Here is a 144,179-nt window from a genome sequence, read left to right as displayed (position 1 = left end):
CAAAGAAAAATATGTGCCATGAAAGAAGAAATATTTCACAAAAGCTCTGGAAGAGAAGAACAATCACAGAGAAGACAATTTTTTGAAAAAAAAAATGAGAAGTCAGAGATAGAGCACAATAGAGTGCACGTCACATACGCTTTGCAAATGGGAAACTGGTTTTATTTGGAACTGCACAGTTTCCCTAGCACCAGCCCTTAAAATAAAAAAAATACATTATTGATTAGTCAGAATCTCCTGCCCCCGCGCCAGGCTGTCTTCACCAGGGCCCCTCAGAGGGCGGTGGGTTGAGTTTCCCTCCCCACCCCAAGCAGAGCCCTGGCAGCCAAAAACCTCCAGAACCCAGCTGCAGCCATGCTCAAGGTCATTCTCCACACGTCACGCTCAGATGAGCCTCACGCATGAAGGAATCAGCAGAGGAACCCAGGTATGTGGGACCTGGGGGCTGAGATCTCCAAGTCTGCTTGGATTGGGACTGGGTTTCCTCCACCCAGATCCCCCATTTTCCAGTAGCTTGACAGTCACACCCACAAACTGCCCCCAGTGCCATGTAATCTCATCAGTGGCCAAGATCCAGAGACTATAAAACAAAGCTCCTGGAAGAGAATGATGCTGTATTTCCTGTATTTCGCCCCAAAAGCCTCTGTCCCTCTCAGAGAGCCCGGCAAGCTACTGAGTATCCCCCTCGCATGGCAGAGCCTGGCAAGCTCCCCATGGTGTATTCAATATGCCAAAAACAGTAACAATAATGGACTTCATTTCCTTGACCCTGAAAGAGCCCCCAGTTGGGGGTTATGCTATTGGGGCTATGCTAGCACTAGACAGGGACAAATGGAGACTGGCACCCACTCAAGCAAATCAATGAACAACGGGATGGCAAGTGACAAGTGATTGTTGATTAGAATTGGTGGCTTGGACACCCTAGGAAAAGGACACTTTTACCTGTCATTTCTGTTTCTTTGGTTATCATCCACGGGTGCTTAAGTGATTAAGATATTGCTGGGATGTGACCAAGGGCCCACCCTCTGTAGTCACAGGTTTAGAAGAAACCAGAAATTTCAAAACTGCACTGTCTGGGTCAGGAATGTAGCATGATGTTGGAGCACTCACCTTGCATGGATGAGGTCTTGCGTGTGTTCAATCCCTATTACCATACACACACACACACACACACACACACACACACACACACACACACACACCTTACCTTCTCCTGTTTACAAACCCAGACTTTAGTTTATAGTTGTCTGACAGTGGTGCCAAGAGAAATTTTCGGCAAAATGGTATATACCAGGTTAGAGTCCAATATGTGTCTTGCCCACAACTTCTGCCTCAGTGGAAGCTTCTACCCTCGTGGAGCTACTGGAGACAGTCCAGTCCAGTGGGTAGCGACTCTGGGACTGTGTTGCTGGGAACCAAGGTCAGAACTGCAGGATATGAGGGCTTTGGCCCCAGACCCATATGCAGACTGTTGCTTCTAGGTACTTCACCTGGAGAAGGTGATATGGGACAGCTCAAGCTGTGGGGCTTCTGGAAGCACACTTGACATGGCCTGTTCTGGTTGATCTCTATCCTGTAATCTGCTGCTCTGACAGCCTCGTTGGATGGCTGCTTCATGCAAAGATCCTGGCAAGACACTCAAAAGACCTTTCTTGCTGGACAGCTGGACAGATTGCTCGAGTGAAAGTTTCAGCTGGAAAACAATAGTGGAAGTGGCCCCACATGACCATATTCATCCTTTCCTGTAAACAGTTGCCCAACCTTTCCCCTGTCCTGATTAGCCCTGGTGAATAAACCCCCTCAAAATGGAAGTTTGATTAAGGAGCAACTGACAAAGGCTTTCTGAGACATGAATTTGCACCCACAGGCCAGAGGTAAATCATGACCAAATACCCTTAATCTCTGTCCTCCTGCCCCCAATCTCTTTCATTTAGCCCATGGTTTCTTTTTTGGAGGGGAGGGATCACACCTGGCAATGCACAGGGGTTACTCCTGGCTCATGCACTCAGGAACTACTGCTGGTGGTGCTCGGAGGACCATATGGGTTGCTGGGAATCGATTCTGGGTGGGCCATGTGCAAGGCAAATGCCCTATCCACTGTGCTATCACTCCAGTCCCTCAGCCCATGGTTTCTGAGCACCAGAGGTAAGACTGGTCCCCAAGGAGACTGAGGCAATAGTGCAGCAGGGAGAGTGTTTGCCTTGCACACACAACTGACATGAGTTCCGTCTCTGACATCCTATATAGTCCCCCAAAACTACCAGGAGTAATTCCTGAACCAGGATTAACCCTTGAGCATTGCCAAGTGTAGCCCAAGAACAATAACAAAAAAAATTGTGCCTGATGTGTTCAAAACTTTATCTAAAGTATATAAAAAATATTTTGTACTATTTTTCCTTATTTCTATTCATTTCTGTCATTGATTTGTTCCCTTATGATCAAATACTATACATAATTTCAATACTTTTTAAAAATTGAACTAAAATTGCCTGTTCTCTAGAATGTTTCTGATTTCTCAGATGAAAACATAAACATGTTAGCGTTTTTTAATCATTTACACAACCACTGAAATGACCTGTGAAAATGTAAAGTATGCTATGGATTCTCACTAGGTCTAATCATATTATAGTATTAAAATTTATTATTTGTGATACCTATCTCCTATTCATAAATAAAAGTAAGTTATCAAAATCTCCATGTTTTTAGAGAATTATCCTTGAATGTTTTTTAGCACTCAAGAGCTCTTTTTGGTACATGTAGAACTGCTATTGTATCTTCTGAATGAACTGACCTATTCATAGCATGCCTTTTGAAATAGTTTTGTTTTGTAATGGAAAAAGAAAAGGGAAAAGGAAAAAACTCCATTCTCATTCAGGATACAGGACTTGCTTAGACCTCACAAAACATGGAGAAAATGGGGAAACTGATCTTGAAAATGTTTTAATGACTGACTATATAAGTATTGATGAGTTATTAAGAACAATTTTGAACGATTATGAAAATTTTCAAAAAAATACTGTACAATAGGCATTTTTAAAAATTTTATCTTGTTATTGTTTTTGAGAACATGCCCATCTGTGCTTAGGGTTTATTCCTCGCTCTGTGCTCATGGCTTACACCTGGTTCTGAATTTAGGGATCACTCTGGTGAGGCCCAGGGTACTGTATGTGCCAGGAATCAACCCCAGATGAGTTGTGTGCAAGGCAAGCATCTTAGTGTTCAATTATCTCTTCTGTTCCTATGGACATATTCTTAAATGTGACAGCTGGGGTTGAGAGATATCTCCACATGTTGCGTGTGTACTTTGCATGTAGAAACATTGGGTTCAGTCCTGGCCACCACATAACCTCCTGAGCCCCACTTTCAGAGGAGTGACCCCCCCAGCACCCACTTGTAATTACTTCTTGATCATCACCATCCATGCCCCACCCCCAACAAGAATAATGTATTTATTCTATAATTTTCTTCTTTGCAGCACCACGATTAAACCAGGGCCTCTATACATGCTAAGCAAGTCCTCCACTGTTGAGTTACATCTTTTCTCGTCATATCCTTTAAAAACCTTTTCTCAGACTGGGTGTATAGCTCAATGATAAATTGTGTACTTTGTATATAGGAGTTGGGTTTGATCCCAGTACAACACTGGTCTTGCAATCCTGCCTCTATTGTCCTCCTAATATTCAAAAATATTTTTTAAGACCAGTGAACTTGCTTCTCATGGGAGACCCTGGGTTAATCACTGGCACTGTATGGTCCATCAATCACAGCTGGGAGCAAGCCATAAGCATGGAGCTGGAGTAGCCTCTGAGTACTGTCTGGTGTGACTACAAAAATTTTCCACATTCAAATAATAAAGTTAAGGGTCCAGAGTATAGTTCAGTGGGTAGGGTATTTACCTTGCACACAGCCAATCTGAGCTTGATCCCTCCTACCCTATTTAATCCCAAGTTCACCAGAAGTGAATCCTGAGAGCAGAGCCAAAAGTAAGCCCTGAGCACAGCCGGATGTGACTCAAAAACAATACAATAAATAAAAATAAAATTATAAGTTGAAGGTGAGAACTTACTAAGGGTAAGAGAACAACTGATTATGGGAGAAATACTGAAGTGATCATGGGGGGGGGGGGGCAGCAACTGACCCGCTGCTGGAGTGTGTAGTGTTAGAAAGTTCTATGTATGAATCCTACCATTATCTCTATTGTACATCACAGTATCTCAAATAAAATTAAAAAATAAAATAGTAAACCTGGGGCTGGATATATTGTACAGCAGGTAGGGTGCTGCCTTGCATGCAGCTAACCTGGATTTGATCCCCTGCATCCCATATGATCCCCCGAGCACTGCCAGGAGTGATCCCTGAATGCAGAGCCAGGAGTAGCCTGAATATTGTTGGCTGTGGCCCCAGAACAAAATAAATAAAATAATAAAACATCTTTTCTTAGAAAATGCAGCTTTTGGTAAAATATTGTGATCTCTACAATTTGCTTATGATTTGGTGAAAATGTAGCGTCAAAAGAAATAAAAAGAATCCAGAATTATGTCTAGAAAGGGGCGATTGTATAGTGGATTGGGCGCTTCCCTACCACTCTTTCAATGGGGATTCGATGCCCAGCATCCCATATGGTCCTCTGAGAAATTTAGGAGTGATTCCTGAGCACAGCCAGGTGTGGAACCCAAACAAAACAAACAAAAAGCATATGTGGCTGGTGAGACAGTAGAGCAGGTAAACCCAGGTTTGATCCCCAGTACCCCATATGGTCCCACAAGCCTACCAGGAATGATCCCTGAGCACAGATCTAGGAGTGTACCTTGAGCACCACCGGGTGTGGCCCCAAACAAAACAAAACAAATATAAAAACAGAAAGAATATATCTAAAAAGTAAATTCATCATTAATACTTATATCCTGAAAGAAATTTTTCAGAAACGAACTGGAGAGATAGTGTAATGGGTAGAGCATTTGCCATGCACACAGCTGACCTATGTACAATTCTTGGAACCACGTAGGGTCCCCCGAGCCAAAGCAGGACTGATCTCTGAGCTCAGAGCCAGAAGTAAGCCTTAATCACTGTTGGGTAAGACCCCAAGCAAATAAAAACAAGAGAAAAAAAGTCTTCATAAATAAAAGTCAGAAATAGCTTTTGATATTAATTGGCCTGACAGTGGTTTATTCCAAATAAATAAATTAGTATGAGTCATAGATGAAATGAATGACAGTGATGTTTAATGGAGTCAGAGGGTATTGGGACTATTGTATTCCACAGTATTTGCAGGACTCTGGCACTAGTGTTGCTTGAGTTCCTTTATTATTTGTAACTATTAAACTGCAAGAGCAAGCACAATAAAAGTACTAAAAGTATAAAATTTGTAATAATATGCAATGTTTAATTAAATACATCAGATCTAGAGTTACATGTTGAGTGAAATCAAGCAGAGGAACGAAAATAGACTCAGAATACTCTCTCATATGTGAGACAGAAAACCTCATAGGGGAATATCAGATGCCCAGTGGCAATAGAAATGAAGACCAAGAGAATTGGTCTTCAGTAGGAAGCTTGGCAGTAGGGCCAGAATGGAGGGACAGGTTTGGGAAGGGAACTGAACACTAAGACAACGGGGGAGGGGAAAAGTGTCTGCCACAGAGGCAGGCTAGCGGTGGAAGGGAAACTGGGAACATTGATGGAGAGTGGGTACTGGTGAAGGGATTGGTGTTGGAACAATATACGCCTGAAACACAATCATAAATATCTTTGCAATTTTGTAACTCGTGATGATTCAATTAATAAAGGAAAAAAATCAAAAGAAGGGAATTAAAAATATTAAAACAGGCGCAATGAAAGCAGTAAATATTATCAGTAATCACTTTAAACTTCAAAGGTATCAATCAAGAAAAAAGAAGACAAAGCCCAGACTGGGAAAAAATATTTGCAAAGGCAATAGAAGACTGTTGTTATCCAAAATACAAAAATATATTTCTGATAGTAATAAACTAATGGCAAATTAATAAAACTTGATTTGAAAAAGAACACAAAGAGCTCTTAAACTTGGCTCAGAATGGGGCTGGAGAGATAGTACAGCAGGTGGAGCCTGGACTTGCACAAGATCGACCAGGATTTGATCCCACTTATCTCATAAATTCCCCCAAGCACTGCAGGCATTAACTCCTGAGTGCAGAGCCAGGAGTAACCCCTGAGCATCACCAGTTGTGGTCTAAAAACAAAAACAAAAAAACTTGTTCAGAAGGGATAGACAGCTCAATCCCATTATCAAATTGTACCCTGGGGCACTGCTAAATTGACACCCAAACACTAAGCTAGAACAAGCACCTGGGTGTGGTTCAAAAACAAACAGTAACTAAGAAAACAAATGGCCATACTCAGTCAACCTGAGAGCTGATCTACAGAACTGAATTTAGCAGGGTGGGTGACTGGAGTGGGCTGGTAGGGAAACAATTTGGTGAAATGTAGTTCTGGAAGATTATATGCATGAAATTCTAATAGTAACAGTATTGTAAGGGCCGGAGCAATAGTATATTGGGTATGGTGCTTGCCTTGTATGCAGCCAAACTGGGTTCCATTCTTGACATCTGATATTGTCCCCCAAGCCTCACAAAGTGTGATTCCTGACAACAGTGCCAGGAGTAAGTCCTGAGCACCACTTGGTATCACCCAAAAACCAAAACCAACCAAACAAAATAGCATTGTAAATCACAGTGTCTAAAGGTTTTCTTTAAAAAAATTAAGCAAAGAATACAGTTTGGAAATTTATTACAAAATAAAATGTACTCTGTAAGATCCAAAAATTATTCTCTTTGAAATATATCCGAATAAATTCATAATGTATAATCATGTAAAACCCACACAAAAATGTTTTAAGTATGTTTATTCATATTAACTAAGTCTTGTAAACAACCATGATCATCTTTCGTAAGCAGAAGTGTGTACATTTAGGCAATGGAATACTATTCAGTGCTAAGAAATTATCCAGCCGTAATACTGAGGGGAAGTGAAATGAGTACTGTGAGAGAAAAAAAAAAAACGCTCTGTAAAGGTTACATGCTAGATAATTCCAACTACATGACAACTGGAAAACCAGAGCTATGGAATCAGTAAGATTAGTGCTTATCAGAAGTTAAGGTGGAGGTTTGAAAAAAATGGAGGGTAGGAAATGTGAGTGGATAAAATCCTTTATATGATACTGTAGTGCTTGATACAAGTCATGAGACATTGTCAAAACCCATGCAATGTACGACAGAAAGTGACTCCAAATATGAAACAATGGAATTTGGGTGATAATGAGTCCAGGTAGGTTCAACAAATGTACTACTACAGTACAAGAAGCTGACAGTGGGGGAGTGGATGAGAATTCTACTTTGTTTAGTTTTTCTGAAAACCTAAACCTGTTTCAAAAATAAACTCTGTTTTGTTTGGGGGCCACACCCAGTGGTGCTCAGTTTACTCCTGGCTCTGCACTTAGGGATCACTCCTGGTAGGACTTGGGGGACCATACAGTATGTCAGATTTTGAAACAGGGTTAGCTGCATGCAAGGCAAGCACCTAACCTACTGTACTATCTTTCTGCCCCCCCCCAATAAACTTTATTAGCTAAAACAAAATTATACTCTATCACATCTCTAAATATTTGAAGCAGCAGTAGAACTCACTTTTGACAGTCTCAGTTATAGACACCTGACATTCATATCTGTAACAAGGACAACTTAGAATACAGTATTATAATCTTTAAAATGCACATCAAATTCGATGTGGTTTATCCACCAGTTATTCATTGCCCAAAAGGAATGACGTTGCTGCCTTCAAAGAACATTTCTTCTTTCCGGGTGCCATTAATTTTCTCATCAGCTTCTTATTCCTATAGAGTTAGGAAAGAATTTTGAAAAATGACTTGAGTCAGACCTTTTTTAGCCAACAAAGGGATAAGATTGCCCTTATGCTCTGTATGTCTTTATACTGTCCCTTAACTGTCAACACCCGCTTAATCATCTTCATCTATTTATGGCTAGGTCTATCATGTTCTTTCACTTCCATGTGCTTTTTCGTGGTATGTCCCACAAAAATGTCTAAATTACTTTGCAGCAGGTTAGTTCTTTCTTCACTTTTGTTTATTTATTTTGGGGAGCCACGTCCAGCGGTGTTCAGGGCTAACTCCTGGCTCTGCCTTCAGGGGTCACTCCTGGAAAGGCTCAGGAGACCATAAGGGATGCCAGGTTTGCCAGGCTGCATGCCAGGCAAGCACCCTAGCTGCTATACTATGGCTTCTGGACCAGGTTAGTTCATTCTTAGTACTGAAGTTTCCCTAAACTGTTTAGTTGTTCCCATGTTTCCCTCCCTCCCTCCCTCCCTCCCATCCTGTTTGCAGGCATGGAAACAACCAAACTGCTCTTTGACAGCTTAATAAATGGAAGTAGGTTTGGTATATGTAAATGATGTAACACTACTCTGGCAGACTTTTTTTTTTTCTTTTTGGATCACATCCAGCAATGCAGGGGTTACTCCTGGCTCTGCATTCAGGAATTACTCCTGGCAGTGCTTGGGGGATGCTGGGGATTGAAACTGGGTCAGCTGCGTGCAAGGCAAATGCCCTACCCACTGTACTATGGCTCTGGTCAGGCAGATATTTTTTAGAAGATGAAATCTTGTGGCTCAGTGGAAAAGTGCACGTTGCATGCATGAGATATGACATCAGATATATGAACAAATATGAATTCTTATCATTTAACCTAAGGCAGATGAATCCACAGAGTGCCGTGCTTAGTGAAATATATCAGATATGGACACTGTAAATTATAGTACAACTTCTCCTCTGTTTCAGAAATAAAACAAGTGCTTTGATTAGAGCAAAGTAGTTGCCAGAGATGAAAGGGAAAGTGAAGTGCACAGTTCTCTAAAAGAGTCAAATGTACAGTGATAGAAGGAAACTAGATTTTGTGATCGTGATGATTTGTGATCATGATAAATTAGCTGCCTTATATCTGAAAACTACATATTTTTGTTGGTTTGTTTTTGTTTGTTTGTTTGGGGGCCATACTTGGAAATGCTCTGGCTCTGCACTCAGGGATCACTCCTGGTGGGCTGGGGGCCACCATATGGGCTGCTAGGAAAGTGACCCAGATTGGCCACATGCAAGGCAAGCACCCTAACACTGTACTATTGCTCTAGCATCCATATCTGAAAATTATAATTTAAACCAATGCCATTTCAATTTAAAACTTTTGAGGAGGAGCCAGAGAGACAGTACAGCAGATTGGGTGCTTGCCTTACACAAAGCTGACCCTGGTTCTATCACCAGCACTCCATATGGTCCTCCAAGCACACTAGAAAATATCCCTGAGCACTGAGTCAGGAATCAGCTCTGAGCACTGCCAGTGTCCCCCCTCCCCCCCCCCCAAAAAAAACAAAAAGGAATGGAAATGACTGGGAAGATAACTCAAAGGGCTAGTATACATGTTTCACACACTAGAGGATTAGAGTTGATTGCCACCACATGGTCCCCTGAGCACTGCTGGGAGAACCCCTGAGTATGGAGTAGCCCAGAACATCACCTGGTGTGGTCAAAAAACAAAAATTAAAACAAAAGAATTCCAATATGTTTGTCATCTGCTTTCACTTAGCAAATGATTCAGAAACCGATCCTATTGGGTTAAGAAACTCGAGATACCTATTTTTCTGTGAGTGATGTCTAAAACAAATACTTAAAAGATTACCTTGCAGCACATTCTGGGCATAACATGTTATCTTCTAGGTCTGGGGACGAGAAAGTACAGGCTGGTAACAGGAAGAGAGAAATCATCCTTCTGGAAGTGGCAGGTACCCAGGTCTGACCTCCATGGAACTGGAGGCGCACCCAACCCTCTGTCTCTGCTGAGAGAGGTCTGCCATGGACCACACACCACCTGAGTCCTGGGGAGGGAAAAAGAGGCATCAAGAGTAAGCTAGATGAGATCAGCACCAGGAGGATTACTCCATAACTTAGAGGCCAGCCGGGTATCCTAGAGGAAAGGGCTATTCAGATAGAGAAGGGAGCACCAAATAAAGGATGTTTGGAGGATCCTCCCAGGAGGGGAGATGCATGTCGAAAGTAGACTATGGACTGAACATGTTTGCCACTCAATGCCTCTTTTGCAGACCACAACACCCAAAAGGAGAGAGAGAACACAGGGGATTGCCCTGCCACAGAGACGGGGGGATGGGGGGATGGGGGTGGGAGGGATATTATCCATGGTGGTGGAAAATGGGCACTGGTGGAGGGATGGGTATCTGATCATTGTATAATTGAAACCAAAGCACAAAAAATTGTAAATCTACAACTTTAAAAAAAAATAAAATAAAATAAAGGGGAAAAAAAAAAAAAAAAAAAAAAAAAGAGTAAGCTAGAGTGAGCGGTCCAGTTTAGTCTCAGTTAACCCTGAATTCCAGTAGGCGGGGGTCACACCCACCAACTGGCCCCCTGGCACCGTGTAATCCCGTCAACGGCCAAGACTCAGAGACTATAAAACCCAGCTCCCGGAAGAGAACAGTGCAGTCTCCTGTCCCCGTGCCTGGCTGTCCTCGCCGAGGCCCCTTGGAGGGGAGCGGGTTGAGTTTTCCTCCCCTCCCCGACCAGGGCTACGGCAGCCGAAGACCTCCAGGACCAGCCACCACCATGCTGAGACCACTCTCCGCACACCTGAAGGTACTGGCAGAGGAACAAAGGCAAGCGGGTCCCGGGGCTGAGATCTCCAAGCCTACTCGGATCGGGGCTGAGCATCCTTCACCCAGATCCTCCGAATTCCAGTAGGCGAGGGTCACACCCACAAACTGGCCCCCTGGCGCCGTGTAATCCCATCAATAGCCAAGACTCAGAGACTATAAAAACCAGCTCCCGGAACCGCGTGGCCGCAAATGCGGTAGATCAAAAAAAATGTCACAAATGCGGCCTTGCAACATCTTATTATGACATCTTATCATCTCATTCCTACTTTGGACAAACTGGCAGGCTACCGAATGTAGCCTGCCCACACGGCAGAGTCTGGCAAACTCCCCGTGGCGTACCAAATATGCCAAATACCAGTAACAATGATGGGTCTCATTCTCCTAAAGAGACTTGAATATAGCACTTTCTTAAATATCTCAGGGCTAGGATGAAGGAGACGTTACTGGGGCCTGCTCGAGGCAATCGACGAATAACAGGATGGTCGTGATTCGTGATTTGTGAACCCTGCACTCTGGATTTTGTTTTCTCTTACATACTGTTGATGAAGTAACAGAAGCCAACACACAAAAATGTAGATCAAAAAAAATTATACTCCACGAGAGACTGAAAATGTTAGTTCTTGGGGCTGGAGCGATAGCACAGCAGGTAGGGTGTTTGCCTTGCATGCGGCTGACCCAGGTTCGAATCCCAGCATCCCATCTGGTCCCCCGAACACTGCCAGGAGTATTTCCTGAGTGCAGAGCCAGGAATAACTCCCTGAGCATCACTGGGTATGACTCAAAAAGAGAAAAAAAAAAAAAGGAAAAAAGAAAAAAAAAGTTAGTTCTTGGAATGTTTCTGTATAAGATTTTATATAGTGTTTTATGTATATTCTTTGGATTTTTTGTTTGTTTTTATTTTGGGGGCCACATCTGGCAGTGCTCAGAGGAGCATATGGAATGTTAGAAATTGAATCTGAGGACCATATGGGATGTTGAAGGTAGAATTTAGATCAATCATGTGCAAAGTAAGTTCCCTACCTGCTGTAATATCTTTCTGCCACCCTTCTACATATATTCTTTTTTTTTTTTTTTGCTTTTTGGGTCACACCCAGCGATGCTCAGGGGTTACTCCTGGCTCATGCACTCAGGAATTGCTCCTGGCGGTGCTCAGGGGACCATATGGGATGCTGGGAATCGAACCTGTGTCGGCCATGTTGGCTGCGTGCAAGGCAAACGCCCTATCCGCTGTGCTATTGCTCCAGCCCCCTACATATATTCTTAAGAACATGATTGATATTTACTTTTACTTACTTTATTTACAAATGAGATCATTGAATCTTAAGGTGATAACCCTAATTTTCTTAGAACTAAGACATGGATAAAAGGCATTCTAATTCACAGCCCATTCACCCAATTACTACATTGTATTGTCTCAACTGTAGGAAAGTGGTAAAGCATCTTTAAATAGTGTGCAGTGCAATCTAATTATTGAAGTAGAAATTTTCAAAAAAATCAAAATTAAAAGTTTGAGGGGGGCTGAAGCAATAGTGCAGCGGGCAGGGTATCCGCCTTGCATGCAGCCAAACCAGGTTCAATCTCCGGCATCCCATATGGTCCCCTGCGCACCGCCAGGAGTAATTCCTGAGTGCAAAGCCAGGGGTAATCCCTGTGCATTGCCGGGTGTGACCCAAAAAACAAACAAACAAAGTTTGAGGGACCAGAGAGATGGTACAAGATATGTAAAGCTCTTGTGTGTGAGAGCTCATGTGGTTGTGATGCTGATTTAAACCCCCACACCATATAAGCACTACTGGAAATCAGTCCTTAGCACAGAACCAGCCCTGAGTGCCAAGAGTGGAAACCAAAAACCAAGAAAATAGAAATGTAAGAAAGACCAGAGAGAAGAGAGATAGCTCAAAGGGCTGGAGCACAACTTTTGCATGTGGGAGCCCTAGATTCAGTCATTGCTACTGTGGGGTTCTTCAGGACTATGCCGAGAGTAGACTCTGAGCACAACAGGGTATGGTCCTCCAAAATAAAACAATAAAAATAGTGTGCAGAGCAATCTAATTATTGAAGTAGAAATTTTCTCTTTTTTTTTTTTTTTGGGTCACATCAGGCGATGCACAGGGGTTACTCCTGGCTCTGCACTCAGGAGTTACTCCTGGCAGTGCTCAGGGGACCATATAGGATGCTGGGAATCAAACCCTGGTCGGCCTTGTGCAAAGCAGACGCCCTACCCACTGTGCTATCATTCCAGCCCCTGAAGTAGAAATTTTCAAAAAAATCGAAGTAAGTTCTACATATATTACACTGTCTGTAGCACTGTCCTCCTACTGTTCATTGATTTGCTAGGGCGGGCACCAGTAACTTCTCCATTGTGAAACTTGTTACTGTTTTTGGCATATCAAATACACCATGGGGAGCTTGCCAGGCTCTATCTGCAGTGTGGGCGGGATACTCTCAGTAGCTTGCTGGGCTCTCGGAGAAGGATGGAAGAATAGAACCCAGGTTGGCCACGTGCAAGGCAAATGCCCTACAGTTTTAAAATTGAAAAAAGGGAATAATTGAACCACAGATCTGACCCAACTATTACAGTTCTGAAATCTTATCCAAAGAATATACAAATACTAATTCAGAGGCTAGAAAGAGCACAGTGGAGAGGGTGCTTGCCTTGCACACGGCCAGCTTGGTTTGATCCCTGGCATCCTATATGGTTCCCCAATCATCACCAGGAATGACTTCTGAGTGCATAACCCAGAGTAATTCCTGAGCATCTCTGGATGAAGCCAACCAACAAACAAAATACTAAATCAAAAGGATATGTATACCTTATGTCAATGCAGTATGAAGCCTTATATACAACACCCTAATTATCTACAGAGGGATGAATGTTAGAACAAGTATGCACACAGTGGAATACTACTGAACCGTCCATTCCGGATAGCTATGGAGTTTGAGTAAATCTTGCAATTTGGGACAACATGGATGGGCTTTGCAGGTATGAGAGTGTTATGTGAGGTAAAATAAGTCAGATAGGGAAAGTTAATATGATTACACTCATATATGGAATATGAAAAACAACCAAACTTAGCTGGAGAAATAATATAGCAGGTAGGGTGCTATTCATGCACACAGCTGACCCGGGTTTGATCTTCGGCATCCCATAAGGATCCCAACAACTCTAGGGGTAATTAATGCATGTAGAGCCAGGAGTAACACTGTGGGGTATGATCCCACATGCCTCCCCCACAAAAAAACAAAACAAAACCCAACAAACTAAAAAATGAAGCAGACTTTCAGATTTATCAAACTGAGTAGTGGTTACCAGAGAAAAAAGGGATTAGGAGATGGGTGGAATAGGCAAGAAATGAATTATCTAGAGATGGGTGGAAATTAAATTTTTAAAGATGATCACGATATACGCAGTGCATATGCATGGTAAATCACGATACCAAAGAGCATATATTATAAATATTATGAACCAACAGAATATCTACATGTGAATCTACAAGTAAAGGAATTAAGGGGTCTGCCTTGCACATGGCCAACCCCTTAAATCCCTTCACCACTTATGATCCTCCCCACCTCCAAATACCACCAGGAGTGATACCTAAGCACAGAGCCAGGAGTAAGCCTTGAACAGAGCTTGCTGTGGCCCCCAAACAAAACAAAACAAAACAAACACTGGAAGACAGAAAAAATAAAGAGAGAGAGCATAGGACTAGCACAGGGCCCTAGAGCTGATCCCTCGCATACACAGACACAAGCTCAGTCATGCGTATCGATAAGCACCAGCCTGGTCCTGGCAGCCCAACTCTGAGATCCCTGGTGGCACAAGTTATTGCCAGTCCACCATACCCTGGTGTGTGTAGTAACACACACAAAAAAAGATACGCAAGTACCATGGCCAGAAGTGCAACCTCTGCTAAAGGACTCAGTGAACCAAACACTCCTCTCCTGCCATGGAAGCACAACTGGCGTGGCTCAAGCCTCTGTGTGAGCTCCAGGGAGCAGATGCCTCTGCTGCAACTAAAGGAATGCAGGCCTCAGTGAGCACTGGGACCAGTGTGGAAGCACCACAACTTGATGGAGGACCTGGCAAGGATCACAGCTAAAAATGTGCAGGTACCAGTTAGGCAGGTGTGCAACCCTATTCATTATAACAATATCAACCACAAGGGGAAGGGAGTGGGGGATAAAAGGAACTAATTTTTCATAAGAAGGGAGCTGTCACCAGGGCTTATCTGTAATAACCGAGAGATAAAGTTATCACTATATAGCAAGTGTAGAGATTATGTATGCTTTGTGCAATATACTCACAAGATAGCTAGGCACACTTGTGGATTATGGTGGGTGCTTTATAATTACAGAACAGAGTCCTGGGGATTAGCACAGGAACTCAGAGCACCTGCCTTGCAAGCATACAGTCTTAAGTTCAACTCCCCAGCATCCCACATGCATGGGACAAGATCCTGGCAGCAATTCTGCCTGTTATTGCTAGTACCATGAGCAAGGCCTAGCCCCAGTTCAGGCAAGAATGCATAACCATCATAAAAGGGATACAAGATACAACTCCTGGTAAGTAAACTAAAAAAAAAAAAAAAGAGTACATCAAGCCAGAGAGATATAGCACAGCAGGTAAGGCACCTGTCTTGCACCAACTAGCCCAGGTTCAATCTCCAGCACCATATATGGTCCCCTGAGCACCATCAGGAGTGATCCTGAGCACAGCACCAGGAGTAAGCCCTAATACCATCAGGTGTAGCCAAAAATAAAAATAAAACAAAGAAAAGAGGTACATCACCCAAAAAGGGGAATTAAGCCACTTGCCTTATACGTGGCCGAGCCATTCTGATTCCCCACATCACATTTCGTCCTCCAATCACTGCCAAAAGTAAACCCTGAGCACAAAAACAGGAGAAGCATTCAGCACTGCTGGGTATAGCTCAGAAAAACAAATAATCAAAAATCTGATATATGAGGGGCGGGTATTATAAAGGTGATATGTTTGCCTTGCATGTGCGGACACTAGCCAAGGACCTGGTTTAATCCCGAGCACTGCCAGGCATGGACCCTAAGCACAGAGCCAGAAATGACCTCCCCTCTCCCAAAACATAAACAAATAAAATAAAAAAATAAAACCAAAATAAGTCATGTTTTGTTTTAAAGAAGAGAGAGATTGAGAGGGATACAGGTACTATATAGCCAGGGTATGGGACCTCTGCAAGCATAGATGTGAATAATGCAGTAAGTACTATGACCACGTGTGTGCCTCCACCAAGAGCACTAACGCCAAGGTTCGGAGTGAGTCCATCAGATAAGGTGTTTGTCTTGTATGAGGTCGACCTGGGTTCGATCCCCAGCATCCCATATGATCTCCCAAGCACCGCCAGGTGTGATTCCTGAGTACAGAGCCAGGGGTAACCCCTGAGCATCACCAGCTGTGACCCAAGAAAACAAAACAAAACAAAAAAACAAAATAAAGAGTGCTCATGCCAGCCAGCATGTGTGCAAACGTTACCACGAAAGGACTGCAAACCTCAGTGAGCCACTTTCTTCTAAGGAAATCCATTTTTTGATAATTTTTTTTCTTTTTTCTTTTCTTTTCTTTTCTGCGATTGGGACCAGTGTGAGAGCAGGCAGGAATGAGCAGGGCAAAGGACTGTCTCCAGGGTCCCTTCTCACAGCCTGTACAAGGCACAGGCTGCGTACACTACCCACGAGCTGCTTGCTGTAGGCAGCCATTGCATACCGGGCCCGACAGAGCAGAGATGATCATTTTTTTGAGAATTATTCATAAGTAATAGAAAATAAATTATTTAGGGCCTGCTATTGGGGCAGGCTTGGGTGGTGTTTGGGAAAATTTGAATAACGGTGGTGGGATTGGCGGTGGAATATTGAATGTAATAAATGATTGTGAACAGCCTTATAAAGGTAAAATTAAGTAAAACATAATAAATAAAAAATAAATAAAACAAAACTTCAGCGAGCACCGAGTCACAGGGAAAGCAACACAACCTAATGACCCCTCTAGGAGCACCACAGCTGGATGTGGAGGCAACCAGGGTGATGGCTACAGTATCAACAGAAACGAGAGGGGGAGGGGCAACTTCTTTAAAATAATAAATGAAACTGAGAGCTGGGAGAGGAGTGGAGAGCAGAGAGGGGAGGGCTGAAGGGGTCCTTGGGACATTGGTGGAAGGAAGGGAGCCCTCTGGGTAGGTGTGATTTTGGAACAATATAGAAGTAAAACTATTAATAACATAGTAACACATAGTACTTCACTAAAAATGTGGAAAAAATTGCAAAATAAATAAATGTAAGCATAAAGGCAAGTATTTGTGTAATTCTCCGTCCTTGCAACCACATCAACAATGAACAGCAAAAGCAGGTGAGAAGAAATTATAAAATTGAAAACAGTTGCACAAGAGTTGGAAAGATAGTACAGCAGGCAGAGTGTTTGCCTTGAACACAGCAGACCTGGGTTCCATCCCCAACATCCCATATGGTCCCCTGGGCACCACCAGGAATAACTCCTGAGTGCAGAACCAGGAGTAACGCCTGAGCATTGCCGGGTGTGACCCAAAAAGCCAATAAAAAACTGTTGCTCAGGCCAGAGCCACAGTATAATGAGTGAGTAGGGCATCTGCCTTGCACAACCAACCCAGCCAACCCGGGTCCAATGCCCAACATCCATATGGTCCCTGGATCCCCACCAGGAACGACCCTAAGCACAAAGCCAATTATCCTGAGCACTGTTGGGTATGATCCCAAAACAAAACAAAAACTGCTCAATGAAGAGCACATAAAAGATGAGTTAATATGGGGCCAAAGAGATAGTATAGTGGGTAGGGCTGCTGCCTTGAACACAGCTGAGCTGGATTCAATCTCCAGCAACACATATGTCCCACCCACCCACAAGCCCCAGGAAGAGTGAACCTTGAGCACAGAGCCAGGAACAATCCCTGAGCACCAGTGGGTGTGTCCTCACCACTAGGAAAAAAAAAAGTCAATTTACAGATACTTCAGCTAATTTCCCTTCCCTTTCTCTTTACTATTTTTCCACGGTGCTGCAGCAATAGCATAGCGGGTAGGGCGTTTGCCTTGCACGTGGCCAACCCGGTTCGATTCCTCTGTCCCTCTCGGAGAGCCCAGCAAGCTACCGAGAGTATCCCACTCACACGGCAGAGCTGGCAAGCTCCCCATGGGTATTCGATATGCCAAAAACGGTAACAAGTCTCACAATGGAGACGTTACTGGTGTCCGCTCGAGCAAATTGATGAACAACGGGAGGACAGTGCTACAGTGCTATTTTTCCATTTATACTAAAAAGTTTACCTCTCTGGAATGGTGCTCATTCTGTAAGATCTTACCAGAGGCTTGAGGCAGAAAAGTCTCAACAGAAGGAGGAATTCGCTGTGAATTTGCAGCTTTAGGCTGAACGCTTCTTGCAGCAATTCTTGCCCATGCTGCCAGTATGGCTTCCTGAGCTGAAGTTACCACTTCCACTATATTCATCTCCGTCTCGTTCTCGCTCATCTTCTGGCTTTTACGCAGCCCTGCTTTCTTGGAGTCCGCCTTGCATTTTCTTGAACGTGACTGCAATCTGGCCTCCTGTGGTGTTTTAGGAATAGTCTGCCAATGAGACTCACATGAGTTTTTCAGTAAAACGTGACTGCCACAAGAAATTTTGTGTCCATTTCATCATTTTTTTAAGTGCACTGACTTACATGCTCTTAGTGTGGGAAGAGGATTAAGGGATATTGCCTCCTTCAGAGCCATGGGGGAAATTTGCCTGTGGAATGGTCTTCTCCAGTCATGCTTTGGGGACCGGAGGCCATAACCAATACTTCTAGTCTCAGCACTACAGGACCTGATACTTCAGTGCCAAAGCCTGGCAGAGCCGGGGCCACAAAGCTATACCCAAGGTTCTTAGGAGGCCAGGTGAGACAAGGACTGAATTCCAAGCCTGCGTGAGATGCAAGCACTCCAGCCCTTGGACATATCTACCCTGCCCAAGAAATTTTTTATTCTTCAACTGCACGTGGTAGTAGGAGTTGCTACAGATATCTAGAAAACAGGGGGGCTGGAGCACAAAGGGTAGGGCATTTGCCTTGCACACGGCCAACCCAGGTTCGATTCCCGGCATCCCATATGGTTCCCCAAGCACCTCCAGGAGTAATTCCTGAGTGCAAAGCCAGGAGTAACCCCTGAGCATCCGCGCATCCGCTGGGTGTGACCCAAAAGGCAAAAAAAAAATAATAAGAAAGAAAGAAAAAAAAGAAAACACAACACAGACAGAACAGTCCTTAAAGTTTTGACCCAGAGCTGGAGTGATAGTACAGTAGGTGGGTCCTTCGCCCTGCATGCTGCTGACCTGAATTTGATCTCTGGAATCCCATATAGTCCCCAAGCACGCCCCCCCCCCCCACCCCCCGCCTCCCCAGTGATCCCTAAGCACAGAATCAGGAGTATGCCCTGAGGATCACTGGGTGTACCCTCCACACACTCCACACACACACACACACACACACACACACACACACACACACACACAAAGTTTGGCCTAAGTTATTCATCGCCTTAACTGAGAGACCAATTATGCCTTAGAAGAGCAACAGGAGCTGGTGAAAGAGCTCAAAAGACAGAGCACATGCCTGCATGGAGGAGGCCCAAGTTTGATCCTTTACACTACATGGTATAACCCAAGGAGCAACCTATTGAACTAGGAGCAGCTCCCAAGCTCCACTGGGTGTGGCTGCAAAACAATTAAATGAAAAGACAGAAGATATTTCATTTCAATGTTGGGGGGGGGGGGGTGGGCGCATGTGGGCCACATCTGGTAACATGTGTTTGACTCTCTTTGAGCTCTCTCTGGGCTCTCAAAGGTGCAAATAAAATAGAGGTGGTGGCTGACGACGAAATGAAAACTCATCCTCATACTTACCTGGTTACTTCCACAATAAGCACGCTTTAGGATCCTCTCATACACTTCCATTTTCTAAGAGACAAATGAAGAAGGGAAACAAAAAAGGTAAGATGATAAAGTTTCCCATACCTGCCTCAAGCAGCAGAGGCCTGCCGGGACACTCACCTGGCCATCAGTACTTATACCAAGCTGATGGCACCAGTTCCGCAAAGTGTCCCGATGCACTTGATCAACTGGAGGCAAAATGGTCGGCAGGGGGAGGATGGGGGAAGCTTTCCGTTGTTCATTTGTTTGAAGAAGATGAACCAAGGAAAAAAGAAACCAAAATAGTAAAGTTCAATATATGTAAATTCCTTATCTTCATAAAGGCCTCAATTATTTCCCAAGTCAGTCTCAACATATACATTGAAAATATTTTCCTTGGGTCTAGAGCAATAGCACAGTGGGTAGGGCGTTTGCCTTGCGAGCAGCTGAACTAGGTTCGATTCCCAGCATCACATGTGATTCCCCGAGCACCGTCAGGAGTAATTCCTGACTACATGAACCAGGAGGAAATCCTGTGCATCGCTGGGTGTGACCCAAAAAGCAAAAAAAAAAAAAAAAAAAATTTCCTCATATTACACATAACATAATAGATTCTGAATCAAAAGTCTCCCATTATCACACCATTTAAACGACAGGTCTAAGACACAAACCTACCTTTTGCAACACTAAATTCTGGGGATTATTACATTATATACAATAGTCCTTTCTATCTTGGTAGCCTGCAAAAACCACCCAAAAAGAACATTAAGTTTGGGGTCTGGAGAAATAGTACAGAAGCGAGGGAGCTTGCCTTATATATGGTCACCACAGGTTCAACCTACAGCACCCCTTATGGTATGGTCCCCTGAGCATGGCCAGAAGTAGTTCCCAAGTACAGTCAGGAGAAAGCCCTGAGCATATTCAGGCATGGCCCCAAAACCAAAGCAGTAAATAAATAAAAAATAGTATCTCTAGAATGCCTATACTTTGCACCATAAAACACTAGCTATCCTAAGAAACTAAAGAAATCATCCCAAACAACATTGTATCCATTAACCTCATTTTTATTTCATTTGTCTCACCTCTCGTTTTTTGGCTCTAGCCTGACACTAAAAACTTCATATGCAAGCTTTCTATTTGTCAGAGAAAACAAAATCAGGGGCCACAAAAGTCAGTAAAGGGATTGAGAAATTTGCCTCAGTTCAAATCACGGAGCCTCCCCCAACACCACCCAGGATCACACTTCCTAAGCACAGAGCCATGAACAGCTTCATAGCACTGTTGGGTGTTGCATCCTCCTTTATCCTCTATCCTCAAAAAAAAATAAAAAGAATGGATACTTTTTTTTTTCTTTTTAGGTCACACCCGGTAATGCACAGGGGTTACTCCTGGCTCTGCACTCAGGAATTACCCCTGGCGGGCTGGCGGTGCTCAGGGGACCATATGGGATGCTGGGAATTGAACCCGGGGTGGCCCTGCCCCGTGCAAGGCAAACGCCCTACACCCTACCCGCTGTACTATTGTTCCAGCCCCAAGAATGGATACATTTATACTCATTCAGTATCTTTATATGAAGCACTGAAAATAGATACAAAGGGAGATGGTATGCAAGAGTAAGCCCAATGTGGGGCTTGAGTGATAGCACAGTGGGTAGGGCATTTGCCTTGCATGTGGCCGACCAGGGTTCAATTCCCAGCATCCCATATGGTCCCCAGCCCCGAGCATAGCCAGGAGTAATTCCTGAGTGCATGAACCAGGAGTAACCCCTGTGCATCGCCTGATGTGACCCAAAAAGCAAAAAAAAAAAAAAAAAAAAAAAAAAAGAGTAAGCCCGATGTACCAGCACATTTGTTCTGTTTTGGGGATTGATTCAAAAACAAAAATCAAACACACACTAAAAAAAGGGGTGCTTCACATTCAAAAGAACAAAAGTAACCAGTGTTGGTGTGGATGTGGGGAAAAAGGAAGGCTCTTTCACTGTTGGTGGGAATGCAACTGGTCCAGCCTTTTTGGAAAATAATATGGGCATCCCTTCAAAAACTAGAAATTGAGTTTCCATATGACCCTGCATACCATTTCTGGGAATATATCATGAGGGTGCAAAAAAGAACAGTAGAAATGATGCCTGCACCTATATGTTCATTGCAGCACTGTTCACAATACCCAGAATCAAGAAACAACCCGAGTGCCTGAGAACAGATTATGGTTAAAGAAACTTTGATACATCTACACAGTGGAATACTATGCAGCTGTCAGGAAAGACGAAGTCATGAAATTTGCTTATAAGTGGATGGACATGAAGAGTCTCATGCTAAGTGAAATGAGTCAGAGAGAAACAGACATAGAATGACTGCACTCATTTGTGGAATATAAAGTAACATAATATAAGACTGACACCCAAGGACAGTAGACCCAAGGGCCAGGTATACTGCCGCATAGTTGGAACCCTGTCTCATGAGCTGGGGAAGAAGGCAGCTGGAATAGAGAAGGGCTCACTAAGACAATGATGGTTGGAGAAATCATTCAGGAAGACGTGTGCTGAAAGTAGATAAAGGACAAAACTTGATAACCTCTCTGTATCTGTATTGCAATCCACAATGCCCAAAAGTAGAGAGAGTGTATGGGGGAAATTGTCTGTCATGGAGGCAAGGGGAGGGCTGGAAAAGGGAGGTATACTGGGGACATTGGTGGAGGAGAATGCGCACTGGTGGAGGGATGGGTGTTTGATCATTGTATGACTGGAACTGAAACATGAAAACTTTGTAACTGTATCTCACAGTGATTCAATTTAAAAAAAAAAAAAGTACTTGGGGCCAGAAAGATAGTATAGCACACTATCTGTGTAGGACACTGCCTTGCATTTGGCCAACCTGAATTTGATCCCTGGCACCCTATATGGTCCTCCAAGCTCCATCAGGAGTGATCTGTAAGAGCCAGGAATAAGCCCTGAAGCCGACCATATATGGTCCAAAGACAAAAGAAAACAACAAAAGAACTGCTTGTGAGCCTGAGATGTAGTCGGATGGTAGTTTAATTGTATGCATGAGCAGTCAGCTCAATCCTGACACTATCCACACAAAAATCTCTATTGTACAGGCCTCTAGGTATTGGATCATCAGTGGGTATTAAACCAAACATAAGACCAGATGTCTTTCAAAATTTATCCTCTAAACACTGTACACTATATATATTTTTTAAATATATTTTATATATATAAATATATATAATAATAAAAATATATAAAATATATAAATATATTTATATATAAAATTTATATATATATTTTAAATCTGGGCTGGAGAGATAGCAGAGCGGGTAGGGCATTTGCCTTGCACGCGGCCGACCCGGGTTTGATTCCCAGCATCCAATATGATCCCCTGAGCACCGCCAGGAGTAATTCCTGAGTGCAGAGCCAGGGGTAACCCCTGTGCATCGCCAGGTGTGACCCAAAAAGCAATAAATAAATAAATAAATCTGGGTTGGAGCAATAGCACGGTGGATAGGGTGTTTGCCTTTCACTGGGCTGACCTGGGTTCAATTCCTCTGTCCCTCTTGGAGAGCCTGGCAAGTTACCCGTGACGTATTCGATATGCCAAACATAGTAACAAGTCTCACAATGGAGATGTTACTGGTGCCCACTAGATCAAATCGATGAACAACAGGAGGACAGTTCTACAGTGTTATTTTTTTAAACAAAAATCTATAAAAGCCACACACAGGGCTGGTGAGATAGAGTAATTGGAACGGGCAGGTGCTTTGCATGTAGGAGTCCTGGTTTGCTCCCCAGTCAATGCAGCATAATCTCCTGAGCACCCCCAGGTGAGAGAACTGGGAGAAACCCCAAGCACTGCCAGATGTGGGCCCCAAAAAGAAAGAAAGAAAGAAAGGAAGGAAGGAAGGAAGGAAGGAAGGAAGGAAGAAAGAAAGAAAGAAAGAAAGAAAGAAAGAAAGAAAGAAAGAAAAGGGCATAAAAAGCCAAATTTGGAAACATGGATGTGATGATTTGTCGTAACTGGGGTGTTGAGAGGAAATGACAAGAGATTGGTCAATGGTTACATGTCCAGGATGTGAGGGTGATCTGGCCAGGACATCTGTCACCCCATTGATTGCCAGGGTTGATTTGACTGATCTGGCTGGCTAGGCAGGTGTCTCCTTCCTCCCCCCCACTCCATGTGGAAGATGCATGCTCGGTCAAAGAGGACAGCCTTCCCCAGGACACGGTGAGTGTGGTCCTCTGGGTATGACTCTTCTGAGTATGGCTCAAAGAACCCCCAAAGTAAATACAAATATGACATTCAGTTATTAGATAAGTAAGCTCTAGGGACCTGATGATAGTGATTATTGTTACAATTAGTAAAATATTAATATTTTATTAATACTAGCACTGCCAAAAGTGATACTGAGCACAAACCCAGGAGGAAGTCCTGAGCATAATCGGGTGTGACCCAAAAACAAAAAGGAGGCCAGAGTGTCAAGGAGTGATAGTAGAATGGATAGGTAAGCCGTGCAAACGCTTACCCAGGTTGGATCCCTGGCATCGCAAGCACCTGGTTCCCACAAGCACCACCAGGATTGGTTCCTAAGTGCAGCGTCAGAAGGTACTCCTGAGCACCACCAGCGCGGCCCAAAAACCAAAAAGCAAGCAAGCAGACAAAAACAACTTCGAGGGGAAAGTGGAGAAACAGCTCAAGGTGCTGGGCACACGTTTTGCCTGTAAGAGGCTCAGGTTCAAATCCCTGCACAACATAATCCCCTGCATACCTGGCCCTCAACCCCAAATATGGTAATGAGGAGGGCAAATCTTAAATGTTCTCTTGGGGGCACACCATACATCTTTAAAAGACAATGTTAGATGTCTGTTAGATGTCAACAAATCTGGGGGAAATTATCTGGTCTTCACAAGAGTCATGAAAAATATGTGTTAGGCTCCTTGGCCTCAGTTTTGTAGAACTTAATTTTACGGGTTGGACATTTGAACTCCCATCTTAGTGTCCTATAAAATCACGCTCTGTCCAAAGCAACCCACATGCTTATTTTGTCATGAAGGCAAGGTGCTTAGCAAGTAAAATGTACTAATACTTTGGAAAATTTCTTAGCACAGGTAATTAAGGCAAAATTTAAGCTGAGGGCAGTGCATTCAGAGGACCAGGAAGAAAAATCTAACATTCCAGTGCTTCTCAGAGTTGAAGAAGCAGTCACCTGAACAAATCCTGTTCTCATACCTTTCCTGGGTTTTCTAGGATTTTCTTCTGCAGTTGAAGAAACACTTTGTTCTTCATTAGGAAACACCTGATCTTCTTCATTAGGTTTGTCATCAACTGGAACCAATGTGAGAATTACATCCTCCTCGTATAAATCTTCCTCAAAAAAGTTCTGAAAAAGGGAGAAGGGTTAGTCACTGATTCTCATTTGATGTTATATAACCAGACTGCCCATTTTCGAAGAGCAACTATTAAAACAGAACCTGAGAGGATAACAGATGGGTGGAGAGAAGGTTCACTGAGATTCTCTGAATCTGAAGTCCATGCAAACAAATAATAATTGCTCTTTACATGAGACAATGAGGAAACAAAGAGAAAGAAAATACAAGGACAAGGGTTGGGATGGGATGGGGGAAGATACTGGAGAGTTTGGTGGTGGAAAATGTGCACTGGTGAAAAAATGGGTGTTTGATCATTGTATGACCAAAATTCAAACATGAAAGCTTTGTAACTGTCCCTCAGGGTGATTTAATAAAAATAAATAAATAAATAAGTGAACAAGAAATACTTGTTGTCAAACAAACAAACAAAAAATACAAGGATAAGGTGAGAAATCAAGCCTCATCATCTTCCCCATCCACACTTTTAAATACTAAATACTTTTATTTTATGTTCTATCTGTATGGAATGTACTCCTACCTTCCCATTTTTTATCACCCAATTTTCAATTACAGCTATCATCCACTCTCACTGACAGAAGCAATAATCTCTTGTTATCTCAAAATCCATTATGACTCCTTTGTACTCAGATAATTCTTTGGTTTAAAAGTCAATAGCCCAAAGGCGGGAATGCAGCTAACAAGTAGAGTGCATGCTTTGCATATTGGAGGTCTTTGGGGAGATCTTCAGCAGAAAAAAAAAAAAAAGAGGGGGAGGGGGAAGAAAATCAAAGAAATAAAACCTCAATAGTTTATTACTATTAAACGTTAATAGTGTCTACAAATTCCTGAACAGCCCACCCCTTCCTCTACAACCACACTGGTCTGATTTCAATCCCGAGACCAGAGGGCAACAAATGTATTTATTTTAAAGCACAAAATATTGCTTTTGTGCTTTATTTCACTTTATTTCATGCATTTTTATTTTATGTAAATTATTTAACGTGATTATACACAGATTGCCCAACTTGTGCAACGATGAATGTAAATAACAATCATGTCACTTGTAACAATGTATTCATTTTCCTACTTTACAACTCAGAAAACCAAGCCGGGGAATTAAATGGAGGCTTGTCGCAGAGAAACACGAATTGGAGTAAATTTCTAAATTTCGCTTATCCTCTCAACCCTGGAGGTTGAATACACACACCACCGCCCCCCGGCCTATTGTGATGTCTCCTTCCAACGCAGGATTTGAAGCAGCCAAACCCTTCCCCCTACTGCAAACTTCAACGACTCCCTATTGCTCTCAAACTCCTACCTTGTTTAGAAGGATTTTTGCATTTGTATACCACTTTTTCTAAATGCTCCGAAAGACTTTCACCATCCATTTAAGGAAAAAAAAAAAAGATTATCTTTGGGGGAAATTTTAATTCTATTTGCGATAACAAGGGCTCAAAGCAATTGTACAACTTGCCCTTTAATATACTTAATACTGGCTAATTCTATCTCCTGGTCTGGAGCAGTGGTTGCTGTTAATACCTAGGAAAATGCCTCAATTTAATTTCATCTTCAGTCCAGGGCTAGGAAGGCTACTTTTACAACCACAGCCCAAAGGGTGTAAGTTACTTCTTCCTGACTGATGAAAGAAAAGCACTGATCACTTCAGTTTCTGAACTTATGCATGTGACTCCCACATCACTCCACATTTCTTAATTGTATCCATGTTGATCAGCTACAGCAGAAGCAGATTTTCTTTTTCTCCCTGCCAAAAACAAAACAACCCCCCCAGAAAAAACCCTCACTTTGGACTAGGAAGGGAATATCTCTTTTCCAATTCTAATCTCCCCCGATATAGACAAAGCCAGTCACCTGATGGAAAAGTAATCACCAATAACAAAGAGGCAATTCCAAAGCAGAGATCCCCACCTCGACGAAACTGAGATCAGTGGCAAAAGGAAAAAAAAAAAAAAGTCTCTAGGAAGACTCTGAAAAATGAAGCTGTGAGAAAAAAATGATGCGTTGCAAATTCAACTTACCTTCTCGCTTCTTTCCGGATTTGAACCTGCCATTTCCAGGAACAGTCAAGAGGCTAAGCCCAGCCCAAGACCTGAAGGAATCTGCAGTTGACTCTTTTTATCCTGAGCCTCCCTAGCTAGATTTCTCCTTTTATAAGCAAATGTCTCCTTCTACTTCCTGTTTCCCTGTAGAAACTTGTCCTCCTCCTCCCCCTTTCCCCCACCCTCTATATCAGACGTTTTGATTATTTTATCAAGTTTCCGAGTCCGTTTGGCCTATTAGGTGAGAGTTAAGGGACTGGGGCGGTTGGGGCTACACCCGGTGGTGCTTTGGGGTTACTCTTGGGCTCTGTGCTCCGTGGCTGCTCCCACAGGGGCTTGGGGTGGGGAGGGGGGATCATGTGATGCCGGGATCGAAATGGGGTTGGCTGTTTACAAGGCATGCGCCTAACTCCTATACAATGTTGCAGCTCCAGTTTTTTCTTTTTTCTTTCTCTCGCGCTCTTTTTTTTTTTTTTTTTTGCTTTTGGGCCACAATCTACCCACGTGCTCAAGGATCACTGCTGGTGGGGGGGGGGGGTGAGGAGGGGGTTGGTGGGATACCATGATAAAACCCAGGGTCTGCGCTTGCAAGAGCACAGCCCTAATTTCTATACTATCTCTCTGCCCACCCCTCTCTCTCTCTCTCTTTTTTTTTTTTTGCTTTTGTTTTGTTCGGGGGTGGAGGGAGTCACACCTGGCTGTGCTCGAGGCTTTTTCCTAGCTCTGCTCAGGAATCTGTTGGCAGGTCTTAGGGGACAATATGCAGTGCCAGGGATCTTACCCGGGTCAACTGCTTGCAAGTCAGTTGCTTTGCCCACTGCTCTCTCTGGATGGAGCTTATTTCTTGAATCATGTCTCTTTTTTTTTCTTTGCTTCTTTTGCTTTTTAGGTCACACCCAGCTATTCTCAAGGGTTTCTTCTGACTCTGCACTCAGGAGTTACTCCTGGCCGGTGCTTGGGGGACCATATGGGATGCTGGGAATCGAACCAGGGTCAGCCACGTGCAAGGCAAACGCCCTACCCGCTGTACTATTGCTCCGGTCCCTTGAATTATATCTTAATATTTTTTTCTGAGTTGATGGTTCTACATAATTATTGGAGGTGATTAGTGTCAAGCAAAATATTAATTTTTATCCGTTGCTTTGGGGTTTTTTTGGTTCTGTTTTGATTTCGTTTGTCTGTCTGTCTGGAAGCTGTGCCCCGCAGTGTTCTGGGCTTACTCCTGACTGTGCTCAGGGATCTCTCCAGGTTTGTTTTTCCGATGCTGTGTGATCCTGAGGATCAAACCCAGATGGCTCACAGGCAAGGCAAACACCCTGCTCACTATTCTATCTCTCCTGCCTCTGCTCTGGGTTTTCTTGACCAGTTCTTCATTTTCTGTACAAAATATTGCTTGCAGCATTTGAAGCAATGAGACAGTTTTAATCACCCAAATCAAGGGTGTGAACATTCCTTATCAGCTGCCTCCTTACATGTGAGTGTGCTTCTAGTGTTTTATTTCTAAGAAGTTTACAAGGAAATCTTGTTAAATGTTTGTTGCAATGACCTTTGTACATTTTTAGTTTTACAGGCTCACTAGAAAAGCCTCAAAGAGCCCAGCGACAGGATCCTGCACTCTGTATGGGGCTTTGGGCCCTTCCTCTAGATTCAGAAGCCAGAGGAGTCTAATTCTCCTCCCACCCTCTGACTAAAAATGTTGTCTTTATTCCTTCTAAGATGAAACATGGAAGAAAATTCAAAGCGACAAGTTACAATTGAACCAACAGCGTACTTTTATTTCTGGGCTAATATTGGATGGAGAAAATGACTTTAATTTGGGAGAAATAAAAGAGACGGGTGGGGGGGCGCTGAAGAGGGAAGAAAAGGCAGATGGGAAGCAACAGGGGGTAGGGGCAAGGGGCAAGGGGTGGTGTAAAGGAGTGGTATGGCTAGATATTCCAACCCAGAGTCAACCACTCTGAGAGCAAGAGATCCAAGCTTCAACAGCCAGACATAAAAAGATGTCTGTTTGGGAGTGGGGTAGGGGAGGGAACCTGGTGGAGGGAACGTGACATTGGTAGTAGGACTGGTGCTGGAACACTATATATCTAAAATTCAACTACAAATAACGCTAAATCACGGTGCTTTAATTTATTTTTCTTTTTGGGTCACACCTGGCAATGCACAGGAGTTACTCTTGGCTCTGCCCTTAGGAATTACTCCTGGCAGTGCTCGGAGGAGCATATGGGATGCTGGGAATCGAACCCGGGTCAGCCACGTGCAAGGCAAACGCCCTACCCTCTGTGCTATTGCTCCAGCCCCTTTAATTTTAATTTTAAAAGAGACTCAGGAATTTCATAACTGACTCATGCTAGGGACGTCACACTCGCTGGGAGTTTAGATTTCAAAGTAGGAGTGAGATCATTCTTTATGTCTAAGCACAGATATAAAGCCTCCAATACAAGAAAGACTGGAAGGGGAGGGTTTGATGACTCAGAAGAGGAGCAGCGAGAGAGCCAAACACATTTATGCGAGTGATGGATTAATGGATGCTGAAGGAAATGCAAGCACACGGCAAATGTTGGAGACAGGAGGTGAAGAAAGATGAAGCTGGAGTCGAGTTTTCATAAATCACTCAGAGGAACCAGACTAAAGGAGAATGTCATTTACAAACAATAGCAGCAGCCTAGGTATCTGGCGTACTGGAAGCCCTCTCTCAGGAAGGAAAATGATTTGTTTCATCAGCCTCGAGACCCATGGAGCCTGGGTCAGTTTATTTTACTAGTCCAGGATCTTGACAATGTGATGTGTGAAAGCCCACTTTCAACTATGGAAGAACTGCTTGGAAAAATAGTTAAGTCTCTACTCCCGAATTCCAAAAGCTGGTCCTTCAGGGTTGGACCCATATATCTGTACTTCTAACAAGCCCTCCGGGTAATTCTTAAGCTGCTGAATTGAAGCCTAGAATAGTAGACAAGATAAGCATTTGACCTAATGGCTTTGAATTAGGCAGATAAAGGTCCTGGGTTCACCTCATCCTGAAAGGAAATTGAATGTTGATCTTTAGGTCAAGCCAAGAAAGCACTCCTGCTACGTGGGTGTGGCCCCAACTGTTGTGCTTTTTTCAGCTTGGTTCAGAGAGCCTTTCCCTGGTGGCCTGATTTGGTTTTAGTGCCTTTGGCTGAAACCATAGTTCAAGTGGGAAAATCATTTTATTACCATATTTTCTTTGCACCTTTGTATTTATTACAATAAAACTATTTTCCCTTTGCTTCTGCAAGTGTTATATTATGGGGATATTCAAACATGCACAAAAGCAACTATTTTGTCTCAAACCATCTCAGATCCATCATTGATCTAAGAACTATTGATTTCCGGCCAGAGTCTACAGCAGGTAGGGCGTTTGCTTTGCCTGTGGCAAACTTGGATCCAATCTCATTCGGTCCCTTGAGCACCGCCAGGAGTCATTCCTGAGTACAGAGCCAGGAGTAACCCCTGAGCATCACCTGGTATGCCCCCCCCCCCAAAAAACCCACAAAACTTATCACTCCAGTCACTAATTTCATCTGAGACACCACTTCTCCCTCTGCCTTTGGGATATTTTCAAGGGAATGCCAGACCTCATATTTCATTCATAAATTCAGAGAGAGGAAAAGGACTTTTTTCTAACTCTTATTCCTGTATCATTTTCATATCTAAAAATAATTTTAAGTTGTATTATCAAACTTTCCAGGCTGTTCAAATGTCCCACAGTCTTCAAATATTCAATTTCTCATTTCTTTTTTTTTCTTTTTTTACCTGTATTTTTTGGCTTTGTTTTTTTGTTTTCTCTGGCTTGTTGACTTTTTTTTTTTTAACAAAGGTCGGAGTGGGTATTTGGGCCATATCCTTGCAGGCAGTGCAGAGTTTATGTTTAGTGGTGTTCTGGAGACCGTATGTAGTTCTGGGAACCAAACCCTAATTGGCTGCATGTGAGACAACTGCCCTACACCCTATACTATTACTCTGGGCACCCCCTTGCATTCATTTTTTAGTCCTCCCACTCTCCTTTTATTCACTCTCCCTTAGTTGAAGCACAGATGTTGCAGTTGTAGCTATCAGGATTTGCTATTCTGCATTCACATACATCACCACCAGGAGTTGCACTTCTTAACCATGTATTTTTTTTTTCTTCTTTTTCATTATTTATTTATTTATTTCTGATTTGGTTGGTTTGGGGACTACACTTGACCATGCTCAGAGCTTACTCCCAGTTCTGGGCTCAGGAATCACTTCTATCAGAGTTCAGGGGAACATATAAGATTCTGGGAATCAAAGTCAGCTGCATGCAAAGCAAGTACCTTACACGCCATACAATCTCTCTCTCTCTTTTTTTTTTTTTTTGCATTTCACTCCTGAGCCTGCCGGGTATTGAACCCGGGTTGGCCATGTGCAAGGCAAATGCTCTACCCACTTCAGCACTACCATACTATCTCTTGAACCCCTTCCTGGCCCTCTCCTTTACTTTCAGTGTTCAGTTGGAACCACACCACTCTGTGATGCTATTTACACTTATCAGTGTGCAACCACTGTTGGAAATTGCTAACAGCCCAAGGAATACAGACAAAAAAACTGCCAGGTCAAAGGGCAGAGCTGGAGGGATCCCTTGGCTTATGTGGCAACACTAGAATTTAAAGTTGTGACCACATGCTTGTGGTCTAAGCCACTCTAAGCTACTAATTCTGCTGGGACTCAGGCCAAAATTTTGTTTGTTTGTTTTTCGCTTTTTCGGGTCACACCCAGCAGATGCTCAGGGCTTACTTCTGGCTCATGCTCAGGAATTACTCTTGGTGGTGCTCTGAGGACCATATGGGATGCTGGGAATCCAACCCAGTCAGCCGTGTGCGAGGCAAACCTCCAGCCCCTGTTTGTTTTTTTTATAGGGGTTAATCCCAGTAAAGCTCAAGTCCAACAGAATGTTACTCAGAGACTAATAAAACCATGCATGACAGTGCTTGGAGGAACTATGCAGTACTAGGGGAGAACTTGGTTTCACATAAGTACACTAGACATGAGCTCTAGTAATAGTGCCATAATGTCATCCTTTCATTTCCTTGTTTTAATAATCTCCTTAGAGCAGGATCCAAATAAGGTCTATACATGTGTTCAGTTTATACATACCTTGTATTTTCTTTAATCTATAAGTTGTAACTCCATATTTAGATTTCCTTATAAATATTTTATTATTGCTTAAAGAATTTGTTTTCTTCTATCCATAATTTTCTAATTTCCCTTAGATCAATTTTTCTAACTTCTGCATTTATTATAAATTGGTTTTATTATTATAAATTGCTTAACTTCAAAGCCATCCAGCCTTTAAATTTTTTATCATTTTTCTTTCCTCTTCACTTATTTTCCTTCTTTAAGCTTAAATGCCATTTCTTAGAGTGCCCTAAAATATTCTCCTCCGATTACTCTCATTTCCTTAGTAGAATTCATTTGTAATGAATAAATGTGTAAGTCTGAACATATCTGGCATTTTACTTGTTGAACTTTACCAGCCTATTCAGACAGCAGGCACTCTGAGAGCAATATCCAGATGTGTTTGGTCAACCAAAGTGGACTCAGAGCCTTGTACTGTTCTTGGCTCAGAACAGAGCTAAATCAATGTTAGAATGCTCCTTATCCAATTGCCTCAGACTTTACCAACTTTATCCTTTCTAGTCTCTCTGTTCTATGTTGCTAAAGGATCTGGTGCAAACTCTTAACCACATACTACTTTGACTCCTTCAGATTACCACACCCTGAAAAATCTCAGGCTTTTTTTAATTTATTCTGTTTAGCACAGAGCTTGATTCAGAGAACACTTTCAATTTGGTGCAACAAATGACTCCAAAATATGGAACAGCAACATAAGTTTGGGACTCAGTGTACACCTCAAATATCAAAAGCAGACATGAAAAAGAAGTTAAAATATTTTTGAAAAAAAGCTATATTTGGGCTAGAGTACAGTCATTGCATGTAAAGGGGCAGAGTTTAATCCCTGATCGTCCATGGTCCCCCCAGCACAGCCAGAACCAAATCCCTAAGCAGCACATGCAGACAAAATTACAACAAACATCCCTAGTTTTTTTTTTTTAATCCAGCTTCCGGACGAGATCAGTGCAGTCTCCTGCCCCTGTGCCTGGCTGTTCCTCGCCGGGGTCTCTTGGAGGGGAACGGGTTGAGCTTTCCTCCCCGCCCCGCGCCAGGGCTCCGGCAGCAGAAGACCTCCAGGACCAGCCACCACCATGCCGAGACCACTCTCTGCACACATGAAGGTACTGGCAGAGGGACAAAGTCACGCGGGTTCCGGGGCCGAGATCTCCAAGCCTACTCGGATTGGAGTTGAGCATCCTCCACCCATATCCTCCAAATTCCAGTAGGCGGGGGTCACACCCACCACCTGGCCCCCTGGCGCCGTGTAATCCCATCAGCAGCCAAGACTCAGAGACTATAAAATCCAGATCCCGGACGAGAGCAGTGCAGTCTCTGCCCCCGCGCCTGGGTGTTCCTTCCCGGAGTCCCTTGGAGGGGAGCGGGTTGAGCTTTCCTCCCCGCCCCGGCCAGGGCTACGGCAGCCGGAGAGCTCCAGGACCAGCCACCACCATGCTGAGACCACTCTCCGCACACCTGAAGGTACTGGCAGAGGGACAAAGCCACGCGGGTTCCGGGGCCGAGACCTCCAAGCTCGAATTGGAGTCGAGCATCTTCCACCCAGATCCTCCAAATTCCAGTAGGCGGGGGTCACACCCACCACCTGGCCCCCTGGCGCCGTGTAATCCCATCAGCGGCCAAGACTCAGAGACTATAAAATCCAGCTCCCGGAACCGCGCGGCGCATTCGCGGCCCCGCGACATCTTATCAGGACATCTTTTTATGACATCTTATTATCTCATTCCTACTTTGGATAAACTTGCAGGCTATCGAATGTAGCCTGCCCACACGGCAGAGTCTGGCAAACTCCCCGTGGCGTACCAAATATGCCAAATACCAGTAACAATGATGGGTCTCATTCTCCTAAAGAGCCTTGAATATAATCTTAGGGCTAGGATGAAAGAGACGTTACTGGGGCCTGCTCGAGGCAATCGACGAATAACAGGATGATGAATGAATGAATGAATCCCTAGTTTTAATTACTACTAAGGGAATACTACTTAGCCTTAAAAAATAGTGAACTCTGGGACTGGAGAGATAGCATAGCAGGTAGGGCGTTTGCCTTGCGGCCGACCCAGGTTTGATTCCCAGCATCCCATATGGTCCCCTGGGCACCGCCAGGAGTAACTCCTGAGTGCAGAACCAGGAGTAACCCCTGTGCATCGCCAGGTGTGACCCAAAAAGCAAAACAAAACAAAACAAAACAAGCAAACAAAAAATAGTGAACTCTTTGAAAACATATGGACTTTAAGGCTATAAGCAACCTTGACTAAAGCTTCTCTAACCAGGCATTGGAATCTTAACTGGTCATATTACCTCCCAAGGAATCCATTCTTGCTTCTTCTGTTTGGGGGCAGCAATTGAGTGTTGCTCAGAAGCTACCCTGGGTCTGTACCCTCTCTGCTCCAGCATTACTCCATGATAGGTGGAAGTTAAATCTGGACCCCTGGCCTACAAAGCATGTACTCAGCTCATAGAACGCTCTCTCTGGTCCTTAATTAATTCATTCTTTTGTTTTGTTTGGGGGGCCCACCTGGCAGTTCTCAGGCCTTTCTTATGGCTCTGTTCTCAGAGATCACTCAGTTTACTCAGTTTACACCAGGAGTAAACTGAGCACTAGTGTGGCCCCAAAATAAATGAATAAAATAAAAAGACAATCTCTAAAGATAAAAAATATTTACAAACCATATAGCTAACAAAGGGCTAATATTCAAGCTACATAAAGCAGTCATAATACTCAAGATCAATTATTTTTTCAATTTTCAAGAAATGAACAGAGTGAGGCTGGAGTGATAGTACATTGGACAGGGCATTTGCCTTGCACAAAACCGACCCAGGTTCAATACCTGGCATCAAATATGGTCCCCCAAGCACCGCCAGTAATAATTCCTGAGTGCAGAGACAGGAGTAACATCTGAGCATCACTGGGTGTGACCCAAAAAGAAAAAAAATAACATAAGATCTAAACACACTTCCTCAAAGAAGACATACATGCAGATGGCCAATATGAAAGACTCCTCAAATAATTAAAAATAGTACTCCCAGATGGGTTGTAGCAATAACACAGCGGGTAGGGTGTTTGCCTTGATGCAGCTGACCCGAGTTCGATTCTCCGTCCTTCTTGGAGAGCGTTGCAAGCTACCGAGAGTATCCCGCCCTCACGGCAGAACATGGCAAGCTACCTGTGGCGTATTCAACTTGCCAAAAACCATAACAAGTCTCACAATGGAGAGGTTACTGGTGCCCACTCTAGCAAATCAATGAACAATGGGAGGACAGTACTACAGTGCAGTGCTACTCTCAGATAGCCCCATGATTCCACTACGTCACATGCATCCCAAGAACACAAACATTAATTCAAGGGGCTGGAAAGATAGTTAAGCAGGTAAGGAGCTTGCCTTACAGCAGGTTTGAACACCAGCACCACATCTGGTCCCTTAAGTCCCTCCAAGAATGATCTGACTCCTGAGCACATAGCCAGGAGTAACCCCTGAGCACTGCAGGGTGTGACCTCCAAACCAAACCAAAACTAAGCAAAACCATTACACACACACACACACACACACACACACACACACACACACACAGAAAGGAATACTATTTAGCATTAAGATGCAACTTTTCACTTTGCTGTATTGGATGGAACTGAAGGGTTACCGGGCTCAGTGAAATGTGCCAAGGACAAATGCCAGATGACTTACTCATATGTGGCATATAAAAACACACAAAGTAAGGGTATTAGCTAGTGGCCAATAACAATAAACCCTGGGATGCTTCCTATAAAACAGTCTGCTCAGCACTGGGATGGCACTGGGTGGGGTGGGAGTGAGAATGTGTCTTGTGCTAATGGTGGAAAGACGTTTTCACTCTGGTCGTGGGTATGTACAATAATATTGTACACCTTAAACTTTAATATCAATGCAGTTGTAAATCAAAATCATTAAATTTAAAAAGGAAATGTTCTCTTGTGACTTGTTTCTTCCTGGGAAATTTTTAGAGGAACTACGTCTGGTGATGCAGGCAAGAAACAGATGATGGGCTGGTCATATGTGTGGGAACATGGCTCAACCCATGTTAGACATGCGCTCTGCTCTGACTTAACTGAGCTAAATTCCCAACACTCCTGTGATTTTTTGTTTGGGGCCATACTTAGTAGTACACAGGGACCATGTGGTGTCAAGGATCACGCCCCCAGCCCTCTGACATGTAGTGCATGCATTAGAAGGCTTGGAGCTCTCCCTGTTATCCACCTCTTGTGATTCTTATAGTAAGAAGTTGTGACTTTCAGTCTAGTATGGAATTAAAAAGGCAATTGTAAAAAGTGAAAATAAAACCAAGGCTATAAAGAGGTAAGATTTGCAGAAAAGGGTGTAGAAAGTCCTCACCTTTTGTTTTCCGCAGTGTTAAAGCTAGGTGAATTCTGAAATGCTGAGGAAATCTTGTGTAGTCTCCAAGACTGTCTTTTATAACCCTCCTCATAGTTATAAATTTTGCTGATATATTGGGGTCATTATTTTTCTCATCTGCCATGGGCAGAAACAGGCTTTCCTTTTTGAACTCTGAGATCTGTGTACAGAATTTTTTTTTCAATTGGGGAGCCATAACTGGCAATGCTCAGGGGTTACTCCTGACTATGCACTCAAGAATTACTCCTGGTGGTGTTCAGGGGACACTATGGGATGCCAGGGATCGAACCTTGGTTGACAGCCTGCAAGGAAAGTACCCTACCTCCTGTACTATTTCTCTGGCTCAGTGTGTACAGATATCTCGGTAGAACTCTTCCTATGGTAGAAACCATTTATTCTTTTGTTTTTGTGACATGTCCAGCAGTGCTCAGGGGTTACTGTGTTCTGCACTCTGGCAGGGCTCAGGGTGCCAACGTTTGAAACAGAATTGGCTTTGTGCAAGGCAAATGCCTCACCCCCTGTATTCTCTCTGGCCTCTAAAATACACAGATTTAAAGGCAGAGTTTTGGATACCCTGCAGCACTCAGAGGCAACTCCGACTCAATCCTGGTAATGCTTGGGGGACCATGTGGTGTTGGGGATGGAACCTGAGATGCTTGCAAACAAAAGATGCGATCCAGTTTGGTAAATTGGGAGAAATGATAGTCTATCCCCTATTCAGAATAGAAAATATTTCTATTGCCATGGAAAATTACCCTTGTGCCTCCTCTTCCATTAAGTTACCAACATTTCATGGTGCCAGAGAGATAGCACGGAGGTAAGATGCTTGATTTGCATATGGCCAGCACAGCAAATGGTCCCTTGAGCACAGAGCCAGGGGCAAGCCTGAGCACCACTAAATGTGGACCCCAAATCAAAACAAATTAAAAAACCAAACCAAACCATAATTCCAGAAGTTCCCTTATCCTTCAACTATAGATTAAAGTCATATGATTATGGCAGTTCTCAATGCTTTTACATTTTACATTTTTCAATAAGGGAGTGGAGCTTTCCATGGTGACATTGCTTTTTCTAAGTGGTGAGCATGCCTAAAACTTTTTAGACTTTCTGTAAAAGTGTGGTTATGCCAACATGACACAGTAGGGTTGAGGTCAGTGGGCTTGAGGATTTTGCACACAGGATTCTATTCGATCCTTGGCACTGCATGGTTCCTGAGCTCTGCCGGGAGTGACTCCCAAACAGAGTTGGGAGTAACCCCTGGGCATCACCTGGTGTGGCTCAAACAAACAAACAAACAAACAAACAAAAAACCCACCACCAAAAAAGGAAAACAAACACTGAAGTGACACAGTAGAAGCAAAAGCTTTTTTTGTAGTATGCCCAAAGTAGAGAACCATAGTGGTTGTTGAGGGAGACTAAGCCAATTTTCCTAAAAAGTCTAAAATTACAAAGATTGTGCTGAAGCTTGAAATCATTGAACTCAATTTTAGATTTAAGGGAATGTTGGCAATTTCAGATGCAAGCAATTTTATTATGAAGAGATAGAGAAAGGACTGAATAATTCAGTTTTAAGCTTCATGCTTTGTTTACTATGACAAAATCTTGAGGTTGTTACTTAAACGTATTTAAGTGCTTTCTGGCTTTTTCTCTTTAAAGAACAAGGACTGGAGTGATAGTATAGCAGGTGGGGTGTTTGCCTTAATGCGGCTGACCCAGGTTTGATCCCTGGCATCCCATTTGGTCCCCCATCCCTTCAGGAGTGATCCTTGAGTACAGACCCCTGGCCACTGTTGGATATGGCCCCCAAATAAAACAGAACAAAAATTAAATTAAAATTCCTGTTGGGTTAAAGAAAAAATGTTGGGAGGAGAGTGTACAGAGGTTAAGACAATTGCTTTACATATGGCTAACACTGGTTCGATCCCCAGCACCACAAATAGCCCAAGCCCGGTGTATAGTCACACTCTCCTTACCCTTCAAAAATTAGGGGACCAGGTAGGTAGTGGAAATGGCTGCACACAGGCTTTGCGTGCAAGAGACCTAGGTTGAGATCTCTAGTACCACATGGCTCTCTGCCCAGGCCAAGAGCAACCCCTAAGCACCAAGTCACCTCACCCACTTCTGCGCCTGAGGGTTAGGGACCACTGGATATGTAACCACTTCCAAGTAGCTTTCTGACAGTGAATTCACAGGCTCTTCAAGACCTCACCAATGTCTTGGCTGGCAGGACCTAACTTAAGAGCAATTGCTCAGTATTTGGAATGTCTGGTTCCCTTTAAAGATTGCAGAAATTCACACAGCTGTCTCTAGATATCCCCCATCACCATTCTATTGTACTTCACACACATTACCACTTATACACCTTTTTCTTAGTTCCTTGAGAAAATCAAGATCAATCACATCAAAATCTTTGAATGTGGCCCAAACCCTACATCATCGATCCCTTCTCATTGTTAGCAGCTTCTGTAATATTATATTAGAAGAATTAAAGTATGACATTGAGAGACAATGAGATAAATGTTCTACCAAGACTAGCCCTGAATTTTGCCGGGAATGCCATCTGAGCAGAGTTAGAAGTAACCCCCAGCACCAATGAGTATGGCTCAAACCTCCTACCATATTCAATACTCTCCCAATTATTAAAAAAAAAAAAAAAAAAACTAAAAAAACTAAACTTCCTTTTAATTTGGTTCTTATTTGGGGGCTATATTTAGCAGTGCTCAGGGATTACTCCTGGGTCTACACTCAGGAATCACTTCTGGTGGGTGGGTTTGGGGGACCATATGGGAAGCTGGGGATTGAATCCAGGTTGGCTGTGTACAAGGCAAGCACCTTATCAGCTGTAATATTTCTCTGGCACCTTCCTTCTAATTTCTTGGAATAATTTACCAGAATACTTTTTTTTTTAAAAACCACAACGGGTATTGCTCACGGATCTCTCCTGGTAATACTTAGGGAACCATATGAGGTGCTAGGAATCAGACTCAGGTTGGACATGTACAAGGCAAATAACCCAACAGCTATACAATTCCTCTGGCTCCAAGTTTATGTGTGGTAAAATATAGAAGTTCAAGTGCATATAACATGAACTTATACATGGATATGCTAATGTAAGTGCCACCCCGAATGATGCAAGTTTACTTATGTTGAGCATAATCAGGTTACTCATGAATAGATTACTATTGAATCTTTGCAAAAATACTACCAATGATATATTATATCCCATACATTTCCATATGTACTATTAGTGATAAAAAATTAGACAACTAGACTGGAGCAATAGTACAAGGTCTAAGGCCTTGCACACCACTGACCCAGGTTTGATTCATGGCATCCCATATGGTCCCCTGAGTACCACCAGGAGTGATCCCTGAGCACAGAGCCAGGAGCAAGTCCTGAGAACTGCTAGGTGTTTGACTCAAAAAACAAAGCTATAGTAGACATAATCAGACTTCAACTCTTGTCCAGAAAGTTCCATTCTACCATGTGTAGGAACTAACCTGAGTCAATTACAAATAAATTAATTCTAATTAAATGAATTTATATTAAAAATATTAAAGGGGCTGGAGCGATAGTACAGCAGGTAGGGCATTTCCCTTGCATGCGGCCGACCTGGGTTCAATCCCCAGCATCCCATATGGTCCCCTGAGCACTGCCAGGAGTAATTTCTGAGTTCAAAACGAGGAGTAACCCCTGTGCATTGCCGGGTGTGACCTCCCCCCAAAAATTGCCATCTCCTTTCTTCTCCCCACTTCTGCGCCTGAGGGTTAGGGACCACTGGATATGTAACCACTTCCAAGTAGCTTTCTGACAGTGAATTCACAGGCTCTTCAAGACCTCACCAATGTCTTGGTTGGCAGGACCTAACTTAAGAGCAATTGCTCAGCATTTGGAATGTCTGGTTCCCTTTAAAGATTGCAGAAATTCACACAGCTGTCTCTAGATATCCCCCATCACCATTCTATTGTACTTCACACACATTACCACTTATACACCTTTTTCTCTTGGTTCCTTGAAAAAAATCAAGATCAATCACATCAAAATCTCTTAATTCTTCCAACAGTTTCTTTGGCTCATAATACCACTCCGGGAACATGCTGGAGTAACAGTGGGTTGGGGAGAGGGGAAAGGGAGGTAATGAAAACATTATAGGAATTTAGGAAGGGTTTATGGAGATTAGGAAGAATTAGAGAGTGTGACTAGAGATTTCATCTTTATATTACTCTCCAGCCCCCACATCTCAATGCTGCAGACATTGAACCCAGGTCCCTCCTGCAGGTCCCTCATGCACACATTTGATCACTGAGCTACATCATTTTCATTTTGACAGTGGTGGGAAGAGGGGGAATATAAAACATGTACAGCTTTTTGTATGTCGACATTTCAAAGTGGTTAAACAAGTAAATCATGGTTTTTCATTTGTCTGTTTAATTCTACCAACACAAAAATTATTCTCACACAATAAGTACTATTTCCCAAGACACAATAGATAACACTTTTATATACACATTTTAAGTCCAATATATTATACTTCCAATATTTTCAAGCAGTAACAACTAACAGAACAGTTACACGTGGAAATGATATTGGCAAAGTTGCCCTGGTTTTATCACGCAGAAACATTGCTTGTATGTTAGGAATATTTTTTTTTTGGAGACTAGGAAAGAAGAACTTTAACTTTGGCTTCAAATACTTAAGTCTGAAATAATTAAACTTAGAAGGTGGAAAGTACGGCAGTCACAGAGTTCAACAGTCAGCAACAGTTGTGACCGTAGCCATCTTTTTATTTTTAATTACAGCGTCACCCTTGTCCTTGATATTGCGGTCTTACTGGAGACTTTTCATCAATGCCTTATTCCTACAAAACAAAAGATGAAACCTCATCAAGCCCCATGCATATAAAGCAAGTGTTCTATTGCTTGAGCCATTTCCCTGTATTTCCTTGGCCCTCAAACATAATGTTCCTTAAGCCGTCTCTTAAGAATCAGAATGAAATATCAAGTTGCATTATTGAAAATAACTGAGAAGCCCATTATTGAAATACCAAAGAGGAAGGTCTTTAAACATTAGGATCTTGGCTGGGAAGCATGTGACCATGTTATCAAGGAACAACAAGGAATCAATTTCCTATAAAATTTCTGTCCCGTGCAGCTATGACAGAAGAGACCCCAGGAGTGGCTCTTTCGTCATGTGTCCTGAAGCCCAAGTATGTCCTCAAAGTGCCAGTCAGAGCAATGACAGTTTCATTCAACTTGATTGGCATGGAGATAATCACTCATGGAAGGGGGCAGGGCAGGGGAAAGGGGGAAAGGAGAGGTATTCCTTCACTCACTGCAGCCTGGTGAGGACAATAACCTCCCTGGGACCCAAAGAACTGCAATCCTGGCTGATGGAGGAACACTTGAGCCAGAAAGGCCTGCTTGCAATATGTTTTTGTCCTCTGACAGATGTCCAAGACTGTTGGTGTTCAGTAATCACCATAGGTGTTCCCACAGCAGGTAAACAGAGAGCTTCCTGGAGTTAGAAAAACCCCCTCCATGCACCCACACAGCCCCCACATCCAGAAAGGCATTTTTTTCCCCTTTTTCTATCCCTCGAGCAGGTCCAGTAACGTCTCCATCATGAGACTTCTTGTTACTGTGTCTGGCATATCGAATACATCACGGGGAGCTTGCCAGGCTCTCCAAGGGGAGCAGGGCTGGAGCAATAGCACAGCAGTAGGGCGTTTGCCTTGCATGCAGCCAACATGGCCGACCCGAGTTCGATTCCTCCGCCCCTCTCGGAGAGCCCGGCAAGCTACCGAGAGTATCTCGCCCTCACGGCAGAGCCTGGCAAGCTCCCCGTGACGTATTCGATATGCCAAACACAGTAACAACAAAGTCTCCAATGGAGACATTACTGGGCCCGCTCGAGCAAATCGATGAACAACGGGAGGGCCTTTACTTTACTTTACTTTACTTTACTTACTTTTCTATCCCTACGGGGCCCAGACACAAGTATACATCCTACTGCAGCATAAAATTCCCAAGTGATTAAGATTCCGTAGCTCAGACTGGAGTGATAGTACAGTGGGCTGGGCCTTTGCCTTGCACGTGGCCAACCGGGTTCAATCCCCAGCATCCCATATGGTCCCCAAAGCAGTGCCAGGAGTAATTCCTGAGTGCAGCGCCAGGAGTAACCTCTGAACAACGCTGGCTGTGACCCCTTCGCCCCCCCGGCCCCCCCCAAATATTCTGTAGTTCTAGCTCTAGACTCTGTGTGTGTGTACAGAAAACCTCCCAAGGCAGCCAATTCTTTTCATCACTTGCTCAGTCAACATCCATTACCTGTATCCATGACTCATGACTGCTTAGAACCTCATGTTACTTAAGTAGGTTTATTAATGTACCCTTATCTTCATTTGATAAGAATTTCTACACATCTAAACATAATGGCTTTCTAGAATAAAACTTTTTTTACTTGATGATTTGATTTTAATGCCATATTTAAACTCTGCACACCTCTGGCCCAATTTTCTCATCATAATTGAGATGTAGAAATGGAAGTCTAGTAAAGTAGCAATTAAGAAGTTTGCTAGTAGAAATGGTTGCTAGTAGAAACAGACTGTCCAGAACTGTCTTTCCTTCATCTGGTGTTGCCACTACTTCAATAAACAGTATTCTCCCTTTCACTGTCATCCCTGATTTGCCAACTGTGTTGGTTTATCTTAATTTAAAATAATATTCTACATCCCCTTTCTTTTTCTCTTTGTTTTTTGAGAAATAGGAACAATGATTAGTTTATATGCTTTATGCATGGAAAAGTCAATTTATCAGGCCTGTTCTATCAGGTTTATTTCTGACCAGTCAATCATTTTATTTAGTACAATGATTCCAATTTGGCTTGGAACTTTAGTTTTACAGAAAAGCCTCCGCCCCCACCCCCAAGCTCTTTGTTAACACCCTTCTGCTCTTTCATGATCGTGTTTCTAAAGTTCATTTTTTGCTGAATATAATGATATTTTATTGATTATTGTCACATAACTAATACACTTTCAGAAATACCACTGGCAGTGGGTAAAATATAAATCAACAACAGTCAAAACTTTTTATAATTGGACCACAAACTAATTATATTACGCAAAATTTGTAATGTTCAGATTTTTACTTGCTTACACTGTACATTTTTTTAATCGTGGATTACGCAAACCAATTCCACTGGAATAATTTTTAAAAATTCAGTATATAACTTAAAATGCAATTTAATATTGTTCTAACTCTCAATTTAAGAACATTTATACACATAACTCATTTAATTTTCACTGCTCTTAGATAGGCATTATTATGTTTATCTTATAAATAAAACTGATACTATCTATCATAGACTTTCATATTTCGTAACAAAGAACTTCCTTTCAATTTCTACTATGCCCTCTTTTATTATAGAATTAGCACGACACCATATGCTGAAATATAACCTTACTTCTCTCTAGCCATTTTTTTTTTTTTTTTGCTTTTTGGGTCACACGGGTTACTCCTGGCTCTGCATTCAGGAATCAGCCCTGGAAGTGCCCAGGGGACCATATGGAATGCTGGGAATCGAACCTGGGTTGGCCGCGTGCAAGGCAAACGCTCTACCCGCTGTGCTATTGCTCCAGCCCCAACCATTTCCTCTTTCAAGAAGCCTCTTTGATATTTCTCTGCATTACTTTCGTACACTGCTTGGTATTAAGCTATTTATGTTTCAGGTATCTCTATCAGCTATAGACAAGAGAAAGTGGCTTTTATTCTTTTTCTTTTTTAGTTTTATTTTGGGCACACTTAGTGAGGCTCAGGGGTTACTCTTGGTTCTGCATTCAGGAATCACTCCTGGTGGGCTTGGAGGATCCTACATTGTACCGCAGATCAAATCTGGGTTGGCTGCATACAAGGCAAGTGCCCTACCCACTGGACTATCCCTCCAGCCCAGAAAGTGTTTTATGTTTGTTTGTTCATTTGAAAATAAACCATTATTTCTGTACAGTGCACATACTTGGATATAATGACACAACATTTCTTCTGAATTATGGGATTCGAGATAGAAGTCTTTTTTTTTTTTTTTTTTTTTTTTGCTGCAGGGGGCCAGTGACACCCAGTGATGGCCGGGTCAAGGCAAATGCCCACTCTAGCCCCATCAGATAGAAGTGTTAAACCCTGACTTATACTCTTTTCCTATGGGATATACTTACCTGAGTGATGATTTTCTTGAAACTATTTACTGACAACTTAATCTTGGAAGATTGAATAAAGAACTACTAGCTATAGCTGGAGTGGGTTTCTAAAGTTGGTTCATGCAGCCAAGCTGGGTTCAATTCCCTGCCTTCCAAATGGTCCTTCAACCCCATAAGAAGTGATCCCTGAGCACTCAGTCCAGAGTAATCCCTGAGCATTGCTAGGTATGGCCCAAAAAACAGAAAGGAAAAAAAGTTACTATCTGTCTTTTCAAAAGCCAGGTGCCTAATTTGATTGGTAGAAAAGCAGTAGGTGATACCTTTGGACACATTTAGGGCACAGCATATTGTCCTCCATGCTTGCGGGTGGAAAGTTGCAGGAGGGGAGCAGGAAGAGTGCACACACTTGCCCTTTTCTCTCGGGTACCCAGGCTTGTCCTGCATGAAACTGTAGACGAACCCATCCTTCTGCGTTTGCTGGGAGAGTTCTCCCATGCACCACACACCACCTGACATCTGGGAAAGGAAAAAATGCATTATGAACACAGCATGAACCAACTAGACTGTTCCAGAGAGCATCATGGCCTTTGAATCTGCTCTTTGTCTGCTCAAGCTCCATCTGTGAACCTAGCATCTTAACTTAACCAACTCTATCCGCTCTGTAAACGGAATGAATAATGCAAAATAGTTTTTTATTAAACTTTTTTAATTATATTTTTGTTTCTGTTGGGTTTCAGGCTCAAACCCAGGGCCTCACATATATAGTACAAGTACTCTATGACTGGGCTGGAGCGATAGCACAGCGGGTAGGGCGTTTGCCTTGCACGCAGCCAACATGGCCGACCCGAGTTCGATTCCTCCGCCCCTCTTGGAGAGCCCGGCAAGCTACGGAGAGTATTCGATATGCCAGACACAGTAACAACAAAGTCTCCAATGGAGACGTTACTGGGCCCGCTCGAGCAAATCGATGATCAGCGGGAGGGCCTTTACTTTACTTTTACTTTACTCTATGACTAAGATATATCCCTGATACCTGTTTAAACCTTTGAGCAACACAATGTGTGCAAGCTGTGTCCCCCGCACTACCCCAACACCCCCCCCCAAAGAAATTAGAGGGAAAAAACCCAGTAGAGATCATCCTATTATATACAGATCCAATGCAGTCCCCATCAGAATTTCCAGAGTAACTTTAGAGATATGAACAAAAAAAATTTACATTGAGTAATAAAATTCCTAAAAAGCAGAAGAATCTTTGAAGTAAAAGATACGTGGACTTCTCTATTCTTAATTCTAAATTGTATTGCAGAGTTATGTTAATCAAAATTGTGCAGCACTAGACTAAAGGCAAACTCTTAGATCAATGGAAATAGAACTAAGAACCAGAGATACACCATCAGATATACTGAGAGTTAATCAAGTTGCATCAAAGAAGAAAGGGGCATGAAGTAAGCAATGAAGAGTCATTAACAAACAATGTTGGGAATACTGGTTATTCACATATTAAAAATAGCAACAAAAAATGAAAACTACATCAAGAACCAGAGAGAACTGCCTCAATAGGCTGAGTGCATGCTTTGCATGCAACAGACCTAGTTTTGGGAGCAAACTGAGCACAGAGACCAGGAGTAGTCCCTAAGCACAGTTGGTTGTGACTCAACATTTTTCTTGGATCCCTCCCACCCCTATCTCACACCATATACAAAAGACAAGTCAAAAAATGCACTAAAGACTGGATATTGGCTCTGAATCCATAGCATACACCAAGAAAAGTAGAGAATTCATCATAATACTGACTTTAGAGGTGTTTCCCATCATTTTATGTGACTGACAATGATAAGAAAAGCAAAAAATAAACAAATGGGACTAAATTAAAAACAAAATTCCACTACAATAGAAACAATGACTTGAAGATAAAGTCACTCTATTAAGTGAGAAAAAAATATTTGCTCAGGGCACACTAAGGATTAAAATCTAAGATTTTCCCAGGAGGTTCACTCCATGGCTTCGAGGCCAGCCGCACACTCTAGGGATAAAGGCAGCTCAGATAGAGAAGGGAGCACCAAATAAAGGGTGCTGGGAAGATCCGCCCAGGATGGGAGATGCATGCTGAAAGTAGACTATAGACTGAACATGATTGCCACCCAATGCCTCTTCTGCAAACCACAGCACCCAAAAGGAAAAAGAGAACAAAACGGAGTGCCCTGCCACAAAGGTAGGATGGGATGGGGGATGTAGGATGGGGGGTGGGAGGAATACTGGGATTGGTGGGGGTGGAGAATGGGCACTGGTGGTGAGATGGGTACTCGATCATTGTATAACTGAAACCCAAGCACAAAAACTTGTAAGTCTACAACTGTACTTCATGGTGTTTCACTAAAAAAAAAAAAAAATCATATTAAAAGAAATCTAAGATTTATAAAACAGTCACAAAGTATGACAACTAAAAACCAAACAGCCACCAGCCACAATAAAAAAAAAAGGGAGAAGAGCTAAACAGATACTTCATCAAAGACACAGAAAGCCAATAGGTATATGAAAAAAATTTTCATCCCTTATTATGGAAATGGACACCAAAACAGTAATGAGATAGGGTACAAGGCGCTGGAGCAATAGCATAGCCAGTAGGGCATTTGCCTTGCCAGAGGCCAACCCAGGTTCGATTCCTAGCATCCCATATGGTCCCCTGAGCACCGCCAGGTGTAATTCCTGAATTCAGAGTCAGGAGTAACCCCTGTGCATCACCGAATGTGACCCAAAAAGAAAAAAAAAAAAAGCCTGAAACCACCAGTGTTGGCGGGGATAGGATGAGAAACAAACCATCATACACTGTTAGCAGAAATGTTCACTGGTTCAGCCTTTATGGATAACTGTGGAAACTTCTCAAAAAATTAAGCACTATAGTACTGTCCTCCCATCGTTCATCAATCTGCTCAAGCGGGCCCAGTAACGTCTCCAATGCAAGACTTGTTACTGTGTTTGGCATATCGAATACATCATGGGTAGCTTGCCAGGCTCTCCAAGAGGGGCGGAGGAATTGAACCCGGCTCGACCAGGCTGGCCGCGCGCAAGGCAAACACCCTATTGCTGTGCTATCACCCCAGCCCAGTGCCAAAGAATGGGTGAATAAATAAAGTTGTGGTATACAAGCATAATGGAATACAACTCAGGTATAAGAAAGAACTAAAATTCTTCAGTTAGCTAGCCCAGGGATAGAATGGACGGTAAATGAGGTGAGTGAATAAGTTAAAGTGAAAGGTCACACACCAAACTCACTCATATGTGGCATATAAGTAAACACAGTAAGGTGAGGAGAAAAGAGAATTGTGCCGGGAAAGAGAAGGAGACTTGCTGGAGATAGTATAATGGATAGGAAGCTAGCTTTGCACACTGCCAACCCGGGTTCGATCCCCAGCCATCCCATATTGTCTCCTGAGCTTACCAGGAGTGATCCCTGAGCACAGAGCCAGGAGCAAAACTCGAGAATCAATGGGTATGGCCCCCAAACCAAAATAATTTTTTAAAAATCGTAATTTGATTAGGGGTGGGGGTGGGGGATAGAGACGCAGTGGTTGGACAACTCTTGGCAATGCTCAGCACTATTCCCGCCTCTGCACTCAGGAATCACTCCTGGTGGTGCTCAGGGGAGCATATAAGATGCTGGGAATAGAACCTGGGTCAGCTGCTTGTAAGACAAACACCTACTCTGCTGCACTATTTCTCTGGGCTCCTAAAATCCTGATTTGGTAAAAAAAGAGAGAAGTGTTAAAGGTGTGATAGTTACGAATGAGTAGATGAAATGATCAAAACTTAGATTTTCATCTGGGATTCTAAGAAAAAATCAGATTAATAAGTGATGAGGCTGTCTTCGGCAAAAGGAAAATTTACATTCTGCCTCTAGGCAGTTAAGAGGAAGCTTTGTCTGGGTTTTCTTAATTGCCTTTAGCTCAAAATAATTTTTATGTCAGAGGTATATTTTTCAGTGACAGAGCACATTCTTTGCATGTGTTAGTATCACGTTTGATTCTTGTACAACCAATAAAAAAAGGCAGGCATATTATGGAATGCCATATTCTGATCTGCTCCAAGAGAATTACTAAATCAAATTGGTCTGGGAAGTCTTTTATTAATTATGTTGAGGAGTCTCAATACAATAGACACTGTATTGTGCTAACTAGTTTATGATCTTCCTGCATAGCATATTCTATAATTCTTACTACATTACTTTATGATGAGGGAACTGAAAGCTGTAATTATCAAGTTAGCTTATTTAAAAAATTTTGAGATAAAATTGCTTAATAACACTGCATACATTTCAAGAATACAGCTTCATACTTTGACATCTGTGTATCCTCCATTATAACCACCACCGGAATTGTCCATCTACCATCAAACAATTGACCTCCTTGATCTAAGTGACCCATTTGACTCACCATAAACAACCTGTACTTAGAAGATTCAGGGCTCAAGCTCTGACAATACTTTAGAGCGATGGTTTTCAGACCACGTCATCAGCATAGCCCAGGAAGCTGTTCAAAATCAAAATTTCTAGGCCCTCCACAGATCCAAATCCCAAATTTGGGTCTGGGCCTAGGCCTAACAGCCACTCAGGTGATTTTGCTAAATTTTAAGATATTTTAAGATCAATATTAAGATAAATATCAATATTAAGATCAACATCAAGATTAAATTTTAAGATCAGATATTAAGATGAATGAAACTCATTTTTGGGGGGGAGAGGGGTCACACCCAGTGATGTTCAGGAGTTACTCCCGGCTCTATACTTTGTAGTTATTCCTGGTGGTGCTTGGGGGACCATATGGGATGCCAGGGATCAAACTCAGTTGGCCTCGTGCAGGGCAAATGCCCTACCCACTGTACTATTGCTCTGGCCCCAAAACTCATTTCTTCATCTGGACCAGAACCAGTTCTTACTATTAACTTACCACAGGATTCCTGTGTTGACTGTGCCTCTACTTCTTCTGTCTTCCCAGCCATGGCTGCGATTCTTGCCCAGGAGGCAAACACAGAATCTGAAGCTGAAGTGGTCACTACCACAGTTTCTGGTCCCTCCAGGACAGGTACCATCTCTGCTCCAGGAATAGCCACTTCTGATGTCCCTTCAGAACCCTCCAGAGCTATTTTTGCCATACCCATCATTGATCGCCTCTTCGATTCTGTCAGGATCCTTGCCTCTTTTGCATTATCAGGAATGTCCTAGAAGGGGGATACAGAAGATCAAAATGTCTCAAATTTTATTATTCTTTGTACAGAATTGGTGAAAAGTGAGGTCAGGGATAATTCTCTTTAGAAGGAGGGAACAAGAGCCCCATTTGATCTCTGGTGCTAAAAATGACAATTAGGGTGAGAATTAAACTTCCTGCTCTGCCAAATTTCCAAAAAAATGACTCACCTTCTGATTTGGGTATGCATATTCACAGATTCGCTTATATATATCCAATTTCTAAGACGAAAGAAAAATGAATTAATAAAGAAAGGTCCCTATCCTTTCTTGCAGCAGCATGAGGGTTGGTGGGGGTCTCTCGCATGCCAGGCCCTTACCTGGCCTTTGGTGCTTATCTTTAGTTCACGGCCCCAGGCCCGAACAATGTCCCGGTGAAGCAGGTTGACTGGTGGCATTTGAGAGGGCAGTGGGGGAATTGGTATCTTCTTCCTAATTCTGACTTTTTCACTGCCCTGTGATGCTCTTTGTGAACACGAAACTGAAAAAGAATGGAATAAAATAAATAATTAACTTCTGTTTAAACTTTTAGATTTTAAAGTTTATTTATGTTTGAATTGTTGAGGTCACAATCAGTTGCTGGTGCTTGTGGACCATTCCTGTTGAGTTGCCGAGGGATGGAACGGGGTGGGGGTGGGGGTGTTTCCACATGCAAAGCATTTGTTTTGGTACTCTGATCTTTTTCCTGGTCCCTTCACTGTCTTTCAAACTACCATTACTTAGTTCTCACAGTCTAATCCCCATTGTACTCGAAGGAAGACCATCTAACCTGTGAGTGACAGGACTTGGAACTTATGATACCCCTTTTCTACTTCCTAAAACTCTTTGCCACTCACTGTTCACATGATTTGCTCCTTTGTGAGCCCTTCAATTCAAGGACTCCAGGAGATTACATGAGATATTGCACTTCCTATCCACGGGGAGTGATAGAAATGTTAGATCTGAGATCATAAATAGCGATGCTTTGTCCTCCTCTCACTAAAAATGAAAGAAACCACCTGCAATAACATAACACATGAAATCACTAATGCTCACGATTTTCCAGTCTCACTGCAGACGGCTCTCTGGCAATTTTGCCTCATGCTTGTACCATTCAGGAAAGACAGACAGATCACCCCTCCAGAGCAGAAACAACAGTGAGACTAACCATGCCCATGATTTACTGAGTACAGTGTAGATATTTTGCCTAATTAACACACTAATTATCGATGTAAATCATGACTGATATCATTTCCCACATCCAACCCGGCAAGGTAAATAGGAAGTGGAGTTTCAAGGTTAGGATTTCAAATTTACCAACCATCTGTCCCCAAATTACCACACATTAAAGATGAAATGACAATCAGAACCAAGTCTGCTGTGGAAGTTTGGAAACAGATAAAATTTGTTTTCTAATTTTGGATTTTGGAGTCATACCATAAAGTGCTCGGGAACTCTGGGGAACTGGGGTATCAGACCTGAGTCAGCAGCATGCATGGCAAGTGCCTTAAGCTATGTACTATTAACCCTACACTATGTCTCCAGTTTGTTTTTTGGTCACACCTGGTGTTGCACAGGGGTTACTTCTGGCTCATGCACTCAGGAATTACTCCTGGCAGTGTTCAGGGGACCAAATGGGATGCTGGGAATTGAACCCAGGTCGGCCACGAGCAAGGCAAATGCCCTACCCACTGTGCTATCGCTCCAGCCCCTCCAGATCAAGTTCTTAATAGAAATAACCAGAGACAGGCTTCAGGAAAATGAGATTTAAGAAAGGTTTCATAGAGGACAGAAATCTCGACTTAAAATAAATAAATAAATTTCTTTAGACCCAAGAAAATGGAATTTGAGGATTTATTAGATATTCTACCTTTGTCATCATTCATACTTATTTTTCGTTTGGTCCCCTTTGCTGGGATTCTCTGAGAAGTCAGTGTGCTTGGTTCACTAGAAACTAGGCATTTCTCTACCAACGCAGTTGTGGATCGTAAAACCTCTTTCTCTTTGGAGTTCTCCTGTGGAGACAGAAACCAGTCAGTTATATTCTGGTGTCCAAATCCATCACAAACACTGCCTGTCTTAAGATAACTTGCACCAGAGTAGCACGACAATCCTTGACGTTCGCTGGTGGTGGAGATTCTTCTCCAGATACCTTCTTAATACCTAGCACTATTTATAAGATAGGGAAGTAATGAGGAAGAAATGGGAGGCCAGTTCAAAAGCAATACAAAGCATGAGAAAATACAGATAGCTGCAAAAAAAAAAGTAGAATGAAAGTGGCTCTGCTTGGGGGAATGTGAGGTCCTTATATCATGTAAATATTCATATCACTCACCTAGAACATTTTACCCCATTTATGTTTTTTTTTCTTTTGTCTTTCTCAAATAAATGAGTTTTCATACTAATGCCAGAGGAACACTGTATGTCCACCCCAGAACTTCACTGCACTGAGCATAAGTATATTAAAAAATTTTTTTTTTTTTTTTTTGCTTTTTGGGTCATACCTGACGATGCACAGGGGTTACTTCTGGCTCTGCACTCAGGAATTACTCCAGGAAGTGCTCAGGGGATCACATGGAATGCTGGGAAGCAAACCCATGTCAGCTGCATGCAAGGCAAAGGCCCTACCGGCTCTGCCCCCAGTATACTAAAAAAAAAAAATCAATGCAATCTACCATCCTCTCATCTCCCATTCCAGTCTTCCAGCCTGCCTTCATTTTGGGGCTACCCTTGGCACTGCTTAGGGTCACACCAGCTGTGCAGGGCCAAGTAAACAAGCGAATGTGTGACCATGTGCTGCCAGGGACTGAACCTGGGGCTCCCGTTGGCTAACACGCACTGCGGTCTCAGCACCTCCAGTCAGCTTCTTCTTACTACTTTCCAGTGCCCCAGACTCCAGTTACAAATTCCTTTCCTTTCTAGCTACTTTGGCCTCAAGGGAAATCACTGAGCTCCACCCTCGGTCCATTTAAATGTCTTTCCTCCTGCTGAATTTCAGTTTAAGTGTTCGTTCATCTGAGAAATCTTTTGTAGTCTTTATAAACTAAAGTCATCTCTCTTGGCAAAGGCCTCAATTCCCAGCACTTGTCAGCTGCAAATTTACAAGCAAGTCAGGAATTAAATCCCAGGTCAACTACTCCCCAAGTGTGAATTCTACCAATTCCACAAATTAACAATTGTATGCCGTTTTTACATCTCTACAGCAATTTCACATTGGTATTCAAAATCTACATTTGCAAAGCACTTACACAATTCTCATTCTCTGGCCTCCCTGGAGTCCTAGAGTTGGAAGTAAAAGTGACCAGTGTTAGGAAAGAGACCAGAGTACACTCAAGCTTCACTGTGTCTCTGCCTGGAGCCGCTTGCCTGTAACCTTTAATTCGGTCCCAACTCCACCTCCCCAAGTACCATCAATGCCTGGTTTTTGTCTTTTTCCTAGACTCCGCTCAATCGCCTCTTCCTAAAACCTTGGTTTTACCTCCCTTTTTCTTTCTCTTCTAACCCTCCAGGCCCCACACTTTAATATTCTTTCTACTGGATAAAAAAAAAAATCCATCCAAAACCAAAACAGGAAATTTGCTATCTTATTATCACTTCACTCCAAAATACTGCGCTGCAATCACTTTTTAAAAAAAAAAAATCAAGAAGGAATTCTAAGAATCATACTTCTCCAAAAGAAGAAAAGGATCACGTGGACTCAGGGTGAGAGTAAGATACGAGAAGATTCGCAGGGAGAGAAGACAAATCTACTGAAAGTGCATTTACCTCGCTTGCTATGGACTCCTCCATACTCAGAAAAGCAGTTCATAGGTTCGTCTGGTTTTAAAATGGTCCCAGGCCCGGGACTGTTCTTCGAAGGTTTCCGCCCACTTCCTGCTACCTGAGGCTTCCTCTCCGCGCCCGGCCCCTCCCCCGCGATTTGGGAATGCGAAGCCTGGGGGACGTCTCACTCACCTGGTGACAATTGTATGGATGGGTTAATAGATTAATACTACCATTCCAGTCCTTTTCTGGGAAGTTTGCATAAAATTCCTAGAGGGTTAGGGAAGTTGAAAACTTCTTCTGAAAACTTCCAAGCGAAATTGCTAGAAACTTCTGAAAATGATGTGTGTTGGGGGGGTTGTTTAATGATGGAACTGGGGGATGGGAGGATGGGGGTGGGGAGGGAATGGAATTCTGGAGCCCAACCTGGGGAATGAAAACAGTGAAAACGCCTTATCATTGATCACACACATTGTGTGTGTCTCTCTCTCTCTCTCTCTCTCTCTCTCTCTCTCTGTCCTCCCCCCACCCTTCCTTTTTTCTCTTTCTCTCCCTCTCTCCCACTTGCTCCTGGCTCTATGCTTAGAGCCATCCCTGACAGTGCTGGGGAGTGCCTTCCCAGCTTTACTATATCTCTGAAGGCTCCCCAAACTCCACTCTTAAGCAATTAAAATTGTAGCTTTCCGTCTGTACTAGTAATAACTAGCCTCTCCCCATCTGTCAGCAACTAATAAAGTATTGGTTGTAAATAAATTCTAAGCCCAGAAGTTCACTTTTATCCTCAATTTTATTGTTCAAGTTTTAAAAAAGTATTTGATGTGAACAAATTCCAAGTTTAAAAGTACACAATTATTGTTACTCTCTATTAGGTTTTTCTATTTTTCGTATTTATTTAGAATCAGTTTTCTATAGAGTTGCATTGTCACTTTCCAATAAATTTTATGTAGTTCTCATATGTTTCTTCACTCATTAGTTCGTCCAATTCTGAATCTAATTCTGAATTTAAGTGTCATCTGATCAACTATGTTTATAATAAGATTTGTTGACAAACTCTGGGTTTTCTGCAAAAGTTTCAGTTACCTTTCCTGAAAGAAAATAGGGTTCATTAGCAGCTTTCCATTTTCTAAAGCATCAACTTTTTTTTTTTCTTTTTGGGTCACACCCGGTGATGCACAGGAGTTACTTCTGGCTCTGCACTCAGGAATTACTCCTGGCGGTGCTCAGGGGACCATATGGAGTGCTGGGAATCGAGCCCTGGTCAGCCACGTGCAAGGCAAACGCCCTAATCGCTATGCTATCGCTCCAGCTCTTCAACTTAATTTTTGTTCAATTATATAATCACTTCATCTCCCCAAATTCCTGTGCACAACTACTAATTCCCACTGTTCCAGTACCATATTCCCTAGCTGCCATTCACCGCTGAGTTACTCACCGGAGAGTAGAGAGGACTGAGCAGGCAGCTGGATTCAGCCTGCAGCCTCCAGGGCAGGGGTAAAAAGCCGAATTCCTGCAGCCTGCGGGGAGGGGGGGGGGGGGGGTTGCAGGTGGAGCTCCCCTAATCCCCGCCCTCCCCCATAGCCATGCTGGCGGGCTCAGGGTGCTAGGAAAGTGGGGAAGAAGGGTCTCCACTCAGAGTCTTGAAACTCCTCTGTTCTCTAGTTTTTCCGTGACAAATCGACTCATATAATTGCATTGGAAATTTGCTGGCTGGCACAGCGAGTAAGAAGGTAAGAGAAATCAAGTCTTGATTAGCAGCATTGTACCTCTTGAGCACTAAGCTACTGACTCCCAAAGAGGCTCTTTGTGGGGTAAGCCTGCAGCAGAGAAAGGCCTGTCACCTCAGAGTGACAGCACACTGGACCTCCCACCCTGTCCCCCAAAATACCAGGAAGTCCTAATTCCACATAGCTGCCCCCACACTCCAATTCTCACCTGAAAAACAGTTTTTAAAATGCCTCCTTCAAACTGTGAGAATTACACACACACACACACACACACACCCACCCCTCTCTCTCTCTCACACACACACACACACACACACACACACACACCCTCTCTCTCTCTCACACACACACACAGTGCTGAGTTCAACACACAGGTATTAAGAAAATACAATCTGTAATTTGTATTGCAAACACAGCGTCTGTTGAGATTACGATTTATACATATGAACTTTTGGGGAGGAGACAGCATTTTATTTTACATTTTTGTTATTTCTCACTTTAGCAAAAATGTAAAATATTACCTTCTCTTATTTTTTAGAGTCACCACGACTTAAAATACTGCTGATAATTGAACTTCTTGGATACAAAATTCTAACAGCACATGCTCTACCAGACTCTCCATTTTCCTCTACCAAAGTTCCAAGGTCCCCTATGGCCCACACCTCTTTCCTTGGTAATACAGATTTGTAGACTAATGCGCAAGTACTATTGCCTTTGGCTATTTGTTATTCCTTTAGTTTGCTTTTTTACATCCCACATATAGAATATGAGGGGGGGGGTGTCACCATTTTAAAACAACTGTACCAACCATTTGGAAAAACAATTAATACCCCTGTGTATAAAGGGAGTAACAGAGCCTGATTTAAAATATTTAGGCATAATTGGAAATAATACTTCATTCTTAAATGAAGCAAAAAGCTAAGTGCCTTTTAACTTGAATTTTTGCAATTGTAATGTATAAACATGTTAGATTAATGTTGGGCTGGAGCGATAGCACAGCGGTAGGGCGTTTGTCTTGCACTCACCCAGCCAGCCCCACCTAGCTGGGTTCGATTCCTCCGCCCCTCCCAGAGAGCCCGGCAAGCTACTGAGAGCAAGCTGCCTGTGACGTGTTCAATATGCCAAACAGAAACATGGTAACAAGTCTCAAAATGGAGACGTTACTGGGCCCGCTCACGCAAAATCAATGAACAACGGGAGGACAGTGACAGTTGGATTAATGTTCTGAAAATTTTACTGAGTATCTCCAATTACAATAATCGGAGGACTGTACTTATAAAAATCTTAAAGAAGTTTGCCTAAGTTATATGTTTATGTTTTATATGTATGTGACAAAATATATACCTAGGTATGACTTGGCTTCTCAAATTTTTTTGTTGTTTGTTTGTTTTGGGGTCACATTCAACTGTGCTCAGGGCCTACTCCTGACTTTGTGTTCAGGAATCACTTCTGACAGTGCTCAGGGAAGCATATATAGTGGTGGGGAAAGAACTCCGGTCTGCTGTGCGCAGAGTGATTGCCTTTCCTGCTGTGCTATCATTTTAGTCCTGGTTTCTTAAATTTAAAGTGGAAATAAGTTTATTGTGCTTTTCTTTAGGAGGGGTTGCTTAGAGCATCACCTAAGAGGGTGTCAGACATGTGGTGATTCACCCACCCAGGGTCAGCTAGCTGCAATGCAAACAACTTAACCTGTGTTCTATCTCTCCAGTGCAGTTTAAACTGCATAATCATCACAAGTAAATTGATGTGCAAAATTTGTCATGAACGTTTCATTGTCAAAAAGAAAAACTGTTCTTTACTTTTTTTACTTGTTTTGTTTTGTTTTGTTTTGGGCTGGAGCGATAGCACAGCGGGTAGGGCATTTGCCTTGCATGCGGTCTACTCGGCCGACCTGTGTTTGATTCCTCTGCCCCTCTTGGAGAGCCCAGCAAGCTACAGAGAGGACAGTGCTACCGTGCTACAGTATTTTGTTTTATGACCATACCCAGTGGTGCTGTGGGAACTAGGCAGCCGTGCTCAGGACAGGCCCTGGAGAATGTCAGCCATTTGAGCCATATCCACCGTCCAATGTCACTGCTTTTTAGTTCTTTTAGGGAGCTGGAGAGAGTTTAGCAAGTAAGGCACTTGTCTTGCATGCAGTTTACCTGGGTTCAATCCCCAGCATCACATAGTATACTATCCCCTGAGCACATTCAGAAGCAGATTCCTAAGCGCAGAGCTAGGAGTAAACCAGAGCACTGATAGGTGACCTAAAATTTTTTTTTTAAAGTTTTATATTAATGCCAAAAGTTCTATCTACTTAAAATTTTATTTATTTATTTTGGAAAGGAGAGGGCCACATTAGCTGATGCTTAGGATATATTCCTTTTTCTGTTCTCAAGAGTCACTCCTAGTGGGCTTGAGGGTCTGTGCAGTACTGGGGATCAAACATCAGTCTTTCACAAACAAAGCAAGTGCTCAGCTTTTATTTTCATTTCTTTATTTTTAATTTAAGTTCCAGTTACCTTTTATTTTTTTCACAGTTACAAAGTTGTACGTGATTAGGCTTCAGTCATACAATGTTCCAGCACCTGTCCCTTCACCAATGTATGTACATTTACCACCACCGATGTTCCCAGTTTTTTTTCCACCTCCCCATGCCACCTCCCCATGACCCGTCAGCCTCTATGGCAGGTGCATTCTCTCTCTCTCTCTTTCTCTCTCTCTCTCTCTCTCTCTCTCTCTCTCTCTCTCTCTCTCTCTCTCTCACACACACACACACACACACACAAACACACACCTCTTCTGGGCATTCTGTCTGTCTGTTCTCCCGTTGTTCATCGATTTTGCTTGAGTGGGCCCAGTAAAATCTCCATTTTTTGAGACTTGTTACTGTGTTTGGCATATTGAATATGTCACAGGTAGCTTGCCAAGCTTTGCTGGGCGGGTGAGATACTCTCGGTAGCTTGACGGGCTCTCTCCGAGAGGGGTGGAGGAATTGAACCTGATTCCGCTGGGCTGGCTGCGCGCAAGGCAAATGCCCTACCGCTGTGCTATCTCTCCAGCCCTTCTGTGCATTAATGGTTTGCAATACAGGTACTGATATATTCTCACGTATATCCTCCTATCTCCTTTCAGCACTCAGATCTTGTCCAGAGTGATCATTTCCAACTATTACTGCCATAGTGGTCCCTTTCTATCCTAATTGTCCCCCCTCCCCCCCGCCACTTGTGGGAAGCTTCCAACTGTGGACAAATTCTACTGGTCCTTGTTTCTACTGTCCTTGGGTATTAGTCTCATATTATGTTTTTTCTTTTATTAATATACCACAAATCAGTGTAATCATTCAGTGTCTGTCCCTCCTTCTGTCTCATTTCCCTCGGCATGATACTCTCCATATCCATCCATTTATAAACAAATTTCATGACTTCATGTATCTATGTGGCTGCATAGATATGGTACATCTTCCATGATAGATGTACCACAGTTTCTTTATACACTCATCTGTTCTCAGGCAGTTGGATTGTTTCCAGATTTGAAAATGGTGTTCTTGCTACATTAGGATCCTCCATGTATTATGGATTCACTACCAGGATCTCACCGTTCTACAAAGAAGTGATCATCCATGTCAAGAGAGGGGATCGGCAGGATGATACCATTTCACTGAAACTCTTCAGTGCCACCCTCGAGAAAGTCATGCGATGACTGGAATGGAAAGGAATGGGAGTGAAGATAGATGGTTGGAAACTACACCACATCCACTTTGCTGATGACATCATTTTAATACACCAAACATTAGCTAAGTGGCACAAATGCTGGCTGACTTTGACTGTGAGTGTGGAAAGGTCGGACTCCAGCTGAATCTCACGAAGACAATGTTTATGAGAAACAGTCTCGTTCCTGATGTTCCATTCGCTCTCAATGGAATGACCGTCTCCGAATGCAACAGTTATGTGTACCTAGGTCGAGAAGTCAACATGACAAATGACCTGGCACCCGAGCTGCGCAGGAGGAAGAGAGCGGCTTGGAATGCCTTCAAGAGTGTCGAAGAAATAGCTAAGAGGATGAAGAACCTCTGGCTCCGGGCACATCTCTTTGATTCCACTGTTCTTCCTGCATTAACATACGCCTCAAAGACCTGGGCCCTAGGATAACAGGATGAGAATGCTATTCGGGTCTCCCAAAGAGAAATCTCCCAAAGAGCTATGCTTGGAATATCACGTTTCACTCAAATGAGAGAAAGAATCTGGAGTTCTGACCTCTTTCTAGGGTCAAGAATCAGGGAAGCTGTCTTGTTTGCCAAGGTGTCGAAAATCAGATGGGCTGGACACATAATGAGATTTGGAGACGACGGCTGGACCAGAGCCATTACTGACTGGATTCCACGGGACGTCTAAAGACTGCATGGCTGCCCACCTACCAGATGGTCAGACTTCTTCGTCAAGACCCTGAATGATCGGTTTGAGGCTCTTCGTGTTCCTAGAACAAACAGATGCCATTGGGTTACACGAGCACGCGAGAGGGACAAATGGAGACGTTACTGGTGCCTGCTCGAGCAAATCAATGATTAACGGGAAGTCAAGTGATCAAGTTCTTGCTATGCATTTTTCACCCCCCCACCCCACCCCACCCCCAGGTGTATTCCCAGTAGTGGTATTGCTGGGTCAAATGGGAGCTTAATTTCTAGTTTTTTTGAGGAATGACCATATTGTTTTCCGAAAGGGGTGGACCAGTTAGTATTTCCACGAACAATGAATAAGAATTCCTTTCTCCCCACATCCATGTCAGCATTGGTTATTCTTGTTCTTTTTGATGTGTGCCAGTCTCTGTGCAATAAGATGATATCTCATTGTTTTGATTTGCATTTCCCTGATGATTAGTGCTGTAGAGCATTTTATCATGTGCCTTTTGTCCATCTAGATTTCTTCTTTGAGGAAGTTTCTGTTCATTTCTTCTCCCAATTTCTTGATGTGGTTGCATTTTTTTTTCCTGTAAAGTTCTACCAGTGCCTTAGATATCTTGGATACCTCTCATCAGAGGGTATTGGGTAAATAATTTTTTCACTTTTTTTTTTTTTTTTTGCATTTTTTGGCTTTTGTAGTCACACCCGGAGATGCTCAGAGATCTTGGCTCTGCACTCAGTAATTACTCCTGGCAGAGCTCAGAGAACCATATGGGATGTGGAGGATCAAAGCTGGGTGGGCCATGTACAAGGTACAAGGTAAGTGCCCTACCTGCTGTACTATTGCTCCAGCCCCTTTATTTGTATCTTTGTAACCATTTCTTTTGAGGTGCAGAAGCTTCTTAGTTTGATGTAGTCCCATTTTTTTTACATTAATTTTCACATCTTCATTTTATTTTATATTATTTTTATTAATGAAACACCATGAGGGAGAGTTGTAGACTTACAAATTTTTGTGCTTGGGTTTCAGTTATACAATGATCGAGTACCCATCCCTCCACCAGTGCCCATTCTCCACCACCACTGATCTCAGTATCCCTCCAACCCCCCCAACCCCCCCATTCTACCCTGCCTCTGTGGCAGGGCATTCCCTTTTGTTCTCTCTCTCCTTTTGAGTGCTGTGGTTTGCAAAAGAGGCATTGAGTGGCAATCATGTTCAGTCTATAGTCTACTTTCAGCATGCATCTCCCATCCTGGGAGGATCTTTGAAGATTCTTTTAGCTTCAATGTCATGGAGGGTTCTGCCTGTATTTCCCTCCAAGTCCCTTATCTATTCAGGTCTGATGTTGGGGTCTTTAATCCATTTTGATGCCCAGCTTTTAAAACTGTCTTTCCAATCTTATTTTAGAACTTTCATCATTTTAAATGTTTTTGGTTTTTTGGCCACATGCAACAATGCTCAGGGGTTACTCCTGGTTCTGCACTCAGGAATCAGCCCTGGATGTGCTCTGGGGTCTATTTGGGATGCTTTATGGCAATTGAACCGAGGTTAGCCCTGTGCAAGGCAAGTACCTTACCTGCTGCACTATCTCGCTGGTCCTAGTGAGAACTTCATTATTTAATCTTTCATTTATTTATTGGGCTGGAGTGATAGCACAGCAGTAGGGCATTCGCCTTACAAGCGGCCAACATGGCCGACCCGAGTTCGATTCCTCCGCCCCTCCAGGAGAGCCCGGCAAGCTACCGAGAGTATTCGATATGCCAGACACAGTAACAACAAAGTCTCCAATGGAGACGTTACTGGGCCTGCTCGAGCAAATCGACGATCAACGGGAGGGCCTTTACCTTTACCTTTTTACCTTATTTATTTATTGAGCCAAAGTAAATTGGACATCTACTAAGTATGTGGCAGGGGAAATGCAGTGTAAAATAAAAGCAGACAAGAACTTTACTCCCATGTATTTATAACCTGGTTGGGAAGACAGATATTAAGTAAATAAAATTAGCCAGTGTTCTTTCACAAGATTTTTAAAGAGCATTATATTGAGCCGGTGTGATAGTACAGCAAGTCAGATGCTTGCCTTGATTGTGGTAAACCCGGGTCCTATCTCCTGCACTTCATATGGTTCCCCAAACCCTACTAGGAGTGAATGATTACTGAGCACAGAGCCAGGAATAAACCCTGAGCACCACAGCTGGGTGTGATCCAAACCAATCAATCAATCAATCAATCAATCAAAAGGCTGCAGAAGTGGAGTAGTAGGGGTTGTAGTGGTGCAATAGTAGCTCACCTGACCAAGAAAGTGAAAAAAAAAAAATCAGCCCTGAGGGATCAGGTAATCTTAACTGAGTGGAGGAAGAGAAGCCTCTCTGCCCTGAAGAAAGGTCACTCTTGCTTCCTTAGAAACTGACTTCAGAGCCTTGGGACTGGCGATTAGAGAGGTAGCAGCATATGCGAGTGGAATCTGGTCCTCTTTTCTTTTTCTTCTTTTGGTTTTGGGGATCACATTCACCAGAGCTCGTGATCTATAAATAGCTCAATGCTGAGCCCCCACTCCTAGCAGTGCTCTTGGAACCATAAGTTGTTCTAGGGACTTCATAGGGGTTGGCTACCAAGCAAGTACCTTAACTCTTATGCTATTTCTCCAGTTCTGTTGGCCTTTTATTCTTTAGCTAAGAGCAATGTCAAGCTGTGGAAAAACTTAAACTGGGAACTGGAGAAATAGTAAAGAGGTGAGGTGTTTGCCTCAAGTGAAGTTGACCCCAGTTTGAATCCAGGCACCACAGCCATGAACAGTCCCCAAGCACTCAGAAATAAGCTCTGTAGCACTGTAGCACTGTCCTCCCGTTGTTCATCGATTTGCTGGAGCGGGCCTAGTAACGCCTCCATTGTGAGACTTTGTTGTTACTGTGTTTGGCATATTGAATATGTCACAGGTAGTTTGCCAGGCTTTGTAGTTTCCCAGGCTCTCCGAGAGGGGTGGAGGAATTAAACCTGTCAGGCCAACTGCGCGCAAGGCAAACACCCTACCTCTGTGCACTCAGAAATTTTAAAAAAAAAAAAAGAGAATGAAAAAAATTATGCTAGGGAGGGTGGGGTGGGGAAGAGGAACAGAGTCATATGAGCATTTGTAAAGATCTCTCAGCTACAATAAGGAGAATAGAATAGAATAAAAGTAAATATGGGCAGGTTGGAAGTTACAGGGGTCAGTTTCGGATCTGAGATACTTCTAGAGTGTTAATGTAGAGTTAAATTGTGGTTGAGAGCACAGATTTAAAGGCAGACTGCATTTAAACAACTCCCCCTATCCCTTTAAAAACAAGACAATAAATCCCAAATGAGTTGCTTATGCTAAGTTTCAGTTATCAAACTGAGACTTAATTACAGTCTCTGTCTTTTGCAGGAAGGTATCTGGAACCAAACAAGGTTGAATCCTCTTATCAGCCAGTAATCTGCCTAGCAGAACCACGGTGCCCCCTAGAGAGAGACATTGCCACAACTGATTCACTTTTTTTTTTTTTTATTAGTGAAACACCATGAGGTACAGTTGTAGATTTACAATTTTTTGTGCTTGGGTTTGATTATACAATGATCAGATACCCATCCCTCCACCAGTGCCCATTTTCCACCACCATGGATAATATCCCCCCTACCCCCATCCCCCCATCCCCCCCTGCCTCTGTGGCAGGGCAATCCCCTGTGTTCTCTCTCTCCTTTTGGGTGTTGTGGTCTGCAGAAGAGGCATTGAGTGGCAAACATGTTCAGTCCATAGTCTACTTTCGACATGCATCTCCCCTCCTGGGAGGATCCTCCAAACACCCTTTATTTGGTGCTCCCTTCTCTATCTGAACTGCCCTTTCCCCTAGAATACCCGGCTGGCCTCTAAGTTATGGAGTAATCCTCCTGGTGCTGATCTCAGCTATTCTTGGGTATTAATCTCATATTTTGTTACTTTATGTCCCCCAGATGAATGCAATCTTTCTATGTCTATCCCTCTCTTTCTGACTCATTTCGCTTAACATGATACTTTCCATGTTGTACCACTTGTATGTAAATTTCATGACTTCATCTTTTCTAACAGCTACATAGTACTGTGGGGCACACACAGTGGTGCTCAGGGCTTACTTCTGGCTCTGCACTCAAGGATCTCTCCTGGCAGGCTAGGGGGTGGCAGGGTGTGTGTATGGAATCTAACCCAGGTCAGCCCTGTGGAAGACAAGTGCTCAAATCTTCTATACTCTTGCTCTGTTTCCCTGATCCACTTATTTGATCTAGTCTTAGTTCCTTGTTCTCAGCTCCCTTCTGTTCATAAAAGTTTTTTCACTTGTACAGGAATTTAGAGCTACTTTATTATGGATAACTGCTTTGAATAAGCTTTTCTTATTTTTTTTTTTCGCTTTTTGGATCACATTAGCGATGCACAGGGGTTATTGCTGGCTCATGCACTCAGGAACTACTCCTGGAGGTGCTTGAGGGACCATATGGGATGCTGGGAATCGAACCCGAGTCCATAGCAAATGCCCTACCCACTGTGCTATCTCTCCAGCCCCTTCTTTTTTTTATTTTTTAATTTTTATCAGTGAAACAATCAGTTTGAAGCTCTTCGTGTTCCTAGAACGAGCACACACCATTGGGCTACACTAGCACGTGACAGGGACGAATGGAGATGTTACTGGCACCTGCTTGAGCAACGGGATGTCAAGTGATCAAGTGATTAGTGAAACACCGTGAGGTACAGTTGTAAACTTACAAATTTTTGTGCTTGGGTTTCTGTTAGACAATGATCGAGTACCCATCCCTCCACCAGTGCCCATTCTCCACCACCACTGATCCCAATATCTCTCCCACCTCCCTTCCCCCCATCCCACCCTGCCTCTGTGGCAGGGCATTCCCTTTTGTTCTCTCTCTCTCCTTTTGGGTGCTGCGGTTTGCAAAAGAGGCATTGAGTGGCAATCATGTTTGGTCTATAGTCTACTTTCAGCATGCATCTCCCATCCGGGGATGATCCTCCCAACACCCTTTATTTGGTGCTCCCTTCTCTATCTCAGCTGCCTTTTCCCCTACCGTGTGTGGTTCAGCCCCTTCTTAACTTCTTTTTTATTGAATCAACACGAGTTACAGTTACAAAGTTGTTCATGATTAGGTTTCAATCATACAATGTTCCAACATCTTTTCCTTCACCAATATATATTTTCTACTACCAGTGTCTCCAGTTTCCTTTACGCCTTCCCCTTGGACAATTTTTTATACAATAAGTATTTTAATTTGAAAATCATGAGCAGATGATAGAGTGTAGAAACAGAAAGTTCACAAACTATTTAAAACCTGAAATTGCAGACTAGAACTAAATGGATAGTACTGAACAGCAGAGTGGAAGCATGGATAAATCTGCAGTATTCTAGCAGCTTCCCATGCTACAGTCTCCAAGGAAAATCTGACAGGATCAGATACTGAGCCAAGCTAGTGATGAAAGTTTCTATTATAGTTACTTGTGGATCCTAGATCCTTCCATTGGAGTTCACAGCTTTTATTTGAGCGAAAGACCAGCTGACTGATCTCATTAACTTTGGTGACTTGACATCTGATTATGCAGCCAATAAAATTATTTGTAAATATTAGTTCATATGAAATAGTCTGAACAGATGCCTCCAGACCACTGAGTCCAGACTTGCCATGCATCATGGAAACATGAGATGGTTTCATTGCCACATCCTAGATGGTCAAATCTGGCTGTCGATGAAGAGGCTTCCTGTCCTTGAAGGCACAGACCTCTAAATATGATTTCTCCAGTCAGTGTTGAGGCATATGGATGTGGTAGGTGTGGGCAATATACTCACTGTAGCTGTCTGAGCTGGACCTATTCTTACTACCTATAAGGAAGACTGGAGAATTGGATAGCTTGGCACAGACTTTGAAGATGATATTACTGGGTCCTCCAAGTGGCCATTCTGTCAGGACAATTGTCTGTCTTCTGAGATGTTTATAGTGTACAACAGTGTTTTTCAGTCATATTGCCCTTGGTGGTCTTTATTATGTTTCAAGGGGGTCACAGGTGAGGATTTCATAAATGGGGGGGTGGCCATGGCAGGAGATTAGGAGATGATAGGGAAGGGAGGCCAGAGTAAGGAACAAGGTCTGAAGGTGGGGCATACTCAGAAAAAGGTTGAGAAACACTGATGTCTAATCACTCTCTTGGCACATCTTAACTGATTCTCTGTTCTTTCCTGAGAGACTATCTTTTTTTCCAAGCACAAGGAGATTTCCATGTACAGGGTGAGAGTGCCCTTTAATCCCAAATCATTTGTGTCTGTGTGGAGCTGTGTGGAACAGTGTTCCAGGAAACTGACTTTTGAATAGCCAAGTCTTAGGTTTGCTAAGGCGGAAGCCCAAATCAATAGACATGTGGTGATTAAGGGAAAGTGGGGAGCAGGTGGAAAAGGGGGGACCCCTATGCCCAGGCCAGTAGGTGGAAAAGGTAGATGGGAGTGTGGAGTGGAAAGAGAAGAAATAGACCCCTGTAAAGGAAGGAAAGTAGAAAGTTAAGAGAGGCCACATTTGGGGGTGGGGGGAGAGGCTAACAATTTTTTGGCAGGGCAGCTGTACCCAACAGTTCTCAGAGCTAACTCCTGGTTTTGTGAACTCAGGGATCACTTGGAAGGGACTTGAGACACCACATGTGATGCTGGGAAGCAAAATAGGACAACTACATGCAAGGCAAGCACTTTACCCACCTATATTATCACTCATGCCCCAGGAATCAAACACTTCAAACACTTAAGCTACACACACACACACACACACACACACACACACACACACACACACTCTTAAACTTTTTCTATTTAGGTCAGAGAAATAGTACAGCAGATAGGCTATTTTCCTTGTGTGGGAATCAAACCATCAAACTATGGTTTGATTCCCAGCACCCCATATGGTCTGGTGAGCCCAGTAGGAGTAATTCCTGAGTGCAGAGCCAGAAGTAAACCCAGAGCACATCCAGGTGTGGCCTCAGACCAAATATATACATAAAAATACATATGATTTCATATCTGTATTTATATTTTAACATCTCTGTACTACCCTGTATTACATACCATTTTCCTCACTTGTAAAATGACAGGAGTCTTGAAGTAAACTCTACGAGAAAAGTGGTGCTGGGGGCGGAGGGGCGGGCAAGCCAGCTGTCACGTGTGCTGAATAAAGTGTCTGTATATGTGGTATCTAAAGAAACATCATCAGAAAAATCAAATGCCCATGAAGAGCATGAGATCTAGTCTTCTATATGAAGCTTGCCATTGGGGTGGGGAGGTGGGGGAGGATAAATTAGGGAAGGATGGATGGGAAAGTTTCTGCCATAGAGGCAGGCTGGATGTGGAAGGGGTAGTGGACACTGGTGAAGGGTTTTTTGTTGCAACACTGCACACCTGAAACAGAATGGTAAATATCTTTGTAACTTCGCAATTCATGGTGATTTCATTTAATTAATTAATAGCACAGTGGTAGGGCGTTTGCCTTGCACGCAGCCAGCCCGGCTGAGCCAGGTTCGATTTCTCCGCCCGTCTCAGAGAGCCCAGCAAGCTACCGAGAGTATCCGCATGGGAAAGCCTGCCAATATGCCAAACACAGAAACAACAAGTCTCAAAATGGAGACGTTTCTGGGCCCTCTCAAGCAAATTGATGAATAACGGGAGGACAGTGTGTTGTGTATTTATTTAGTTTTGCTTTTTGGATCACACCTGGCGACGCACAGGGGTTACTCCTGGCTCATGCACTCAGGAATTACTCCTGGCAGTGCTCAGGGGACCATATGGGATGCTGGGAATTAAACCTGGGTCATTCTGTGAGGCCCAAAAGCAGGCTCCTCAGAAGCCATGACAGGTTGCAGCTAACATTAAGTCTCAGCTAGGCCTAGGTTTCTGTTTCCTCAAAGTTGGACTGCAGTTTCTGGCAAACTCCCAATTGAGTAATTCACCAAAATAAGAAACTGGGCAGTTGGATCTGGCCTGTCATGAGGGTTCGCCGCACCCTTCCCGGAAAGAACCCCAAACTGTTACTGGTACCTGCTGTCTAATTGCTGACCACTGTTGTGTTAGGGTACTGCTAACAATAGATCAGCGTATAAACCGCTTCTTGACTGAGCCCTATATAAACTGCTTGTGATTCAGAGTTGAGGTCCTTGTCAAGATTCCACTGTGTTGGATGAGACTTGGACCCTAGCTCGAGCTAGCACTGGCTCGGGCTAGTAATAAAGTTCCTTTGCCTTTGCATTATCATGTGTGGAACTGGGTCTCTCCGCAATTGGGAATCTGAAACTTGAGCATGACGTCTGCCTGCAAGGCAAATGCTCTACCTCCTGTGCTATCGCTCCAGCCCCACAGTGATTCTATTTAAAAGAGAAAAAAAAAATGTCTGGAATGGTACAGGTTGGAATGACTGTAGATATCACTATTCTAGTGCTGGATAAGATTGAAGATTGGAGAGAAGTGGAATATTTCCTGCCAGATTATGTGCACTTTCTTTTCGAGACAAGTTGTTTTGTTTTTGTTTTGGGCCCACACCCAGCTTTGCTCAGGGTTTACTCCTGGCTCTGGTTTTTGTGCTCAGAGAATGCTCTTGGTGGGGTTCAGGGAACATATGCTGTGCATGGGATTGGCTGCCTACCATGAAATTGCCCTATCCTCTAAACTATTTTTCCAGTCCTAAATAATAAACAAACAGACAAAATGTTTATTACAAATGAACTCAACTAATGAGGGTGTTGTTTTCCCGGAGGCAACACAGCTTTCAAAGTCATTCATCTGCATTTAGACAAGACAAGATGGGATTGGATCACACATAAGCGCCTTTCCTATATGATCACATCGAGGCTTACTGGAGGGTGAGATAGTGGGGCAGGTTAGTCTGAATCTCTACACTATAAGTGCTGTATCAAAATCCAGGTTTTCGCTTGGGATGGGAGATGCGGACTGAAAGTAGACTATAGACTGAACATGATGGCCACTTAATACCTCTATTGCAAACCACAACACCTCAAAAGAGAGAGAGAGAGTAAGAGGGAATGTTTTGTCACAGAGGCGAGGTAGGGTGGAGGGGATGGGGTAGGGGTGGTGGGAAGGATGTTGGGACCATTGGTAGTGAAAAATGGGCACTGATGGAGGGTTGGGCACTCAATCATTGTGACTGAAACACAAGCACAAAAATTTGTAAGTCTGTAACTGTATCTCACAGTGATTCACTAATAAAAAAATAATAGAAGACTAACACCTAAGGACAGTAGAGATAAAGACCAGGAGGATCGCACCACGGCTTGCAAATCAGCCTCATGTGCTGGAGGACAAGGCAGCCGGGATAGAGAAGGAACCACCAAGTAAATGATAGAGGGATAGCTGGGGATGCGAGATGTGTGCTGAAATTAGACTATGTAGCAAACATGATAGCCTCTTAGTACCTGTATTCAAACCACATCACCCAAAGGAGAGCTAAAGTAAGAGGGAATGTTTCTGCCACAGAGGCAGATGGTGAGAAAGGGTGGGGTGGTGGGAGGGATACTGGGAACATTGGGACTGGAGAATGGGCTCTGGTGGAGTCATTGTATGACTGAAACATAATCAGAAAAGTTTGTAAATCTGCAATTGTATCTCCTGGTGATTCAATAAAAAAATTAAGAATCCTCCCCCCCCAGGTTTATTTAAAATAAAATCTAGCTTAATGTGTATCCTCCACTACCTCCACTACCCAGCCGCCACCACGCTCCAGGAAGCTTTCTGGACCGCATGACACATTATAAGACACTTAATACCCATCTTTCAGAATTGCCGTACCATATTGGATAGGGTTCAAATATGGTTTGAACGATGGGAACACCTACAAGGGTGATTAGAGGCCGCCCCAAAAGCCTCTATCACTCTCGGAGAGCCTGGCAAGCTACCGAGAGTATTCCGCCAGCACGGCAGAGCCTCGCAAGCTATCTATTGTGTATTTGATACGCCAAAACCAGTAATTACGATGGGTCTCACTTCCCTGACCCTGAAGGTGTCAACAATATGGCAGCATTGAGAAGGATGAGAAAGGAGAGGCTGATAAAATCTCAAGGCCGAACTAGGCTCCCAAAACAAAGGAAGACAAAAATGATCATCTGTACTTTCAACGCACATATGCTAACATCAGATGCATCCACAGAGGACCTGATGGTACAAGCGCGAAAGACTAAGTACGACATCACTGGTCTGACCAAGACAAGAAGGCACCAATCTCATCACGCCATTTTCAACACTGGAGAAGAATTATTCCTCGGAACATGCGATAAAAGAGGTGTCGAAGGCGTCGTTGTCGTTGTCAACATGAACTTGGCCATGAGCATTGATTCATTCGAATGCCTAACAACCCAAATCGGACGTTTACATTTGAATAGACGTAGCTCACTGCTGGCAGTTTCTATCTTGGTTGTCTACGCACCAACATCCAATTTTCATGAAGGAGAAATTGAGGAGTTCTATATGGAGCTGGAGAAGTTCTATAAAGAAGACCACACCTTCTACAAGATCATTGTGGGTGATTTTAATGCCAAGATAGGACCAAGAAGATCAGCCGAAGAACTCCACATCAGGACCCATGGCCTAGAATAGAACGAACAGGGTGAGAGACAGTCTGAATTCATCATGTCGACCAAGACCATCCATTGTAACTCACAGTTCCAGAAGGTCGAATCTAAACGTTGGACATGGGAGTCTCCCAGTGGACGGCTCCACAATGAAATAGACCACATCATATTCAGTCAATGGTTTTGCCTGACTGATGTCGCTGTTTTCCCAAAATTCCAAACGGGATTGGACCACTGTCGCCTTCGTGCAAAATTCTACTTCACAGAGCAGGGAGAAAGGGCTGCAACGTTTAAGAAGAGAACTCCCAGAATGACCACCAACTGGGAGCTCTTTGGCACTATTGCAGCAACATGGGAAGATGCTGTCATTGACAACATTGACGAGGAATGCGATCGACTGGTTCAGCACCTCCATGATTGTGTGAGGAACGCCGAGAGAGATAGCCACAAAAAAAGCCTGTCTTCAAAAACATTTGAGCTCATTCGCCAACGTGGTTTGGCGCATGCCTCAGGTGAACCGCAAGCGAATGTCTGAGCTTGCAAAGCAGTGCAGAGATGTGATCAAGGAAGACCCTCAAAGAGAGAAGAGTAGAAGTGCTGGTATATGTAGCAGAAGCCGGGAAAAGCATTCATAATGCCCGCCTGTCCTTTGCCAACTACAAGACCAAGATGACTGCCCTCCTACATCCTGATGAATCTATCACATCTTCCAGAAGGGCAATGGAGAAGATTATCCATGACTTCTACTCAGATCTCTTCAATAGCCATGTCCACCTGCTGACATACCAAATTCCGCAGGATGGATATGTTGTTCCCAATGTTCTCCCTTCCAAAATCTGACATGCCATTTCATTGATAAAGAAACGAACAGCACCCGGCCCAGAGAAGGTCAGACCTGAACACATGAAGAACCTGCCTTCAGTACTCATCAAATACGCTGGCTCGTATCTTCACACGCTACCTGTCTGAATGCAAGGTTCCGTCCCAATGGAAAACCAGCAGGACTGTACTACTGTACAAGAAGGGAGACATCCATGACATTGGCAACTATCACCCGATCTGCCTGTTGTCTGTCATCTACAAGCTGTTCACTTGAGTTGTCCTGAATAGGATTGGTAGAACACTAGATGAAGGACAACCATGCGAGCAAGCCGGGTTCCACAAAGGATTCAGCACCATGGACCATATCCACGTGATAACCAAGCTCATTGAGGTTTTTGGGAGTTCAAGATGCTGCTCTGTCTAATGTTCATTGATTTAAAGAAGGCCTTTGATTCTGTTGAGATGGAAGTGGTCATCGAAGCCCTGGCCAATCAGGGCATTCAAACTCAATACTTCAGGATCCTCCATGAGCTGTATTACGGATTCACTACCAGGATCTCACCATTCTACAAAGAAGTGATCGTTGATGTCAAGAGAGGGGTGCGGCAGGGTGATACCATTTCACCGAAACTCTTCAGTTCCACCCTAGAGAACATTATGCCACGACTGGAATGGGCAAGAATGGGAGTGAAGATAGATGGTCGGCAATTACACCACCTCCGCTTTGCTGATGCCATTGTTCTAATAACACCAAACATTAGCTAAGTGGCACAAATGCTGACTGACTTCGACCGTGAGTGTGGACAGGTCGGACTACAGCTGAATCTTACGAAGACAATGTTTATGAGAAATGGTCTTGTTCCTGACATTCCATTTGCTCTCAATGGAAGGAACATCTCAGAATGCAACAAATATGTGTTCCTAGGTCGAGAAGTCAACATGACAAATGACCTGGCACCTGAGTTGCTCAGGAGGAAGAGAGCAGCTTGGAATGCCTTCAAGAGTGTCGAAGAAATAGCTAAGAGGACGAAGAACCTTCGGCTCCGGGCATATCTTTTTGATTCCACTGTTCTTCCTGCATTAACATATGCCTCAGAGACCTGGGCCCTAGGAAAACAGGATGAGAATGCTGTTCGGGTGTCCCAAAGAGGAATTGAAAGACCTATGCTTGGAGTATCACGTTTCACTCAAATGAGAGAAAGAATCCGGAGTTCCGACCTCCATCAACAATCAAGAATCAGGGACGCTGTCTCATTTGCCAAGGCGTCAAAAATCAGATGGGCTGGTCACATAAAGAGATTTGGAGAAGACCGCTGGGCTAGAGCCATTACTGACTGGATTCCACAGGACGTCAAAAGACCGCGTGGCCACCCACCTACCAGATGGTCAGACCTCTTCATCAAGATCATAAACGATCAGTTTGAAGGTCTTCGTGCTCCTAGAATGAAGAGACGCCTTTGGGCTACACTAGCACGTGACAGGGACAAATGGAGACGTTACTGGCGCCCGCTCGAGCAAATCGACGCTTAACAGGAAGTCAAGTGATCAAGTGTATTCAAAATTATTTTACCAATTTTATCATTGCAGCTGAGAAAACACCTTTTCCAAATCAGAGATTCTGGTACTAGGAGTGGACACTCCTAATTTATAAAATATTTTATCTTTGAAATATCTCTGTTGTGGGTCATTTAGAAATAAACTTAGATAGCATGGTAGGTCACCAGATAGCTAATAATTATTGCTAAAAAAGGAAACAGCAGAGGTAAATAGTAGAACTGATGTGAAAGGGAAACATTTGTTTTTAAACTGTTTCTATCTCCATGTTTCCTCCCGCAGTCTTCTCCCCTTCTCCTGACCCCCACTTCTTCTTGTTTTTGCTTTCTTGGTTACACCTGATGATGCTCAGGGGTTACTCCTAGCTTTTCAGTTATTATTCCTGGTGGTGCTCCAGGGACCATATGGGATGCCAGGGACTGAACTCTGGTCGGCAGCATGAAGGCAAATGCCCTCTGCGCTGTACTATTGCTCTGGTCCTGTCCCCACTTCTATCATGTTTTAGGCATTAGTGATGGAAAGGTAACTCTGGTTCTCCTTTACCTCACAATAGAGAGTTTTTTAAAAAGTCAACAAACTCTGTTATTGAATTACACACCTGGTTTTCTTAGGAGAGAATAACATTATTAATTTAAAGAAAAGGATAGGTAGGTGGAGTCTGAGCGATAGTACAGCGGGTAGGGCATTTGCCTTGCACGCGGCCAACCTGAGATCAATCCCTGGGCATCCCATATAGTCTCCCAAGCACTTCCAGGAGCAATTCCTGAGTGCAGTCCCAGGAGTAACCCCTGAGCATTGCTGGGTGTGACCCAAAAAGGAGAAAGAAACAGATAGGCAGGAACAGAGAGATAACACAGGAGGTAGAGTCTTTACAACTGCCTGACCCCTGTTTGATTTCTGATTTCACAGACAGAAAGAAGCATGGTCAAGACACACTCCTAAGCACTGGCCCAGGAATAGCGCCTCCTCCCTCCCCAGCACCACTGGATGTGGCCCAACACTTCCTCTCTATTATAAAAGAAAAACAGAAAAAGCAAGGATAATGGAGGACAGATTTACCAGGAAGCACTATAGCTTAAGTGTTAGGTTCTTGTGTTAGTTATTTACAGGTTCCTAGAAATTTTAATTTGTAATTTGTTGTATTTAATGAAAATATTGTTAACTAATCTATTTTTTTTCTTTTCTTTAGCTTTTGGGCCACACCTGTAGATGCTCAGGTTACTCCTGGCTCTGCACTCAGAAATCACTCAGGTGGTGCTCACGGAATCAAACGGGATCCTGGGAATTGAACCTCGTCAGCCATGTGAAAGGCAAGTGCTCTGTCTGCCATACTATCTCTCTAACCCTATTTTTCAATTTTTCAATTTCTTTGGGGGCCACACCTGGTGGTGCTCAGGGCTTACTTCTGACTCTGGATCACTCCCGGCATTGCTCAGGGGACAATATATAGCACAGAGGGTCAAACCTGGGTTGGCTGCATGCAAGGAAAACACCTTACTTGCTGTGTTATCTCTCTGGGCTGTGCATAGTAGCAGCACTTCCACAGGACCTGGCTACATCCTTGTGGGAAGTTCCTTGTGCAAGAGAGTAGAGCTGCATGGATCGGGAGAATTAATATTGTCAAAATGGCAATACTACCCAAAGCATTGTACAAATTCAGTGCGATCCCTATAACGATTCCAGTGACATTTTGACATTCTTCAAAGAAATAGAGAAAACACTCCTAAAATTCATGTGGAACAATAAGCCCACACGAATATCTAAAGCAATTCTTGGGAAAAAGAAAATGGGAGGAATCAACCTCCCTAACGTCAAACTCTACTATAAAGCAGTAATAATTAAAACAGCATGGTACTGGAACAAAGGCAGAGCTGCAGACCCTTGGAACAGGATTGAATATACTGAAATCTCCCCCCAAACATATGATCATCTAATCTTTGATAAGGGAGCAAGACATATGAATTGGAGCAAGGAAAGCCTCTTTAACAAATTGTGCTGGCAAAACTAGACAGCTACATGCAAAAAAATGGGCTCAGATCTCTACCTAACACCACGTACAAAAGCAAGATCAAAATGGATTAAAGACCTCAACATCAGACCAGAATCCATAAGGTACATTGAAGACAAGGTTGGCAAAATCCTCCATGACATTGAAGCTAACAGTATCTTCAAAAATGTTACGCCACTGGCCAAGCGAGTGAAAATAGAGATAGACAAATGGGACTATCTTAAACTAAGAAGCTTCTGCTCAAAAGAAATAGTGACCAAAATACAAAGACAGTCTACAGAATGGGAAAGGATATTTGTCCAATACCCATCTGACAAGGGATTGATATCAAGGATATACAAAGCACTGGTTGAACTCCAAAAGAAGAAAACATCTAACCCCCTCAAAAATGGGGTGATGAAATGAACAGAAACTTTCTCAAAGAAGAAATTCAAATGGCAAAAAGGCACACGAGAAAATGCTCTACATCATTAATCATCAGGGAGACACAGATCAAAACAACAATGAGATATCATCTCACACCACAGAGACTGGCCCACGTCCAAAGAAAAAAATCAATCGGTGTTGGCATGGATGTGGTGATAAAGGGACCCTCCTTCACTCTGGTGGGAATGCTGACTGGTTCAGCCCTTTTGGAAAACAATATGGACGATTCTCCAAAAATTAGAAATTGAGCTCCTATTGGACCCAGCAATTCCACTACAGGAAATATGTCCCGGAGAGGCAAAAAAGTACAGTTGAAATGACATCTGCACTTCTCTGTTTATTGCTGTAGTCTTCACAATAGCCAAAATTTGAAAAAAAAAAACCCAAGTGCCTGAGAACAGACGACTGATTAAAGAAACTTTATACATCTACACAATGAAATATTATGCAGCAGTTAGAAAGGATGAAGTCATGAAATTTGCAAACAAGTGGTTCTACATGGAAAATATCATGCTAAGTGAAATGAGTCAGAAAGAAAGGGACGGACATAGAAAGATTTCATTCATCTGGGGAATATAAAGTAACAGAATGGGAGACAAACACCCAATAATAGTTGAGATAAGTACCAGGAGATTCACTCCATGGCTTGTAGGCCAGCCGCACATACTAGGGGAAAAGGCAGCTCAGATAGAGAAGGGAGCACCAAGTAAAGTGTGTTGGGAGGATACTCCCTGGATGGGAGATGCATGCTGAAAGTAGACTATAGACCGAACAAGATTGCCACTCAATGTTTTTTTTGCAAACTATAGCTCCCAAAAGGAGAGAGAGAACAAAAGGGAATGCCCTGCCACTGAGGTGGGGTGGGATGGGGGGATGAGAGGGGTGGGAGGGATACTGGGATCATTGGTGGTGGAGAATGGGCACTGGCGGAGGTATGGGTACTCAATCATTGTACAACTGAAACTCAAGCACAAAAATTTGTAAGTCTACAACTGTACCTCATGGTGTTTCACTAATAAAAATTAAAATAAAGAAAAAAAGACAGTAGAGCTGTCAGACACAAACCACAGAGTTATTGTGACAGTGCTCAGCATATACAATGGCACCAGGGAATAAACTCCATGTCTTATAAGTAAGTCCCCAGGCAATTTCCTCAGGCTCCAGGTTCTGTCTGGGTGAAATCAAATGCAAAAACCAAAGTGACTATTTCCTGGTGGAAGCTACGTTCCCCAAACTGTGATCACTTCTTTTTGCTTTGTATGCCAGAAAGTGTATCTAAGTTTTGAGGGGAGGAGAATGAGCACAAAAGTTGTGAAGCATTCTTTTATCTTTTTTCCTGGTCTTTGGGCCACATCCTGTGCTGTTCAGGGTTTACTATGGGTTACTCTTTGCTGTGTGCTCAGAAATCACTCCTAGTGGTGCTTGGGGGGACATATGGAATGCTGGGGATCAAACCCATGCCAATCATGTGCAAGGCAACACCTTACCTGCTCTACTATTGCTCTGACCCATAAAACATTCTGATTATTTGATTATGTTTGAAAGTCTCACCTATTCTTTTCTTTTGGTTCCCAATCTTCTCCCAACTATCTGTGATCTAGGAAAATCATCACTTTCCTACTTCCAGGAAGCTCTGTTAGTTGAGCAGAGTAGAAGTGGCATGATAAATAATATTGGAAAGCTCACTTGAACACAACCCTAAAGGTTAATACTCCTTGAGAAATTTCTAAGCAAAGGAAATTGCACTGAAAAAAAAATGGAACTGAGGACACAGGGGTTCAGATACAAATTTTACATGCTGCTGAACCTGCTTCTACCTCTAGCATCACATTGTTGGGTACAGGCCTAAAGGTACCAGAACACGGTAGGATGTAATCCTGGAGGTCCCCAACCATCAGTGGATGGCCTGGTAATCCCTGGCTCTGCAGGGCTCTGGGCTCCAACGCTGCATCCTATGAGGCACACACTCCAGGGTAGGTCTTGTATTGAACCTCCAGCTGCTGATGGAGAACCGCAGGGAGGAAGGGACCCCTGAGCCCTCTAAGTACTGCTTGGGAAGTCCATCCTACTCCAAAAGAATTTATGGTTTGAGGAAAACTCTGTCACAAAGAAATTTGTGATTCTCTGATTGATCAAGATTTTTTTAAAATCATGTTATTTTTTTTTTTAATCAGGTGTGTGGGACCTGGGGCTGAGATCTCCAAGCCTGCTCGGTTTGGGACTGGGCCTCTTCCACCCAGATTCCCCCATCTTCCAGTAGCTAGACAGTTACACCCACCAGCTGCTGTGTAACCCCATCAATGGCCAAGATCCAGAGACTATAAAACCAAGCTCCCAAAAGACCTCTTGTTGTTTAGTTCTTGCTCTCAGAGAACCCAGCAGGCTACCGAGTCTCCTGCCCCCATATATGCCTGACTGGGAAGACCTGTGAAGGTGATTAGAGGCTGCCCCCAAAGCCTCCATTCCTCTCGGAGAGCCTGGCAAGCTACCGAGAGTATCCCACCACATGGCAGAGCCTGGCAAGCTATCCGTGGTGTACTCGATATGCCAAAAACAGTAACAATAATGGACCTCATTCCCCTGACCCTGAAAGAGCCCCCAATATGCCATCGGGCTACACTAGCATGCGACAGTGATGAATGGAGATGTTACTGGTGCCTGCTAAAACAATAGTGATAGTGATAGTGATGTCATTTGTACCCAACATGGATGCTTAAATTTAATTACAGTAAGTGATGAATTTTTGGCATTTTTGGGCGTCATACTCAGAGATGTACAAGGGTTACTCCTGGCTTTGCACTCAGGAATTACTCCTGGTGGTGCTCAGGGGACCATATGGGATGCTGGGAATCTAACCTGGGTTGGCCGCATGCAAGGCAAATGTCCTACCCACTGTGTTATCGCTCCAGCCCCAGTGATGAATTTTTGGACAATGGATTTTGTCATGCTGGTGGTGACATTCCTGGTCAGCTTATTTATTTCACTCACTTCCAGCAGTAGTGTGGGGTCCATGTGATGTCTGAAACTCTGCAAACAGAGCATGTGCTCCAGCCCATTGAGCTACCTCAACATATACCAGTTACGTAGACCAGGAAGCAGAACTTCATGAAGCTCCAGCCTTTGTGAGCTTTATTTCAGCCTCATGTCATTTCTGTGAAGTGTCCCCGTGGAGGTCACAGACAAACAATAGCTACAGCAGCTCTCCTTCCTTGAGTTATTTAAAACACATTGTTGATGACAAATAGAGAGACCTTTTTTGAGGCCAAGATAAATCAATACTCCAGGACATTCCTCACTGCTGTGGAGGGTATTCATAACATTCCCAAAGTATTGTCTTCACCTAGCTAATTGATAGTGCCTATAGGTTGATCAGAGTCAATTTCCAAATCAATTGTTACTGGTAAGTACTTACGGAAGAGAGGCAGTTGTGAGCCTGCAGATTTTAATGAACCAATTATAACAGAAAACAAGGGAGAAATACCTGGTTCTGTACCAGTCTTTGGGATTATACAGACTCACCTAGAAGGATAGCCTGCTTCAGAGAGAAGAAAAACACAGATTTAGACAAGATGTTGCGCCTGAGACCATTCTCTTAGTTCTCAGGGTGAGGGTAGAATCCCTATTTCTTTTCACTCATCACCACCGAATCCTGTTGAGTCTATTTCCACAATGTTTCCCAGGGCTGAATCCTCATTTTCATCCTCACAGTCACTGTGTTCAAGTTTTCATTTATTCATCTCTGCACCACTGTAACAGGCTCCTTATTGATGTTATGATCTTCATTTCTCTTTCAGCATTGGCCATCAGACAAGGCCTGCCATTCAAGACTTTGCTGCTACCCGCCCCCCCCCCCCAGGAAACATGGGTATGGACAGAATAACGCCCCCCCACCCCCCCGCCAGAGTGCTTTCAGTTCTTGCTTTCCTCTGACTAAGCATAGAAAATAAGAGAACATGAGGTGTTTGTTGTTTTATAATCATCTTAAAAATTGGGGTGTGAGTTCCTAAGAGCAAGCTTAATTTAATTTTGTAGCATGCATACATTTTTTACTGAGCAGTCTTAACTCTTGTTACCTATAATTCATGTTCTGGTGGCTTTAAATATTATATGTTTTGAAATAGTGTGGCTTTTAGGATAAGAATTGCTTTCCTCCTGAGCTAGGAGCATAGCCATGCATAGAACAGTAAGAGAAGCTTAAATGAGAATGATTACTAAACAACTGCAGCTTCAAAAGGAAGATAGGCAATAACACTCTGCAGTAATGAAAGTCTGCCTTTCATCTGAGTTTGTGAAAAAAAAAAAGGCAAAATATAGTTGGCACTATATTTTATGCTTGAAAATTACAGCAGTGCAATTTCTGTATTCCTGGGTGTTTTCCTTCTCAAATCTGATACTAAGTTTGAGCATCTCTAGAACTCAATGTGTATTGATTTTGAACATGTGCTTCTTTCTTTGGCTATCCCTCTCATATCAACCATGAGTTGCAATGGCATCAATGGACCACCTGCTCTTGGGGCTTTGAAGTGTTTGCTGCCATTGCAGAAAAACACAATGACAAGAGGTGGATGGATATCTTTCTGAACTGTTCTAAAGGTGTGATTGAAAAACACAGAGATGAAGATGGAAATAAAACATGCTTTGCTTCCTAGAATCAGTTCATTGATAGGTCTAACAAACATTTAAGAATGCACACTAGAAGTGACCTGTCTACTGTACTGGTTGAAGCAAAAGATTTACAAATGTGTCCAGTTGTAGAAGTGCAAATGATTTCCATTAGAGCCCTGACTTATTGTCACTATTAATAGTCTGTGTATACACAGACTATTAATAGTGACAATAAGTCACGGCTGGAGCAATAGCACAGCGGTAGGGTGTTTGCCTTGAGTGCAGCCGGCCCTGCTGAGCCGGGTTCAATTTCTCTGCCCCTCTTGGAGAACCTGATGAACTACCGAGAGTATCTCGCCCGCACGGCTAAGTCTGGCAAGCTACCCATGATGTATTCAATATGCCAAACACAGTAACAACAAGTCTCGCGATGGAGACATTACTGGGCCCGCTTGAGCAGATCGATGGACAACGGGAGGACAGTGCTACAATTATATATATATATGCATATACATATTTATTTTTTAACTGAGTCTCAGTAGGGGTGATCTATAACCCCTTCCCCTGCGTCCCCTGGGGCACTGGGACTCGTTCCCCTACCCCAGGGTGTGCAGTCTGAATGGGCCCCTACTTCCCAGGGCCTTACAAGTTGTAACTTAGTAGAGAGCCCTCCCAGACATTCTAGGGGGTGAGTGGGCGGGGCCCCTTCTCCCACCCTGCTTGCCCGTGGGGGTGGGGCGGGTGTAGCCCCAGCAGGGCCCTGTGGCCAACTCCATAGAGTAGTGCTGGGGGAGAAGGGAACAGCTGCTTAGGCCAGGGCCAGAACACAGAGCCTGGAACACTCAGAGCTTGGCTCAAGTCATATCGATTTTTTAAATTTAAATTATTTTTGTTTTATTTTAGCACAGCAGCTAGGGCATTTGCCTTTTATGCGCACGACCTGGGTTTTATTCCTCCATCCCTCTCGAAGAGCCCAGCAAGCTACCGAGAGTATCCTGCTTGGACAGCAGAGCCTGGAAAGCTCCCTGTGGCATATTCGATATGCTAAAAACAGTAACAACAAGTCTCACAATGGAGACATTACTGGTGCCTACTCAAACAAATCAGTGAACAACAGGACAGTGCAGACAGTGCTATGTAAATGGTAGGTTAAGTATTATTACCAATTTAGGATTTATTTTTAATTCTGTGTGGTTTAAAGCAAAAAGATTTGACATTGAACTATCCCTCAACAATAAAGAATTAAATACATGTCATTACAAGAAACATTTATCACAATCACAATCACAAATCATCCTGTTAATCGTCGATTGCCTCGAGCAGGCCCCAGTAACGTCTCCTTCATCCTAGCCCTGAGATTATATTCAAGGCTCTTTAGGAGAATGAGACCCATCATTGTTACTGGTATTTGGCATATTGGGTACGCCACAGGGAGTTTGCCAGACTCTGCCGTGTGGGCAGGCTACATTCGGTAGCCTGCCAGTTTGTCCAAAGTAGGAATGAAATAATAAGATGTCATAATAAGATGTCTCTTGGCCGCGGCAGTTCCGGGAGCTGGTTTTTGCAGTCTCTGAGTATTGGTTGCTTATGGGATTACACGGCGCCAGGGGGCCAGTTGGTGGGTGTGACCCCCGCCTACTGGAATTTGGAGGATCTGGGTGGAGGATGTTCGGCCCAAATCCGAGTAGGCTTGGAGATCTCGGCCCCAGAACCCGCATGACTTTGTCCCTCTACCAGTACCTTCATGTGTGTGGAGAGTGGTCTCAGCATGGTGGTGGCTGGTCCTGAAGGTCTTCGGCTGCTGGAGCCCGGGTCGGGGTGGGGAGGAAAGCTCAACCCGCTCCTCTCCAAGGGACCCCAGCGAGGAACAGCCAGGCGCAGGGGCAGGAGACTGACTGCACTAGTCTCGTCCAGGAGCTGGATTTTATAGTCTCTGAGTCTTGGCAGTTGATCGGATTACACGGCGCCAGGGGGCCAGGTGGTGGGTGTGACCCCCGCCTACTGGAATTTGGAGGATCTGGGTGGAGGGTGCTCGACTCCAATTCGAGTAGGCTTGGAGATCTCGGCCCCGGAACCCGCGTGGCTTTGTCCCTCTGCCAGTACCTTCATGTGTGCGGAGAGTGGTCTCAGCATGGTGGTGGCTGGTCCTGGAGGTCTTTGGCTGCCGGAGCCCTGGTCGGGGTGGGGAGGAAAGCTCAACCCGCTCCCCTCCTGGCCCCGGTGGCGAGGACAGTCAGGTGCTTGGCCCAAATCCGAGTAGGCTTGGAGATCTCGGCCCCGGAACCCGCGTGACTTTGTCCCTCTGCCAGTACCTTCATGTGTGCGGAGAGTGGTCTCAGCATGGTGGTGGCTGGTCCTGGAGGTCTTTGGCTGCCGGAGCCCTGGTCGGGGCGGGGAGGAAAGCTCAACCCGCTCCCCTCCTGGCCCCGGCGGCAAGGACAGTCAGGTGCGGGGACAGGAGACTGCACTGTTCTTCTTCCGGGAGCTGGTTTTTATAGTCTCTGAGTCTTGGCTGTTGATGGGATTACATGGCGCCAGGGGGCCAGTTGGTGGGTGTGACCCCCGCCTACTGGAATTTGGAGGATCTGGGTGGAGGATGCTTGGCCCAAATCCGAGTAGGCTTGGAGACTTTGGTGACTCTAAAAGAAACATTTATAATACTGTGAAAATAAAAATGAGAAAAATTAAAAAAAATAAAACCTCCCAGAGATATTATGCTAAGTCTCTTTATATACTTTTTCTTGTGAGGTTGTGTTTTGGGTGTTTTTTTTTTTGGTGGTATTATTTTGCTTTATCTTTATTTATTCTTGGCCTCTGGGCCTCACCTGGTGGTGATATCAGTGATATCAGGAGCTGCTCCTGGCTCTGTGATCAGGAAATGGTCCCTGCAGTGGGGAACTGTGTAATGCAGAGGATTGAATCAGGGTTGGCTGCCTGCAAGGTAAGCAGTGTAAACTCTGTCTTATTTATCTGACTTTTCTTTTATTTCTAATTTAGTATATGTGCAGGTGAAACCAACACTATTTTAATATTTTAATAATCAGTATCTCAAGAAAGTGGTAATGTTCATGGGTCTTTTGCATTGAAAGTCTATGCTCATTTGTGTTTTGGACTAAAACCCAAATGTTCTGGGGGCCATTGGGGATTTTTCTGATGATGCTCGGATCGAGGGGCATGTGGTACCAGGAACTAAACTCAAAACGTTTCACACTTAGTGATTTGCTTGAGCACTTGAATGATCTCTTCAGCCCCATGTTGTAATTTATCATTAGAAATAGCTTTTAAACTCCAAAACCAGGAGTGTGTGAGCACCATAACTAAGCCTTGACAAGCACTGCATCTAAAGTTGTTTGACCACTGTGATCTGGTTTGCAAACCCTATCAGCCTGTGTGTGAGCACCCTTGTGGCCCACAGTGAATACTATTATGAGAAACTGCCAGCACAGAATCTAAACAGAATAAGCCTTGGTGTGTACCACAGCTGAAAATGCAAACACCATGATCAAAATGTGCGAACACACCAACCAAGCATGCGTGACCCCATCACTGCAGCAATAGCAGCTAAGGGGAGGGGTGAAATCTCTTTTGGGGGGGTTCACATACAAACCTGAAAGTGCTGAGGACTACCCACCTTGTGCAGTGTTGGTGGACCGCAGTCAGATGTGCATGAAAGGCCTCTATAGGGTATAGAGGTCAAACCTGTGGTTTCTATATGCAAAGAGTGTGATCTAGTCCTTTGAGTTATCTTCTTGACTGAAGGGAAGAATTTTAAAAAAATGAGAGAGTAGCAAGAGTGGAAATGTTTGGATTCTGTGATGCTGCACTTTCCTGGCATTCTTGAGATTCTATGAACATTTTTTTTTCTAGTGCCACTGGCAGCATCCTAAAGGCCCCAAATATCTCACACTCTATGAAGACCTCACTCTGAGAACCCCAATTATCAACATTAGCATTTAAATCTCTCTGAATCCACCAAAGGTTTCCTTTTCTTTCTTTTATTTTTTCTTTTTGGGTCACACCCAGCGAAGCTCAAGGGTTACTCCTGGCTCTGCTCTCAGAAATTACTCCTGATGGTGCTCGGGAGACCATAAAGGATGCTGGGAATTGAAACCAGGTTGGTTGTGTGCAAATGCTCTACCCGTTGTGCTATTGCACAGGTTTCCTTTTCTTGAAGGGTGGAGTGATAAATAGAGCTTAAGGCTCTTACCTAGAACATAGCCAGTAATGCTTGTTTGAAATCTGCGACCGCCAGGTGTGACTCCCAAGCCCAGACCCAGTCATTGCCCTTGAGCACTGCCAGGGTAGCACTGAAACAAAGAGTACAACCAGTTTAAAGATTAACAGAGGAATTTGGTTGATTTCTTCTAGTTGGACTCTTTGTGTGGGAATCCATCAGGTAAACTCTGAACAGATCATTGTTTTTTGGAGTTAGGTGGGGCAAAAAATTGGGTCACACTTAGCAGTGCTCAGGGATTACTCCTGGCTCTGTGCTTACTCCTGATGAGGCTCCAGGTCCTGTATATGGTGTTGGGAATCGAATCAGGTTTGGTCATGTACAAAGCAAATGCCTCTTATTTTGTATTATCTCTCAGATAATTCTCACTGCTAAGATTTATGAGCACATTTATGCTAGGAGTTATTTTGGCATTATTTTTTTATTAGCATTGTTTTTCCTATTTTACAAATGGAAAACTGATGATAAAAAAGGCTATGCTGTTATCACAGTTAATAATAAGAAGAGATACTATAGTGACCTGAAGAGAAGTGTAGAAGTGGGGATTTGAATCCTGGAAAAAGAAATGGTGGAAAGACCTGAGGATTGGGTCTTACCCAAAGCTGCCATGACTGGCATCATCAGGATGGCGCCTCCATGTGTCACCAGCATCTCCATGAAAGCAGAGCACTGCCTCCTGTACCAATAGCATCCTTGTGTCTGTATGTCCATCCTGGAGCAACACTTTTCTTTTTTTTTTAAATTATTATTAGTGAAACACCATGAGGTACAATTGTAGACTACAAACTTTCGTGCTTGGGTTTCAGTTATACAATGATAGGGTACTCATCCCTCCATCAGTGCCCATTCTCCACCACCAATGATCCCAGTATCCCTCCCCCCCCCCCACTCTACCCCGCCTCTGTGGCAGGGCATTCCCTTTTGCTCACTCTTTCCTTAAGGGTCTTGTAGTTTGCAATAGAGGTATTGAGTGGCCATCGTGTTTGGTCTATAGTATACTTTCAGCATGCATCTCGTATCCCAAGTGAGTCCTCCAAACATCTATACTTGGTGTTCCCTTCTCTATCTGAGCTACCTATTCCCCCACTATGTGCTGCTGGCTTACAAGCCCTGGAGCAGATCTCCTGGTACTTATCTCAACTATTCTTGAGTGTTCGACTTCCATTCTGTTACTTTATCTTCCCCAGATGAGTGCAGTCTTTCTATGTCTGTCCCTCTCTTTCTGACTCATTTCACTTTGCATGATACTTTTCATGTAGAACCACTTGTTTGCAAATTTCATGACTTCATCCTTTCTAACTGCTGCATAGTATTCCATTGTGTAGATGTACCAAAGTTTCTTTAACCAGTCGTCTGTTCTAGGGCACTCGGGTTTTTTTTTTTTCCCAAATTTTGCCTATTGTGAAGACTGCAGCAATAAACAGAGAAGTGCAGATGTCATTTCAACTGTATTTTTTTGCCTCTCTGGGATATATTCCCAGGAGTGGAATTGCTGGGTCAAATGGGAGCTCAATTTCTAATTTTTGGAGAATCGTCCATACTGTTTTCCAAAAGGGCTAAACCAGTCAGCATTCACACCAGAAGTGAAGGAGGGTCCCTTTCTCACCACATCCGTGCCAACACCGGTTGCTTTTGTTCTTTTGGATGTGGGCCAGTCTCTGTGGTGTGAGATGATATTTCATTGTTGTTTTGATCTGTATCTCCCTGATGATTGATTAATGACGGAGAGCATTTTCTCGTGTGCCTTTTTGCCATTTGGATTTTTTCGTTGAGAAAGTTTCTGTTTATTTCTTTGCCCCATTTTTTGGTGGGGTTGGATGTTTTCTTCTCTTGGAGTTCAACCAGTACTTTGCATATCCTTGATATCAATCCCTTGTCAGATGGATATTGGGCTAATATCCTTTCCCATTCTGTAGACTGTCTTTGTATTTTGGTCACTGTTTCTTTTGAGGTGCAGAAGCTTCTGAGTTTAAGGTAGTCCCATTTGTCTATCTCTGTTTTCACTCGCTTGGCCAGTGGCGTAACATCTTTGAAGATACTGTTAGCTTCAATTTCGTAGAGAGTTTTGACAACCTTGTCTTCAATGTGCCCTATGGGCTCCAGTCTGATGTTGAGTTTTTTAATCCATTTTGATCTTACTTTTGTACGTGGTGTTAGGTAGAGATCTGAGCTCATTTTTTTGCATGTAGCTCTCTAGTTTTGCAAGCACAATTTGTTAAAGAGGCTTTCCTTGCTCTACTTCACATTCTTGATCCCTTATCAAAGATTAGATGATCATATGTTTGGGGGGATATGTCAGTATATTCAACCCTGTTCTATTGACCTGTGGCTCTGCCTTTGTTCCAGTACCATGCTGTTTTAATTATTACTGCTTTGTAGTAGAGTTTGAGGTTGGGGAGGTTGATTCCTCCCATTTTCTTTTTCACAAGAATTGCTTTAGCTATTCTTGGGGGTTTATTGTTCCATATGAATTTCAGGAGTGTTTGCTCCATTTCTTTGAAGAATGTCATGGGTATCATTATAGGGGTCACATTAAATTTGTACAATGCTTTGGGGAGTATTGCCATTTTGACAATGTTATTTCTCCTGATCCATTAGCAGGGGATATCTTTCCATTTCCTTGTGTTCTCTCTCTTTTTTTTTTTCCTGAAGTGGCATTTTGTAGTTTTCTTTGTACAGGTCTTTTACGATGGACCAACACTTTTCAATGAGAGAGAAATGCAAAGTGCTGAATGACAATGATACACTCTCAGTTATAGAGGTGATAAAGTCCTAGCAGTCATGACCCCCTTAAAAGAAAAATAAAAAAAAAAGAAAAAGAAAAGAAAAAAGAAAAAACTGAAAAATTAAGATTCAGAAGAGAATATTAGGAGCAGGTCTGAGCATGGCCATGATGATGAAGGAAGACTGGAAGAAAAGCACAAAGCGGAGGAGCACAGAGACAACTGAACAGAGTGAAGAGACTGGCAACTTGTAAAGTTTTGCTCTGCAACATGGCACATGTTCCCAGAAAGCTTTCTTGGGCCAGAGTAGACCTAGCAAGAATAGTCTGAGAAAAATTTGAAATAAAATAAAAATGGACCAGAATAATCAGAGCAAATATTTCCCACTTGCAGCGCACATCTAAGGAACAAAATCTAGTCTTTCTCAGTTATCTTTTTTTTTTTTTGCCAAAGGAATTCTAAATAGCTAATTTAATTGGCTAATTTAACCAATTTTTTTTTTTTACTTTTTGGGTTATACCTGGTGATGTACAGGGGTTACTTCTGGCTTTGCACTCAGGAATTACATCTGACGGTGCTCAGGGGACCCTATGGGATGTTGGGAATCGAACCTCGGTCGGCTGCGTGGAAGGCAAATTCCCTACCCTCTGTACTTTCACTCCAGTCCCTAATTTGCATTTTTTTCTTTTGGGGTGACACCCAGCCAATGCTCAGGGGTTACTCCTGGCTCTGCACTCAGGAATCACTTTTGGTGGTGCTTGGGGTACCATATGGGATGCTGGGAATAGAACCCGGGTAGGCCGCATGCAAGGCAAATGCCCTACCCTCTGTGCTGTTGCTCCAGTCCCACCAGTCCCTAATTTGACGATCTTATATATTTGGCCATATGCATAAGGCAATTTACCTATTTCTATCTCAATGTCTATACTTCAGGGAGTTTTTGAACCTCAAATTCACTTCACCTCCCAAAAGATGAAGAAGTAGTAACTTCCGTTTTTCTTTCTGTGTTGCAGATCACAGAGGCAGTCAGGCACAAGACAATTTGGGGATTTGGCCATAATCATCCCATTGTAAGTATAGAATCTGGCAGTTCTAGCTTATTACCTCTGCTTCAAGTCGTTCAGTTTTAGGAGTCTCCTAAAAGGCTGTGGGAGAATGTAAACTCTATGCTTCTCATTCTTCACTGACAGTCACATTAATTAAGTTTGGCTTCTACACACCTACCAGGCTCAGGGCCCTGCTACATTTTCTCTCTGAGTTTGACATGTCAAAGTAGCTGCACATTGGCTACACATGCTATTAAACCAGCAGTGCAAAGCAGAAGTAGTCAAACAAGGATGCCAATTTTTTTTTTTTGCTTTTTGGTTCACACCAGGTCCATGCACTCAGGAATTATTCCTGGCAGTGCTCAGGGGACCATATGAGATGATGGGAATCAAACCTGGGTCAGCCACATGCAAGTCAAACGCCCTATCTGCTGTGCTATTGCTCCAGCTCCAAGAATACCAGTCTTTTAATGTTTTCTTTGTTTTCCCTGAATTCCTTAAAAGAGCGCACTTAGGAAAAGGGACAGGGTGAACAAAGCAAGAAAGTGTCCAGATTATGGAAGGATTCTCCTTAAATCTGATTCTCTTAAACAAGTGCAAATTTTGTTCAGGGGCCACAACTTCCATGCTGAGAGCTTACTCCTTGCATTATACTCAGGAAAAACTGACATTGCTTAGTGAATTGATTAAAAGGAATGTGCCCTACTTAATTTTGTATTGCTAGCTCTAGTCTGAGGACCTAACACATAGTGGTTGACTCACAAAAACATTAACACGGAAGGCTTAATTTTTCAACCACTGAAGTGATAGGACAGTGAGTATGGCACTTTCCTTGCATGTGGCTGAGATGGATTTTGTCTCAGATGTCCCATAGAACCACCAGGAGTAATTCCTAAGTGCAGAGTCAGAAGTTACCTCTGAGCATTGCAGAGTGTGGTCCCAAAACAAAAGAGAGAAAAAAGAAAGAAAAGTTATGCGGTTAATTTATTATTTTATTTTTACATGCTAGAAGGATAAACCCAGACCTCATGCATCGCAGACATGCACTGACCTGTTGAACAACATACCTGGCCCATTGCAGGTCATTTAAGGAATTGTCTCAACCTTTTTCTGATCATGGTCTCCCTTCTGACCTAGTTTCCTTCCTGTGCATTACACCCCCACCTAAATTCTACCAGTTTCCCCCCTAGAATTATGCCATGCTCCCCTGTCATTTACTCAATTTTCACCTGTGGCCCCCTTAGAATATCCTGGGCGCCCACAGGGGCCATATGTCTCCCAGTTGAGAAATGTTGATAATGTATAATGTTCTAAATTATAGAGCAGAGTCATCAATTTGAACTTTCTAATGCTGGGAATATTTTATACTTTGTTGTTAATAAAAAAAGACAACACGAGGCTATTAAATGTTTGAAATTTAATTAGTGTGACTGAGAAACTACATACTATAGTAAAATTTTAATTAAAACTTAAATAGCCATGTACTGCTCAAGACAATATATATATATATGGGCTGGAGAGATAGCAATATATATATATATATATGGGCTGTAGAGATAGCACAGCGGTAGGGTGTTTGCCTTGCACACAGCCAACATGGCTGACCCGAGTTCGATTCTTCCGCCCCTCTCGGAGATCCTGGCAAGCTACCGAGAGTATCTCGCCCGCACGGCAGAGCCTGGCAAGCTCCCCGTGACCTATTCGATATGCCAAACACAGTAACATCAAAGTCTCCAATGGAGACGTTACTGGGCCTGCTCGAGCAAATCGATGAACAACGGGAGGACAGTGACAGTGATAGTGATATGTATATATAACGTAGGAGTACTGCTATTTATTCAGCCATTGATTAAACTGATTGAATTGGGCATGAACTCCACATTCCTTTTTTTTAAATTCAGAATGTTAATTTTATTTTATTATTTTGTTATTATTCCCCCCCCTTTTTTTTATTCACGTTAGATACAGTTACAAAGCTTTCATGTTTGAGCTTCGGTCACACAATCATCAAACACCCATCTCTTCACCAGTGCACATTTCCACCACCAAAATCTCCAGTATTCCCCACCCTCATTCAAACCCTTCTGCCTGTGTGGCAGACAATTTTCCCCATACTCTCTCTACTTTGGTTACATTCGATATTTCAATACCAGTCTCACCACCACTCAGACCTGCCGAAAAGGCAATGCTAGACAATTTGTTTTGTATTGCTTGTTATAGATATAGAATAGGATCTCCAGGAAACTCTGTGTCATTCTTTTCCGGGAGCTTTAGTTTAGAGTCTCTGGGTCTTGGCCATTGATGAGATTACATGGCGCTGGGATGGGGTGGGTGTAGGTTGTGGGTGTGACTGCCAACCTACTGGAAAACTGGGAACCTGCGGGGAGGAGGCCCAGTCCCCATCTGAGCAGGCTTGGAGATCTCAATCAAGGTTCCTGCATAACTGGGTTTTCCTGCTGTCCCACTCTTGGGTGAGGTTTATTCCGACTTGGGTGAGGCTCATTCCCTCTTGGGTGAGGCTCACTGAGCATATGGAGAGTGGCCTTGCACATGGCAGCAGTTGAGTTCTGGAGGTTTTCAGCTGCCAAGGCTCTGCTTTTGGGGAAGGGAGGGTGACTCAACCTGCCCACCTTCAAGGTGCCCCAGTGAAGACAACCTGGCTTGGGGTCAGGGCATTCTGTGGCGCTCTCTTCCGGGAGCTTTAGTTTATAATCCCTAGGTCTTGGCCGTTGATGAGATTATATAGTGCCAAGGGCAGTTTGTGGGTGTGACTGCCAAGCTACTGGAAAACTGAGGACCTGGGAGAGAGGAGGTCCAGTCCTGATCCAAGCCAACCTGGAGATCTCAGCCAAGGGTTCCTGTCTACATCTGCACTACTGGCCCTAAATGTGTTTTTTGATCTCTTTCGAGATTTATGGGTCTCTGAAATAAGGTCAATAAATGAGTTTATATAGCTGAACTGGAGGTGGTTTGTGGGTGTGTCTCCCACATGCCTAACTTTTAGCTGTTTAATTTCTTGGTAAACTTGGCCCCAAGTTGTTGGGGTCTGGCCAAAGGTACAGCAGCAAATTTGGGATAAACTGGAAGTCTGAAGGCACCATCAGGCTGCTGCTCTCGCCCCACAAGTGCAGGTTGGCCTGCTGGCGGCACCATACCCCCAGGACTACCATTTTTGATTCAAGCTTTTGATTCTTATGTTCTATGTTCTTCTTTTTCTTCTTCTTTTCTTTTATTTACTTATATTGGATATTAATTAGCCCTTTGCTATATGTGTGATGTTGCTGTTGATTGGTTTTCAGTGCAGAAAATTTTGATTAAATTAATCTCACCCGCATGGCAAAGCCTGGCAAGCTACCTGTGACATATTCGATATGCCAAACACAGTAATGACAAGTCTCACAATTAAACAAAATTAAAAAAATAATTATTTTGTTTTAGGGGCCACACCCAGTACTATTCAGAGGTTGCTCCTAGCTTGGTGCTTGGGGTTGCTCCTGGTGGTGTTTGGGGAGCCATGAGACTGAACCCAGGTTTCCTGCATTAGTTCATTAGTAGGAACCAGGGGTCAATTTCAAGAAGCATTTATTGATTGAGAATGAATTAGTGCTGATGAGAATTAAATGATGAGAAAAGCACAGCTATGTTCTTTGAGAAAGATATCATGGAAGTTGTACTGTAGGAAATTTGCTTAGTATGGGGCTCTTCTTGTACCATGAAGATCAAAATGAAGAGGTTGGTGGTTGAACTGAAAGTGAAGGGAACTATGTGAAATTCTGTAGCGGTAGAACTCCAGGGCAACTTATTAGATATAGAGTGAGGGGGTTGGGTGAATTTTGACATAAAGTCGAGTTTAAATTTGGGTACGAGGGAGGTGGAACATTCAATTCAGACCAAGAGGAATATGAAGATGAGTAAAGGGTGATGTAGCACCAGCAAGTGTTTTCCTGCCATGGTCTAAGAAAAATGAGACAATGGCCACATAATTTTATGTAAAGTTCAGGATTTGTCTAAGATTCTGGAGGCAGAATAAAAGAACAGTCATAACATATTTTTCCCTGTTAAAAAGTCTGAGGTTACAAATTTTGGCCTTGTTTAGTGATACAAACAATCATAGTTATTATAACTAGCCTGATAAAATGTCCTACTTAATTAGCTGGCAAATTGCTTCACCCAGTTAATTCCACTCTCCTTGTTTTTTGCAGAGCTTGCACCACTCTTATTCTGTAGCATAATGAATTGCTAGATTGGGAGTTGCTTGATTAAAAGGAATGTGTCCTACTTAATTTTGTATTGCTAGCTCTAGTCTAAGAACCTAACACATAAATAGTGGTTGAAAAATGAGTAAATTGCTGAATTGATGAACAAACTAATTGTTCTCAGGACATGATTTAGGTCTCTACAGTGGTGCCTTTTTTTTTTTTTTTGGTATCTGACCATAAGAATCTTGCACCATCACTTCTCCAGATAGACTATACTGATGTTGTATATTTTTTGTGCGTTTGTTTTGGGGTCACATTTAGTGCTGCAGTGTTCAAAACTTATTCCTGGAGAACCTGGAGAACCATGTCAGGTGCCAGGGATCAAACCCAGGTCAACTACATGCAAGGTACTCTCCCTACCTGATGTTGCATATCAAGACTTGGTGTGATGTTGGTGTGTGAGTTCGGAGCAGAGAATTGTGATGGTCATTAAAGAAGAAGAATAAAATAGAAGAAAATGGAAGAAAAAGCATCTAAATAAGTTCATTTGTTTTTAGTGCCCTTCTACTTTTCTTTCTTGATTTTTTCCCCATAATTGTAAGAGTCCTATGCCTGCATGATAATATGTACTAGCAACTTTTTTCTTTTTAAGCCTGCTCCCATGCAGGCCAACGATAATTTATTTTATTTTATTTATTTATTTATTTTTTTGCTCTTTGGGTCACACCCGGCGATGCTCAGGGGTTACTCCTGGCTCATGCACTCAGGAATTGCTCCTGGCGGTGCTCAGGGGACCATATGGGGTGCTGGGAATCGACCTGTGTCGGTCATGTTGGCTTCGTACAAGGCAAACGCCCTACCCACTGTGCTATCACTCCAGCCCCATGATAATTTATTTTATATTGCTTTTACCATTAAATGGCTAATGGAATGATCAAAAAATATTTCCATAGAAGAAAATTTGTTCAATTGTTGTATCTCACCATCGGGATATTAAGTCCTTGTCTGAGTGTTTTGCTAATCTGTTGAAAACTAAGCCTTCCGTGTTAATATTTTTGTGAGTCAACATACAAGTTACTTTTCTAAGAACTGGGATATAAAATTCAAAGAGCAAATTCCGAAATGCAAAGTTTCCCATTGAATGGGCATATTCTGTTCTCTTGTAGTTCATGTTGTTACTGGTAGTCTCCTGCTCTTCAATATAATAATCCATGTTCATCTTTATTTTTTTCATTTTTTATAAATACACAAATAGGACTACTTGAAATATAAAAGTTTTCAGCCACCAGGATTCCTAGGGAGTAGGTGGAGGGACAACGCTTCTTTCCGTCTGAGGCACCGCAGTGAAATCAGCCTGGCACAAGGTCTAGAGACATCTCTGCAGTGAGCTGCTTGGTTCCGAGATTCTTTTGTGTGTCACAAAGTAAAATTTTAATGTTTAGATCTTCTATTGAAACTCTTGCCTGCTTTACTTGTCTACTATGTGATCTTGAGCAAAACAATGAACAGATTCAATTTTTTTCTCTTAAATGACGATAACAATATTTACTTTAAGTACCTTATTGGGACCTTATTGAGATAATGATGTAAATCTATTTACAAAATGATACATCAGTCATTTATTGAATGACTTTCAATAGACATCATTTTTATGCCATAAATATATTTCTTTCTCATCTTTCTTGCTAATAAGGAGTTTTTTTCCTTTAGAACCTTGAATTGTATCCTCTTGGTGATGTGGTCCCTTGCACATCACCAGAAATAACCGTTGAGCATCAAACCAGATGGATCTCTCAAAGAAATAGAAAAGTATACACACACACACACACACACACACACACACACATATGCATATATACATATGCACAGATGGTATCTAAATAATTAATATTAATTAAGGTAATTAGCACCACTCTTATAGTTGTCTTACCAGCTTAAAGGATTATCTAGGCTGGTGGTACAGTTTATTACGTGCATGTTTGAGGCTTTGGAGGCCTGTGCTTAGACCTTGCTCCAAGAATTACCCAGGCCACCCTGACAGAGATCATGTACTACCCTACTCCATAAAAACTTGAAATATGTGACATTCGTTAATTACATTAAAATATTTTTGAAGAGTTTTGTAGCCTAGAAAATGATTTTAAAACAAGTGTACTCGCATCATTCATTGATGCCAATTATGCGTGCCTTTCTATTAGCTTGCATAAATAACCTATGTGCATTCTTCGGAAAAGGAAAACATCTTTGCGAAAGCTCTTCATGCTGCCTAGCTGAACTGAGAAGTAAGCTCTAATCCCAGTTGATTTAGTCAGCTACAGAACTATCTTATCCTTGCAGATGGGGATGTCTGAATTGCTGTCGTGATGCCTTTAGTGTTCTGGGAGGTGATTGGAAGATCCAGGAGGCACGTGCAGACAACTCCACGTTCCTAGTAAACAAAAGCTAAGAAGTACCCTGCTTCTTGGGAAACATTTTGATATTGCTATTTTTGTATGTTTTATATAAGGAGGCAGATAGCAATACAGCTGGAGAATTAAATAGATGAGCCCACAGAGCGGCGAGGAAGCACAGTTTTGTCAACCGAATAACATCTGGCACAATAAAGTCAAGTTGAATTCCTAAGAAGCTAAACGAAAGTCCAAGTAGAGAGATACAGTTTAGAAAATAAAATCCTCCTCTAAACAAATGCGGAATGTGAAGCTGGAATTAAAACGGTCACAAAAGTGAGAAGGTGGCGTTAGAAGAAAACATGAATGGTTCATTTACTTTGGCAGTGGGTTATGATATGTAATAGAAAAAAGTGTGTATTCCTTTAAAAATCACTATAATTTATTAGATATTACAAAGCAAATCATACCAATACATTTTATCAAGAACAAATCAGGGGGTTGGATCCATAGCACGCAGGTAGGGTGTTTGCCTTGCACGCGGCCCACCTGGATTCGATTCCCAGCATCCCGTATGGTCCCCTGAGCACTGCCAGGAGTAGTTCCTGAGTGCAGAGTCAGGAGAAACCCCTGAGCATCTCTGGGTATGACCCAAAAAGCAAAAAATAAATAAATAAATAAAAAGAACAAATCAGAAGAATAATGGTAACCAATTAATTATTTAATTATTGATGATTACAATAAAACTTTTTTGAGACAATTTTACCTATAAATTTTTCTGAGTTATCAATATTATTATTATTATTTAAAATGTATATCGTTACTGTGAAATTACAAAATTATTTATGGTTCGGATTCAGACATACACTGACCCCTTTACCAGGGTCTACTTTCCTCCACTTCCTCTCCCCCATTTGACTCGCCCACCAGTCTGCTTTTGTGAGAGGTGCTATACATTTATATATATATATATATCTATATATGTGCTCATATATCACTTATCACTTAATCACTTAACTTCCCGTTAGTCGTCGATTTGCTCGAGCGGGCGCCAGTAACGTCTCCATTTGTCCCTGTCGCGTGCTAGTGTAGCCCAATGGCATCTGTTCGCTCCGGGAACATGAAGGGCCTCAAACCGATCGTTCATGATCTTCAGGAAGAAGTCTGACCATCTGGTAGGTGGGCGGCCACGCGGTCTCTTGACATCCCGTGGAATCCAATCAGTAACAGCTCTAGTCCAGCAGTCGTCTTTAAATCTCATTACGTGACCAGCCCATCTGATTTTCGACACCTTGGCAAATGAGACAGCGTCCCTGATCCTTGATCGTCGATGGATGTCAGAACTCCGGATTCGTTCTCTCATTTGAGTGAAACGTGATATTCCAAGCATAGCTCTTTCTATTCTTCTTTGGGAGACCTGAATGGCGTTCTCATCTTGTTTGCGTAGGGCCCAGGTCTCTGAGGCATACGTTAATGCAGGAAGAACAGTGGAATCAAAGAGATGTGCCCGGAGCCAGAGGTTCTTCGTCCTCTTAGCTATTTCTTCGACGTTCTTGAAGGCGTTCCAAGCCGCTCTCTTCCTCCTGCGCAGCTCGGGTGCCAGGTCATTTGTCATGTTGACCTCTCGACCTAGGTACACATAGCTGTTGCACTCGGAGATGGTCGTTCCATTGAGAGCGAATGGGGAGTCAGGAACAAGGCTGTTTCTCATAAACATTGTCTTCGTAAGATTCAGCTGTAGTCCTACCTTTCCACACTCACGGTCAAAGTCGGCCAGCATTTGTGCCGCTTGGCTGATGTTTGGTGTTATTAAAACAATGTCATCAGCAAAGCAGAGGTGGTGTAATTGCCGACCATCTATCTTCACTCCCATTCCTTCCCATTCCAGTCGTCGCATGATGTTCTCGAGGGTGGCACTGAAGAGTTTCGGTGAAATGGTATCACCCTGCCGCACCCCTCTCTTGACATCAACGATCACTTCTTTGTAGAATGGTGAGATCCTGGTAGTGAATCCGCAATAGAGCTCACGGAGGATCCTGATGTATTGGGCTTGAATGCCCTGATTGGCTAGGGCTTCAATGACCGCTTCCGTCTCTACAGAATCAAAGGCCTTCTTTAAATCAATGAATGTTAAGCAGAGCGGCATCTTGAACTCCCGAGAAACCTCAATGAGCTTGGTTATCATGTGGATATGGTCGATGGTGCTGAATCCTTTGCGGAACCCTGCTTGCTCGCATGGTTGTCCTTCATCTAATGTTTTGCCAATCCTATTCAGGATGACTCGAGTGAACAACTTGTAGATGACAGACAATAGGCAGATCGGGCGATAGTTGCCAATGTCATGGATGTCTCCCTTCTTGAACAGTACTACAGTCCTGCTGGTTTTCCATTGGGACGGAACCTTGCATTCAGACAGGTAGCGAGTGAAGAGCCGAGCCAGTGTATTGATGAGTACTGACGGCAGGTTCTTCAGGTGTTCAGGTCTGACCTTGTCATTCTTCTTGGTCGACATGATGAACTCTGACAGTCTCTCACCCTGTTCATTCCATTCTAGGCCATGGGTTCCGATGTGAAGTTCTTCAGCTGATCTTCTCGGTCCTATCTTGGCATTAAAATCACCCACAATGATCTTGTAGAAGGTGTGGTCTTCTTTATAGAACTTCTCTAGCTCCATGTAGAACTTCTCGATTTCTCTTTCATCATAATGAGATGTTGGTGCGTAGACAACGAAGATAGAAACTGCAGGCAGTGAGCCACATCTATTCAAATGTAAACGTCTGATTCGGGTTGTTAGGCATTCGAATGAATCAATGCTCTTGGCCAAGTTTGTGTTGACAAGGACACAACGCCTCCAACACCTCTTTTATCGCATGTTCCAAGGAACAATTCTTCTCCAGTGTCGAAAACGGCATGGTGAGATTCGTGCCTTCTTGTCTCGGTCAGACCAATGATGTCGTACTTGATCATTCGCGCTTGTACCATCAGGTCCTCGATGGATGCATCTGATGCTAGCGTACGTGCATTGAAAGTACAGACGATCATTTTTGTCTTCCTTCGTTGTGGCAGCCTAGGTCGGCCTTGAAATTTTGTCGGCCTCTCCTTTCTCATCCTTCTCAGTGCTGCCATGTCGGTGAAGCCTTCAGGGTCAGGTGAATGAGACCAGTTGTAGTTACTGGTTTTGGCATATCGAATACACAGCGGATAGCTTGCCAGGCTCTTCCGTGCGGGCGGAATACTCTCGGTAGCTTGCCAGTATTTCTGAGAGGGATAGAGGCTTTTGGGGTGACCTCTAATCACCCTTGTAGGTGTTACCATATTTGAACCCTATCAAATATGGTACGACAATTCCAGAAGATGGGTATTTAGTGTCTTATGATGTGTCGTGCGGCCGTATTTATCTGGGTAGGGTGGGTCTCCTGTGCACAATTCGATCCCTGGGTGGTTGATGGAAGCAGACAGGGCAGGGTAGGGTGGGGCTCCTGATTAGAATCCCTTTGTCACCTGTGGTGGTGGGAGCAAGCAGAGAAGCTCTGTCCCTGGGTCCACCGAGCCTGGAGTCCAAGGTCTCAGAGAGTTCCGCTTATCTTGTTCTGTGGGTCTTCAGTTGTGCGTGGGTCTCGGCCGGAGCGGCCGCGCGGGTCCGGAAAGCGTCCTGGAGTGTGGCGACGGCTGGATAGTGGAAGTAGTAGCTCATATATATATGCACATATATATATACACAACAATGTGTTTTATAGTACCCTTGCTGATAGGATTTTAACAACATTTACCACTTTTCAGCATTACTTCCTCCTCCTGATTGCTTTGGCTTTATTTTTTGATCTCACTTGCTGATGCTTAGGGTTGTGCACTGAGCATTACTCCTGGATCTGCACTCAAGAATTACTCCTGGCAGGTTTGCTCCATGGCTTGGAGGCCAGCCACACATGCTAGGGGAAAAAGGAGCTCAGATAGAGAAGGGAGCACCAAATAAAGGGTGTTGGGAGGATCCTCCCAGGATGGGAGAAGCATGCTGAAAGTAGACTATAGAACGAACATGATTGCCATTCAATGCGTCTTCTGCAGACCACAAGACCCAAAAGGAGAGAGACAATAAAAGGGAATGCCCTATCACAGAGGCAGTGTGGGATGGGGGGGATGGGGGGTTGGTGGGAGGGATACTGGGATCCGTGGTGGTGGAGAATGGGCACTGATGGAGGGATGGGTATTTGATCATTGTATAATTGAAATCCAAAGACAAAAATTTGTAAGTCTACAACTATACCTCATGGTGTTTCACTAATAAAAATAAAAATAAAAAAAGAATTACTCCTGGCATTGCTAGGGGGAACATATGGAATGCTGGGAATCAAACCTGGGTTGGCTGTGTGGAGGGCAAATGCCCTAACTTCTGTATTATATCTTGGCCCCTCCTCCTCCTGATTGAATGCTTTTATCCACCATAGGCATTGTCCCCCACCCACCCGCCCAAAACTTGTGCCCTCCACTCAAATGTATGTTTCCCACTGAATACAAGCTCTCATGTATTTCCAGTGTCTTATGGGAATACATTTTTCAACCATCATGTTTCTTTATATCCAACATATGAGAGAAATCATTCTATGTCAGTCTCGTTCCCTCTGGCTAACTTCACATAGCAGGATAGTTCCTCCACATAGCAGCAAACTGCATTATTTTTTATTACATCCAAGTAGTATTGTTATATATGAACCAGTTTATTTTATTCAGTCATATATTTGTAACACTGAATTATCAATATGTATTTTTTCTTTTTTTAAATTTTAATTTTTTGACTTTTTTACATTATTACTATTATTATTATTTATTATTATTTTATTAGTGAAGTACCCTGAGGTACAGTTGTAGACTTACATATTTTTGTGTTTGGGTTTCAGTTACAAATGATCAAGTAAACATCCCTCCAGCAGTGCCCATTCTCCACCACCAATGAACCCAGTAGTCCTCCCACCCCCCCAACACCCCCTCCGACCCTACCTCTGAGCCAGGGCATTCCCTTTTACTCTCTCTTTCCTTTAGGGTGTTGTGGTTTGCAATAGACGTATTGAGTGACCATCGTGTTCGGTCTATAGTCTACTTTCAGCGCGCATCTCGCATTCTGAGTGAGTCCTCCAAACATCCTTTACTTGGTGTTTCCTTCTCTATCTGAGCTACGCTTTCCCGCAGCATGTACTGCCGGCTTCCAGGCTGTGGAGCAGACGTTGGTATTTATCTCAACTATTCTTGGGTGTTATTTGCCCATTCTGTTATATTCCCCAGATGAATGCGATCTTTCTATGTCTGTCCCTCTCTTTCTGACTCATTTCACTTAGCATGATACTTTCCATGTAGAACCATTTGTTTACAAATTTTATGACTTCATCTTTTCTAACTGCTGCATAATATTCCATTGTGTAGATGTACCTAAGTTTCTTTAACCACTCAACTCTTCTTGGGCATTCAGGTTTTTCTCCAAATTTTGGCTATTGTGAAGAGTGCAGCAATAAACATAGAAGTGCAGATGTCATTTTGACTGTACTTTTTTGCCTCTCCGGGATATATTTCCAGGAGTGGTATTGCTGGGTCCAATGGTAGCTCAGTTTCTAATTTTTTGAAAATTGTCCATACTTTTTTCCAAAAGGGCTGAAGTGGTCATTCCCACCAGCAGTGAAGGAGGGTGCCTTTCTCTCCCCATTCGCGCCAACACTGACTGCTTTTGTTCTTTTGGATGTGGGCCAATCTCTGTGGTGTAAGATGATATCTCATTGTGGTTTTGATCTGCATCTCCCTGATGAGTAATGATGTAGAGCACTTTCTCATGTGCCTTTTTGCCATTCTGATTTCTTCTTTGAGAAAGTTTCTGTTCATTTTGTCACCCCATTTTTTTATGGGGTTGGGTGTTTTCTTCTTGTGGAGTTCAACCAGTACTTTGTTTGTATATTCTTGATATCAACCCCTTGTCAGATGTGTATTTGGTGAATATCCTTTCCCATTCTGTAGACTGTCTTTGTATTTTGGTCATTGTTTCTTTTGAGGTGCAGAAGCTTCTTAGTTTAAGATAGTCCCATTTGTCTATCTCTGTTTTCACTTGCTCAGCCAGTGGCGTGACATCTTTGAAGATACCATTAGCTTCAATGTCATGGAGGGTTTTGCCAACTTTGTAATATGATCATCTGGTTTTTATCTTTACTTTTGTTGATACGATGGATTACGTTGATTGATTTTCGAATGTTAAACCATCCTTGCGTCCCCAGGATGAATCCCACTTGGTTGTGATGTATGATCTTTTGGATGAGTTGTTGGATTCTATTTGCTAATATTTTGTTGAGGATCTTTGTATCCGTGTTCATCAGGGAGAGATGTGCCTCATAGAAACTGTTTTGGAGAGTTCTTGTTTTTGCAATTTCCTGGGAAAGCTTGAGGAGACCTGGCAATAGGTTTCCTTTAAAGTTTTGGAAGAATTTGCCAGTGAATCCATATGGGCCTGGGCTTTTGTTTTTGGGAAGAATTTTGATTACAGTTTTGATTTCCGTGATATGAATGGGTCTATTCAGGTATTCCAAGTTTTCTTGGCTTAGTCTTGGGAGATTGTAGGAATCCTGGAACTTATGCATTTCTTCCAGGTTCTCTTGTTTTGTGGCATAAAGACTCTCAAAGTAGTCTCTAATGATCTTTTTAATTTCATTGATTTCTGTTGTGATGTTATGTTTTTCATTTCTGTATCAGTTTATTTGGGTTTTTTCTTTCTTTTTCTTTGTAAGTCTTGCGAGTGGTTTATCAATATTGTTTATTTTCTCAAAGAACCAGCTCTTCGTTTCACTGACCATTCAGATTTTTTTGGGGGGGGTTTCCATGTCATTAATTTCTGCTCTAAGTTTTATTATTTTTTTCCCTTTGACTGGGTTCCTTTTGTTGGTCTATTTCTAAGGTCTTGAGCTGTGAAGTCAAGTTCTCTATGTAGGCCCTTTCTTCCTTCCTGAGGAATGCTTTTAAGGCTATAAATTTTCCTTTTAACTCAGCTTTAGCTGCATCCCATAGGTTCTGGCAGCTCGTGTCTTCATTCTCATTTGTTTCCAGGTATATTTTGATTTCTTCCTTGACTTCCTTCCTGATGCACTGATTGTTCAACATTGAGTTGTTTAATTTCCAGGTGTTTGATTTGGTTCTTCGTGTCTGTGTATGATTTGCTTCTATCTTCAGCACGTTGTGGTCTGAAAAGACAGTTGATACAGTTTCTATCTTTCTGATTCTATTGAGGTATGTTTTGCAACCCAGCATGTGGTCTATTTTAGAGAATTTTCCGTGTAAACTGGAAAAGAATGTGTATTCTTTCTTTTGGGGATGTAAAGCCCTATATAGGTCTGTTAGCCCTCTATTTTCTATGTCTTCCTTCAAAGCCAGTGTTTCCTTGCTGAGTTTTGTTCTTGTTGATCTATCCAGAGGTGATAAGGCAATGTTGAAGTCTCCAACTGCTATTGCATTGCTGGCAATGTCCTCCTTAAAATCTGTTAGCAGTTGTTTTAAGTATTTAGCTGGTCCCTCACTAGTTGCATATATATTTAAGAGTGTGATTTCTTCCTGTTGTACATTCCCTTTGATAAATAGAAAATGGCCTTCATTGTCCCTTCTATTCTTTTTCAACCTGAAGTTTATGTTGTCGGATACTAGTATTGCCACCCCAGCTTTTTTGAGGGAGTTGTTTTCTTGCCGGATTGTTTTCCATCTTTTAACTTTGAGTCTGTGTTTGCTCCGACTGTTCAGATGATTTTTTTGTAGGCAGCAGAATGTTGATTACAGTTTCTGGATCCATTTTGTCACTCTGTGACTCTTGTTGGTGCATTTAGACCACTGACATTGAGAGAGATTATTGTCATGGGATTTTGTGCCGTCTTTCTGTAAGGGTTTGTTGTGCTTATGAGTGTTTTCCTTCTTGAATTACAGGTGCCCTTTTAGTCCTTTTAAGTTTGGTTTTGAGTCTATGAAGTTCCTGAGTTGTTTATCTATAAAATGGTGTATCGTTCCATCGAGTTTGAGTGAGCGTTTAGCTGGATAAAGTATTCTTGGTGAGGCGTTCATTTCATTGAGTTTTTTCACTATATTCCATCACTGTCTTTGGGCTTGGAGGGTTTCTTCTGATAGGTCTGCTGTAAATCTAAGGGGTGCTCCTTTGTATGTGATTTCCTTCTTTGACCTTGCTGCTTGCAGTATTGTGTCTCTATCCATGACATCCATCATTCTGACTATGATATGCCTTAGAGTATTTTTATTAGGGTCTCTTTTAGCTGGTACATTTCTGGCTCCTTGGATATGGATGTCTGCATTCTTTAACTCTGGGAACTTTTCAAGCAAAGATTTCTTTCACTGTGACTTTTTCATTGCAGTTGCCTCACTGTCCTTCTGGTACTCTTATGATTCTAATGTTGTTCCTCTTGGAGTCATCCCCTACTTCTCTGATTCACCTTAGAGCTATTTTGAGGTCATTACCCATTGTTGTCTGTATGATTTCTGTTGCTCATTTTCAAGATCACTAATTCTGTCTTCAGCTGTAGTCATTCTACTGCTGAGGGCACTCACTGATTTTTTAATTTCATCTACTGAATCCTTTATTTGGGACGTTTCTTTCTGTAGCGTTTTTTATTTCTGCTCTCATATCTTCCTGCATTTTCTCGTTTATCCGTTCCACTGTTTCTTTCATTTCTTCCTTTAATTTTCTGGATGCCTGCTCCATTGATTCTTTGAGTAGTTTCTTGAACATCTTCAGCATTTCATCTCGGAATTCTTTATCGGAGAGATTGTATTTGTGGGTAACCCCTGTTGAGGATTCAGGACTCTTTCTTTGTCCTCTCCTCGTAGTAGAGATTTGTGCTGTTTCTTCATGCTGTTGTGGTTGTATGGAGATAAAAGCTTGAGGTTCACTAGCATTGTTCCCTCTTATTGTGGGAAAGGATTCTGAATAAGGTCGGTCAATGGTCCTCAACCTTCTCCCCTTCTCTCAGACATTAATCTGTGGCTTATGATAGGCATCTATTAAAGCATTGGAGAAGGTGCTCTTTTATATTTGGCTTGAATAGCTTCTTGCGTGCTGGCCTTTTGTTTGAATTGGAGCAGGCCAGTGGATTATTGTATTGTGTTTGAGGTAGCCAGAACTTTTTCTAAAGAATTATGTGATACAGGTTGGGATAGGAGTTGGAAATATAACTGTAGCTGCCTGCCCATGACAGCGAAGGCCATGCCCACTTTTGAGGAGGCCACACCCCCTACACGAAGGCCCCTCCCCCGGCCGGTCCTGATGCTAGTCCACGGACCTGGGCACCAGGGCCTTTGGAGAGGAAAGGTGGGGGCTGGGTAGGTATGTGGGCCGGAACTCTGGGGAGTGCCCTCAGGGCACTGTCTAGGTGTCAGGTGAGGGGGATTGTGGGGCTGAATGGGACTGATGGGCACACAGAAGGACGCACCAGTGTGGAGGAAAGGCTGGGGGCGGGGGCTGGGTGGGTACGCTTGCCATAACTCCTGAGTTACCAATATTATTAAGATACTTTGCATGCAAGGATTTTCCCTCTTGATCTACTCTTTATATTTATATTTATCTGTATATTATGTTTATATTCTATATACACAGGATCTAGGGTAGCACTGTAGCACTGTAACACTGTCCTCCCATTGTTCATCGATTTGCTCAAGCGGGCCCAGTAACATCTCCATTGTGAGACTTGTTGTTACTGTGTTTGGTATACTGAATATGTCATGGGCAGCTTGCCAGGCTTTGCCATGCAGGCGAGATACTCTCGATAGCTTGCTGGGCTCTCTGAGAGGGGTGGAGGAATCAAATTCAGGTCGGTTGGGCCAGCTGCGTGCAAGGCAAATGCCCTATCTTTTAAAACTAATATGAGTTTTTGTCACAGTGACAAACTAAGTGACATCAAAGATCTGGAATCATTTTTGCAATTTTCTCACTTTGAGGGAAAGAAATCTCTGGTTTATAATTTGATCTGCATTGTTTGATGTTTCATTCTTGAAGAACTGTCACTTTCAAGTCTTTTGAAAATAAAAAATATATTTTAAAGTGTCTGTTTAGTTCCAAGGCATTAAAAATTCATAATGTTTTGTTCCATTTACCAAAACTGAATGAGAAATTAACAGTACAGACACCAATACTCTGAGAGAGAGAATAATATTCATTGAGCGTCACTATGTCCTGTGTGCAAATCTAGGTGTCAGGGATGCAGCTATAAGGGATATAGATAAGGATCCCCAAGTCTGGGAAACTTATTGAGTTAAATTTAATTCTGATGATTTTATTTCTATATTTTTAATAATTTTATTATCATGTTTTGGACTGGAGCGTTAGCACAGTGGGTAGGGTGTTTGCCTTGCACACAGCCAACATGGCCGACCTGAGTTCGATTCCTCTGCCCCTCTCGGAGAGCCCGGCAAGCTACTGAGAGTATATCGCCCACACGGCAGAGCCTGGAAAGCTATCCATGACGTATTCAATATGCCAAACACAGTAACAACAAATCTCATGATGGAGATGTTACTGGGCCTGCTCGATCAAATTGATGAACAACGGGAGGGCCGTGATTATCATGTTTTATAATATTATTAAGATTCTTCTCTTTCGCTTAAATTGCTACTGCATGCCACCTACTATCTGAGTGCCAGGAAACTTCATTACAGTGGAAGGAGATGTAAGTCAGCTGCATTTCATTGGGTGATCAGGACTCTGGGGAAATATCATAGGGCTAAAGGATAGAGAATATCTGGGGAACTCCTTTAGAGATTTAGATTGGGGGATGAGGAAGTTTCCTTGAAGGAGAGACTATCTAAACTGAGAATTAAATCACAAGAAGAAGCCAATAAGAAGTGTTGAGACAAGAACATTCTAAGCAGAAGGCAGAGGTAGTGTTAAGGACTTTGGAATAGGACAATGTGTGGAACAGGACAATGCATCTGTAATGAAGTTACTGATTGCATTATATATGCTTAAGAAGATAGTACTGAGAGTAGGAAAGCTAGTCCTTAGGAGGGAAATTAAATCCAAAGGACCCAGGAGTGGTAATGATGATTGCAATGTGACTGCAAGAACAGGCCAGGCTAGTTGACAAAGGCCCAGATGTTACAGAATGAAGTAAGCTGAATTCCTAAATTAATTCCAAGTACTTTGGCCTACTCTCAAAAGCCATCATAAGAACACTATCCAAATGGACTCAAAGAGTAAATTTCTTTTTTTATGTTTAGAACATCAGGAAGAAGGCAGACTATAATGTCACCATCTTAAAAGGCAATGAATACCTTGTAATAATCTCCGTCTTCCTTTTTAAAAGTGTTCCTGACAAAACACTGCTAAAGTATTTTATAAGATACCTTCCAGTTCTCTTGAATCATCGATCAGCAAATATTAATATGGCATTAGGAAGGAAGGAAGACCTAAATTTCCATCCAAAATCTATTTTTAGATTATTTTTGTATGAAGCTTGAATTTTTTGAAGTTACTTATTCTACTCTGATCCTTACAATTTCAATACTTTTATTAACAAGATGTCAAGCTGTGTATTTATACTAAGTACTTGTTTAAACTAACATGCTGTCTTTTTTGTTTTCCTCTCAAATAAGGGCTGGAGCGATAGCACAGTGGGTTGGGCGTTTGCCTTGCACGCAGCCAACATGGCCGACCCGAGTTCGATTCCTCCGCCCCTCTCGGAGAGCCTGGCAAGCTACCGAGAGTATTCGATATGCCAGACACAGTAACAACAAAGTCTCCAATGGAGACGTTACTGGGCCCGCTCGAGCAAATCGACGACCAACGGGAGGGCCTTTTACTTTACTTTTACTCAAATAAATAAAACTTTAGAAGGTTATTTAAATGAAACTTTTGCAGAATGGATATTGCTGTATAGAAAGTTCATATGTACCACTTTATCTTTATAAAACACCTAATAGTGAAGCAAAATATATTCAGTTAGGACTTTCCATTTCATGGCAATGGGCAAAAGGTATAAATGGCATCAACTTTTGCTTTTAAGCTGTCTTATTACAGGCACTTCACATCCCTAACTACATTACAGAGCTGTGTATGTGTTAATGTGTTAGTGTTGTTTTAAGCCTACGGTGTCATCACTATGATTTCCAGTTTGAGTCTGAAATTGTTCAAGATATTTTTAATAAGAATGAATGGTTGTTGCATTTTTGCTTTGCATGATTTCACCTGAAGACACCACAGCAACTTTTTGACTTTTGTATAGCAGGTGAACAAGGAGGGGAGGGGTCCTACATCCTATTGAAGGAAGGAAGTGAAATGACTCTGCAAATTTGGAGTCTCTCTTGAGATACTTAATGTGGAAAAAAATGTAACCCCAGCTTTAATTGTTCATGTATAGGAATACTCGTATAGCAAGCTGTTTTTGAGACTGTGTTAGGTTACAAACATGATATAACACACCTGTTCTGTTTGGAATCTGGCAAAATATCCCCTGACTTGAAGGGCAAAATGTATGTGTATGGTAGAGATTACTCAGTATTCTTTTAGGAAGTTAGTGTACAATATTTGATTGCTGTTTCCATGTTAGCTGATAATGCTGGGTTGACTTTATGCAAAAGTTGTTAGGGAGGAAAGGTACACAATAGATGAAGCACTACATTAGGAAATATTGTACAGGCATGTGCAGGGTTAATAGTCAATTATTTTGAAATCCATACAGATCTGAATTATTAATTACTCTCTCTTGCATTAATTACTCTATTAATTACCTTCTCTCGCGATCAGAGGCATTGTTTATCCTTGAAAACCACTTTATTAAAGAGGGAGGACTACTGTAGACCTTTTGCTATAATTGAGAGTCTTTGGAACTTTTGCTGTCTCCCCTGAGGTCAGTGGACAAAGCAGGTCAGAAGTGCCCGGAGCTCTCATTCCTGTTTTAGGTGAGATAGGAGAGAACCCAAGTCCTCAGAGTTGTGAATCAATGGTGCAGATCGTCATGTATTTTTTATTTTCCCCCTTTTTTTCCTGTTTTGGTTTTTGGGCCACATCCTCAGGCTGCACTTCCTTACTCCTGGCTGCACTCAGGGATCACTCTGCAGGTAGTCAGGGGACTATACAGGGTGCTTGGAATTGAACCTAGGTCCGCCACATGTGGAACAAGAGCTTTAACCACTGTACTTTCTCTCTAACCCCTCTTTCTTTCTTGTTGTTGTTTCACACTATTTTATATATTTTTGCTCTCCAACAGATTTTGTGCATTTATGCTTTTTTACTCATTCCAGGGATGGGGAACCTTTGGCACATTGGCTTTATAAGTCCGCCCAAATCATGAGGTATGGCACTAGTATATGATGGAACAGACATGCGTGTTTCTCCTAGTTTGCACGCCTCGCTACCTGCACAATATGGATCCCCCGAATATTTATAAATATGCAAAATGTTCCCTAGCCCTCCCAGATTATCTGTTTCATATTTTCCTCTTGAATCTTTCATGGACCTTACAAGATATATCGACAAGGGCTGGATAATCTGCCCTGGCTTGATTCATATCAGTCATTTATCGGGATAGGACAGTGAAGTTCACAAGCAGCTTTTTGCTTTCCAAGCACCAAATTTATCCTGTTGGTTCTATTTCTCCCTTTGGGGTCAACAATAGGAAATATCATCTCCCAAAACTTCCTGTACAAAAATTGATAATTCCCTGTCATTTAAACCATCATGTCCTCTAGTCACAGTTTCTGTTTGTGGATTTTTGTAGTGATGATAGAACAGGAGTTAGATAGCTGTTTCCTGCTACTACATTGGTGTAGCTCTCACAAAAATAGTGGAAGAACGAAACTGAAGAAAACAAAAAAAGTTAGGCCTATCAGTTGCATACCTTTATATTCCTAAGTGTGTCTTTACTATCACACAGTTATTGGGCAAACATATAAAATTAGTCTAGCAGTTTAATATTTAATGTTGTCTTTTCCTGTACAATGAAAGCTTGGGCATGGATACCATGTCTAGTTGATTCACCACTATATCTTTAGTGTCTAGAACAATGCTTTTCCCATAAAACATGCATAGCAACTAGTCATTGAGTGATTAAATAAAGCAGCTATGTCAGCAGACTGTAGTTCTTGTCTAATCTTCACTTCTGTCTATGTAACTGTAGCCAGTTATTTTAAGTTATTGGTATCAATATCTATATTTCATAAAACAAGAACTTATCAGATGTTCCAAAATGTGCATTACCTGAAAAGCATTTTAAATAATACAAGTTATGGAGTGCAATCTGTGGTTAGCCTGACTTATTAATTAGAAGGGAAGGAAAGATAATGCATTTTAAAAGCTCCTGCTGTTAAAATGTACAAACATAGTTGCAAATCACTGAATTTAGCTCAAATATCCTATGGGTTTTTGTATATATTAGTCTCTGATTTGAATTAAGTATAGTGGTTGAGGATCTAATATGTATTAATTATTATCTGCACAGAGACTAATAACATGAGAAATATTTAGATTTACTAACCTCAGGGTCCTTCTTGACTGAGACAGAGGATCAAAAATCCTGAAAATAGTTCAGGATGTTGCCAAAGGCAGGCAAAGACATTCAATTCAGTCTGAGTTTAAGGAAAGTATGCAAAAGGTGAATTTGGATAGGAATTAATCAAGAGATGAAGGTATATAAACAGAAAACAAGAATATGTAAAAAACTAGGGACAGGATAAGACACCACTTGGAAGAATGATAACTAAAATTGTAGCAAAGGAAGAGGAAATGGAGTTTCCAAGTCTCTGAAGAGGGATCAGTTATTAAAGCTTAGTAGCTGAAAGCAAGGAGTTTTGAACCAGAAAGATCTGGTTTAAATCCAGATTTAGTCACTCTCTGTGACTCAATAAATTAAAAATTTTGTTTACACTCAATTTACTTATCTATAGAGTGGGGACAATAATAGCTCTCTTGTAAGGTTATTATAAAGATTAAATGAGGCAAAATAAGCAATTCATGTATAGTTCTTAATGCAGTGCAGTGAGCTTTCTTATTGGGCACATTTTACACCAAAATGCTTCCCAGAAAGGATTTTCATTGCAAGTTTTTCTATTTTAATGCCCATATGGTGCTGATAATCTAACTGTATCTTTTTTAAAAAGCATTTCTTTGCCCTTCCCCTTCCTTTTGTTGCTAAGATGATGGGTGGGTGGGGACACATTGTTGTGGAATGCCCCCATGCAGTATAATTGGGGTACTTCATAAGGGTCACATGCTTTAGTTGTGGTTTCAGTACAGTTGACTGTAGTGTAATTATTTTCATAAGGGAAACATTAAAATAGCATAGCAAGATATTCAAGTGAAAATAAGCATCCTTTTAAAACTCAGGTATATATTCTAGAATTTGTTCTTCCCAGAGATCTACTAATTTTTCTCAAGCCCTACTAATTTTTAATGCACTCTTTAGAGATATTTAAATGCATATTTAAAACAGAAAAAAATGAGAAATAATAAGAATGCTCATTAGTATAGAAATATTGTGAAATAGCATTTTAAAATTTTGTTTGGGGGGAAATTCACACCCTGTGGTGTTCAGTGGTTACTTCTGGCTCTGCACTCAGAAATAACTCCCGATGGGCTTGGCAGACCATATGGGGTGCGGCGGGCAATTGAGCTTGGATTGGCAAGTCAGTCTACCTCCTGTACTATTGCTCTGGCCCTAAAATAATATTCATTGTGTACAATACAACAATTTTATAAAGCAGATTGTAAAATTATATGTTCATCGTGATGCCTTCCTTCTAAGTTCATACGTAATAATGTTACTAGAAATGCATGTATATACTATACAAATACTTACATAATTTTGTGTTTATAATCAGTATCTAACAATTAAACCTTTTTTGGGGGGGAGGGCAGAGGCACTGGGCCACACCTACTGGTGCTGGAAGCTTACTCCTGACTCTGAGCTAAGGGATCATGCCTGGAGATACTCAGGTAATTATATGTGGTGCCAGGGATCAAACCCAGGTCATCAGTTTGCAAGGCAAGCATCCTACCAGCTGTACTTTATTTCCAGACCTCAGATTTAAGTAACTTTTACTGTGATATTTTCACAATTTAATTGGATATATGTCTCAACGATACAACAATGTGTTTAATAAATTTTCTAATCTGCTAAACTGAGGGAGCTATCCCTGAAAGTTAACTCATCGTGAAAGGACAGCTGAATAATCTGTGTCAAATACCATGGCCTTAGACACTATAACGCATCTTTGAATTGCTATAACTATCATTCACAGAGTTCCCATGAACACTGTAATTTTATTGAATTGTAGTTCACTGGTAGGCAAGAGGTGAATGCTTTAAGTGTGATGAGACATAACATTTCCTTAGATACCTGTGATTGCAAAGTTCGCCCCTGATTTATTCATAGCTATTTAGTTTACACACTAAATATACATATTAATTGTAGGATCCATTTGAATTTCAGAAATGCTAAAATGTGAAAAAGGTGTTAAAGTCAAGTATATATAATATTTGAGTGACATTTTTGTCCGCTTTGTTAGGAAGAGATGATAAAAATAACTTTTATGCTATGGAATCTAAAATGGATTTTCCATTTAGTGAGATTATTATTTGCCAATGGGGTTTTATTTTTGTTTTAGTTTTTTGAGTCACAGCTGTCAGTGCTCAGTTCTTACCTGAGCCAGACTATTCCTGACTCTCTGCTCAGGAATCACTCCTGGTGGGTTGGTGAGTGGGGGGGCATATGGAATGCTGAGGATCAAATCCTGTTTGGCCACGGGTGCAAGGTGCCTTGCCCACCATACAATGACTCTGGCCCCTATTGTTTGCCAGTGGTACATTCTTAAGTTATTTTAAAATAACCCTCTAAATGAAAAGGGTCTTATTCTTCTTTTATAACAGTTTTATAACTTTTATAACAGTTTTATTAGTGTCAATTTCTTTAATACTTTTTAAACATAAAATCCTATATGTATTTTTATAACATAAAATCCTATATGTACCAGGTTTTTTTTTTTTTTGGTTTGTTTTGCCTAATTTTCATTTTTTTTGTGTGTGTGTTTGTGGGATTTGTGGTTTCAGGTGGATAGTAGACGAAGAGAACTCACACTTTTTATTCTAAGAATTGGGCATCTTCACTGGATAGGCCTCTGTATATTATCTACACTTTTTGGATTAGATATTTCAGAAATTAAAGATCATGAGATTCTAGAAATCAAATAATCTGATACATATGTCATAATAACATGATACACAGAAATTCTGGGATGTATAATTTATCAAAATAGAAGAACATCTCACTAGTTGAGCATATTCACATAGCAAATTATATTTAACATTTCACTAGTTGAGTATATTCACATAGTCACTGTCACTATCACTGTCACTCCTGTTGTTCCTCGATTTGCTCGAGAGGGCTCAGTAACGTCTCCATTGTGACACTTGTTACTGAGTTTGACATATCGAATATGTCATGGGTAGCTTGCCAGTCTTTGCCATGCGGGCAAGATACTCTCGGTAGTTTGCCGGGCTCTCCGAGAGGGGCGGAGGAATCCAACGTGGGTTGGCCCAGTTGGCCACGTGCAAGGCAAATGACCTACCCGCTAGGCTAGGCTATCGCTCCAGCCCATTCACATAGTAAATTTTATTTATTTAATAAAGAACATATCAGTCCTGTGAACATTTAAGGTAGGTATAACTGACAAATGACTAACACAAAACTTAAAACTATATTTGATTGCATAACAGATATGGGCCTACATGAACATATTACACATTTACTTGTGAGTTTATCTACACATATACACATATACTTATATGCAGTTTTTGTTTTGATACCAAGATGTTATAATTTATAGCTTTGTTATTAAATAAATAATTCAATTTTATGCCCAACATCTTTTAGATGTTTTGCTTGGCTGAAGGACAAAAAAGAATGGCATTTTTCTTTCCTATCAAGGTGCAGTGTGGGGACCTCTGTAATTTAAAAACGTTATTTTTTCTTTTTCAAAGCAGTTCCATAGAATCATAAGGATTGGAAACAAGCATTAAGAACATCCCCAAAGCAAAGTCATAATAAAAATGGAGTCCCAGTTCCACCATTAGTTTAAATGTTGGCAGGGGCTCATGTTGACAGGGACTCTGGAATCCAAAATTGGATTGAAGTGTATCCCAAAGCTGGTTGATGGTTAACTTTGGAGAAGAGGAGAAGAATAGTAATTTTGGACTATGAAAGAGGTCTTTATTTGCTAATATTTTATTTCTTGATTTTTTGTGTTTTTTACCTGATTATGTTCACTTTGTGATAATTAATCATGTTGTGTTATTAACTAACTTTCTAACTAATATTTAAATAACATTTTCATTAGCAAGCATTCTGTCTGCTGTACTATTTATCCATTCCCTAATACTAAAGATTTTTTAAACAATAAACATAAAATTTAGCATTACCATGAACATTTAGTGATCATCAACAATGCAACTTATCTAGACATTAATTAGTAAATGTTGCTGAGAGGTCAATATATGCATGAAATAAACCTTTTTTGACTAGTGTATTTTTCCAGCAACTTCTGGAGTTCAGAGGTGTGGCTCATCTATACTTACAAATGGTTTTTGTGCAATAAGAGAAAAATATATAAAATGACTTAGTACTCTTCTTAAATGAATATTTAAAAATAACAGAAGAAAAGTTCCATGCATCAGAGCTGTTTACATTGAGGGCTGGTGTTTTATGAAAAATAGCTTTTGCTTTATGAGCAGAGGGGAGTTGTTTGGTAATTTCAAATGGAAGTGAGCAGCTCCTGCAGTGGTGGAGGGTGCAAAACAAAAAGAGAAGTAAAGGAATAACTGATACGGGACCACTTCAATAGTTATTATCTCATAATGACAAAAAACTTAATATAGCAGTCATGAATCACAACCATCCTGTTATTCGTCGATTGCCTCGAGCAGGCCCCAGTAATGTCTCCTTCATCCTAGCCCTGAGATTATATTCAAGGCTCTTTAGGAGAATGGGACCCAACATTGTTACTGGTATTTGGCATATTTGGGTACACTACGGGGAGTTTGCCAGACTCTGCAAACAGGTTACATTCGGTAGCCTGCCAGTTTGTCCAAAGTAGGAATGAGATAATAAGATGTCATAATAAGATGTTGTGCAGCCGCGAATGCGGCCGTGTGGTTCCAGGAGCTGTTTTTTATAGTCTCTTGAGTCTTGGCCATTGATGGGATTACATGGAGCCAGGGGGCCAGTTGGTGGGTGTGACCCCCGCCTACTGGAATTTGGAGGATCTGGGTGGAGGATGCTCGACCCCAATCCGAGTAGGCTTGGTGATCTCGGCCCCGGAACCCGCGTGGTTTTGTCCCTCTGCCAGTACCTTCATGTGTGCGGAGAGTGGTCTCAGCATGGTGGTGGCTGGTCCTGGATATATAGCAGGTTTGATGTAAAAGAAAATTGATGTTAGGAATCTCGAAGTGGTAAATTCCATAGATTCAGTGATAGTGCTGAATTGTGTGATCGAGTGAACATTATTCCTGATGATGCTCGGTGCTCCACTCACTGGGGATAGCGCTGGCAGAGAGCTGCAACTGCCAGCACCTTCAGGAACTGTCTTGATTCCAGAGAGGAGACCTCATCTGCATCCTGTGACAGATGAGGAGCAGATCAGATTTATGTTCGTGAGACCTGCTTATTTACATACTTCCCTTAACTCAGAATAATTCTCATTTGTGTTTTATTTAAAGACCTGTCTTGGAAATTCATTCTTTTCTTTCTTTCTTTTTTATTATGGTGCCGTTACTAAGTCACATCTGCAAGGCAGATGTTCTACTGCTGAGCTATACTCCCAGATGATTTGCTTTTAGACAAAGAATTTTACTTTTTTTATTTTGCAAATCACTTAGCTGTAATGATGGTGGAATATCATTGCTTTGTCAACTAGTCCTATCTCAAGACAATTCATGAAAGTCCTGGATCATTCACAGCAATTGAGACAATCATCAGGGTTGCATTAAATTATTTTTTCACTTTGTCACCTGCTTATCTCTACTTGATCCCCCTTTCTCCTATAGATGTTGTCCCAAAGGTACTTCTTAAATAAGCTGCCTGCACACTAACCTCCATTTCAGAGTTTTTTTTTTTCTTGGAGGTCTGGACCTGCAGCTGTGATATTTTAGATGTGAGAGTTGAGTGTGAGAGAGAAGTAAAGATCAATTCTGAGATTGTTTACCTAGACTTAGTGGGTTATGATGTCAGTCAGATAAGGAGGCAAAAAAGAGGCGAAGCAATTTGGGGAGCAAAACTACATGAACGAGACTTGTAACAGCATTAAGATTTTTCAGCTTTGCACATTTATTTTTGATGTAATAGAAAGGAAGCTATAACCACTTGTGGGATATTACCCTGAAGTTTGCAGAGAGGTTTTAGCTGGGTTCATGAACTGAATCCATAGAATGAATATTGTATTTCAGCAAAGATATATGAAGAAAAGTTTCAGAAGAGGAAATCCAACAGCTTAAAGGAGCAAAAATGAAAATGATCTACCTCATCAAGCAAAAACCATAAATAATATAAAACACAAAAATTCTAACAAGAGGGTGGAGAAAGAACATTCTTTTATGTATGTGTGTATGTATGTATGTATGTATTTAATTAATGAATCACCGTGAGGTATAGATACATACTTACAAACTTTCGTACTTGCGTTTCAGTCATAGTACCTATCCCTCCATCAGTGCCCATTCTCTACCATCAATGATCCCAGTATCCCTCCCACCACAACCACCCCATCCCCCCCTCTCCACCCTACATCTGTGGCAGGGCATTCCCTTTTGTTCTCTCTTTCCTTTTGGGTGTTGTAGTTTTCAATAAAGGCATTGAGTGGCCATTGTGTTCGATTTATAGTCTACATTCAGCACGCCTCTTCCAACCTGAGCAAGTCTTCCAACACCCTTTACTTGGTGGTGTCTTCCCTATCTGAGCTTCCTTTTTCCTCAGCATGTGAGGCCAGCTTCCAAGCCCCGGAGTAAACCTCCTGGTCCTTTTCTCTACTATTCTTGGTTGTTAGTCTCCCATTAGTGTTACTTTATATTCCACAGTTGAGTGCAATCTTTCTATGCCTGTACCTCTCTTTGACTCATTTCACTTAACATGATACTTCCCATCTTGATTCACCTATATACAAATTTCATGACTTCATCTTTTTCTAACAGCTGTACTGTAGTATTCCATTATGTAGATGTACCAGAGTTTGTTTTTTTTCCACTTTCTATATTAAACCATCTAACATACCTAATAAATATTCAGCTTGAAAAAAGTAGCTTTATTATAATTTAGGACTTATGCACTGTTTTATGAGGGGTTCATTTATAATTTTCTTTTTTCTTTTTATTAGTGAAACACCATGAGGTACAGTTGTAGACTTACAAATTTTTGTGCTTGGGTTTCAACTGTACAATGATCAAATACCCATCCCTCCACCAGTGCCCATTTCCCACCAACATGGGTCCCAGTATCCCTCCCACCCCCATCCCCCCACCCCTCCCTGCCTCTGTGGCAGGGCATTCCCTTTTGTTCTCTCTCTTCTTTTGGGGGTTGTGGTTTGCAAAAGAGGCATTGAGTGGCAATCATGTTCAGTTTTTGTCTTTCAGCATGCTTCTCCCATCCTGGGAGGATCCTCCCAACACCCTTTATTTGGTGCTCCCTTCTCTATTTGAGGTGCCTTTTCCCCTAGCATGTGTGGCTGGCTTCCAAGCTATGGAGTAAACCTCCATACCAGAGTTTCTTTAACAAGTCATCTGAAGAACATTCTTTTTTTTTCTTAAATTTTTATTAGTGAAACACCATGATGTACAGTTGTAGACTTACAAATTTTTGTGCTTGGGTTTCAGTTATACTGAAACTACTGTCTTCCTGTTGTTCATCAATTTTCTTAAGCGGGCCCAGTAACGTCTCCATTGTGAGACTTTGTTGTTACTGTGTTTGGCATATCGAATACGTCATGGGCAGCTTGCCAGGCTCTGCCGTGCGGGCGAGATACTCTCGGTAACTTGCCGGGCTCTCCTAGAGGGGCGGAGGAATTGAACTCGGGTCGACCATGTTGGCTGCGTGCAAGACAAACGCCTTACCGCTGTGCTATCGCTCTAGCCCTTTTAGTTATACAATGATCAAATACCTATCCCTCCACCAGTTCCCATTCTCCACCACCACCAGTCCCAGTATCCCTCCCTCCCCCCATTCCCCCATCTCACCCTACCTCTGTGGCAAGGTATTCCCTTTTATTATCTTTCTCATTTTGAGTGCTGTGGTTTGCAAAAGAGACATTGAGTGGCAATCTTGTTCAGTCTATAGTCTACTCTCATCACGCATTTCCCATCCTGAGAGGAACCTTCCATCACCCTTTATTTGGTGCTCCCTTCTCTATCTGAGCTGCCCTTTCCCCTAGCGTGTGTGGCTGTCCTCAAAGCAATGGAGTAATCCTCCTGGTACTTATCTCGGCCATTCTTGGGTGTGAGTCTCCTATTTTGTTACTTTATGTTCCCCAGATGAATGCTATCTTCTATGTCTGTCCCTTTCTTTATGACTCATTTCGCTTAGCATGTTACTTTCCATGTAGTACCACTTGTATATGAATTTCAAGAACATTCTGAAAGAGAGGAGAACCAAGAGAGAATGTGTGTGGATGGAAATCTGATAAGAATAATTTCTTTTTGTTATTTTTGACCACACCAGGTGGTGCTGTGATGGGGTATTTCCTAATAGTGTGTGGGAAAACTTATGGTTCTGCAGATCAAACCCAGTGTTTTCAGCCCCAGTAACTCTCTCCTTCACTTGAAGGTGAGAGTATTTATCGTTATTCATTTGTAAATAGCAATTTTATTGAGATACAATTCACATATTATTAATCGCACCCTTTTAAAGTGTAATATTTGGAAATTTAATGTACTCATTAATTGTTGATCATCAATATTTTATTAAAAAGTTTCAACCCCAAAGAAACTAAATATTCAATAGTAATCATTCCTCTTAGCCCCTGGAAATCTACTTTCTATCTCTATAGGCATTTTCAATAAAGAGGATGTAAGCATTCTCCACTTTTCAAAAGTTTCTTGTGCCACCATTTTTTAAAAGAAAATTACCATGAATTGCAGAGTTACAAAGTTTTCATCATTAAGTTTCAGGCAAACAGTATTCTAACACCACTTCCTTCATCAGTGTTCCAGTTCCCTCCACCAATGCTCCCAGTTTCCCTCCCGCCCCACTAGCATCCTCTATGGTAGACATTTTTGACCTCCATCATTGTCCTAGTGTTCTTTTACTTGACCTGTTTCCTGAACCCAGAACTCACTGATGAGCTTCCTACTGAAGACCAATTCTCCTGCTCTTCATTTTTATTGCCTTTGCGTATTTTTTTATTCATCTACTATGCTTCTTTATGTCCTGTATATAACACAGATAATTCTCTGCCTGTCCCTCTCCCTTTAAGTTTACTCGCATGATGTTCTCCAGATACATCCATGTAGCAGCAAGTTACACGATTCATCTTTTCTTATGACTGAATAGTATTCTGTTACATATAAGTATCATAGTTTCTTTATCTAGTTACCTGATCTTTGACAATTGAATTGTTTTCCAGGTTTTGGTTATTGTGAATAATGCTGCAATGAACATAAGAAGGCAGATGTCTCTGTATTGATTTTGGGCCCTTGGGATATATTCTTAGAAGTGGAGTTGCTGGTTCATTTGTCATTTTAGGACTGACCATATATATTTTTTTAAAAAAGTCTGGGCCAATCAACATTCCCACCAGCAGTGAATGAGGGTCTCTTTCTCCACACAGTCATGCCAATAATAGTTGTTGTTATTCTTTTTTTGATGAGTGCCAGTCTCTGTGGTGTGAGGGAATATCTCATTGTTGTTTTGATTTATATTTTTCTGATTAGTGATATGGAGCATTTTGTTAAATGCCTTTTGACCATTTTTATTTCTTCTTTGGTACAGTTTCTGTTCACTCCTCCCCCCCTGTTTTTTTTCTTGTAAAGTTCTACCAAAAAAAAATTCTTGCAGTCTGTGGAATGTATTACGATTATTGTTTTCTTCGAGGTGCAGAAGATTTTTAATTTAGTGTATCCTCTTTGTTTATCTTCATTTCCACTTTATTGGTTAGTGGCGTTTCATCCTTAAAGATGCCTCTAGTTTTAATGTCATGACTTCTGCCTATATATATAATTTTTTTCTCTATATGCTTTCAGATCTGATATTGATTTTTTCTTTATTTTTATTTAATTTTTTGCTTTTAGGTCACACCCGGTGATGCACAGGGGTTACTCCTGGCTCTGCACTCAGAAATTAATTCTGGCGGTGCTTGGGGCACCATATAGGATGCTGGGAATCGAACCCGCACCGTCTGCATGCAAGTCAAATGCCCTACCCACTGTGCTATCGCTCCAGCCCCTGATATTAATATTTTAAGCCACTCATTTTTACTAAAGATTTCTAATTAGTATTTGTTTTCAGTAGCACTGTAGTACTGTCTTCCCGTTGTTCATCGATTTGCTCGAGCGGGCCCAGTAAGGTCTCCATTGTGAGACTTGTTGTTACTGTGTTTGGCATATTGAGTATGTCATGGGTAGCTTGCCAGGCTTTGCTGCACGGGAGAAATACTCTTGGTAGCTTGCTGGGCTCTCCGAGAGGGGCAGAGGAATTGAACCTGGCTTGGCTGGGCCAGCCACGTGCAAGGCAAACGCCCTACCGTTGTTTTCAGTAACTTAAAGAAATTCAAGAAGGGTTTTTACTTTTACAACAAAAGGCAAAAGGTGAATGTTTGATTTATAGAAGACCTTCTAAAGACTTTATAAAGGCATATACCTCAAGAAGCAAGAGTAACACATCCAGGTTTTTATCCTCATAGCTACTTATGCAAACTTTATGTACTTTATTTATAAAGTACATGAAACTTACTGATTTTTGAAGTTTTTCTTTCCTTTTGTGTCTATGGTTGTTCCATTAATGCGAAGACCACACTTGGTTGTAATATTTGCACATTTACTTGTAGTACTCATCCAGTTTTGCACTTTAGTTGTAGTAGTTTTACCTATGCTTAACAGAGGTCATGCTCACTTAGTCATGATGTGCACACATCCTCTAGTTGTAGGCATTTTTCTAAATCCTGTGTTATTCAAACACATACACATACTCACCAGAGGCTATACTTCTGGCCATGTTCATATAACACAACCCCTTTTCTTAAGGCACATGATTGATAATACTTTTGATAGTTTCATGCACACATCCTGCTAGCTGTGGTGCTTTCTGGAAGTCATACTCCTTGATTGTGGTTACTAGCACATCTCAGACTCGATACCAGAGATTGCATATGTTGTGGCACTGGGTGTCCCAGAGAGTAGTTCTGCAGAACCATGCTTACTGCGTATGGGCAGGGCTGGGACTTGAACTCTTGTCCTAAATCTAGCAAAGCAAATGCTTTTTCATTCTCTGGAGTCCCAGGCTGTGGGGTTATCCTATCAAACTGTGTATAAAGTACATGAAGCTTATTGATTTTTGTTTTTCACTTTTCTTTTCTTGTGTGTCTATGGTTGTAGCGTTAGTGTTGGAGGTCACACAAACTTGGTTGTAATATTTGTGTTAATGTAGAGGCCATGCACACGTGTGGAGGTCCTATCAAAAATGATTTAGCTTTATGTATAATTTAGTATGGTTTGATAGGTAACTTGGGGGTTCAGAAACACTAAAGACACTTTACTTTTGGATAGTGAGGAAGCCTGTAATATAAAAACTGACTTTTGGTTCTTTTGTTACAGTTTTCTTTGCTCTGATACAATATTTTCAAAATTCATCCATGTTGTGTCTTGTGTTTAATTTCATTGTTTCTTATGGCTGAAAAAATTATATGATATAACCCATTTTTTTATTTATGCCTGAATGTGCATTAAAAACACATTACTTGGAGGTGACAGCACATCTGGCTGGAGCAATAGCACAGCAGGTAGGGCATTTGCCTTGCATGCAGCCGACCTGGGTTAGATTCCTCTGCCCCTCTCGGAGAGCCCTGCAAGCTACCGAGAGTATCTTGCCCGCATGGCAAAGCCTGGCAAACTACCCATGACATATTTGATATGCCAAAAACAGTAACAACAAGTCTCACAATTTGTTGTGAGACGTTACTGGTGCCCACTCCAGCAAATTGATGAACAACGGGAAAACAGTGCTACAATGCTACAGTGGTACTTGGAGATAGAAAATAGAAACCAGGACAAGTGTACAACAGGTAGGGTGCTTGCCTTGACAAGGCCAACTTGGGATCTATCCCCTGCACCCGCTATGGCCCCCTGAACACTTATAGGTGTGATTCCTGAGTGCAGAGTCAGGAGTAAAGTAAAGCCAGGTGTGGTTCAAAAATGAAAGAAAGAATAAAAGAAGTACAGAAAAGAAACCAATGACTTGAGAGCATTTCATCATGAAATGTGGTTATAAAAGGATGGCAAGAATTTGGGGTGGAAGATAATGTGGGGTCTTCATTTTCTAAAGAAAACAAGAATGTATACTTCTCTTGGAGGAGACACACTTAGATTCTAAAATGTCCAATGCAAAACTAAGTGATGATTTTTCTGTTAGTGTTTGAATCATATTTCACCCCCTCTTCCTCTCCCCCCCACTTTTAAATGAGTTAATTCAAACTTTTGCTAATTAGGAATTTCCCACAAATCCTCCAGAAAGAATGCTGCTTTTAAGTCAGGAGAACTAATTTTATGGTGACTAATTAAAATCAGTCAATCAATCAGTCAGAGAACTGATGAGCTCACCCACCTTCCCCATTCATTCTAGGTTCACCCTTTATAAGGAGGCAAATCACTAGGGGGCATACTCATTACATTGTCTTTGAAATAAGCTTGGGGATTGGTGAATTCAGACAGAATAAAGAGTCAAAGGAGGTCAAAGGAGCAGTAGAAACATTTTATGGCTGTGTATTTGCAGTCAGGTCTAGGTCAAGGTCATTGTGTCCTTATGAATCATTCCCTCTCTTTCCTATGGCTATCGCAGTAGGATAGTATTGACAAGCTATTTGGCAGGTCTGGTTACTGAATTCTTTTTTGCTTTCAAAAGCTATTTCATTTAAGCGGCTGGAGAGATAATACAGTAAATAAGGTACATGCCAAGTCTGGTTCGATCCATAGCATCCCTTATGTCTCTACCACCGCCGAGAGTGATTCCTGAGAGTCAGGATTAAGCCCTGAGCACCATTGAGCATAACCCCAAAATCAAAAAGGAAAAAAAAAGTGACTTCACTTAGATCAGACGAGATAATGTTAGATTCTCATCCCTTGTTTTTTTGGACCCTACCTGGCAGTGCTGCAGCGATAGCACAGCGGGAGGGCGTTTGCCTTGCACGCAGCCAACATGGTCGACCCGAGTTCGATTCCTCCGCCCCTCTCGGAGAGCCCGGCAAGCTACCGAGAGTATCTCGCCCGCACGGCAGAGCCTGGCAAGCTACCCGTGACGTATTCGATATGCCAAACACAGTAACAACAAGTCTCATGATGGAGACGTTACTGGGCCCGCTCGAGCAAATGGATGAACAACGGGAGGACAGTGACAGTGACAGTGACCTGGCAGTGCTCAGGGCTTACTCCAGGCTCTGTACTCGTAATCACTCCTGGCAGGACTCAGGAGACCGTAGGTGATATGGGAATGAAACCCAGGCTAGTTACATGAAAGACAGGCACCCTGCCTGCAGTCCTGTCTCTCTGGCTCTATTATTAGCATCTTAATAAAGATCACATATTTATCACGTATTTATGTTGCCTTAGGTAATACAGTTATGTTAACAATATTTAACAACACTTCTTGTTGAGATTAGATCAACAATGTTAAAAAATTAAACAAAGTTGAATCTTTCAATCCTAAGCATGACATCTTTCAACCACATTGCATATTCTGTTTCTTTCAACAGTGTCTTATAATTTGAAGATTATTGCAAATTGAAGCTATGTGACATTTAAGAGATTCAGAAAGAATCTTTTTTTTTCTTTTTTGGTTTGTTATTGGGCAGTGCTCACTCTGGCTCTGCATTTAGGGACCATGACTGGTGAACCTGGTGAATCATATGGTATTTGGATATTGAATTTGGTCAGCTGGATGCAAGGCAAGCACTTTACCTGTGGCCCTATGGCTCCAACGCTTAGTATGTTTCTTTATATCCAGCATGAGTGAGATCATTTTGTGTTTGTGCCTCTACCTCTGACTCATTTCACTCAGCATGATACTCTTCAGATATATTCTAGACGAGTTTTTTTCTATTTATCACTGGTCTTCCATGACATTGGCAACTATCGCCCGATCTGCCTATTGTCTGTCATCTACAAGTTGTTCACTCGAGTCATCCTAAATAGGATTGGCAGAACACTAGATGAAGGACAACCAGGCGAGCAAGCCGGGTTCTGCAAAGGATTCAGCACCATAGACCATATCCACACGATAACCAAGCTCATTGAGGTTTCTCGGGAGTTCAAGATGCCGCTCTGTTTAACGTTCATTGATTTAAAGAAGGCCTTTGATTCTGTTGAGACGGAAGCGGTCATTGAAGCCCTAGCCAATCAGGGCATTCAAGCCCAATACATCAGGATCCTCCGTGAGCTGTATTGCGGATTCACTACCAGGATCTCACCATTCTACAAAGAAGTGATCGTTGATGTCAAGAGAGGGGTGCGGCAGGGTGATACCATTTCACCGAAACTCTTCAGTGCCACCCTCGAGAACATCATGCGATGACTGGAATGGGAAGGAATGGGAGTGAAGATAGATGGTCGGCAACTACACCACCTCCGCTTTGCTGATGACATTGTTTTAATAACACCAAACTTCAGCCAAGCGGCACAAATGCTGGCCGACTTTGACTGTGAGTGTGGAAAGGTATGACTACAGCTGAATCTTACGAAGACAATGTTTATGAGAAACAGCCTCGTTCCTGACGCCCCATTCGCTCTCAACGGACCGACCATCTCTGAATGCAACAGCTATGTGTACCTAGGTCGAGAGGTCAACATGACAAATGACCTGGCACCTGAGCTGCGCAGGAGGAAGAGAGTGGCTTGGAACGCCTTCAAGAACGTCGAAGAAATAGCTAAGAGGATGAAGAACCTCCGGCTCCGGGCACATCTCTTTGATTCCACTGTTCTTCCTGCATTAACATATGCCTCAGAGACCTGGGTCCTACGCAAACAAGATGAGAACGCTATTCAGGTCTCCCAAAGAAGAATAGAAATATGCTTGGAATATCACGTTTCACTCAAATGAGAGAAGGAATCCGGAGTTCTGACATCCTTCGACGATCAAGAATCAGGGACACTGTCTCATTTGCCAAGGTATCGAAAATCAGATGGGCTGGTCACGTAATGAGATTTAAAGACGACCGCTGGACTAGAGCTGTTACTGACTGGATTCCACGGGATGTCAAAAGACCGTGTAGCCGCCCACCTACCAGATGGTCAGACTTCTTCGTCAAGATCATGAACGATCGGTTTGAGGCCTTTCATGTTCCCGGAGCGAACAGATGCCATTGGGCTACACTAGCACGCGACAGGGACAAATGGAGACGTTACTGGCACCTGCTCGAGCAAATCGACGACTAACGGGAAGTTAAGTGATTAAGTGATCACTGGTCAGTTTAGAAGTAACCAGAGTATAATAAAAGAATAAAATATTTTGTTGAGAATATAGAGATTTTGATTTGTACACACCATTAAGGAGGAATTCCATGATGTGTTCCACAACTGGCCACAAAAAGTCTTAAAGAATTAAGCAGAGGAGAGGTTTAATTTAGGAGATTAAAGTGTTTTAGTTTCTTGACAGAATTCTTCAAACTTAATGTTGCAATGTGAGTTCTTTGTGTAATAGTCAGGAAAAACACACCTTCCTGTGTCTTTTTAATCATTGGCAGAAGATAAACCTTGATAAACCTTGGAAGTCATCCATGAGGATGACTTCCAACCTTGATTGTTGATAAACCTTGGAAGTCATCCATGAGGAGAAATCATTGAATCTTATTATTACTGTTATATTATTTAAAAAAATTAAAAAAATATTTTGGGTTGGAGTGATAGCACAGCAGGTAGGGCATTTGCCTTGCATGAGGCCGACCCGGGTTCGATTCCTCTGCACCTCTTGGAGAGCCCAGCAAGCTACCGAGAGTATTCTACCTGCACAGCAGAGCCTGGCAAGCTCCCTGTGACATATTTGAAATGCCAGAAACAGTAACAGCAAGTCTCACTTCGTGTTTCTGGAGTGAGCAAACAGGGATGAATAGAGACATTACTGGTGCCTGCTCGAGCAAATTAACAATGGGACGACAGTGATACAGTGCATTATTATTATTTTGGTGTGGGGAGTTTGGACTACACTCAGTGGTGTTCAAGAACTACTCTGGAGTTCAGTGCTTAAGAGTCACTTCTGGTGGTAGTTGGGGACGATGCTGTCCTAAGGGTTGGATTGCTAGCACCTTGCATGCAAAGCACAGGTTCAATCCACTGAACTATCTTTCTGGCCTGTGAGTGTTTTTTTTTTTTTTTTTTAAGTTTTGTTTCTTTTGGGGCCAAACCAGGCAATACTCAGGGAGTAATTCCTGTCTCTTCACTCAGGAATTACTCCTGGTAAATCTTGGGGGACCATATGTGATACTGGGGATTAATCCTGAATTGGAGGCATGTGAGACAAATATTGCTCTATACTATCGCTCTGTCCCCAAGAGGTTCTATGGAGAGTTCTGTTGTTTTTGCATCTTTACTTTTAAATTATTCACAGTTTTATTTATTTATATATTTATATTGTTTTGATTCCATTCTGGGCTTACTCTTGGCTCTGTACTTGGGAATTATTCCTGGCAGTCTTGGGAAACCTTGTGGGTTGGGGAGTTGAACCCTGGCTGGCCATGTGCAAGACAAGTGTTTTATTTGATGTGCTCTTGTGTTGGTCTGGTGGATATTCTTTTGTAGTATATGTAGTGTAAGTGAGCATCCTTAGTCAGACTGATAATTAAAAATATATATATATATATACACACACACATATATATATATGCACACATGTGTATGTGTGTGTTTGCATCTTTATTAAAACTTTTAGTATTGCAGTACCAGTTATCAAATTTAGAAACTGACAAATGTAATGCAAACCAAGTGCTCTATCACTGAGCTACATACCTGGCCAGGTTTTTCCTCCTCCTCCTTCTTCTCCTCCTCCTCTTCCTCTTCCTCCTCCTCCTCCTCCTCCTCCTCCTCTTCCTCCTCCTTCCTTCTTCTTTCTTCTTTTTTGTGTGTGTGTGTTTGTGGGTCATATCAGGGGTGCTGGGGGAAGATTTACTTCCAAATTCTTGTTTGGGAATACTGCTTCAGAATATGACTTTAGGTGGTGCTGGGACACCATGGAAGCCAGAGACTGAATCTGGGACTCTCACGTGCAAAGCATTCGTTACTGTCCTTTGGGTTATATCCCAGAGAGGTTACCAACATTTTATCCAGACATCCCATCATGGCTGTTAGAGACAACAGATTCGGCAGAACACAAAATAGATTGCACACTCTGTCCTTAGTCATTTAGGAGTGTAAGTCTCTCTACCCATTAAATCAACCAGTCAATTCTTTAACTTCCATATATTTGCAAATAAGCCTTTATTTCCCTTCTGTTTTTTTGCCCCTGCCTTTGTCAGACTAATTGGCAGTCTCTACATATTGAATTTAAATGGGTAGAGAAAGGGTTGACAGATAATGGCCACCTGATGTCTGCTGCGATCAATCCCTGAGCATGAAGGCAAATATAGTTCTCTGAATATATCCAGGTATGCTACACATAAAACAAAATCCAAGTTTATGTAAATTAGTGTATATGATTTAAAAAAAAGAAGGCAGAGAGTCTAGAGATTGTATAGGGTTTAAGATGCTTGCACATAGCTGACTCTGGTTTTACCCCTATCACACATACGGGTGCCTGAGCACTGTCAGCACCACACCTTGAGCACAGAGCTAGGAGTAAGCCCTGACACTGCCAGTGCGGGTCAACATCATTCCCACCAACCCCTACCTCTGCAACAAAACAACAATAATAAACAGGAGGGTAGAGTAAGCATTTTTCTCCAAAAGTCAGACTTCCTGAAAGTCAAATTGTTACTTCTAGGGACTACCTGGTAACCAATACCTCCTGTAACTGAAAATGGCCAAGGTACGTTTAATAACTAACAGCAACCCTAATTTCTGTGCCTACTTCCATATTAGGACCACCTGGAAAAAATGCACCCCTGAATGATTGTATAATTCACCCTGCTTTGAATTTACTCTCCTTTATTTTCCTATGCCCAAAACCTCCATTCAGGGCATCTCTGAATATCTTTTTTTCCATTCTTGATCACTTTTTCATCTCTGCCAAAGCTCAATTGATGGTGACTGAATCCCTAGTGGTAGAAAGCTCTTGAATGAAGAACATTCTGCTTTTCCCATTTGGTGGCTCTTAGTTCATTTCCATGGCCATGTGTTTCATTCAATTTAGAAATCTCTTTGGAATAGCTCACAATATCAAAGTAAATTTTCATTCATTACGATATTCTCAATATGTTTTTTTTAATTTTTCTAAGTTCTCTACTGAAATTTTGAAATTCTTACTGAAATTCCTACAGAGAGTACAAACATGTTATTTGAAGCAAATCAATTAATCCTGAAGATGACAGAAAAATCAATATGAGATAGCCGCAAATCAACCTCTTTCTCTAAGCTCTTGAAAGGCCTTGAGCAGCACAAATCTTCTGCATTTTAATATACTGTTTACACACTGATTTTTAATAGTAACAGAGTTGAAAATTTTCAACTGTAAAATGTCTTGGATTATGGAAATGAAATATTTTGCCTAAAAGTTTTGCAGAATTTCATGAAGTTTTAAATTTGAATCATTCTTTGTCAATAGCCTTTCTCCAATTTCTCTCTCTCTCTCCCTCTCTCTCTCTCTCTCTCTTTCACACACACACACACACACACACACACACACACACACACACACACACCACATTCTAGCACCATCACTACCATCACTAAAGTGGAGAGTAAAGGATAGATTCTGCAGACTAGCTAAGACTGGAGCAATGAAAATGTCATTAAAATCAACATAGGGGGCTGGAGCAATAGCACAGCGGATAGGGCGTTTGCCTTGCATGTAGCCAACATGGCTCACCCAGGTTCGATTCCCAGCATCCCATATGGTCCCTTGAGCACCGCCAGGAGTAATTCCTGAGTGCATGAGCCAGGAGTAACCCCTGAGCATCGCCGGGTGTGACCCAAAAAGCAAAAAAAAAAATTAAATAAATAAAATAAAATAAAATAAAATCAACATAGATTAACATTTACAGACAAGCATTTACACAATGAAATTTGAGAACTGAGCCTTGCTCTTAATTATGCAAAAGTGAACTGGTGCAAATGTTCTTAGATTATTAATCAGGAGTGGGGAATTGGAATCAGAATATTTCAAATATATTTGATAACTTAATGTTCAATCATATTTGATTCTATAATTTTTAATATATTGTAATTTCATAACTTACTAGTTCAGTGGAGGAATCTTATTTATTTATTTATTTATTTTGCTTTTTGGGTCACACCCGGCAATGCACAGGGGTTACTCCTGGCTCTGCACTCAGAAATTACTCCTGGCAGTGCTCAGGGGACCATATGGGATGCTGGGAATTGAACCCTGGTATGCAGTGTACAAGGCAAATGCCCTACCCTCTGTGCTATTCTTCTAGCCCCTAGGAATCTTTTTCAAAAAACTGGAATCATATGGAGTGTGGTCTGCCACCTACAAGGCAAATGTTCTGCCCACTGTACTATCCCTCAGGCTCTTAGAGTCACATCTTGTTTGCTATGATTATTTCTGTAATTTTTAGAATTGTGACATGGTGAAATATAACTAAACATATTTAAAATGCTAAGGTTAATATACATATATGTATATATGTGTGTGTGTTTTTAATTTTCAGAAAGTGCATTTGAAAAGTGAGAGGCAAAATGCAGAGTAGAAAGAGCATGATATCTGATGACAAGCAAATGAATTTACTGTCCACCCCATGTGTAAATGAAGAGGTCTTGCTTCTGTACATGAAAAAAAAAATCCACACCATCTGTATAGACCATTTTCATCCCCTTTTGAAATGGTAAAAATATATGTATCTCCAGAAATATTTGGTGAGAATTAATTGTAAAGCACATGTAATTGCTTAAAGTGAAGAGAAGAGAAGCCTTTATTTTTAGCTTTCTCTTCACTCCCAGATTTTGGTCTTAGAAAAAGGTCAGATCAGGTCTGGTGAATTCAAGTTTCAGATATCAACTGTCTCAAATATTAATGAGGCTGTTATAACTATTAAGACCAAGAAAATCACATTTACCAAATGCATAGTTGCCTTTTATTGTGCTTCGGTTCTTTATTTTTCACTGTGACCATCTTGCCATGTTTATAGAAGGACAGGGTCAGGAGGAAATGGTAGCCCCCAGTGCTAGACCTCATATTCCCAAACAAGGCACCTATCAAAATTTGGGTGTTTTCATATTGGGTCATCCCAAGAATGTAGCATAAGAATGCAGCAAAAAAACAAAAAAGAGTTCTGTGACCCTCACCCTTACAGAGCCAACCCACTCACAGGCATTTCTTTAATATTATGAAACTTACTAAGTAGGCTTTGAGATTCCAGTTTTTTTGTTTTGTTTTGTTTTGTTTTGTTTTGTTTGGATAAAGCTAATTAAGGGAGCTGGAGCAATAGTACAGTGGGTAGGGTGTTTGCCTTGCATGTGGCTGACCTGGGTTTTATTCCTGGCATCCCATATGGTCCCCCAGCACTGCCAGGAGTGATTCCTGAGTGCAGAGTCAGGAGTAACCCCTGATCATTGACAGGTCTGATGCAAAAATAACAGGGGAAAAAAAAGTGCTAATTAAACAGGACAATAAAATGTTCTTTTCCCCTTTATCTTTTATTATTTATTTTGGAACTGTTTCTTAATTTAAGCCACTCCCATTTCTAGGTAAATGAGTTGAACTTTTTGATAAACATGTGTGCTTTTTTTTTTTTAAAGGATCACGTCAAGTACTTGCTCCATTTCTTTGGTGTTAAAGCAGAGCTACTTATCTGCATTATCGCAACAGGAAGTTGAGGACACTCCAGCCAGCACAGGCACTTGTGATGAAGAGCTTCTGCTGGAATCATGACTCCCCCGGGCACAATGCTTTAGGTATTAACAGCTTTAATGTCCGTGGCACAGAGAGAGGCTTTGTTTAGGGCTTGGGAAAGAGAAAATCATTTGGCATCTTTAAGAGATTCAGAATATTTAAATAAATGCAACTGCTCTGCAACTTGCTAATGTTAAATATTAGATGTGCTCTAAGTAACAACAGCAGCTTGGAGAGACTCTAATGGTCCCTCTTTAATTTTGTTGCTGACACCTGGCACCATTTGGAACTATAAATAGAGTAGCAGGAAGGAAGGAAGAAAGCTCAAGAGATTTCCCGTTGCCTTCTTAATACATAAATCAAGGAAGTCTTTGAAGAAATAAAAAAATATCCTATCTGGAAAAGAATTAGGATCATGTCTATTGAAGCATGGCCTACTGCCGGGGTGTCTGTGCGGATTTGCAAGACTCCTCATAATTCTGGGTGAAACTGCAGGAAGTTGCTTAATCTTGCTAGAACTAAAGCCCCAATGGTTGTAAATATCCAGGACTCCAGATTACAAAAACTTATTGTTTAGGGGGAAGGAGCCGTGTCTCCTCAATTGTATTTGTCCATTCCTAATTATCCAATATAAGAGAAGACAGAACGATCAGGCAATGATTAGGTGGTAGAGCAAATAGCGTTACCGAGTGGTCTTGACTGGGTCCTGGGAAAGCATCTAGCTCATAGTGGCAGTAAAGTGACTTACATTCAGGTCATTCTGAAAACTGTTCAGTAGAGTTTGATTCTTCTGCCCCTTTCGGAGAGCCCGGCAAGCTACTGAGAGTATTTCACCCACACGGCAAAGCTGGCAAGCTACCCATGACATATTCAATATGACAAAAACAGTAACAACAAGTTTCACAATTTGTTGTGAGATGTTACTGGTGCCCGCTAGAGAGAAATTGATAAATAACAGGATGGTGCTACAGTGTTAAGTTTATTGCTAGGCTGATAGAAATGAAATACTTGGTCAATCCAGGGGTCACCCTATAAGCCACCTCCTGTCAGTGCCAGACAATCTCGTCATTGGCCACCCTCCACATCCTATGGCTGCTTCTCCCAGAAGGGAACATAAAATGAGGCCCCCATAGTCATGCTACCGGACTCTGCGCCAGGCTGTTTTCACTCAGGGTGCCCCAGAGGGGGGCGAGTGAGAGCCCTCCCTGCATCAAGGGACCCAGCCCTGGAAGTCGGCCTCCACAACGCAACCGCCACTATGCTCCAGGCCGCACCCCACACACTCGGACTGAGCCTCACCTATGAGTAAACATATTCCTAGACACACAAAAACGGCCACCAGACACATCATAAGACACTCCCTACCAATTCTCCATAATTACCACACCATATTTAATGGGGTTCAAACAGTAGGCAACAAATCATAGAGGCAAATATATGTGTATATATATATGCGTATACACATATTTTCATATATATGTATATATACCAAAGCTCAAACAGCATGTTAGTGATATCCTATAGACTGTCTTAATGGTTCCTGCCAAAATAGAACAGTCTTCACGCTGTTTCCTATACAAACACTTTTTTGCATGTATGTTCAGCAGTTCTTCATAAGAGACAATACAAAATATATTCTTATGGTTTGCTTTGGGACAGAGATTGGGGTTTGGGATGGAAACATCCCGAAATTGGTGGTGTGATGGTGTAATGGTGGTGGGACTGGTGTTTGAGTGATAGCACAGTGGTAGAGCGTTTGCCTTGCACACAGCCAACGTGGCCGACCCGAGTTCGATTCCTCTGCCCCTCTCGGAGAGCCTGGCAAACTACCGAGAGTATCTCGCCCGCACGGCAGAGCCTGGCAAGCTCCCTGTGACGTATTCGATATGCCAAACACAGTAACAGTTTGAATATCAAATGTAATCAAATATTGTAAACTAACTTATAAAATAAAAAAATTTAAAATAAGAAGCGATAGCACAGCGGGTAGGGCGTTCGCCTTACAAGCGGCCAACATGGCCGACCCGAGTTCAATTCCTCCGCCCCTCTCGGAGAGCCCGGCAAGCTACCGAGAGTATTCAATATGCCAGACACAGTAACAACAAAGTCTCCAATGGAGACGTTACTGGGCCCGCTCGAGCAAATCGACGATCAACGGGAGGGCCTTTACCTTACCTTTAAAATAAGAAATGAAATGCTTGCCTCTTTCTCAATGTGGATTGGCTTCTTAACTATTCCACCTTGAAAAATACAGGTTTATATGAGATCACATGTGGCAGAAAGCATCACTTTTGGTAGGCAAATAATCTACTAGCATGTCTGTGAGTACAAAGAACATAAACTGAAAAGATTTAGTAGACTGGGTCCAATCTCAGTTCTTTCCACTAGCCTCATGATCTCAGGCATGCTGCTTGGTTTCTGAAATTACCTGGCTCATAAATATACTGTAAGAATTAAATAAGATGATTCTTGTCAAGATTATAGTAAAGTGCTGACACTTAGCATCTTTAGTTTCCTACTCCTGCCTCTGAAATACAAAGCGGCACTTCTTTATATATCACATAAATTGATTCAATTAGAATTTCCAGCTTTTATAATTTGAGAGTTATTATTATGCTAGAAGGAAATAATTCCGATGCCCTCTTCCTCACGGAATACTCTTGCCGTCTCAAATTTGAAAGAAAGTCTAACCATGCAAAGGTCTCAAGCATCCTTTGTAGCCAGGTTTCTAATCCTCATTTTGTACAAAAGGAGTAGAAGAGATTTGGGCATAATATCTAGCTCTTTTAATGGTTTCTTAAGAGTGTGAATTGATTTATAATGCGGCAACCCCTTCTTTTCAAGCTAGTTGAAAAAGCCAACATTTTTTTCCTGAGGATTATAGGATTACCTCTAATACTGTATTTCATAACCTGTTATAAGACCCAAGGAAGTCAGTAAATGTTAAATAATGATATCTAATGTGATTTTTTTTTATTTTTTAACATAGCATATCAAACTGTGAATTCCTAGTTTTCTTCATCTAAGTCATTTACTCTTGTGACTAAGTAGAAAAAAAAAAACTCTGATTAACAAATCATGTATTTGCAAGAGCTCAGGCAAAATCAAATTGACTCCTGACACCCCTCTTCAACTGAACCTGTGATCTTTTTTTTTTTATATGCGGAACAAACTGAATAGGGCTCCTAGTTCTATTGACCTCGGCTTTCTTCCATTAACCTCTGATAGCAGCCTCCACACTAGTTTAAAAATCTATTGTCTAAAATAAAATCTTTTTGTGCTATTGAACAAGTGAAAGATTGATTCTGCAGGTCATAGCACTTTTCACAGAGAGGTACTCGTACCCAAATGAAACAGGTTAATCTTCCTACTGCTGCCGAGTAAAAGCAAAGTGACGTTTGTAATCATATGCTGTTTTAAATCTCACATTTTGCTCTTTTTAACATGTCTGAAATTGGGGTGTTTTATAATCTAGGGCATCTTACAATAGCTGTCAACTGGGGGTAGATCTGACCTAGTTACACTGCCAGCACACGAAAGCCCTAGGTTGTTATTCCTGGTGGCATAAATGCAAAACTGTGTAAGTGCACAGGGGAAATCTTCGTGTATCGCTCTGATTCTTCTGTGCTGGCAAATAATCAAATAAATGTTAGGGAGATTGACAAGAGGCAGCCCCTCTTCTCCAAACCCCCAAACAAAAGAAGTTTAATAATAACCTGTATACCTTCTACATACCTGGGAGAGAGCTAGTGAAAAAGAGTAACTCATCAATAAGGGTTCAATCGCAGTCTTCCATAACCTCTGCTAAGACAAAGGAGGGGAACTTAGTCTGGGAACATCAGCTGTGGGAGACCCGACCTGATACTTTCCTAGGGGTTCCCCATGGATACTCTATTATGCAATTGTTACATCTGCCTGTTCCATTGATAGAAAATGTTAAAGAGGTTTAGTTTTTTTCCACAAGAAGGAGATTTTTTTTTCTTATAAAAATTGTATCCTTAAGTATACTTTGCAGTAAGTTGGTTAGTGAGTAAAGAGATTATTGAGTTCTGTGAACTGTTCTAGCAAATTATTCAAATTTGAGGAGTGCATCCTGGGATGCTCTGGTTTGTAGATGGTTGGTCAGAAACATGGGTGACATTCGAAGCTCACTTCTGTAGGCTAAAATGATGGTTGGTCTTGAGAGACTGAGTCCTTAACCTGTGCAATCTCACACTATCTTCAGGAGAGTGGTGTCAGAACTGTGCTGAATTCCGGTGACCTTCTGGTATCTGAGAATTTCCTGTTGGTGTGAGGAAGCATCCCCCACTCTCTCTGGAGTGAGCCCAGGAACCCTGTAAATATTAACACCCATTATAGTAAGATCAGAAAAACCTTCAGAGATTGTCTTGGAGTGTTCTCTTGCTCTAATGATGTAATGAATGAAAACCATGAGAGTCAACAAAGAGATGAGTTAGGTGATTTAGACACTAGCCTCTCAATATGGATATCTTTACCTATTTACATTATATTTTCTTTTTACATAGCCACAAGGATAATATATGATAGAAACATATGTTTAATCTGAAGAAGTTCCCTAGGCATAATATAAAAATTCAAAGTGATAGAAAATAATTTTGTCATAGGTTAAGAAATTTAAAAAAAGTCTCTTACTGGTAAATATATAATATTTAGCTATATTATTGATGTTACCTTAGGTTAATGTAATATGGTACCTTAAATTAATGTAATATGTAATGCAATTTGGCATATTGAATATGCCACAGATAGCTTACCAGGCTCCAGGACACTTTCCGGAACACGCGGTCACTTTGCGGCTGTGTGACACATCATAAGACACTTAATACCCATCTTCCAGGATTGCTGCACCATATTTGATAGGGTTTAAATATGGTTTGAACCATGGGAACACCTGCAAGGGTGATTAGGGCTGGGTAGTGAAGGTAGTGGAGGTAGTGGAGGTCTGCCAGTGAGGTATTTATCTGGTACCGGTAGGGTGGTTCTTCTGTGTGTAATCCCTGGGTCGCCCATAGTTGGTGGAAGCAGACACGGTAGGGTAGGGTGGGGGTCCTGGTTTTAATCCCTTGGTCACCTGTGGTTGGTGGGAATAGGCAGAGCATCTCTGTTCCTGGGTCCATTGAGCCTGGAGTCTAAGGTCTCAGAGTTCCACTTACCTGGTTCTGTGGGGCTTCACTTGTGCATGAGTCTCGGCCTCAGCGTCCTGGAGTGTGGCGGTGGCTGGGTAGTGGAGGTAGTGTAATTAATTAATTAATTAATTACACTAATTAATAATATATGATAGAAACATTTTTTTATGTATATATTTTTTATTAGTGAAGCACCATGAGGTACAGTTGTAGATTTATAAATCTTTGTGCTTGGGTTTCGGTCATACAATGATCAAATACCCATCCCTCCACCTGTGCCCATTTTCCACCACCATGGATAATAATATAATTAATAATTAATAATATATGATGTGGGCTGGAGCAATAGCACAGTGGTAGGGTGTTCGCCTTACAAGCGGCCAACATGGCCGACCCGAGTTCGATTCCTCCGCCCCTCTCGGAGAGCCCGGCAAGCTACCGAGAGTATTCGATATGCCAAACACAGTAACAACAAAGTCTCCAATGGAGACGTTACTGGGCCCGCTCGAGCAAAATCGACGATCAACGGGAGGGCCTTTACCTTTTAATATATGATATTAATTAATATATGATTAATTATTTATAATTAATAATTATAATATAATTATATTATATGTTTATATTATAATTATATATAATTATATTATAATATAATATAAATACCATTATAAATATAAAATATTTATAATTAATTAATAATTATTATAGTTAATAATATATGATAGAAACATATGTTTAATCTGAAGAAGTTCCCCTAACCCTGAAGGAGTCACCAATATGGCAGCGTTGAGAAGGATGAGGAAGGAGAGGCTGATAAAATCTCAAGGCCAAACTAGGCTGCCAAAATGAAGAAAGACAAAAATGATTGTCTGTACTTTTAATGCACATATGCTGGCATCAGATGCATCCATCAAGGACCTGATGGTGCAAGCGCGAAAGATCAAGTACGACATCATTGGTCTGACCGAGACAAGAAGGCATCAATCACATCACGCCGTTTTCATCACTGGAGAAGAAATGTTCCTCAGAACATGTGACAAAAGAGACATCGGTGTCCTTGTCAACACGAACTTGGCCATTAGCATTGATTCATTCAAATGCCTAACAACCCAAATTGGACAATTACACTTAAATAGATGTGGCTCACTGCCAGCAGTTTCTATCTTCGTTGTCTATGCACCAACATTCAATTATGATGAAGGAGAAATTGAGAAGTTCTACATGGAGCTGGAGAAGTTCTATAAAGACCGCACCTTCTACAAGATGATTGTTGGTGATTTTAATGCCAAGATAGGATTGAGAAGATCAGCCAAAGAACTCCACATTGGGACCCACGGCCAATGTTGTCCCTTCTGAAATCCGACACGCCATTTCGTCGGTAAGGAAACAAACAGCACCGGGCCCATACGAGGTCAAACCAGAACATCTGAAGAACTTGACATTGGTACTCATCAATACACTGACTCAGCTCTTCACATGCTCCCTGTCTGAATGCAAGGTTCCATCCCAATGGAAAACCAGCAGGGCTGTACTACTGTACATGAAGGGAGACATCCACGACATTGGCAACTATCTCCCAATCTGCATATTGTCTGTCATCTATAAGCTGTTCACTCGAGTCATCCTGAATAAAACTGGCAGAACACTAGATGAAGGACAACCATGTGAGCAAGCCAGTTTCTGAAAAGAATTCAACATGATCAACCATATCCACCCGATAACCATTAATACACTCATTGAGGTTTCTTGGGAGTTCAAGATGCCGCTCTGTCTAACGTTCATTGATTTAAAGAAGGCCTTTGATTCTGTTGAGAGGGAAGCGATCATTGAAGCCCAGCCAATCAGTGCATTCAAATTCAATACATCAGGATCCTCTGTGAGCTGTATTACAGATTCAGTACCAGGATCTCACCATTCTACAATGTCAAGAGAGGGGTTCGGCAGGGTGATACCATTTCACTGAAACTCTTCAGTGTCATCCTCAAGAACATCATGCCACGACTGGAATAGGAAGGAATGGGAATGAAGATAGACGGTTGGCAACTACACCACCTCTGCTTTGCTGATGACATCATTCTAATAACACCAAACATCAGCCAAGCGGCACAAATGCTGGCTGACTTTGACCGTGAATGTGCAAAGGTCAGACTACAGCTGAATCTCATGAAGACAATGTTCATGAGAAACAGTCTCGTTCCTCATGTTCCATTCACTCTCAATGGAATGACCATTTCAGAATGCAACAGCTATGTACCTAGGTCGAGAAGTCCACATGACAAATGACCTGGCACCTGAGTTGCACAGGAGGAAGAGAACGGCTTGGAATGCCTTCAAGAGCATTGAAGATATAGTTAAGAGGACGAAGAACCTCCGGCTCTGGGCACATCTCTTCGATTCTACTGTTCTTCCTGCATTAACATACGCCTCAGAGATCTGGGCCCTACGAAAACAGGATGAGAATGCTATTTGGGTCTCCCAAAGAGGAATTGAAAGAGCTATGCTTGTAGTATCGCGTTTCACTCAAATGAGAGAAAGAAAAAGAGAAATGAGAGAAAGAATCTCAAATGAGACTGACCTCCATGGACAGTCAAGAATCAGGGACACTGTCTCGTTTGCCAAGGCATCGAAAATCAGATGGGCTAGACACATAATGAGATTTGGGGACGACCGCTGGACTAGAGCTGTTACTGACTGGATTCGATGGGACATCAAAAGACTGCATGGTCGCCCACCTACCAGATGGTCAGACTTCTTCATCAAGACCCTGAACGATCCGTTTGAGGCTCTTCGTGTTTCTAGAATGAACAGATGTCATTGGGCTACACTAGCATGTGACAGGGACAAATGGAGATGTTACTTGCGCTTGCTCGAGCAAATCGATGATTAACGGGAAGTCAAGCGATCAAGTGATCAATAGTAGTGTAATATAATTAATGCAGTATTTTGAGAGTATGTGGATTATTCTATGGTTTATTTACTTCAATGGATTTAGCAACAGGGGGAGTTGGGCTCAGGACTTACTCCTGAATCTGTGATCAGGAAACCATATGTAATTCCAGGGATTGAACTAGAGTGACTGTGTACAGGGCAAGTGCTTTAACCCTTATTACTGCCTTGGACCCTTAAAAGGATTTTTAAAATTAATTCAAATTTCACATCTAATAAGTTTAATATACATGTCTTAATAAGCAAAAATCAATGGAAATATAATAATTAATTTTCTGATGTACTCACCGGCCGCCACGCTCCAGGCAGCTTTCCGGACCATGTGGCAACAAAGCAGCGGTGCAACACATTATAAGACACTTTCTACCCATTTCTCATAATTACCACATGATATTTGATGGGGTTCAGACAGTAGGCAACAACTTTATATATATATATATATATATATATATATATATATATGTATGCCTCTCAGAGAGCCTGGCAGGCTAATGAGAGTGTCCTGCCTGCACGGACAGAGCCTGGCAAGCTCCCCGTGACGTGTTAGATGTGAGATGTGTGAAAAGCAGTAACTATAACAGGTCTCATACTCCTGACCCTGAAAGAGCCTCCAATCATTGGGAAAGACAAGTTTGGAGAGGCTAGTAAAAAATCAGGGCAGGGACGTATAGAGATGTTACTGGTGCCCGCTCGAATAAATCGAGGAACAACGGGATGACGGTGATACAGTGATAAAATGACATAAAAATTCATCATTTTTTGTAATCAATAATGAGAATATATGAGTTATATTTCTGGGGGAGGTGGGCCTTTCTAGCTGTGATGGCATCCACCAGGGCTATAACCATGACAGGAATGATCTTAAATTGAGCCCGAAGCCTTGTGTATGTCAGGCATAAGCTCCACCCCTTGGAGATTTCCACCTAACTCTCTTTCCATTTGAGTGAGAGAGAAAGGTTTTGTTTTTGTTATTTATTTATTTTTAAATTTGTTTGTAGTTTATTTTTTAAATATAGTTTAGGTAATAGTTACAATAGTGTTAATGGCTATGATAGTGAGGTTAAAGTTTTACAATTTGACGAAAAATGTACTGCATCACACGCACCATGAAAGTTTCTTTGTTTTTTCTTTTTGGGTCACACCTGGCAATGCACAGGGGTTACTCCTGGCCCATGCACTCAGGAATTATTCCTGGCAGTGCTCAGCAGACCATATGAGATGTGGGAATCAAACCTGGGTCGGCCACATGCAAGGCAAACACCCTACCCGCTTGCTATCACTCCAGACCCACTATGAAAGTTTCTAAGACTCACTACCACTGTCCCTATGTCACCTGAGAAGGGAAGGTTTTGGCGTTTTCAGTGTAAAGACATGCCCTGGTCAGATAAGCATTTTATATGGGTAATCTGGCTATTGTGTGACAGACTGAAGGGGTGGAATAGAGATCACCTCATCGGTTTACAATATTCCAGGTGAGGGGAAGACATTCTCTTAGGAAGACAATCTGATAGTAGCAGAAGAGTGGTCAAAATTTTTTTGAGAGAGAAAAATCAGTGACAATGCCCAGGAACTGCACAGACCCTTAGGAGCCTCGGCCTGACATACAGTCTCTGGTACCTGTAAAATATTGCCAGTGAAAATTTCTCCATGAAGATTCACTCACCAGACTGGGAAAGTGCCCGTGTTCATTCAACTATTTGACTTCACCCATCACAAACATTTTAAGTGCAGGTGGGAAAGTACAGTCTTATTTTAGTATCAGTATACCCTAACAAAGCCAGAGACAACTCTAAAGAACTAGATTTTTACCTTCTTCCACCACTGAAATTCTTTTACTAGGTAATGGAAATAGAAAAACAGAGGCATAGAAATTAGCCTATTAATATAAAATAGAAAATTAGGTCAGTATCAAGACACTGAAGTTCCACTGTCATTACCCACAAAACCCTGAACAATGGGGAAAACAAGAACTTCAGCTGTATTGGCAGACAGGGACAGAAGACCAAGCAAGTTATTGAGTTACTCAAAATTCTCCAGCCTAGAGAATCAACAATCCATATGATGGCAGTGGAAATTGAGCAATCAGTGGAAGTGATTCCTTGAATGAAGACTGAATAAAGACATTCAGTCAATTCTAAGAATTATTTCAGAATATGAGAGAATCCATACAAATAAAATTGAAGGAGCTGGAGAATAAAATAACAAGACTAGGAACAGAATTCTAAATGTGGAGAACCCTGTCATTGATTTTGAAGACAAAACACAACTCAACAAAAATGAAGTGCTAAAAAAAAGGGAAATAAACAGTAGAGGGAATGTAAGACTCCACTTTCCCCTTAGACTAATCAACCAGAAAGAATATGAGTCTAGAGATATGAGCCCTAAATGAGAACTTAGAAGAACCGGGATTATTTAATATACACAGGCCTTCCATCCTTAGAAACCCAAAAAACACATTCTCTAGTGGACCTGGAACATTTTCCAGGTTCTATCATTACATATTAGGGCATAACTTACACATGCATAAATTTACAAATAAAGAAATGCTGTAAAAAATCTTTGCAGACAACAGTGCCATTAAAGCAGAAATCAACCATTAAAAGAAGATGGGGAAAATTCTGACAAGTGGAAGCTGAACAAATAAAACTGCTATATAACAAGGTAAAATCTAAGATAAAATCAAGGAGGAAATTTAAAAAATCCTGGAAAATAATGAGAATGAAGAAACAAAGTATCAGAATCTTAGTACAGCAAAGGATGTACTAAGGAGGAAATTTATAACAATATAGGCATAAATTAGGCAAGAAGAAAAAGTTCAAATTAACAACCTAAACACACATCTTAAAAAACTGGAGAAGGATCAACAAATAAATACCAAAAGTCATAGCACTGCACTGCACTGTCCTCCCGTTGTTCATTGATTTGCTCGAGTGGGCCCAATAACGTCTCCATTGTGAGACTCGTTACTGTGTTTGGCATATCGAATACGCCATGGTTAGCTTGCCAGGATTTGCCATGCGGGTGAGGTACACTTGGTAGCTTGCCGGGCTCTCCAAGAGTAATACAGGGAGGAAAATCATAAAAATCAGAGCAGAAATCAACACAGAGAGTCAATGAAAGCAGTAGCTGACTCTTCCAAAGAGTAGATTAGATAAATAAACTTTGGCAATACTAGTGAAGAAAAGAAAAATTGTCCAAATTAATAGAATCAGAAACAAAAACAGAGAAATTACAATAGAATTCTCAGAAATCTGAGGTGCCACAAGAAGTTCAACCTTTGAACAACCCTTTTCTATTAAGCCACAGAACCTAGAAAAATGGACAGATTCTTAGAATCATATAAACTTCCAAAAGAGTATGTGGAGGAAGTAAAAAACCTGAATAGAACAGTCACAGAAAAAGACACTGAAACAGTACTTAAGAATTTCTCACTCCCAGGAGAGGCTTGCTCTGGCTGATGTCACTGAAAGGGATGCAGTGCTTGAAAGGAAGGTAGAGCCCCACCCTTCTGGGTGGGTTCCAGCAGCATCCACACATGACCTGCACCAGGTATATTAAGGGTCCACACTACAGTTTCTGAAATGACAGATCTATTCGACAAATTACATGTTGTGCGCAGTTATTCTTCCTCTCATTTTGTGAAGATGGGAGAAGACAGAAAGCTACCACCAGTTTAATCCCTCAGCATCTTCCAGGGGGATTAACTACAAAGATTCATCCCCAGAACAAGCAGGAACACTAGAAAATCAATAACGAAAACACATAGAAACCAACCAAACTCAATGAGCAAAAACAATATTACCAAAGAAATAAACACCATCACTAAGTCCTCAGACAGTGTCTTTAGGATAAGAATATTCATTAATTTCTTAGAAAAAATAGCACAGGTACTACACAACATAAGAACCTATGATAGTTTATATGAAAAAATCACTAAAGCCAGAAAGGACAGAAATGAAGAACACTGTAGGAGATATTAAGAAAAAAGTAATGTGCCTGGAGCGATAGCACAGTGGGTAGGGCTTTTGCTTTGCACGTGGCCAACCCAGGTTCGATTCCCAGCATCCCATATGGTCCCCTGAGTACTGCCAGGAGTAATTCCTGAGTGCAGAACCAGGAGTAACCCCTGTGCATTGCCGTGTGAGACCCAAAAACAGACCAAAAAAAAAAAAACAAAAAAAAAAAGAAAAAAAAGAAAAACGTCAGAAAAACGTCAGAAAAACGTTCTGAACAGCAGAATAACAAAAGCTGAGGAAAAAAATGAGGACCTCCAAGATGAGAAGGAAACTCCTAAGAAACAGCAGAAAGTGGAAAATAATCTAAAAACGAAATGGACAGAATACCAGGGAACTATGGGTTGAGTTCAAGTGGAACAATGTAAGAATCCCTGGAGTCTCTAAAGAACAGAAAGACAAATGAAAAAACAATAGTTAAAGAAATCATTGATAAGAACTTCACAGAGTTGGGGATTACAAGCACTTAGATTCTGATGGGTCGCAGTAAAAACAGATCCTGGCTTAGAGGGTGGGAGTCAAGCTGGGGATATTGATGCAGGGAAATTGACACTGGTGGTGGAATTGCTGTTGGAATATTGTATGCCTCAAACTTAACTATGAATAATTATGCAAATCACGGTGCCTAATATCAATAAAATTTAAAATATATAACGAAATATGCAAATACAATCAAATCTTGGATCTATTTTTTTTTAAAAAATCCACTCATGACTAACTGAAATAAATACAATATGAGAAGAAAGATGAGCTCAGTGAAAGAGAGGTCTGATCTTAGCAACCGAAGAAAGAGATGCCGTTTATCAAAGATATTAGTGGAAACATTGTAAAAGAAATAAAACTGGGGTGAAAGGCTGAGTAATATTAGGGATGAGATTTTATGTGTTAAATCTGAGATGCTTTTGAATACAGAGAAATGTAGGTAGTTGGCTAAATTAAGGCTGAAATAATGTGGTAGTTATTAGCATATAGTTCATACTTAAAACCATGGGATCATCAAGGAAGGGTACTTTGGGTCCTGAAAGGTAGATCTGTACAATGATAATTGAAAATGATCACTCTGAACAAGAACTGAATGCTGTAAATAGGTGAAGGGATATACATGATAACTTCTCAGTACCTATCCAGTAAATCTTAATGCTCAGAAGAAAGGAGAGAGAGGGAGAGAGGGAGAGAGAGAGAAAGAAGAAAAGTGCCTACCATAGGGGCAGGCTGGGGTGTGTGTGGGGGGAGGGAAAATGGGGAGGGTGATGGGAGGGAAACTGGGGACATTGGTGGTGGGAAATGTACACTGGCGAAGGGATAGCGATTGGAACATTGTGTCACTAAAACCCAGTTATGAACAACTTTATAACTGTGTCTTTTTAGTGATTCAATTAAAAATATACAGAAAGCTAGGTTTGTCCTTAAGTTTATGGAGAAAGGTATTGAATCAAATAAATAAAATGACGGATAATGTACTACTGAAATTAGCCATGTGAATATCAGTATAAGCCTGGACAGGGCAGTTTGGGATTTACACCATTATCATGGATGTTAAAAGAAGTTGAGGAGAGATATTGGAACAGGGTGCACAGACAGTTTTCTTTCTTTCTTTCTTTCTTTCTTTCTTTCTTTCTTTCTTTCTTTCTTTCTTTCTTTCTTCCTTCCTTCCTTCCTTCCTTCCTCCCTCCCTCCCTCCCTCCCTCCCTCCCTCCCTCCCTCCTTCCTTTCTTTCTTTCTTTCTTTCTTTCTTTCTTTCTTTCTTTCTTTCTTTCTTTCTTTCTTTCTTTGCTTTTTGGGTTTATGCCTGGCTCTGCACTCAGGAATTATGACTGGCGGTGCTCAGGGGACCATATGGGATGCTGGGAATCAAACCCAGGTCCACTGCATGCAAGACAAATGCCCTACCTGCTGTGCTATCGCTCCGGCCCCCAGACAGCTATTTAAAGCAAGTTTTCATTTTTGGGTCACCTTGATGGTGCTTGGGTGACAATGTGCTCAATGTGATCAAATTCTGTTCTCCCATATGCAAAGCCTGAATTTGAGTCCATTGTACGTTGGAGCACATGCTCAATCCAGATGAGCTTCTCAGAAATATTTTTTTAAGAAGCCGTGATTAGTACCAGGAATTTTGCTCATGACTTGGAGGCCAGCCACACGCGCTAGGGGAAAAGGAAGCTCAGATAGAGAAGGGAGCACCAAATAAAGGGTGTTGGGAGGATCCTCCCAGGATGGGAGAAGCATGCTGAAAATAGACTATAGACCAAACATGACTGCCACTCAATGCCTCTCCTGCAAACCACAGAACCCAAAAGGAGAGAGAGAGAACAAAAGGGAATGCCCTGTCACAGAGGGAGGGTGGGATGGGGGGGGTGTGGGGTGCGAAGGATGCTGGGA

At 42.1% G+C, this 144,179-nt stretch overlaps 2 protein-coding genes and 1 non-coding gene across 3 annotated transcripts; all 3 read right to left on the bottom strand.

Moving 5' to 3' along the window:
• Nucleotides 1-7,776: 7,776 nt before the first annotated feature.
• Nucleotides 7,777-27,076, bottom strand: LOC130018447 (developmental pluripotency-associated protein 2-like). Its single transcript, XM_056109144.1, has 7 exons — nucleotides 27,044-27,076; nucleotides 24,868-25,018; nucleotides 19,787-19,893; nucleotides 19,640-19,693; nucleotides 18,066-18,327; nucleotides 9,720-9,915; nucleotides 7,777-7,867 (listed from the first exon to the last, which is right to left on the bottom strand). The coding sequence occupies exons 1-7, from the start codon at nucleotides 27,074-27,076 to the stop codon at nucleotides 7,777-7,779; spliced, it is 894 nt and encodes a 297-aa protein (XP_055965119.1).
• On the bottom strand, nucleotides 16,353-16,490 carry LOC130018709 (small nucleolar RNA SNORA70). Its single transcript, XR_008791600.1, has one exon. It is a non-coding gene; the product is annotated as a small nucleolar RNA SNORA70 (small nucleolar RNA).
• A 14,375-nt stretch (nucleotides 27,077-41,451) lies between the features above and the next one.
• On the bottom strand, nucleotides 41,452-119,701 carry LOC130018446 (developmental pluripotency-associated protein 4-like). The gene is made up of 12 exons (XM_056109143.1): nucleotides 119,680-119,701; nucleotides 119,441-119,573; nucleotides 118,086-118,137; nucleotides 114,042-114,124; nucleotides 55,225-55,306; nucleotides 53,985-54,062; nucleotides 51,901-52,045; nucleotides 50,372-50,532; nucleotides 50,223-50,273; nucleotides 49,756-50,026; nucleotides 45,133-45,328; nucleotides 41,452-41,482 (listed from the first exon to the last, which is right to left on the bottom strand). The coding sequence occupies exons 1-12, from the start codon at nucleotides 119,699-119,701 to the stop codon at nucleotides 41,452-41,454; spliced, it is 1,305 nt and encodes a 434-aa protein (XP_055965118.1).
• Nucleotides 119,702-144,179: the final 24,478 nt, after the last annotated feature.

The sequence above is a fragment of the Sorex fumeus genome, unplaced genomic scaffold, assembly GCF_029834395.1.
Source record: "Sorex fumeus unplaced genomic scaffold, SorFum_2.1 ptg000265l, whole genome shotgun sequence".
NCBI lineage: Eukaryota > Metazoa > Chordata > Mammalia > Eulipotyphla > Soricidae > Sorex > Sorex fumeus.
This window is presented reverse-complemented; position numbering and strand designations above follow the sequence as displayed.

Coding starts and splice junctions, on each gene's coding strand:
- LOC130018447 (XM_056109144.1), bottom strand. CDS start 27,076: ATGGCAGGTTCAAATCCGGAAAGAAGCGAGAAG. Junction 19,694..19,786: donor GTATAAGTACTGATGGCCAG/GTGAGTGTCCCG, acceptor TTTGTCTCTTAG/AAAATGGAAGTGTATGAGAG. Junction 7,868..9,719: donor TGCCCAGAATGTGCTGCAAG/GTAATCTTTTAA, acceptor CTAACTCTATAG/GAATAAGAAGCTGATGAGAA.
- LOC130018446 (XM_056109143.1), bottom strand. CDS start 119,701: ATGGCCAGAAGTATAGCCTCTG. Junction 55,307..114,041: donor CTCTGCCAGCGCTATCCCCA/GTGAGTGGAGCA, acceptor CCCTCCCCGCAG/GCTGCAGGAATTCGGCTTTT. Junction 52,046..53,984: donor ATCCATACAATTGTCACCAG/GTGAGTGAGACG, acceptor CTGTCTCCACAG/GAGAACTCCAAAGAGAAAGA.